Raw genomic sequence first — 144,179 nt, 5'->3', positions numbered from 1 at the left:
CTTGAAACAACAACTTCAGTTCACCATGCGCAGTTAAACCTCGTTAACCTGGATTTCACAGTCCCCCAAACAACTCCCAGCTACAAGTTATTCAACATGTTTCTCCATATTCTAGGCCAAACTTATTGATTCAGAAAGTCCAGTATGTACTGATGACATTATGCCATATATTGTATATTTGTTTACATTGTAATGTCACACTTTGTAATATATCCAGGTGTGGGAAGGCCGTGTGTATATCATGGAATTTAGACTAGACAATCCAGTGACTGACATGATATATGACAACAACTAAGTCCGCAAACCAGACTGTGATGACCTGTTCCTGTTTGTTACCTTTACTATAACCAGGTATGCTGAAGACTATTTCTAGTAATCCATATCAACATGGTGTGACTGTGCCAATGGTAATTGAGTTGGTTAAGTTCAGACATAGTCCAGGTACAGTGGTTTTCGCTATGAGCACCGGAACCCGAGTGGTTGGATTTGGTGCTACATAAATTTTCGGTATCATTATTATTATTTTTAAATCAAATAAAAAAGTACAATTAAAAAAATTAAATTTGGTCACTGTTACAATATTTTTCACGCCATATTATGACGCTGTTCTGAAGACGAACCAATTGTAACGGATCTTTCCACTGCATCATTATCCAATTCCGATGCCAGTAGTACACAACATCGCTGGCAACTGGAAATAGGTTCTCAAAACTCTGAACACAGTATTTATACATACATTTCAGTACGTGATGCCAGCTTCACCTCACATAATAGCTGACAAACCAACAAGGTCAAAACCTGCTTTAGTTAACCCTGGCATTGTGTGTTTAATGGTTAGTTAAACAGTATCATCATGCCAAGTTGTTGTGAGAGACAAGCCCGAGCAGGGCCAGTCCAAGACAGTTACCCTTTGGTGGAACCAGCAGGCTCTCAGACACTGAGATTCAAACCCAATAACTACTACTTCCTGGTACTAGGAAGGGAAACAACTCCAAGAAAACAAGATGGTGCCAGAGAGCTGTTTGTTTGTAAATTCCTTCTTAATTTATTGAACTAATTTAAATCCTGGTTAGTCTTGTCACGGTGCATAATGGTCACCCAGACCCCTCATCATCATCCTGATGACCAGTGGATGTCCGCATCTCAGTGCCTCCAACCCGACATCATGTCCAGATCCACCATCTGCTTGGTTCCAGGAAGCCACGGAACATGGAGCCATCAGCCAGCCATCTGGCTCCATAGCCTGAAACATCACACAACACTCTCATAAGCCAATACACCCTCTACGTTGTCATTTAGGTTGATGAAGACAAAAAACCCTGGTGATTAGGTGCCTGACTCTGAGCGTGGGTTTGAATGCACGATGGAACTCAACCTAACAGAGTACAAGAATCTGTATTTTACTGAGAAAGCGTATACCCAAAAATAACATGTGTTACCTTTGACCACTTTCAAAATTTCATTTTGTGTCATAAAAATTCATTGTAGTGGTAAACTTAATATTATGCTTGATGTGACAACTTACCTTCCCTCTTGTCTCATTTCCACTATAATGACATCATGCTGAAAGAAGGATAGTGAGTGAGTCAACAATAACACATAAAGCTTGTTGCTATGACAGTCGTCCGCTACACTTCATCATGTAGGGTGAAGTACTAGTAACATAAGCAACATCCTCTGATTCGTTATGATGACCGCGTCGGTCATCCAGAGTGTCACCACTGAAATTGCTGGGGACACATGCCAACACAATTCCCCATGTTGGTGAGGGCATTGGTGCAGCTGGTCAGGGCGAGGTCAGAGGGTGAGGTCTTATGTCTCTGGCCAATATTCCAGGAATTATACGGTGGGGCAGACCAAATATGGTACATCATTATGTTAGCATATTTTTGGCTACCTGATTGGTCTAGAGGCGGTCATGTGACCGGCGCACAGAGTGGCATATTGACTCTAACCCAGGTCCCACCAAAAGTCATATCAAGTCATATACTTGAGTTACTAAAAATAGATTTTGACGTCAAGCTATGACATCATCCTATTGTTTACATGTCACAGTATTGTTAACATAACATTATTAGTTTGTAGCGAAAATAAAATTACTTTTCTTGACTAAATGGACATGTTTTTTTGTTTTTAGAAGCTATTTTTTGGTCATTACATAATAAAACAATTATGGACTGGTGAATTCGGTCAATACCTGTTTTATAGACCAGCAAAAGCAATAATATTGACCAAGGGCGAAGGTTTTATGGACCTTGAAAAGCAATATTGCTTTTCGTGAGGATCCATAAAACAGGTATTGACCTCATCACCAGTCTATGATTGTATCCTGTACCCTTGTGACAAATGCAAACTGTTCCTCAAAATATTTACATTCAAACTACACACACCTCTTTTCGAAAAGGCTGTGTCCTCACTTACATTATGAATAACAGAGCCCTGACAAAACAAACCAGTGATTGATGTGATGAGCAGCAATTCATTAGACACATGACACATTACAACCAACCAGTGCTCGGTGCCCACTGAACCATATGATTTCATTGTGGACCTATGAAGACTTGTCGACAGTTAAACAACCATACACAAGTTGCCGGGACTCACCGCAGCCAGTGGATGTTGATCCAGGTAGCATTGTCCATGATCTTGTTCAGTGTCTTCAGGGCTATGTGCTCGTTCTTGTCCATCTCAGCTGAAACACAAACCAGGTCGAACGTTATGAGTCAGTATGACTCATGGAAATGAGTAAGGAAAAGGATCATTGTAGGAGTCAGATTGAAATCTGCATGAGCTATCAGCTATTGAAATCTATACTTCTGCAAGCTACTGATGTGTGTCAACCATATATCGTCCTGCAATCTACTGATGTCACATGTCAACCATATACCTCTGCAAGCTACTGATGTCTGTCAACCATATCGCTACTTTTGATGTCTGGCAACCTGTAAGCTACTGTTGTCTGGCAACCATATACGCCTGCAAGCTACTGATGTCTGGCAACCTACTGATTATTATTGTCAACCATATATCGTCTGTCAGCATAGCTGACTGTCTGGCAACCATATATCGTCTGTAAGCTACTGTTGTCTGGCAACCATATATCGCCTGTCTGCAAAGCTACTGATGTCTGTCAACCATATACGCCTGCAAGCTACTGATGTCTGTCAACCATATACAAGCTTCTGTTATCGTCTATCGTCCTGTAAGCTACTGTTGTCTGTGTCTGTCAACCATATCGCCTGCAAGCTACTGATGTCTGGCAACCATATACATCTGCAAGCTATTGATGTCTGGCAATCATATATCGTCTGCAAGCTACTGTTGTCTGTCAACCATATACTGTCTGTAAGCTACTGATGTCTGTCAGTTGTATACATCTGTCGGTCTACGACCTTGTCTGTAGGGTATACTCACTCCCAGTGCTGGTGCCCCACCAGGAGTTGCTGTTGTCTCGGTGGAAGTGCTTGGCCAGTGCTCGCCCCACCCACAGCTAGCGGCCCAGTGCTATGGAAGTTAGGCCTGACAAATAGAAACAGTATCCTAATTCGCTCTTTATATCAACATGTGCATACAGATACCAAACTGACACCTCAGGGGCAGATGTCTGGTGACAATGTGCAGCCATCGTATTTAGAGAAACTTGCTCTTATAAAATTTTCTGAGAAAACAGACAGGTTTTGTCTGTTTCTCCTTAGTTTGAATGGCCAAATACTATCATGCTTTGAATTCTCTGTTGAAACAATTAACTCTGAGTTGTTCCAGTTCATTGTGTCTTGGTTGTACTATTAGACCTAAGAGCAGATTGTAAATATTCATCTCTGGAGAAGACAAACATGTGATGTATACTGAGCCAGGAGTTGTAGCAACAGGGCATATTGACATTCAACCATATCATTGAGCTCTACCTACATATACCATGCAGTTAACTATCGTGATTACACAGGTAGCGCAAATCAGCTTACGAGTGTTTCTCCTTGAAGGATTTGATTAACTTCTCTTTGGATACCGGCCATATTTCCTTAGTTCCAACCGTCTTCCTGATTCCAAACAGGTCCAAAATGCCACGCTTTCCCAACAACTGAAGCAAAGATGACACCATCAGGCGCTGACAGTACTTTATTTGGCGATAAAGTTCACCTTTTTGCATTACATCACACTGAAATGACACCATACTTGTCTGTCCCCCCTTGTAATCAAACGTATCCTTGGTAACCAATGTCATGATGCATGTCAGGTGTCATCGTCTCGTAGAGCCTCCTACAGTAAACTACTGTGTAGCACCCTGTTTCCTGCCTTGCAGATGCTTCACTTGGCTAACATCAAAGGTGGAAACATTACGTTTAACTTTTTTCAACGGATAAATGTCTCAGCTTGAATCACAATTAACCAGTGACACGGCAATGTTCGCTGACTGAGCCTATGTCCACAGTCCCACAGTGCATCTGTGGAATGTCGAGTGACTTTATCTGGATTTACTGTTCAAACCTTACGTTGGTAGTAGAAGTGCGACGTTCACAATTCCCAATGTGGCTTACGATAATCACAGCAGTAACTAAAATAATATACTGTCCGTTTGAGTCAGAAACGGACCGATGAATTGCAAATTTGATCATTGTAACCGAAAGGGTTAATTTGTGTGATTTTGACACGACCCCTACCTGCTTCGCATCACCCTCACAATGTTTGTGTTCCAAAACATTTGTCAGTACCCTTGCTGATACTCCTAAAGCTTTTGCTGCCTGCTTACGGAATTTATTAATGGCATAAAATGGTTTGCCCCTTCCGGCTTCAGCACGGAAAAAATTGTACACTTTAATCATCAACTGTGTCACGTCAGCTTTCAACTTCATTTTTCATCAGGCATGTGTATCCTGTGCACGACGCGATAGTGGCTGTTCCGTTTATGCGGTTTCACCCCGACGCGACAGATAACAACTTTTGCGTTTTCAATGATGATAGTTTCTTAAACAACTTTTTTGGTGGAGTCCGGAAAATTTTCAAATATAAGAAAGCTGTTGGGTATTAGTAAATGATAAACATGTGTACTATTTATATTTATGTGGCAATTTTGTACAATGATCAAATTTGCAATTCATTGGTCCGTTTCTGACTCAAACGGACTGTAGAGAAGACGTTTAATCCGAACGTAAGCCGTCTTCAAACTGTTTATCATTTGTTTTTTTATGGCCACGTGTGTCTTAACGTAGGGGCAGACATGTCACTGGAAGAGCCCGCAAGTTAGCCCTGATTGAGGATTGTTAATTTAGGTCCCCCACACCATTGCTTTACTGTTTGTTTTCTGCCTAGATTAATCTGTGTGTATTAAATTTGGCATCTAAGAAAAGAAATACAGTTCCCTCTACCACCACCTATAGTGTAATAAAGTAGCTTTGCCCTGAACCATTATAACGTTAAAGCACTCGGACGCAAGCGTCCTCGTAGTTTAACTATAATAGTTCAGGGCGAAAGTGTACTTTATTACACTATACACATGGGGGTAGAGCCAACTGTATTACTTAGATACTGGTGACCAGTACCGACCATTACTGACCAGGAGGACCTCTCGGATCCTGTACTTGATCTCCTCCCGTCCCCACATCGTCCACAGTGTCTTCAGGCCCTCCAGCAGGGGAGTGATGGAGGCGATCACGGCGTTCCTGAAACATATCCTTGTGTCATTCCTCGCTGTGTCAGGAATGGAATAGGTTCAGTGTGACAGGAAGGAGCAGTGCTTACTGTTCTGACAGGTACCACTTTCAAGTACCCAGCTACGAAATAACACTTATCAGAGGGGTACACAAAGTCCGCAGTCTAGACTACCAGTTGTCTGACTTCCATTTTTTGTGGAAGCCGCGGTGGCTGAGCGGTCTTGGCGTCTGACTTTGTGAGCTGGCGATTAGGTGCCTGACTCTGAGGGTGTGGGTTCGAATCCCGGATGGGACTCAACCCAATAAAAGTACTAGAATCTGTACTTTACAAAGAAAGTGTAATCCCAGATATAACATGTGTTACGGGTACCCAGCTGCTTTAATCTTTCGTACCTTGCATCACCGTTGAAAATATGTGCCAGTCTAAATGTCCAAGACACCCTCTATTTATCTGGTACAGTTAACATTATTACCAAAGGTATTACTGGTGTTGTTTATTGGTATGTTGATTTCTTGATGAAATATAGTACTTGATTATACAGTGAGTGGGATTGTGATTGTGATCGGATATTAATATATCCCAGAAAACTTGCAACAGTTACTCCACACATAGTTTAACTGTACACTTCATCCACCAGCTAAACTTACTCTCATGTGGGTTTAGTTCCACAAAGTGTTAAGTGATTGTATCTCCCATACTTCAACATGTCACAGCCATTGTTGTATTACTGTAGTTTGTGGATCAGGGCTAGTGAAGTCTTTACTGTTCCGTCAATCATAAATGAAAACATGACTGACAACTTTAATAGGACTTGCCAGTCCAGTTGTCCCACTGGAATTTATCAGAATCTTAAACACTGCTGGTATGCATAGTACATGCGATAATGTGCTAGGCACCATTATTAGACTTAATGTTGTTCCTGGTTTCCAGTTTGGTCTACTGATAATGTGACCAGGGCCTTTATTCTCGAAACGTTCGTAGCCCTAATAATTCTTAACTTTGATTGTAGCCAAAGTGTTAAGAATGGGCTTAAGAGGTTTGTAGGGCTACGAATGTTTCGAGAATAGCTAGCCAGGGCTACAAGAATTTGTACATCTGTTAGAACAGCATGTGGTGTTAAAAGGTCCCCACCCCCCAACATGACCAAAACAGCGAAATGTGTTCCTAAAAAGCTACTCTGGTTTCTGTAAGCAATAGCTCATAGATATATGTCATGTGAATGTTTAAACATGTGTAAAATGATATTCTGTGAATTTACTCATTTCATGTTGTTACACACATACCTTGACTCTGCATAGGTTTTCTCATCCAGCAAGTCATACTTGGGCAGATTCAGGGCAGGGCAATATCTGTAAAATACATTTTTTAATACAAGTGCTGTGTTAATTTATCCATACAGTCTAAGGGACAAAAGACAAATTGAAACTGAAATTACAGAATATGTTTTTGAACTTATAACAACACTTATTTTGGCCAGCTCTCTTTTACAATTAGGTGAAGTGAAGTATTACCCCTATTCATATAATATGGAAAATAATATCATGTATTATGTTGATATTGGCAATTGGTTATCTGGAAATTTTTGGCAATTTTACTTCCATTATGGTCTGATCTACACTACCAGCTTGCCTTTGGTAGTAGTACTGATCTGGAAATGCAATTAAGTATATTTATATTAGACCAAACATTTTGTGGTTATAGCCCGGGAAAGCCACATTTAAGAAAGAGTTTAAAATGGTGTGGCTCAACTGGCAATGGGCATGGTTGAGTGATCGTGTGAATGTGGCTCTCCGGCAATGCGCTATTAGCTAATCCATGTTACCGTAAATAATAGGCATGAAATAATGAAATATTCATTATGTAAAATCTAGAAATCTAGTTGAATTGTTCGTGGAGAAAAGTCCAGATCATGCAAGCTTGCTGCCTCGCGTAGGTTCTCAAACACCGTATACAAATTATTTATGATTATACAACCAATTATTTCTTTGAAGCATTTTAACTTAGTTAACATTAACTTAATTCAATGTTTTATCCTTTTCTGATAACTGTTTCAGATAGATCTATTGTTGCCTCAGTTATTTTGTTTACATTAATGCTAAAAACTAACAACAAAAAACAATTTAGAAATATGAACATTTATTGCATAAATATACTTATAAACAGCCCCATGTGTGATGCCTAACACCTCTTTACACTTCAATTTCAGTCCTTTGTGATCTATGGTGACTCTTATTTGAAAAAACGGTATTGATTCCCTTACTCATTGTGGTTTTCGTGGCACCGAGGTTAGACTGTCTCACAGTCCCTGAACCACATTATTTTCCCCACTGCCAAGCTCTCTCTGCAGTGCTAAAGCCCTAAATAAAGCAAGTCTAGATTTCCTCAGGTTCTGAATCTCTGGTCTCCCTGGGGCTCCTTTTCAATTTAAATGGGCTTGTTTGTTACTATCAAAATTATATATATATTCAGAGACTAAGCATTAGTCTACACCAAGGTTTGCACTTGAAATATGGCTTTAAGCGGCAATTGGTATTTTTCAAATGTGGCTTTCTCTGGCACACACACATTTTGTAAAACCATTTAATAAAACAAAGAGGCCTAACCATGAATAGTAATGAAATGCACCAACTACAAAATTAGTGAAGAATGAAATTGTCTACAATCCTAATATTGGAAACATTTTGTAAATGTTCAAAAGGCCCCTATATGCTGGATATAAAGATGGGTTTCCATACTTCTCTCCTGCATCCATATTGTCAACATGTTGCCCAGTTCACGGTAAAAGTGGGTGGATGGGATAGCCAATAATTGTCTCCCCTTGTTCTATATTCCTTATCTTCATCCTCAGCCAGGAGAGTCTTGATTTCCTCTTCAGTCAAGAATGCATCATTTCTCAACAATTCATCTTGAAGAACCTGTAGCAAAATAACCAGGACTATTAGTATTATTACTTGTATAAACTAATGCTGATCATGGTCATTCTGCAATAGAAGCCCTGCTGAGCACAGTGAAGCTGAAGGGTTCCTTTAGTCAAGACATCAAGGTTTAGGGTCATGTCCTGGCTGTAGTGTAGGATCAATCATGGCTCTCTGTTAAAGGGGGCACTGATCAAGATCAATTTCTGTGGACTGGTTGTTGCTTTTGTTAGTGCCTTTCTCCCGTGAGTACCGGATGATATCCCAGAATTCTTGACTGGTTTGTTACCTCGGTTTACTCCCAAAAGTTAGGCGTCCCAAAAGTCATACATCCCAATTGTCAGACAAATCAATCTGTGATTACAACCTAGCCTTACCCACTGATATAATGAACCTGTCCCATACACTAACAAGATGTTTTCACATTTGTACAGAAATACTTTGAGTCAAAATGCTAATGTTGACAATTAATCTAGAGAAAACTCAAATTGTTGCTTTTAGAAGAGGTGGACCCTTAGCGAGAAATGAAATGGTTTTATAAAGGTGAGCGATGTCTTAACAGTTGATTCATATTGATATCTAGGTATTCCTTTTCATCTTCATGTAAATTCAATAAATGTATATTAGATTTATCATCTCGGGGTAAAAGGGCACTTCTAGAAGTACTGCTCCACTTATATAAATTAGATAATATTGACTATTCTGTATTTTTCAAAATATTTGATACCCAAATTCAACCAATTCTTTTGTAGGGTGCTGAAGGATGGGGTATTAATAAATTTTATAAGATTGAAGATGTACATTTAACTGCATGTAAGAAGTTCTTAAATTTTGGTCCCAAAACACCAAATGTAATTGTTTATGGTGAATGTGGACGTTACACAATGTATATAAATGCACAACGGCGTTTCATAAAATACTGGCTTAAACTTGTAAATATGCATCAACAAAGAATTAAAAAAAAGCTTATAATATGCTAATGTATTACGATAATTGTGGTTATGATAACTATGTTTCACCTGTGCGTACTTTATTTTTGTTTTCATATGGATTTGGTTATGTTTGGTTATTTCAAGGTGTTGGTAATGAATCACAGTTTCTTCAAATGTTTAAACAAGTTGCAGTTGACATGCATATACAGTCATGGAATAGTACAGTTGAAGAAAGTTCAAGGTATTAGCTGTACAGACAATTTAAAAGCCTGTTAGAGCCAGTAAGATATAAGACAAATAAGAAACACAGATATATTCTTACTATTCTTCCAACATAAACAATATAAAATAAAGTCATTGTCATTATCCATAATCTCTCCCTCTTTGTGTTTGATTAGTACATTTGGACTAGTCCATTAATTAACGTAAGGTAATAGTAATCTTCCCTGATAGCAATGTTCTGCCAATAACATTGGCCAACGTAGGGCCCAATCAGATGCCAACAATGTTGGCCCAACGGACATTGCTATCTGGGTAGTGGAGCCTCAGTGCAACCAACGATAACCTTTGTTGTTTTAACGCTGCCTAACTTTTGGGAGGACACCGTTACCTTGGCTGCACCATCTTCATGATAGTATAAGTTTTGACTGATCAACAAAGATTAAATCTTTTTTCACTCAATAATATTGAAATTTTCAAATAACGGCATCTGATGGGCATCCACCCTTCCTAATGTCCCACCGTTTAGGTTGAAGAAATTCTGCCAAGGTGGACAGTAGCCCAGTCCCCATGTCCACGCCATGGTCGAGGAGCAGGTACTGACCAGCCTGTAGCTTGGTTTCAGTAATTAGACTGTTGGCTTAGAAACATTTATCGCTTCTGGATCAGTGCCCTTTAACACTAGACCACTATATACATGTATATAGCTATGTATATAGCTTCAGCAAATCTGGTTTATATGTTGAAAGTACTGGAAGCCTGCCAGATTGAATGTCAATGTTTACAGTTTGTTTAACAAGGTAATATACTTCTACCAAAGAGCAGTTGGAATATTAGTATAAATGTGTGAAGCCAATTTCTGTTGTCCTATATGTTGTGATACTCTGGAAATATTGCTAAAACCTACATACAACAATAACTCACTATAATTTATATCAAAGCACTATAATTCATAAAATTAAACCCAGTTGACATATTTATATAAAACCAATCATGTGAAAATTTGGGTAAAAAGGTATTTTGAAAACTGAACTTTCGGTATTTTTCCAATAAACAAGGTCCAGCATTTTCATATTAGTTCGTTTTGTCAAGACTTCTGCAACATCATTTGCATGACAACGGAACTCATGTTACTCTACTTGTGTTCGATACACTTACCTCCCTTGACATACTCGTTCATGACAAAATCCTTCTTCGACATGTCTGGCGATCAACTTTGCGGCGAGTGACTGACTCTCAACACTGAGGTTACCAGTGTCGATAACAGACGACGAGATTTCAGGGTGGATTGGCAAACAAATGCTTACGCAGTAAATGTCGTGCCTGCTGTACGTTGCTTACGTATGATCATTCGAGAATGATCTGAAAACCCATCTCTTACACTATAGTTTCATCACTATTATTACACGGAGGTGTAAACACTAGTGCAAGGGAGGTAATTCTAATTTATAATGTCATAATGACAGTCGCTAAAACATGTTACGATTGCCGAGGTACTCTCTTAATCCAACGATGTGCTTTGATAAGTGAGAGTGAGTGAAATTAGTTTTACGCCGCACTCAGCAATATTCCAGCTATATGGAGGCGGTCTGTAAATAATCGAGTCTAGACCAGACAATCCAGTGATCAACAGCATGAGCATCGATCTGCGCAACTGGGAACCGATGACATGTGTCAACCAAGTCAGCAAACCTGACCACCCGATCCCGTTAGTTGCCTCTTACGACATGCATGGGTTACTGAAGTCACTTTACTTTGTACATACATTTTAGGGGAGTGTCATTCACATTGTTCATGCTTCTCCATAAAATTCATCATCATCAACACACACACAAACACACACACCAAAGCCATAAATTATGAGCGACCCAGACAGAAACCATTTACCGACATATGGTCACTGCTTTGGATAATATTTATATTACACCTTTCTAACTCCTAAATATCTTACCTTCACAGGCTGAGTAACACGCCGATAAATATGAAAATAACCAAATAAAAGTACAAACAAACCTTGCCGATGGGTTTAGAAGTTGGGCACACGAGTTTAGAAATTTCGCGAGCGCGAGACAGATTACAATATAGAACGAGTTCGAACGGACTTCACATTATGGTTATCCATAACAACTTCTTTATTTCGTCAGTGCGACGTTTCGATACAGATTCTTGTACCGTTGTCAAAAGAAAGGATACAGATAATGTTGTGCTGAAGCAAGGTGATCACTCTTGCTTGACAACGGAACACAAAATATCTATATCAAACGTCTTGCTCACGAAATAAAGAAATCCAAAGTTTATATTCTAAACTATTCCTGAAACAAATCCTTATAATGGAAATATATAATATAAAACAGAGTCGCCAGTCTCTTTTACTCGTCAAAACATATTCCGTAAAATTCCGAACGTAAAAGGCAAAGGTACAGATCACTATAAAATATAAATATATGAAATACAATTTTGTTTTGGATATATGAATTGAAATATGTATTGGTTGTAAAATATGAATGGTTTGTGTGTTCTTTTGACGGTTAGTTGAACATGTTGTGTTATAATGACAAAATGTATGGATAACAACTTCTCTTATTTCGTGAATGCTAAAGTTTGTCAATATTGTCATACGAAGAAGTCATGCTATTTCAGGCTTATCTGTTTAGGGTGGACATTAGCCAGCACAGTAACATGTGTTGCAGCCCATGTCGCTACCAGTACCAGTACTGTCAAGTTTGGTAGCTGATGTTACCAAATACGACGTGAACTTGATCAAAACGTTCTGCATGCACGACTGAAATTGGTTCCTAAAACAAAAAAGCCTCAACCCACTATTCTGTGCTTATGTGAACTGCTCTGATAAATGACTGTATCTACATGTATAAACGATGGCCTAATGTGTGGTTCCTTAGGAACACAAGATTAATTAAGGATTAATTAATCCGATTTCATTTCTCACACAAACTAATTAGTCCTAATAAGTGATGGTAGTTGTCCCAATTCTGGCAGTGCAATTTCCTTGTCCCATTTCTGGCGGTGGATTATAACACCTCCCTAATTACGTCATCTGGAGACTTTCAGTTTCGGGATAACACCCACAAGGCACCTCAATTTAGAATGCTAACGCCTTCGAACGATGTGAAGTAGCTGCGAAAGTATGTAAATGTCAATTAGCTAAGATACATAGCGTTCGCTGACAAAGAGGAACCGGGGAAATTTTCACAGGAATATAACATGCTGCTGTACATGATGCGTGAACGTGTGTGTGTGTGTGTGTGTGTGTGTGTGTGTGTGTGTGTGTGTGTGTGTGTGTGTGTGTGTGTGTGTGTGTGTGTGTGTGTGTGTGTGCGTGTGTGTGCGTGCGACTGCGTGTGCGGACCTACGGCAGTCACTTGTTATTATAACTACAGCCCGTTTGGATTCAAATGAACAATATGAATGATTTGAATAACTCGAAATAGGGATAAATGCACACAACATAAATAAATAAACCTCTGGACCCAACAGGATCTGAATATGACGTTTGCATTACCACGGAAAAGTTGTTTAAGAAACTATCGTGTAATATTGTTCTATTTTCAGGCTTTCACCGAGGGTGACAACCAGCTGGTGGAACAGCGCCGGCTGTTTCCTGACTTATAGGGGTCATGTCAATATGTCACGGATCACATTTAGCCTCGCTCATGTTATCAATCTCATAATCAGACTCGACTGTGATGTTACCTACTGTTACCACTATGGGGGAATGGTAACTTGATGCAGGTGACGTTGCAGCCAAAACATCTCGTCCCTCCACTATGGCCACGCATCGCTTCCAGATATCGACTGGTACACGACTGGAGTGATTCACGTACAAGTGTTTCAGCAACGTTTCGGAGACTGACGTTGTGTTTTGGCGTGCAACGTCACCGCTGACAATGTCCAATATCAACTCGATAGGACTGAGATCACAGTGATATGATAGGATGTTTTGAATATTTCATATAGCTGTAGCTTTGTTGCCTTTGGTGGAAATGACACATTATCGCGTTCTAGCCACGTTAACGTGTCACCTTTTCGGCTATTGAAAGTTGATGCTTTACCTGTCTGGATCTAGCACGCTGTGATAAGGGCGTTGTTCATGACAATACGTGCTTGTTCAGACAAAGCTGGGACTAACTTATCTTTCACCCACTCCAGACTGACATTACCATTCACCCACCCAGAAAGACATTACCATTCACCCACTCCAGAAAGACATTACTATTCACCCACTCCAGAAAGACATTACCATTCACCCACTCAGAAAGACATTACCACTCACCCACTCCAGAAGAGACATTACCATTCACCTATTCCAGAAAGACATTACCATTCACCCACTCTAGAAAGACATTTACCGTTCACACCACTCCAGTAAAGACATTACCATTTACCCACTCCAGTAAGACATTACCATTCACCCACTCCCAGAAAGACATTACCATTCACCTATTCCAAAAAGACATTACCATTCACCCACTCTAGAAAGACATTACCATTCATTTCCGTGTGGTAGTCACTGTTGTTCTTGGCCTTAACTCTGAAAACCGAGGCCAGGGAGAAACCCCTGACTGGCTGATCCAGCGTGTGGAGAACAATATGCCTCTCGCCTTTTCCGACAGGTAACTTTCTCCCCTGTTTCTCTGCTATCCTCACTGGAGTACCCACTGACGCCTGGCTGTGTGGGAAGCGTTCACTTCATGCCTCGTCTACAGGCTCCATATCCCTCATATAGTATATTGATGAGTACGCAGATAATGATTTCACAAACTGAACTATGTCTGGCCGTTCACATAATACAGTTTCTATTCTCGGCAGTTATATTTTTGTACCTGTAGCCAAATGTGTGTAAAAGTTGCAAAAGCGTATGTTTAGTAATTTTTATATCATGTGCTGTTTCAAGATGTTTCTGCAATGTTCTGAGGGAAACAAACATTTTATCGGTGTGTGTTTCACAATTGATAGTCTGATCTGATTTTTTTTCAAAGTTGTTTTAATTTATCTATCTTTACAAGCCTCTGAAATGTTCCCCAACTGAGGTGATCGCACATGTCAAGTTACGGCGAGTTACAACATTATTCAAGTATCCTAGAGGGTATACCAAAAGCTTTAGAGGCAAAATGAAGTTTGACAATGTTTGAGCAAGACTGACTCGATATCTACCGATCAGGACACATGACATTGCGTGTTCTATGTAGAAATGTGACTGTTATTAAGTAGGGCTGTTTCGTTATGGAACAAACAGGAAGCATTTATGTTTCATTTAGTTTTGCTCGTTTCATATTTGATAACAATTGCATTATCCATTGGCCAAAATCTGTGTGCCATCATACATTATATTTACAATATGTCACCGAAGAAAATGGTAATTATGTGCAATGACAGATGATGCAAAGGAAAATAATGACAGATGATGGAAAGGGACAATAATGACAGATGATGGAAAAGGACAATAATGACAGATGATGAAAAGGGACAATAATGACAGATGATGCAAAGGGACCATGATGACAGATGATGCAAAGGGACAATAATGACAGATGATGCAAAGGGACAATAATGACAGATGATGGAAAGGGACAATAATGACAGATGATGGAAAAGGACAATAATGAGAAATGATGCAAAGGGACCATAATGACAGATGACGTGAAAGGGACAATATTGAGCCAGATGATGCAAAGTGACAATAATGAGAAATGATGCAAAGGGACAATAATGACAGATGACGAAAGGGACAATAATGACAGATGATGGAAAAGGACAATAATGACAGATGGTGAAAAGGGACAATAATGACAGATGATGCACAAAGGGACCATAATGACAGATGACGAAAGGGACAATATTGACCCAGATGATGCAAAGGGACAATAATGAGAAATGATGCAAAGGGACAATAATGACAGATGACGAAAGGGACAATAATGACAGATGATGCAAAGGGACAATAATGACAGATGATGCAAAGGGACAATAATGACAGATGATGCAAAAAGGGACCATGATGACAGATGATGCAAAAGGAACAATAATGACAGATGATGCAAATGGACCATGATGACAGATGATGCAAAGGGACAATAATGACAGATGACGAAAAGGGACAATAATGACAGATGATGCAAAATGGACCATGATGACAGATGATGCAAAGGGACAATAATGACAGATGATACAAAGGGACCATAATGACAGATGATGCAAAGTGGACAATAATGACAGATGATGCAAGAGGCTTAAAAATAACTTTAAAGGAAACTAGATTTCCAGATTTTTGAGAAACAAAAGGGCTCCAGATCTAGTTTCTACAAGCTGACCAGGAACAACTAATAACAAAACAACAATGGGGTCATAGAGAATGCTACATTAGTCCATTTAAAAAGTAATCCATGGGGACAGTAATTTAGCAATAATTTTCAGGTTAAGGTTATGCAAAAATAATAACTGACAAAGATGATGGCAACTATGTAGCAGTGGATGTGACTATCAATGATAAAGATATATGCTTTGATTAACTTATATGGGCCTCAGAGTCAGGCATCTAATCGCCAGCACACAAGTTCAGCCGCCTAAGTCGCTCAGGGTTAGGGTTAGGTTAGGGTTAGGGTTAGGGTTAGGGTTGAGTTAGGGTTAGGGTTAGGGGTTAGGGATTGCAGGTTGAGGTTAGGGCTGAGGTTCCACAACCCGCTTTCTAAATGACATTGTGTATTCATCACATAATGTGTTCTCCAGTTCTGTAAGAAGAGATATACAAGCAAGTATTAATTCAGATCACTGAAACTGTCACTCACAATTACAGCTTCGAATATACAGAAAGGGAAGGGCTTCTGGAGTTCAATAATTCGCTGTTAGAAGGATACGAAATATGAGGAAGTTATAAAAAATGAAATGAAGTAAGCGATACCCTAAGAACAACATGAAATCAAAACATTAGAAGACGAGAAGAGTGCTTACAATCAATAATCAATTACTATAGGAAATATTACTGTTAAACATAAGAGGAGCGTCAATACTACTTTCATCTGCACGTAAACAAGAAAACGTAGCCTTGGAAGCAAGATTAGAAAATGAATTAAACCAACTTGAGGTAATCTAGGAGAACAAATTGCTGACAGGGAGGCAAAGTGTATAATGGAGCTTGCACAAATCACTTAAACTTGAATTGAACATTTTACACAAAATAAGAGTGGAGTGAAATTGCAAATGAGTTTAGTTTTACGCCGCTTTTTAGCAATATTCCAGCAACATCGGCGGGGACACCAGAAATGGGCTTTACACATTGTACTCATGTGGGGAATCGAACCCGGGTCTTCGGCGTGACGAGCAAAAAGCTTTAACCACGGGGTTAGCCCGGCGTCCTACTGAAGGTTCCTTTATAAAATCCAAAGCCAAATGGATCGAACATGATGAAAAAAAATCCATCCTAATTCTCGAAAAACAGGATGGAACAAAAGTAAAACCTCAAAGTGGAAATTATACAAGAGGTGAGAAAGTATTATATTAAATTCTACAAAAACAGGAGACTGTACACAGATTGACATTGAAGATTTATTTTCTGCAAGTTTGAGAGATGTCAAGGCTAGATTCTCAAACGTCACTCTCTTTGGAAGGTGAACTTACTTATCAAGAGGTGCTTAGAAACATTAAAATAAAAAATTAGGAGATAAACGTACTGTGTTTGGAAATTAGATGAATGTTAGACCTGAATTGATAGTCTCTAAATTACATTTGAGGCCGAACGCGTAGTAGTTTTAATAAATGTTTCATCAGCATTTCCATCACGTCTGTTGTGTTGATATTGAAATTCATGTTGGTGTAGAGGCTGAAGTAGTGCGGCGGTGTTGTATACGATGCGCAGTGATGCATACGTGAAATCAGAACTTGCATTTTCCGTCAGAATTGATACATATATTTTGTTCGTTGACGGGATCAAATTGGAGCATTTCCGTAGCCGTGGTAGAATGAAAAATGTTAAAAGAACGGGCACAAATAACTAAAGGTGCTTGGAACTAACTGGATGGTCATAGGTGGTTGTGCTAAAATTATGCGGACGCAAGGCAAGGTATGTGTCCATATCTCAAAAGCAAAACGCTAGCAACCAGCAACAGAACATAAATACGCTATGTATTTGAAAAACTGGTCTCCCATCTCCGTTTTATATACAACCTATGGTTTTGCTGCAGCTTCAACTGCTGATTTGTGCGGCTGATATTGCTGGGGTTTGCTGCACTTTTAATCTTCGCGATGGTGATGAGATACGTATAATGGCAAGATAAAAGAAAGGAATTCAAATGACGTATAAAAAATCTCTGCTGGCACAATCTGGGGATGACACTACACACTCACTTCCAGATTAGTCGAGAAGACGTATCTACGCTACAATGAACTTTATATTTTTGGCGCGGATTTACCACAGGGTTGAGAAAGTTAATGCTGAAAAACTTCAAAATTCATGGATAGGGTCAAAGAAAGGTCAAAGGTATAAACTATGTAGGATTGGAATTTTGGACACGGCACTTTGTACAAAAATAATGAAATATATGAGTTTGATGAATTTGTTAAAATATCGAATTAGAACTTCGATTTGGTATTATTTAAGCATATAAATACAAAAACATTTTGTAAAAGATTCTCAAGGACCAATATTGACATTCAACATATCAAAAATACATAAAAAATCTGGATGTAACTTATTTCATAAAATTTCGGCATGATCTTAATTTTACAAAACTTAAGACCTGAGTAAGTGGAAAACATACTTTGGAATTCAGAATGAATAAACTATAATTTGATGAAAAAAGATGTACTCCAAATGAAGTGAATTACGGTGGTTTCATTTTGAAAGCTTTACACAACATCATGTAGTGAATATGTAGTTATCTTCATGTTTTAAAGGTGGTTTATTATTACCATCGAAAGCAACTTATGGGAATTATGTAAGCGAAGACCAGTTAAAAGTTTACACATAATTTATGTAAATTCATATATTTTGTTGATACATGGGAAAAGCTATTCAAGATGGTTGAGAATTTTACAGAGAGTAAAATCCACCTTAAGAATTGAAGAGCATTCATTGTTTGGCTTTAAGGGTAAATCATGATAACAAGAATCCACTCCATTACAAAGATTTAATAGAAAATGTCACAAACTAAGCTATTCCAGCCTTTCAAAGAAATGGTCAAGGTGTGTGTGTGTGAGAGTGTGGTCTAAATCAAAACAAATATAAAGTGTGAGGAATTACGATGCCATATGTACATGTGTTTGTTGTTAATACATTTACAACAATAACTATAAGGAAAAAACTAAGTTTTGTGGATGATAAACTTTATAACTTTATTACCAATGGGTACGTTTCGATTGGCAGAATTGCTAACACCGTTATCAAAGCACTTGACTGTCCATAGAACTTAGTTTTCCTTCATCTTCGCTAACTAAAATGCCTCTCAAAGAAAGCCTGCTACAAATTTGGATTCACGCTTTTACCTTTCCAACTTCAAAGATGGAAAAAAAACAAAAATATCCAGCTATATAAAATTAAAATGCCTGAATTAAGCTTAAATGCCTAACTGTACTGGTACACCTAGGGGAGGAGAATTAGGCAGTCTGGGAGAACACCTCCTGCACAGTGGATTTGTCAAAGAGGCAGTGTTTATGTAAAGATTGTTACTTACGCTATTATGTGATCACATTTTGTCTTGCCTGTATGCGGCACAACGCCCTTCCCTCAAAGGGGTTAACTGTCAACCCGCTACCTTGATTGTTCATTTTATCTATCAAACGAATGGTGGACATCATTTTTATAGTTATCCAGGTGTGGCGATATTTATTATTATTATTATAGGATATTTATATAGCGCACATATCCACGCACTAAGGTGCATGCTCAAGACGCTGAATATTTTTCCTCGATCATTTGGATGTCGAAATCTCAACGGCACATCGCATTATCAATCTCAACTCCTGGGGGTATACCACAACTCTTAAGCCACTAGAGCGCCACCGAGTTGATAATGGCTCCCCATCCTTACGAGGTACCCATTCACAGCTTCTGGAGTGGACTGTTTATATGTTATGTGACCAACGAGACTATACACCAATGTGAAACTGGAAAACAGTTACGTGACCAGTTGCAGAAACTATCACTAGTTATTACTTCTTTGAAGGTGGCATTTTACAAGATGAGTATGATGATAAACAGGAACGATTTTTTCTGTAGATTAACTTCTACACCGAAACGTGGCATCGATTGCAATAAAGAGACATTGTCTATCCATTATAAAAACGTTTGCCTGTTCATCACTAGTTACAACTTGATTTATACATTTTTGCATATTGGAGCTGTTAAAAGACACATGGCATAGAACGCTTTCTCTGTCAGATGCGGATGTGAATGGCACATCGTTACTTTAATATTGGATAACAGTTCTGGCTACTCAGGCAAGGTAATAGCCTGGTATTATTGCACTAACTTTTAGTTAATTTTAATTATAATATTTCTATTATTTTGTTTTAGTCATTTGTGTAGCATCAACACCGATCATACCACTCTATTGTTTTCGCCGTGGAAGTTCGATGAGACAGACAACATACACAAGGTCGCACTTAATGCGCGTGTGTGTGAAATATGACTCCGCGTCACGCAATCTACCAAACGTCTAGATATATTACAGTCATATTTATGAAATTCACTAAACACAAGGTTTCGAAATGCAGCCGAAACTGCCAAAATAAAGTACTTAGGATCATACAAGACAGAAATATAAAGAGACGAATATACATTGAAGCTTCGCTTTTTCAATCCTAACATATTTTACCAGATTAGCAACCCGATTAAGAATTCCTGGGATATCAGCGTTTTCGCGGGGAAAACAATAACAAAAGCAACAACCAGTCTTGGGGAATGCTATGGATCAGTGTCTGTTTAAGTATGGGTTTTATATACGTTGTTGTCAAGAAGCAAGACTGAACTGAAGATATCCACACTTTAGCAACGGTATAAGAACCACAACATAAACGAAAAATGTCGCATCATATTATAATAAGGGAGCGTTCTACATCCATAAAGTATCTTACGCTTTCTTATTGATATTCATCAACTACTAAAACGTGACCCAGAACAGATAATTAGCAAACGGCTTCCAACAATGCGGTCAGTCAGAGACTCAGGGTCAGCCCCACCCGTAAAGTTGCCATGGAACTGCGATTTGCCCCTCGTTTCATCGGAAGTTGACTCTATTATTTACAGATGATCTAACTTTAATATCACCGACTGCTGCGTTCAGCAGATCCCCGCTAACAAAAGGCCGGGGAATTGAAACAGCATCAACGAACATTCACACAGTATTCATCGTGATGTAAATTGCTGACTGTATCTGTTTCCTGAACTAGAACTAATGGAGACCGCCTCGTCTGTTTATATCTATCTATCACACAAGGTCCGGGATACGGTTGGAATCCTCACCACCTGTGAGATGGGATACAGAACACATGGTATCATCACGGCGATAGTTCATACACACAAGGTCAGGGTACAGTTGGAATCTCACCTGTGAGATGGGATACAGGCTACATGGTATCATCACGGCGTGGTTCATACACACAAGGTCGGGATACAGTTAGAATCTTTCACCTGTGAGATGGGATACGAACATGAGTATCATCACGGCGTGGTTCATATTACACACAAGGTCAGGGAATTACAGTTGGAATCTCACCTGTGAGATGGGATACGAACACATGTAATTGTATCATCACGGCGTGGTTCATACACACAGGTCGGGGATACAGTTGGAATCTCACCTGTGGGGATTGAGTTCTAACATGAAAAGTATCATCAGACGTGGTTCATACACAAAGGGCGCTGGGGTAGCCTAGTGGTTAAAGCGTTGGCTCGTCACGCCGAGGAGCCAGAGTTCAAATTCCCCACATGGAGCTGATAATATTGAAGCCCGATTTCTGGTAATACCGCCGTGATATTTGCTGGAATATTGCTAAAAAGCGGCGTAAAACCAAACTCAGTCAGTCACCGGTCGCACACACAAAGGTCGGGATACGGTTGGAACATCACCTGTGAAGATGGGATCACGAACACATGGTATCATCACGGCATTAGTTCACATACACCCCGCAAAGGTCCGGGGTACGAAGTTGGAATCGTGCAATGAAGGGTCGCTGACACCACTTTCACTGTGGTTCCAGTATATTATGCCGACCAGCACGTATAAAGTACTGCAGCTGCATGACATGTCAGCAGACTTCCTAATCGATGAGCCAGCATCAATCGTCATTGGTGTATTGAACTTTCATAACGACTTTTCACCTGGAAATTGGCAATGTTCACTGCGGATTCCAGCGGGTTAAAGATTACTAGCAGATTGAGTGCGACTTTTACCGAACAATCTGGCAAACCCAAAACCCCACAAAGAGCAACAAACAAAACGATCCACCCAAGAAACAAAGGCAAAGTGAAATGAAATCAACGAAATGAAAAAACACAGAAACAAAACACAAAGAGAGGAATAAAACAAAATAAATGTATTGTCAGCAGCAGAAACCTGATATTGTATCACGTTCACTTTTCTTTGGCCTTCCTAATCTTGGAGATAGCAAATGAAGTTTGCCCCAATGAAAAACAAAGGCTGACAAGTGCTTACTCACGACATCAAGTGCATGTTGCCGAGAGTGGTTGCATGCCACCTTCTGTTCCTGACACCGAGGGCGTTCCGCACGTTTCACATGTTTGCTATTCTAGATTCTTTTCTCGGTGGAGTCGTACAGCTGATCATGTACTCGGTATCCAGTGAAGACTCATAATGGAACCTTTAAAGGAAGTTAGTGTAAAATTATTCAAACATACGTGCCCCTACACCGAAGAGGGTTAATAATATTATACATATGTTAATTAACGAGACACTGGCGGGCATTAAATATATTTTATTAATTCAGGCGTCAACCATTCTCCAAATCTCGCTGACCTCTGTCAGCAGAACATAACTCCGTAGCCGTGAGCAGCAAAGCGGCGCTCCAGCTGAAGCTGATCAAAGTTAGATATTGGCGAGTTGCGGCTGATCAGCGATAATTAAGTGCTGCTCAGATGTACGCACCGCTTTACTCTGGTGGCATTTGTAGAAGCGGTACAGGAGAAAATGTGAAACAATGAATGTCGTAGCACGTGTAGGAAATATGTAAAGCCTTGGTTCACTTAACGCCTGAGCATGGCAATGTCGGTATTTAACAACTAAAACCACATCTATATCTTCTTTAATTGCTTGTAAAATTATTTACATTATTATAATTCAGGGTCATTTCCTGATTAAGGCGTTTGGTCGTACACACTGCCTACTGAAGACGAAGTTTTTCCTGAAACGCACAGGTATATTAAATGTTTCCTGGTTTTAGCTGCGATAATACTTGCTAGATTTATATTGTGCAGATTAAACAGTCACCCTTCCCTAGCCTAAAATTGAGTACTCTTAGATAATGTATTACCCAGTCGTAAAGCGCAATCACGTCTTGTGTACCATGGTAACCACATGAATGCTTTGGTCCATAAGGTACTAGAATGTAACCAGTTCCACTTTAAACGTGTCTGTATGAACCGGACGGGTCGGTTTCGTTATGTTGTCCCCCCTTTCCCACAGGACCACAGGCCTTCTATTCACGTAAAAACGGTTTGTTCACATGATGCTTTTGTTTCCAGATATACCTCTATGATGGCGCCATTCATGTAAACTTGATCAACTTCAGTGTTGTTGGTGAAAAACAATACCATCGCGATAAATACAGCAAAATCGATCCTTTTGTCTTCTGCAGATAAGAGCCAATGATTCTGACAACGGACTTTGTCAGTATGTGTGAGGTGTAGAAGGTTACGTATGTTTTCCATCCCACTTATACTTTGTCACCGTCCATTACCTACGTGGATGGCAACCCTTGGTACATTTTTCTTTTAGCATAACAGGAACATGCTCTCAAATGTCTGAATAATTGTAAGATTACTCAACCTACTACTGCTACTTCACAGCCGACATTGAAGAATTAGTAGAATTTCCTTTTCTAAAAAGGTGTATCGGTGCCATTCTTCATTAACGCAGATACGACCAACGCGAGGTTGCAATCGCCAACTTGAAAGGTTTATTCATGTTTAGACAGTTACCCTTTGAGAAATGCATGAATTGGGCATCAATTACTGACTTATCAGGTTTCCATAGATAACGTTTCACAGCCAGGTCAACGGCTCGCACAGCCTCAAACGACCAGCCCTATGGATTTGTTCCGGCCACCAGAACCAGCCACATGAAGACTTCTTCATGGTTGAAGAATGGCGGCTTCAGCATATAATCCACGAGTCTCCTCCATCCTGAATCACCGAGCTTATACAGGTGCCATCCAGCTCTAAAATGGGTATGTGTCCCACAGTTGCATCGCCCCTCACCACTGTTTCAGGAATGTAGGACTCTGGAATTCTGTAAAGTTAGAAACAAGGCGGAATGCGACAGATTCGCTTACGCCGATGGATTACCCTCTGCGCCGGGCAGCTTACATATATCGTTGCGCCCAAACCGCGAGTTCCCGCCGAGAGAACGGCAGACTCGCCATAATGTCACTATAGGTGGCAGATGGATCCGGTAGCCATTGGGTGCCCTTTCGCCAGTCGTAAAGTAAACTCTGCTTGGTAGACTTGATCTTGCATGGGTGATGAATTTCTCATTCACATTGTTGAAGTCTGTCCAAGGGTAAAGAGGTGAGCAGGAGAGGGCTTTTGTGCCTGGATGGGAATAACAGCGCCTATTCGTCGACGGAAGATTCACTGCTCTGATAAAGGTGCGAAGTTCACCTTTTCACACAGTCCTTCTGTATGGCTAAGACCACTTTTCTGGCACACACATACCTGTCTGTCTGGTAGCTGCGGTGAGGGAAGATTAATGTTGGTAATGTTATTCGTCTCAAGGGTGTGTGATAGACATTATATTACAGTTTACGCTGACGCGTCTAGAGAATATCTACTAGAATATCTACTAGAAAATCAGTATAGAATAAGGTTTAGAGCCGGGAGGATCGGTGGGGGTCTGGTGGTCCGTTCTCATGAAGCTCCAATTCGCTGCTAGAATTGCGTCTCTTGGAACGCGCCAGATACCCATGATCCCGAGTTGAAACCCAGCAGTAGAGTTCGTCAACATCATACCCATGCTCGCTTATTTAAAAAAGTGCATGACTTCGGGTTTTCATTCATGATAAGCTGCTACCGCTTTGAAGTAAGACCACGAGCAATGGACATTGTGCCCGAAATGCTGCATGTCATGGATGCTACCCAATTAGTGAAACTACTAGCCTGGATATTGCGAGGTCAAGGACGTATCTGTGATTCCGAATCCCATGTGTTCCCATTTGTGGTCCTTAATAGCCATTTGGACAGCTTACCACTACTTAAAGCTTCCTTGACACAGCATGCATCTTACAGATGCAGTGATTACCAAAAGGACAATGCTTCACCAGTGTAGGTTTGTTGTAACTCAACCACGGTCCTGGTTGGGTGGAACCTCAGTCTAGCAGTTGCCAGGATCGTATATGACGACAGCTGAGTCGGTTCAAGGCGGACGGAATGTCACAGAACATGATATGAGTCTTATTTGAAAATATCATACTGACAGAATTGTTTTTAAAAATCTTTTTCTAGTCTGCTTTTATTAGCATTATTCCAACTATGCTGACAGCAGTCTGTAACGGTGAACATCAGTTCACGCTATTGCAACACGACATGTGCCTTGACATGTCGATCTCCATAGTTCGCCTCTTAAGACAACCAAACAGGAGCTGCTGAAGACCAGTTCCGGGATCGTCACGGGATTGTCTCACAGAAAACCATTAAAGACTACTTACCTTGGACTGGCCCGTACAAAGGCGCTCAACAGCCGTTTCGGCACTTGGTCCAAGCCATTCTGCCACAGTTTTCAGGTCGTCGGGGCGTTTGAATCCGTGATAAAGGTCAGGAAATCGAGTCCAATTTGAGCGCCAAATCTGCCAGTTGAAGTGATTCCATACCAAGGCATCTCGTAAATAGCTGTAAGCTTCTGCACTGGCGTAGCGACTCAGGAAGTTGTCCATGCTGGCGATAAACGATAATGTAGTATGCTAGAACATGTAACCACGTAACAATACAATGTTAGACATGTTACACGCTTTACAGCATCAATAGGTTTTAGTCAGACAGTTCTTTCAGTGGCGAGGAGGAACTGTGTGCAATGTACAATGATCAATATACACAATGAGACAGTGATTTGAATTTGTGTTGCTACGATCCGATTCGTAAACAAGTTAAAGACAATGGGACGAACAGATGGCTTGAACTTGACAGTGGGGGATTAAGTAAATTAAGTTTATCTTGATAAAATGGGTTACAGTGTATATTGATATACCTCATAGTGCCTACAGCAGTGGGTACCCGTCTCTTTGTGTATATGTGTATATTTCCGACTCTGAGGGGTAGGCCAAACCGCTCATGTTGGTGTTTTCTGTATATAACTTCCTGAAATAAGACAATATTCGATGGGTTAAAAATAAAAGCAACCTGTATTTGTTCTCTGAACAACGTTCAAAATAGAATTCTTTTTATAACTGTTTGATTGGCATTTTAGAAGTTCATGAATAATAAAATATATTCCGAAAGGTAAAATATTTTTGGATGACAGAGTCTTTATCATATCATGATATAGGTATATGTTCTTACACCGCTGTCAAGCACTCACCTGATGAAGGAGTAAGAATTAGCTCTGAAACATCTTATAGAGAATAGAAAGAAGTTGTTATCCATAAAAGCGTGTCCATCATTATATCATCACAATATAAGAGAAATATATTACCTTTCTTTATTACAGTTTCCCTATTTATATAATTACATTCCCTCACATAACATTCATAAGGTCACGTTTTAAGCAAATCTCATTCAAAATGGTTTCTAACCTGTGAAGGTCCGGGTTAGAATTGATCTTCAGTAACCCATGCTTGTCGTAAAAGGAGACTAAAGGCATCGGGTGGTCAGGCTCGCTGACGTGGTTGACACTGCGAGGTCATCGTATCCCAGTTGCGTAGATCGATGGTCATGCTGTTGATCACTGGATTGTCTCGTCCAGATTCGATTATTTACAGACCGCCGCCATATAGCTGGTATATCGCTGAGGTGTGGCGTAAAACCAAACTCACTCACTCAGTCACTCAAATGGTTTCAGTAAAGCCTAATATTACCACAGAAGGTCACCGGGCTGGAAGTCTCTCGCTGGGCCTCAGGTTGTGTATGGAGTCTTTGGTCCTCAAGTTCATCCGGCAGAAGATGACGCCCACGGAATGAGTATATAGTCTCGTTACGGTTGCCGTAGTTCAAAGGAAAGTCAACAATATTGAGTCAAGCTGTCTTGCAGTACGCACAAGAAATGTGTTCCTTGGATTCAACCTCATCGCCCTTGAAGTCCACAGTCGTGCCAGGAACAGTTGGGATCTGAGCTGTGAACATGCGACCTCAATCCTGTCGAATTACTCAAATATGGCTAGTTTCAGTCCTCCTGTTTCGTAGACGGTAGCCTGTGTATGTGCCGCCGATACCTGCACCGATGATCGCAACATCGAGACAGTCATCTTCATGGTTGTCTGCAAAAAAGACAGACTCGATATATTGGGGATTCAATCTTGATAGTGGCATTGGCACATATTCTCGAACTGACTCAGCGGTATTGTTTTGTATTGTGTGGTATGCCTGGCCCAACGGCGTTGCAGTTGAGGTATTCATGGACTGACATGAGCTTATCAGAGTGAGTGAGTGAGTTTAGCTTTACACTGCTTTTTAGCAATATTCCAGCAATAACACGGCGGAAGACACCAGAAATGAGCTTCAGGCATTGTACCCATGTTGGGAATCGAACCCGGTTCTACAGCGTAACGAGCCAACGCTTTAACCACAAGGCTACCCACCGCCCCTACGGCTGATCAACATGCTGTGGTGCAGTTACCACACGTTTCCTGTGTACACTACAGATAAGCACAGGTTCTCCCTACGAGGTATACGTAGAATCAATAGCCCAGTCGTCCATGTCCCCATAATCCGACGTGATGAGTTACGTCCCCTAGAAACGTATGATTATGGGTTCGAGTCAAACTTTGGAAGGCCCATTATTTTCTGGATATTTCAGCACCATACCCATGATTGTTGGCGAGTTTCAACACACGGAGGAACGTCCGTGATGTAACTAAAACATTGTTAACAGCGACCTTAAAGGACTCACTCACTCCCTCTCTCACTCACTTCAGTTCACATGGACCAGCAGTCGGTGAGTGGACTCGACTTAAAGACTATGTTGATATTGATATGATACACAGAGACACAAATATCACGATCATAACATATGTACATTTTCAAAACTTACGTTTTAATTTCTTCTGCATACATTAACTCGAAGTAAATTATCTTTATAAAGAGACAATTCAATTGAAATACTGTTGGAATTAATACATCGGTCTCTTGAAATAATTTAACCGGACTCAGGAAACAGATTCGTGTTGGATAATTAAAGAGGATGTCAGTTGAGGGCACTCACGCTCGGGCCATAACCCAGGCCAGGTACAGGTGACGTGTGGCAGGAGAACTGGAACAGACATATAGATATCACACAGTGTGCGTGGTTACGCTGGCAATGGACACTCGTGTACATGAAAGGTGTGACGTTAATAGTCTGTTTAATATGTCATTGCTTATAATATGTTCCAAACTTTTAAATCAAAATGAGTTCTTTTAAAACATTGCGTGTAGTAACAAAAACTCAAAACAGCAGACTGTTATTTACAACTGACACGTCCGTTGCTGTATATATTATGTGGTTGAGAAAAGTTGAAAATACTCACAAATAAACAACAAAAGGTCATCTTGTATGTGTGCCCTCTCACTAAAGGATAACAGCAAATAATAAGTGAATGTAAATTATGCATGATGTATACACACGTGTAACTCCTGTGCAATGAATGTGTTTCTAATGCCACTTACAGAATGTGTGTCTCTGTACATTAAGCTGACCCTCACCTTAACATCCCTCACCGTTTGGTTGCTAGCGATCTGTTTCAGTATCACCTAGCAATGCCAGTCCGCAACACCAAAGGAAAATATCAAATTTAAGAAAAAATAACGATTTAAAAATTGTGAAGAAATTAGTTGAATACGCTTGACGTGATCGTCAATAGTTACTTTCGGCTTAAGGGAATAAAATTGTAATCGAAAAAGAAACTTTTGTTTGTTTTTGGTCAGTCACATAGGGGCGAGTCTTTTTCAAGGTAACGTTTTATTTGACAGTCTCATGTTTAACATTCCGAGTTGCATGATCAGAAAACCCGTTTCGACTGTCACGTTCATCACCGGGTAAGTGACGCTCCCATATGTCGTATGGAAGGTCGTTCTAACATGACCCGCTATGCACCCGGATCTTAGTGTAACATTAGGTAAAATTTAAATCTGATTTTTTAACTAGATTAATATTTGCTCGTCACAAGGTAGCAGAATTTCCCCTCTGCCCTACCACCACACCCGTACGCCCGCCGGCCCACACGCCCCCGCGCGTATATTATCACTAACTGCAGTATTTCTGGAAAGACTTGTTTATGTATTAGGGGCAACGAATCAACTTAATTGCTGCGTTGAACAGCAGCAGCAGCAGCAGTAGCAGCAGTAGCAGCAGCAGCAACAACACAAGCAGCAACTAAAAACAATATAATTCCGTTTGGTATTTTTATCAAAGTAATTTTGCATTGAGAGGTATTCATTCGTATAACTATTAAGAATTCAACTCCCCAAACAATACGCATGCCCTCAAGCGCCGTCAAGCAATGAGGGCTACCAAGTGAACACACGCGTTTACACATATGTAGACATATCTAGCTCTGAACGTATTATTTATACCACATGCTAGTATATTACTACATGCCCATACCACCCACACAGTATAAAACACGTCCATTGGAAGTCTATAATATAGCAAATAGTGGCTTGACTTTCCTAATAGCTCCCGCACCATCCTCGCTATACAACTAAAGCCTCTTTTACATGCACACATTTACTCCTGTAAGGACTCAATGTATGCCCCCAGCAAACATACAAACACAAAATCTTCTTCATCTTGGGGGTTCATGATGCTCTTGTCTCTGGGGATCCAATGGCTGCTATTGCTTGAGTAGCCTTATTTTTATACCGTCGGCACAACCGTGCTCCACTGCTGACATTCATCCGAAGAAAGTCTTGACAGAGCGCGCAAAACGTGTCAAAACCTTGATTAAAACGTGAAAAACGTGACGGAAGCCATCAGAACGCGACAGCCTGCCGGGAGGAAACGCAATGGCATCCGTAGTGGACTGCGGGCCCAGCCGTAGTGTGTCTTTGAGCTTCCGGGACTCAGCAGCCCGTGTATCCCAACGGCCCATCACGGATACCATGATAGACCGTGAGAAAACTTAGCAGGACCGAAGAAAACTTGACTTTGGAGGGTAAAGATGGCCAAACTCCCACGGCGCACTACGTTTCGGTGAAACTTGGCTGCAATGGCAACCTCGAACATAGCGTAACCCTAGCATAAATGAAGTAACATCCATGTCATGTAACATGGTCGTACAAAAGAAATTGAAAAAGCAACAAAACGGATTATGACAACATATCAATTCCAAAGGAAACCTATGTCTTTTGATGAAACATTGATAAAACATAATCATAAAGGAATAATTAGGATGTTTTTGAAGTGATTTAAATGTTTCATTTAGCAGCGTTTAACCAACTATAATCACTTTCAAAATGTAAACACAATAGGATTATCTCCATTCTACCATGACATATGCACCATGAATAAAACGCATTTTATATATGCACTCATTACCCTTGCGTAGTGGTTTGACAATACGCGCAGTGAATCGGATGTCATGGTAGAATGTTAATTATACACTCAGCTTATATGACACAGCTCTGAACTTATGATTTATACCACATGCTAGTATATTACTACATGCCCATACCACCCACGCAGTATAAAACACGTCCATTGGAAGTCTATAGCAAATAGTGGCTTGACTCCTAATAGCTCCCGCACCATCCTCGCTATACAACTAAGCCTCTGTATCCATCGTGCAGAGTAAAGTTAATTATACACTCAGCTTATATGACACAGCTACAAACTATCAACTGAAAAAACATTCATCAATTCTTAGCTCATTCATCATGTAAATTACACTAAACCCAATAATTACAGTAGTAACTGCACTTCCACATTAGCGTATTTTAACATGTACAGATGAGTAAAGAGGCGATATAATATTTCTCAGCTGATTTAATCTTATGTTAGATTTTCAACTGAAAAGGTGTTGAGAAAACGATGTTAAATGTAAACAACGAACTGAACCATCACTTTGTCTGTACACAACTTCTATACGTTTATATGAATTTAAATAAAATTATTTTAATAACTCTTTAAAAAATGACAAGAGATTGTTCGTTTAATTCAGGATGTTTATCGTACCCCACAATTGTTTTTATCGGAAATGATTGCAGAAATTAAACATTTAAACATGGTAGAGGTATGGCGTTGCAAATATATTTCTTTACCAAGCATTCATTGAATCAATATGTATATTTTACACATTACACAGCCTCAGCCTTTAACAAATAGAAATGAGCAATGGTTCACGTAAATTAATTGCGTAAAATGTAAAAGAAAATAAACTCGGCTGATATTCATTGCTTCTCTGTTTACATTGTAACAACAACCTTCTCAATGGATATCACCCTAGAACTGAAGCAAGACCTTTACCTGAACCAGCGCTTCACCAGGTATCTTCTAATGCAGTTTAACCATCTAACCCAGAAAGATTATACAATGAAGAACATCAGTTCGCTTTCCTACCTGTCTCCATGAGGACATCCGGGTTACACAGTAATTGCTCCTGTGCACGGTGGCAGATGCCAGGTATATATACTACCGCGTGACACGATGCATGTCACCTGAGTTGAAGGATAATGTCATGTTTGTTCGTAATCATAGGATTGTCTGACAAATATATATGTGCTGTAAACAAATGTACATCCGTTACTGAAATAAAAATTCGCTCTCATCGACAAAGAAAACGCTCTTCGACAAAACCCGACATCCTTGTTCCTAGACTGACATCTAGTCTCTGAAAAGAATATATTTTGAAGAAATACAGTTGTTACGTTGACTTGAAACTGACTTTAGTGGTCTGTAAATGTTAATGTTTTCAGGGTCGGATGAAACATACCGGTGAAGATCCGAGTTAGAATTGATCTTCAGCAAGAGATAGGCACTTGAGAGAACATGTGTAATACTATGTAAGTCGGCGTTTGCAATAGCTTTCTTTTCCAAATCCAATTATTTACAAGCTGCAACGGGTTCTTACTAATGAAGATACCGGTTAGAATTGTTCTTCAGCAACCCATGTTTGTGGTTAGAGCGTCCGCCCGGAGAGCGGAAGGTTGTGGGTTCGATCCCCGACCGCGTCATACCAAAAGACGTTAACATATGGTACTTGTTGGTCTCTGCCTGGCGCTCGGCATTAATGGGTACAACAAGGACTGGTCGGCTCGGAGTCAGTATAATGTGTCTGAGTAGGGTATTCATGCTTCACTGCGGCGTGGTATCTCCGTGGGCTAGCACTATAAAACCAGCTTAAGTCTGGGCTAGTACAAGCAGCCACACATACACATACACACGCATGCACGTCGTCATATGAGCGAAATATTCTGAAGCACGACGTTAAACCCAATTTCACCTCACCTCACATCGTAAAAGGCCACTGATGGGATCGGGTGATCAGGCTCTTTGACTTGGAAGATGCATTGAATCGATTACCAATTGCGTAGCTCGATGCTCCCGATGTCTCTCACTGGATTCACCCACCCGTGAAGTGTGCCAATCGTTTGGGAATTCTAATTGAATATACAACTGTTTGTGTTATCGAAAATATATGAAAACATCACATGCTAAACCATTGATTACTCTCACTGAGATTGATTTCTGTCTTGTGTCGCCATTTCATATTTTCGTTGATACAAGGCCCATTGTGTTTCAGTAAGCAGCGTGGGCAATCAAAAACAAGCTGACAGACGGCCTATTTTTATTTCTGTTTGGTTGTCCATCACTGTCATAATTAACCTACCTGTTCTAGGCATCCTGGCAGTCAGCCTTTGTTACGCAACACATAACACACAATAGACAGTATCCTTTTTGATTTATCCTTAATCCTGTCAAGCCTTGTTTCGTGTTGGAATAGAGAGTTTCACTTGAATATCTGTTCTGGTTTTCTTTAGAAACCCTGAATGTATTATTTGAAATAAACCTTTGTCCTAACCGATTGTGTTTAATTGTAATATTGAAGTTTGCATGTTAACTTTTAACTGTAAGCAGCAGTGCTGTTGATAGAATTCTTGGATATTTGAATAGAACTTGAACTGGTGAACCTCCATTTATTGCACTATTTATCTACTCCGTTATTTTCAGATTTGTGAAATATATCTGTATTTTACCAATATTGCCAGTCTTCAGCAAATTGTGAAGTTTAGGAAGGAGAGTTGCAATGATCAAACAGATCATATATCATAATTTTAAAAGGGTTTGGTTTGTAATGTTACTATGCCAATGCCAAGTGACATAGGATCAGATTGACTGTTCCCTAGTTTAACTGATAGCGACCTGTCTTGCAGTTTGTTATGGAAGTTTCCGATATTAATCTTCAACTCGAGATTAGTTTTCTGAGGATTCATGTCGAAGGCTTTGCTGAAGTCCAGAAATACTGCGGCTTGGTATTGTCTCCGTATTTGAGCTACTTTAATTTCACTTTTCAGTCATAGCATAGTTGTGCTAGTGTTTTAAGTGTCATATCGTGTTTTACAACTCCTGCTTTGATCAGGTAGGCTTTTTAGCATCTCGTAAATGCTTGTGTCCAGACCAGGTGCAGTACGTACAGTTTCTATGTTGTATTGCGTGTCATAAGTATGTTACAGTGAATGGTATATTGTATAGAAGATGCTTGCTTTGCGGCTGTTTGATATCTCAGGCATAAGCATTGATTCTTTTGCTTTTTGAATTCTTTGCTGCAATTTTATGCTGCTGACAGATAAGAACTGCTCAGTTAGAGCAGTGGCCTTTGTCTGTCTGTATGTATGTTGGCTAACTTGACTTTTGTGGTAGGTTTTAGCTTACCCTTGATTGCGCGTACTGGGCTCCAAATTGTTTTAGCCTTTGTTTTGTCAGTTAGAGATTTGTAGAAAGTCGGCCATGGCTCTTTCGTCACTTTGATTAGGTGTCTTACATTTGTCCTGGCTGCAAGGACTTGGGCGAAGGCTGATTTATCCCTTTTCGACCTATTGGGGTTTTTCTTTCTCATTTTCCATGCTTATTTTTTCAATTTGGGCCAATCAGCCTTTGTAGCCTCACACGTGTGCAGAGGTTTGGACTCAAACTGCGGGTATAGGAAGGTGGTCGCTTCCCAAAGTATCATCATGGACTTGGTAATGTGAGGGACCTGTGAAGATCCGGGTTAGAATTGGTTTTCAGCAACCCATGCTTGTCGTCCGAAGCGACTAACCGGATCGGGTGATCGGGCTCGCTGACACATGACATGGTTGACACATGTCACCGTATCCCAATTGTATATACATCGCTGCTCATGCTGTTGTTCACTGGATTGTCTGGTCCAGACTCGATTATTTACAGACTACCGCCATATAGCTGAAATATAGCTGAATGTGGAGTAAAACTAAACTCACTCACTGGTAATGTGAGGCAAGATTGTCTTTGGTATTTGTGAGGTCAATTGACTCCGTGTGCTGCGGGCATGGTCATATACCGTTTGGGACAGCAGTAGCGTCTTCAACCTTTATTGCCTTATTTTCACGATCCGTTCCTGTCTTCCCATAAAGAGCTGTGGGCATTAAAGTCACCAAGGATTATCCCATTTTGCCTACTAGTTGAGGAATTCCTTAACTCTTCCTTATGTGTTTCCTGGGTAACCCTGGTATACGTTAGATATGCGTAATTCACGGCAATTTGCCAGCTTTAAGGACATTATTTCAAGGTTTCCAACATTTCATTCGCTATTTATGGAGATACAGTTGGTCCTCATTGATATCCTCTCTTGTTGCCAGGCATACGTCTTGCTCTGTCTTTTCTGTATTGGCTGTATCCAGGTAGTGTGAATTTGGCTTTTTCGCTTTGTTTAGTCTCGAAAAAGCATGGCACGCGTCTGCATCAAATGTTTTGTGACGAGTGCATCTCGTCAATCACCGTGGTTCTCAAGTCTGTTTGCAGTCCTCTGTAATGAAACAGCTCTATGGTTGTTAAGATGGGCGCTTATTGAGGTTGCCAGCCCCGTTTTGGAACTGTTTCTTTGTACCTTTGGATTTCAGTATTATTGTAGCCAGTTTGAGTATGAAGGCTGCTTTGTACATTTCTATCTGGACGATCTATTTAGTATATTTCATGTTTATTCACCAGAAGAAAACATGTATGTGTGCGTATGTGTGCGTGTGACGTTTCTCTTCTTTGCAGTAATTCATATTGATATGTAGACTTAGTCACTTTCAGAACACAGCTGTTAACCTACACATTTCTAGATTAACTTTGTGTTTCAATCAGGGAATCGACAGGTAAAAGTATTGATTTTTTAAGTATTGAATTGAGAACAAATTTATCCTTCAGTTGCTATTTTTATAACCTTTCTTTTTGTTTGAGATGTCAGTGTTAACTTACTGTATCAATTATAAAACCGACACCTCAAGTGGTTATCCAAAAATAGTTATAAATTCCTATTTCAAAATGAGCAAATCACTGCGGTAAACGTGGTTTTGGTCATGAATGAAACAGGTTTAGCATCGTTTCATGTCGTGTCCTGTCGTCAATTGTACAATACTGTATTAGTTCAAATTGTAATAAATGTTCTCGAATAGTGGTGCTGATGTTGGATTCATTCCATCTCTGAGCTGGCGTACCTAAAGGTGCACAAGGTCAGTATAGTCAAGATCATGTCTGATGCCATCGGTCAAAAAAGGTAGAATAGTCAGGAGAAGTATTTGACACGAGGTGGGGCGAGAAGGATGCGAATGTCCCTCTCAATTGGTACAACCTACCACTAACATAGATTCTTTAACAAGTATGTGTTGTTTTTTGCTGCAGTGTTCGTCATGAGAACATGTAAACTGGGGTAAAAAGATAGTTTTATAATTGCTCTATCTGTACTTTAGAAAGTGTATTATATGATTGCCCTAGTTGCACTTTAGAAGCTATACTAGAGACAAGTGCAGAATGCCAAGTTTTATGATTGCTCTATCTGTACTTTAGAAAGTGTATTATATGATTGCCTTAGTTGCACGTAAGAAGCTATACTAGAGACAAGTGCAGAATGCCAAGTTATATGATTGCTCTATCTGTACTTTAGAAAGTGTATTATATGATTGCCCTAGTTGCACTTTAGAAGCTATACTAGAGACAAGTGCAGAATGCCAAGTTTTATGATTGCTCTATCTGTACTTTAGAGAGTGTATTATATGATTGCCCTAGTTGCACTTTAGAAGCTATACTAGAGACACGTGCAGAATGCCAAGTTATATGATTGCTCTATCTGTACTTTAGAAAGTGTATTATATGATTGCCCTAGTTGCACTTTAGAAGCTATACTAGAGACAAGTGCAGAATGCCAAGTTTTATGATTGCTCTATCTGTACTTTAGAGAGTGTATTATATGATTGCCCTAGTTGCACTTTAGAAGCTATACTAGAGACAAATGCAGTAATGCCAAGTTTTATGATTGCTCTAGTTGCACTGTAGAAGTATACTAGAGACAAGCGCAGATTGCTCTACTATCTGTACCGTAGAAAGTGTATTATATGATTGCCCTAGTTGCACTTTTAGAAGCCATACTACTAGAGACAAGTGCAGAATGCCAAGTTTAAGGATTGCTCTATCTGTACTTTAGAGAGTGTATTATATGATTGCCCTAGTTGCACGTAAGAAGCTATACTAGAGACAAATGCAGAATGCCAAGTTTTATGATTGCTCTATCTGTACTTTAGAAAGTGTATTATATGATTGCCCTAGTTGCACGTAAGAAGCTATACTAGAGACAAATGCAGAATGCCAAGCCTCAAATCCCATGTATGATTTTTTTTCACAGCAGTATAATGTGTCTGTTTGTCATCCAACAAGGAAACAGATCCATGTCCTTGTGCGTCTGCCACTTAATGTTAGAAACGCATGAATACATACAAGAAAAACAACAAACCACAAAAAAACATGACGTTACTTGGTAGAGGTAATTAGGATTACGAATACCAATTATGAACATACATTACCAATAATAAACTTAGATGGTGCACATTACTCCGACACAATGCATGCTCGAATCACAGAAGTAAATCTTGAAAAATGTTTTGGTATATATAGGAGTGTAATACAGATGTGATTCCGAGATATGTTGGGAGTGTATCTTGGTACGAACTGGAAGCCAAAGTAAGCTGCTAAGGCCAGGTTTGATGTGATGATACTTGCTTCTCCATGAGACAGTCCTAGCGGCTGTGAACTCTTCGGAGCTCATTTAAATGCTTGTTCTTGGACCACCAATAAGAAAGTTAAATGCAGACATCTAAATACATTCACATGTTCTCTCCAGTGTCTCTGATACCCAATAATGCCCATTTACAGAGGTGAGGCTTTAGCCTTTGGCTTAGTTTACAGGTCCGCCAAACTTTAGAAAATAAATTATTTTAACGTGCAGTTGATGTCAGGATGAGTCATTAAGCCGAACGTAAATGTATATTTGACACTGCCTCCTGTGACACGGCTGGAAAAAAGATCTGCACAGAGCATTACTCTCACAGACAGGCGACTTCTGCAGCCAGGTAAGTGATAGAGTCTACTCATTTCTAATTTCATAATTGTATGTTTGAGATATGTGTACGATCAACCAAAAAGATGCCCGATGCGATTTCCTGTTTTTTAACTATAGTCACTTTAAACCATATGCTCCTGTAGTTTTTCAGGTAAGCAATATGTTTGCATGTGTAGGTAGGGATTGCCACCAGTAGAGCAGGATGCGCTGATCAAAGTACTGTTTGATAGTGATTCACATCATACGTATCATATAGATGAGAAGATTTCGCATAATTGTGGGAATGGTGTGGGAAATATTTGTTGTCATATTAACGTACTACCTTTTGACATAACATGTATTTCCCGTCAAGGCATGGTTAAGCGCATTGATTTCAACGTTCTCGGCAGCGTTTAATTACATAATATCAACTAGAATCGAATATGTATTAAATAAGTTTAAGTCCGCCTTGTCATGGACTCTTTAGGATTCCGGGTTAAGATAGTTTTCCGGTAACCTATGTGGGACCCGTGAAGATCCGGGTTAGAATTGATTTTCAGCAACCCATGCTTGTTCTAAGAGGCGATTAAAGGGATCGGGTGGTCAGGCTCGTTGACTTAGTTGACACATGTCATCGTATCCCAGTTGCGTAGATCGATGTTCATATTATTGATGACTGGACTGGTCCAGACTCGATTACTTACAGACCGCCGCCATATTGCTGGAATATTGCCGCCATATTGCAACTGGAATATTGCGTGACGTGCGGAATGGTCACATTCGAAGATTTGGCTGAACAAACATATTTGACTGAACTGACTGAGTTTGGTTTTACGCCGCTTTTAGCAAGATTCCGCAACATCACGGCGGGGATCGAAATGGGCTTCACATTGTGCCCATGTGGGGATTCGAACCCGGGTCTGGCGGCGTGACGAGCCAATGCCCTCATTAGGCTAACCGCCCCCGACATATTTGATCGTTGCTCACAAAGTCAACCACAGGATCGGGTTGGACTTAAAATGATTATTTATAAACAGCCCGCCAGAAAGCTTGAATATAAATGAACATGGCCATGAATAACAACAACAACAACAACAACAACAACAAAACAACAACAACAACAACAACAACAAAACAACAATGTTTTCAACAACAACAACAACAACAACAACAAAAGACACTATGTTTTCATTATGAAAAAAAGCACTTCCAAATGACACTTGAAGATATGTTTTCATACGAGAATACAAAACAGAATACAAAACAACATGGAGACTGACTACTTAACATGATTCCGTGATAACGTAATGAAATTATCTTCCTCTGGTAACTGGACTGACAAATACAGTCGAACAACGTTATCGCGAATGTACCGATATCGGACCACGCGCCCTTAGTCCAGCAGCCGGCAACCTTCTTCTGTGATATTGCTGGTGCAGGGTGGGACTCCCATTCTCGCAGTTCTTCGGCATGGGTCTTGGTATTGCGCCTTGCGATAAATTACGTCTCGGTCAAGAAGATCTTTGGTCTTCCTCGCATCTTTACTTCCCTGGGGGCAACGTGCTTCCTCAAGTCGGTTTATGTTCAAGATAGCACCGACGTGGCCAGCGGACATCCCTGCATCTTGCATGCCAATAACTTGCCATTGAGTATTTACTGAAATGTCAGGAAAACTGCACTTCTAATACTGTGGTATTTTGAATTAGTTAAGAAAACTGCAGTGCACATACTGCAATTGCGAAATGTATTACTCCAATGAGCTTGGCGACATCGCAGCACGTGAACAAGCGATCAATAACTTTTGAGATATTGTGTGAAGGGGGTGCTTTACATGTATATTCCAATATATAGTTTGGCATGAAATGCATGTGGACCCGTTTTTTTTGTAAATATCTCTTCATTCAATGATCCAATCGATCTCAAACTGTGCAAGTGGATGTTTTGTCAGACAACCTAATCACATTGTAAATCACCGATTTTATGCATTTGTATTAAAGAATCTGTCTATGTAACTGTCAACAAAATAAACAGCAGAACGCAGACGGCTTGCAGAGGGAGGGAGCCAATGACCTGTAACAGCAGCAGTGTTGGGTCATAAAGGTAAATGCACGTGCAGTTCATGATAGTTACCTGTGCACTGCACAGAGATAGACCTTTGGATCATTCACATTGACTACTTCTAGCTGTCATCATGAAAGCTTATCCAGATGATGCCAAACGTTTCATTAGAAATGTGTTTAATTTTTTTTAAAAAGAGAGCAAACGTAGCAAACCGATTTATAAGGTGTCGGATTACATGAAACGTACAACTTTTGCTCTTGGCATGAAAAAGAACATCGTGTTAAAAATTGTGAAAAATAAACCAACAACCAATAAACAAAACCTTGTACAAAAAAGGTAGGCATCCAAAGTTAGATTCTTTTGACACCAGGGTCATCAGAGATGTCATTCGCCGGCTATTTGCTAGAAATGAACACCTGTCCACAAGAAAGTTAAAACACATCCTTGCAGAGGATCACGACATTAATGTTTCTAGGTTTATGCTAAGCAAACTACTGCTCAAATTTGGATACAAGTACAAGAAGGTAGCAAACCAGAAACTTGTAATGTGTGAGAGATCTGATATTGTGAAAATAAGGTGTAACTATCTGAGAGAAATTAAGCAGGCAAGAGAGGATGGGTTCGAACCTATATATCTGGATGAGACCTGGGTCAATGCAAACCATACTGCTGCCAGACAGTGGCTACCCACTGATCCCAGTGATGGTAGGAAAATACCAACAGGCAAAGGTGAACGTTTAATCGTTCTTCATGCTGGTTCCCACCGTGGATTCCTACCTGGGTGTGATCTGGTATTTCGGTCAAAGAGCACAGATGGTAGGGACTATCATACAAAAATGAACTCAACGGTTTTCACACAGTATGTTGAGGAACAATTGTTGCCAGCTCTGCCTTACAAAAGTCTTGTTGTCATGGACAATGCTCCCTATCACAGTGTTCGAGATCCAAACAATAGGTGCCCAACTTCCAATACAAAGAAGTCAGATATGCAGCAATGGCTAACAAATAACAATATACAATTTTCAATTAAGGCCACTAAACCACAGTTGTACTCTTTGATTAAACCTAACAAACCTCCATCCACATATAACATTGACAACATGCTACGCCAACACGGCCATAAGGTCTTGAGATTACCACCGTACCACTGTGATCTCAGCCCAATCGAACTTATCTGGGGAAACCTTAACAGTACAGTGGCCCGGAAAAATCAATCATTCAAGTTGAATGATGTCAAGCACATTGTAAACACTGCTATATGTGACATTGACATTGCACGCTGGCATGCATGTGTTGAACATGTCAAGAAGGTGGAGAAAGAGTACTGGCTCAAAGATGGCTTGGAGGAGCAAAGAGTTAATCCAGTTGTCATTCGTCTGGGACACTGATGACTCCTCTGTGGAAGAATGGAGTGAACTTGATTATGTTTAATTCTGTTATTATATTTACAGATAATAATAGTATCCAGCCAGATATGCTCAAAGAAATATAACTTCTTTTAACAATGACAGCACTGACTAATTCCAACGACTTATAGTGTAACATGAAACACTCATTTCACATAAAATTATAATGAAAATATAGATATTAACTATCTATATGCTTAAAGCTATTAGAAATGCATTGCTTAATTTGGAATGTGAACGACATCAAAACATAACACTTTTGTCTTCATTCTATCTTTTCTTCAATGAGTGTGCATGATTGTGTGTGCTTGTGTCCGAGGGAACGGGGCTTTAACAGTTCTAACCATAAGTGGTCCAATTAATGATTTAGTGTAAATATACTTTCTGTGTTCTTTAAATGCATTTCCACTTAGGTACTGCATAAACAAAATATGACATTAACATTACAAATTTAAAGATTTTAACCTACAGAATAATTCTCACTAATGGGTTTAGTGTTTAATGTTGAACAACTCAGAGAAACAAACTCCGTATGATGGTTAACAGTTGGCACCCACCTTACCCTATTCACGACCTGTGATACCTCTTCATACCTGTCACGTGCATAGCTGACCTACATTGAGGAACGTTGACCTTTATGACCCAACACTGCTGCTGTTACAGGTCATTGGCTCCCTCCCTCTGCAAGCCGTCTGCGTTCTGCTGTTTATTTTGTTGACAGTTACATAGACAGATTCTTTAATACAAATGCATAAAATCGGTGATTTACAATGTGATTAGGTTGTCTGACAAAACATCCACTTGCACAGTTTGAGATCGATTGGATCATTGGATGAAGAGATATTTACAAAAAAACGGGTCCACATGCTTTTCATGGCAAACTTTTTTTATAGTACTGTATGATCGACTGTTTGGACAAAAAATTAAACAATGCCCTTTAATTCAGTTGGTGTGTAATTATTAATGCTCAAGTCCCAGTTTATATCGAATGCGAGATATGAATACATAACCCTAACTCGAATCAAGGACTCAGTCCTACCTATGTCTTTACGACAGAATTTTGTTTTTGTGTCTGGAAAGTGACAACAAAATAGTGTTGAGAAGTGTATGTGTTTGTGGTACCGTCCCTCACATTTGACGTAGCTGTAAACATGAAACGCAATTTATAGCAATTGTTAAATCACGGGAATCACAAGTAATAATCATGCACTGTTAAAACGCAAACGCGCTTGTACCACTCACCCATTATAACTGGTTTTACGTGTACTACGGGCCTCTGGCCTACATTTCAGAAATAAAGAAGAAGACAGAAGTAATAATCATGCGTGAACATGGGCATAAAATAGAACGACTATAACATTATTACTTCATCTGTCTGCTCATACTTGGTTATTTTCTCGAATGTCTGGATACCTCAAAGTTACAAGAAGGTTCGAGATAATGGGTTCCACTGTACATAGAATTAACCATACGTGTAGGAAATATCAGTGATCGCAATGTATGGAGATCATTTTCAGTCAGAACACCTCCATGGTTTGCCTCCATGTTGTGTGGTGTGCAGACGTCGGCCAAAATACAATGCTACTTTGGACGATAAAAGTTACAGATGCCAACGGTTCTGCTAACGGGTTTCCTCATTCTTGCAGGTTCTGTTGGGCATTGGTGACTTGGAAATGAAACTTTGGCTGTGTTTATGTAAGTACTCGTATTTATGTGAGTACAAGCGTTTATGCCAGTACTAGTGTTTATGTAAGTGCTAGAGCTTATGCATCAGTGTTTACGTGAAGCAAGTGTTTATGTTAGTACTAGTGTTTATGCCAGTACTAAGTGTTTATGCCAGTACTAGAGCTTATGCATCAGTGTTTACGTGAAGCAAGTGTGTATGTTAGTACTAGTGTTTACGCAGTACTAGTGTTTATGTAAGTGCTAGAGCTTATGCATCAGTGTTTACGTGAAGCAAGTCTTTATGTTAGTACTAGTGTTTATGCCAGTACTAGTGTTTATGTAAGTGCTAGAGCTTATGCATCAGTGTTTACGTGAAGCAAGTCTTTATGTTAGTACTAGTGTTTATGCCAGTACTAGTGTTTATGCCAGTACTAGAGCTTATGCATCAGTGTTTACGTGAAGCAAGTGTGTATGTTAGTACCAGTGTTTACGCAGTACTAGTGTTTATGTAAGTGCTAGAGCTTATGCATCAGTGTTTACGTGAAGCAAGTCTTTATGTTAGTACTAGTGTTTATGCCAGTACTAGTGTTTATGTAAGTGCTAGAGCTTATGCATCAGTGTTTACGTGAAGCAAGTCTTTATGTTAGTACTAGTGTTTATGCCAGTACTAGTGTTTATGTAAGTGCTAGAGCTTATGCATCAGTGTTTACGTGAAGCAAGTGATTATGTTAGTACTAGTGTTTATGCCAGTACTTGTGTTTTTTGTAAGTGCTAGAGCTTATGCATCAGTGTTTACGTGAAGCAAGTGGTTATGTTAGTACTAGTGTTTATGCCAGTACAAGTGTTTCTGTGAGTGCTAATGTTCATACACCAGTGTTTATGTCAGTACTGTGTTTATCTTATGTTTTATGCGAATACCAGTATTTATGTGAGTACCAGAGTTCATGTTGGTTACAGCGTCTGTGCCCGTACTAGTGCATATGCTATTACTAGTGTATATATGGCTGCTAGTGTTTATGCATTAGTGTTTATTATGTGAGCACTAGTGTTCATGTCACAGCTAATGTTTAGGTGAGTACAAGCGTTTATGTAAATACTAGTTTTACTGTGAGTTCTAGAGTTTTTGTGAGTACAAGCGTTCTCTAGCACGCAGGGCAGGTTTACTAAATTTTGGGCCATTGTACTTGCTGAAATATTTGTGATTTTACCCTGAAATGCTATTTACGTCGTGCACACAAACATTCATCAGTTATCTAAATATCTTACCAGTGTTCCCTATTGTAAAAAAACGTAGATACGTGTAGAACCGACAACCTTGTGACAGTTAATGCATAATGTATAATGCAACGAGATTCATAAACGGTTGACCGCCATATAGCGGGAATATTGCTGAGTGCGGCGTAAAACTAAACTCACTCACTCATATACGGTTGAAGCGCAAGGATCAGTGGAGTTTCTTATTTTTTGACGTTGGGCTTTACTGTTGATAGAACAATGGAGATGGATGAGTTAAATAGGGATATGGAGCTGACGGGTTTAGTTAATGAGTTGCGTTGATGAGGTTCAGAAAATTATGCGTCTTCATTTAGTTAAGATATAGCTTCCAGGATGACGAGGTTTTCTTGCCACAATGAGCTGTTACCCTGCGATAGAACTGAATCGTCGTTCAAGATAGGTTACATCTAACTCACTAACTCTAAATGCTAATGTTTTGATGTATTGAACATTAACCCAGTCTGATACAACATGTACACGTGACGTCATCCTCTCTTGACAGCACTATTGCCACTGGTGACCAGCATCTGGCCGGATCCGCCGCATGGTACGTCCGCCATCTTTGTCTCTTCCCACGGAACATTATCAGCATGGATATCCAGGAATCGTTCTTTTGGTTTACATCAGTTGCCAGTAAACGTTATGTGTTTAGATGCTTTGATCTACCTTTCATGTATGTACCTTCTCGGTAATGTATTGTACTTACATAAAGGTGCATCAACTCGTATTACCTAAGTGATCGGTGGACAATGAATCTATCTTTCCACACACATACTTACATTGCAGGTAGATCTCCTATATGCTTGTCCTGCTCAAATAGATAAGAATCGAAGAATAGCAGACGTCAGGAAACAAACTTAGCGTTATTTCCCATACAATGTCATTTGGGAATGCCGTAAGTATCGCGAGAATGGCGTCATACATATGTTGTGAATGTAATACCAATAATTCCGTAATTCAAGCTTGAAACGTTAGATTGTCTCGGAGTGTCTCTCAGCCAATAAGAAAACGATCTGGAGTGAGGTAAGTGATTTCTGATCTCATTTTAGACAATTATGAAGAGGACTGTCTCGATGTAGCCATCATTGGTGCGGGAATTGCTGGCACGTACACCGGCTACCGTCTGAGGAACAGAGGTCTGAGGATGGCCATTTTTGAATACTCAGACAGAATTGGAGGCCGAATGTTCACTGCTGAGATCCCCACAGTTACCGGGACGACTGTGGACTTTGGAGCGATGAGGTTAAAACCCAGTGAACACACTTACCTCGTGAACACCGCAAGACAACTAGGACTCAGAATTGTTGACTTTCCTTTAAACTTTGGCAACCCCAATGAAACGGTGTATTACCTCCGTGGTCGTCACCTTCGGACAGAAGAACTTGGTGGACCACGGACGCCGTACAATCTGAGGCCACAGGAGAGACTCAAGCCACTTGACCTTCTGTGGTAAATATCTCTTCAGGCAAATTGAACATATTCTTGTTTCTGTACGTTTTAATGCTCACTCAATAAACATTTTGCTGAAGACGAAACACGTATCAATGTACCATTTATGGTATCAGCATATTAGGTAGGATCTCTCTGCCACTCTCCAAAAACAGGCCTGACTCAAAACACACCTTTTTTAAACGCTACGTTTCATAATTCCTTGTATATTATTGTAATATGACCTGTGACTTGTCAGAGCATTGCCCTTGTGTGGTTATACAATTACTCTTAGTATTTATTAATGTTATAAAAGGTGTCGTTCAGTTTCTAAAGGGACATGACAGCGAGGTCTAATGTTTGTCATTAATAATAATTTTGTTCACACCTATTTCGAAATATGCGCATTTATCCAAAGTAATGTCTTTTGGAAGCCTTTAGAAAATTCGTCCTTGGTGTGTTACGTCATGCTTATCACAATTTCGAAAAAATATATTGAAAGACAGATCCCACTTTTCACCTTACCTCAACAGCGGATTGCGAGCGATATACTATTCCAAACGGTAATAGACTACGTTTTGATTGGAGCATGTTATTCTGAAATGTGACTGAATTATCAAAATACATAAATGCATGTATGTAGCTCCTCTTGTAGCTATTGTCTAAGACTGAGTAGGGCGGTGGGGTAACTTAGTGGTTAAAGCGTTCGCTCGTCACGCCGAAGACCCGGGTTCAATTCCCCACATGGGTACAATGTGTGAAGCCCATTTCTGGTGTCATGATATTGACATGATATTGCTGGAATATTGCTAAAACCAAACTCACTCACTAAGACTGAGTATGTCACGCGGTATATTTACCCAGTCTATTCTGAATCTTCCTTCCAGGCGGCTGTACACGACGTACACCAACATGAGCACTGATGGCTACCCTTCTGAGTCCGAGATATACAGGATATACACGACTGACGGCGTGCCGCTATACACAATCACGTAGGCCATGCAGAACATTAATACAAGCCTCATGAATACACAATGCCATTTAGAAAGTGGTGGCTGAGCGGGTTAGGCTGTGTGCGGGTTAGTTTGTGTTCTGGCGATTAGGTGCCTGACTCTGAGGGTGTGGGTTTGAATCCCGGATGGGCTCCGGACTCAATCCAACAACAAAACTAGAAAGTGCACTTTACTCAGACAGTGTAATCCCAAATATAACATATGTTACAAGCCTCATGTTAAACAGCGATCTATTTTAATTCATTTCCCAGTTCGTGAGATGCCAGTTATTTTTTCTATGTTGAAAAACATCTGTGCAAAGACATTACGTTACTGGTTTCTAATCTTTGTCTTTTCCGTATATTTCAAAAGCATTGTGTGAAAACAGTGACGGAATGTAGATACTTGTCTATATGAAGTGATCTCCTGATGTCTGATGTTTGTGGTGTATGTCTGTTACAGAATGTAGATACCTGTCTATATGAAGTGATCTCCTGATGCATGATGTTTGTGGTGTATGTCTGTTACAGAATGTAGATACTTGTCTATATGAAGTGATCTGCTGATGTCTGATGTTTGTGGTGTATGCCTGTTACAGAATGTAGATATTTGTCTATATGAAGTGATCTGCTGATGTCTGATGTTTGTGGTGTATGCCTGTTACAGAATGTAGATACTTGTCTATATGAAGTGATCTCCTGATGTATGATGTTTGTGGTGTATGTCTGTTACAGAATGTAGATACTTGTCTATATGAAGTCATCTCCTGATGTCTGATGTTTATGGTGTATGTCTGTTACAGAATGTAGATACTTGTCTATATGAAGTCATCTCCTGATGTCTGATGTTTGTGGTGTATGTCTGTTACAGAATGTAGATACTTGTCTATATGAAGTGATCTCCTGATGTATGATGTTTCTGATGTATATCTGTTACAGCATGGACGAATTCCTAGCTCGTTATGCTAGCAGAGAGGCCTACAACTATTTACATGATGCCCTTGTCTGGGAACACGCTACAGGAAGGTTTGGTGCTTTGATAGGTCTGATTTTCCTGGAATACGGCGGTGTAGATTCCTTCGCTGACCTGAAAACTATCGATAATGGCATGGATCAGGTGCCTAAAACACTCCTCACCAGATACTTACTGTCCAGTCTCAGGTAAAGCAATGTTGTCGAGTGCAAGGTAAAGTAGTGTTGTCAAGTGTTATACAAGAAGTTGTTATCTATAAATTTTGTTCAAAAAGTATGAGTTAATGTTGTCAAGTGCAAGGTAAAGTAATGTTGTCAAGTGCAAGATAAAGTAATGTTGTCTAGTGCAAGGTAAATTAATGTTGTCAAGTACAAGGTAAAGTAATGTTGTCAAGTCCAAGGTAAAGTAATGTTGGCAAGTGCAAGGTAAAGTAATATTGTCAAGTGCAAGGTAAAGTAATGTTGTCAAGTGCAAGATAAAGTAGTGTTGTCTAGTGCAAAGTAAAGTAATGTTGGCAAATGCAAGGTAAAGTAATGTGTCAAGTCCAAGGTAAAGTAATCTTGTCAAGTGCAAGGTAAAGTAATGTTGTCAAGTCGAAGATAAAGTAATGTTGTCTAGTGCAAGGTAAAGTCATGTTGTCAAGTCAAAGGTAAAGTAATGTTGTCAAGTGCAAGGTAAAGTAATGTTGGCAAGTGCAAGGCAAAGTAATGCTGGCAAGTGCAAGGTAAAGCAATGTTAAGTGCAAGGTAAAGTAATGTTGTTAAGTGTGAGTTAATGTTGTCAAACCTACGCTAAAATAATGTTGTCCGGTGTTATGCAAGAAGTTGTTACGCATAAAATTTGTTCAGTAAAGTGTACGTTACTTTTTCCAAGCGTAAAATAGTATTGTCAAGTGTACGTTAATGCTGCCAAGCGTAAAGTAAAGTAATATTATCAGGTGTAAGTTGTAAGGTAGGATTTTGTTGTGAAGTGTAAGGTAAAGTAAGTATGTCAAGTGTGCGGTAAAAAAATGTTGTCCAGTGTAAGGTAAAGTAATATTGTTGGGTAAAGGAAATGTAAAGTAAAGTAAAGATAAAGTAAGAGTAAAGTATAAAAAGGTACCGGCACCATTATGTGTTAAACGGTTCAAACCTTGGCGGAAAAGGTTTGAAACTATTGAAGGTAAGATATTTTAGATTTAAATTGAAACAGTGACTGTAATCTTTCGAAGAATATAGGCAACTAAATTGGCGTCATATTTCATGTTTAAGACATTCGATTCACCTAAATCGTCAGCTGGTGGCTATACAAGGTCGGCCTGGCAACTACAAGTTGACATTCCGCTGCACACAGACTGTCGATGGCTATACTACACCCACTAAGGTGATATGTTTTCTTCAGTAAGCTAGACAACCACTGTATCTGAGGCATACACATTTTTTTCGCATGACTGTGTGATATGTTTGATTAACTCTGAAGAACTATGAGAGAGAGAGAGAGATTTTAGAGAGAAGAGACAGCAAGCACACAGAGACAGACAGAGAGAGAGAGAGAGAGAGAGAGAGAGAGAGAGAGAGAGAGAGAGAGAGAACATACGTTCATAGAGTGGTAACAGTAGTAACTATGAGTGATGATCATCTGTGTCTAGACTCGATTATTTACACCTGTACGCCTGTAACGTTAAATCACTTACTGTTTCAGTATCCAGAGAGGCATGTGTGTGCCAGAAAGGTTGTCTTAGGTGTACAGAAGGATTGTGTGGAGCAGGTGAATTTCGCGCCGTACAGACTCAGCCGAGAATTCCGCCGGCAGGTTAACGCTGTACGCCCAGTCCAGGCTCAGAAAATATTTCTTGCCTACCAGTACCAATGGTGGAAGAGAGGAAACGCCGACATTACCCATGGGCGTTGCGATCTGCCCAGCGACTTCACCTACGACTGGCGTAGGGGCACCAACGGCTACTACATCCACCTGCCGTCTTACAGTGACGGATCAGCTAGTGTTGCCAGCTGGCGGGAACTTCAGAACCAAGGCAGCACCATATATGGTAGCATGCCAGGAGCTCAAAGAGTCACCACAGCAGTGCGGAAAAGGATACACACCTACATGAGCAGATTGTACAGAATACCCGAGGCAGATATACCTCCAACTGTGGGCGGGGCCATGCAACTGTGGGACACATACCCATATAAGGCATCCTGGCATTTTTTCAAACCAGGATTCAATATGGAGCAGACCCGGGATTACATGCTGAAGCCATTCCCCGACCATGACGTCTTCCATGTCTCCGGGTCCTGGTGGCCAAACAAGCTTCAGAGTTGGTCCGAGGCAGCACTGAGAGCAGTTGATCTTGCCGTCCGACGTTATCTGTAGCCTCTTGTCCAATCTCTGAGTTACAACCTTACTTAGGAAATAAAGCTGCTTCGTGTCCTTTACATACTTTTTAAATTTATTCATCTACATCTTCTCATTTAATGTTCTCTAGTTAAAACAGAAACATCCAGAGAAAATAAAGGTACTTTATATTGTGCTCAGTCTCATCAAATATATTTTGGGTTTAAACAGCTTAATATTAGTTCTTTGAATTTACTAGATGAACGTCAGCAGAAAAATGTCCTGCGAATGTGATCTTGTTGACGACGATGACTTAGTTTTCCACAGATCCTGATGGAGGATGATATGACTGTGTCGTGTTCACTCGGAGTTCATCACACACACACACATAAACACACACACGCACCCACACATACACAAGCATATGAATGTTGACAATGGCGTCCTCCAACAAACGGTGTTCAGTGGACAGGAAATCCACAACCCAACTTTTACCCCGAAATAAACCTTTACAGTTTTCGTTCTGTGTTTGGCGTGGGTGTAGGGTGTAGGGTGTAGGGCTGTCTGGCTTTAACAGCAGCCGGTTACTCACTAGCCTCCAGGTTTTGTCGTAACATCTTCGGATCTCATGGGACACCTATCTTTGTAAACATACCCTAACTCGGCGGGTCTCAGTGTGACGCAACTGATCATTCCAATGCCAAGCGCCACATGCGCCATACCTCTGGTAAATTCTAAGTGCACAAACCAATGTTACTACTAATATAATGCTTTAACCATCAAGCTACTTCACTGCCGTTATATAATCGTAACATCGGTCATTCAGTTTTATCTGTGTAGAGAGATCGCATGATTTATGTAGTATGTAGTACTGCATTGCATTCTTTCAGAAATCCTGATTGCATAGTCTTTATATTTTCTGAAGTCATACTTTTTTCATGATCACAATCCACATTGACATAACTGTCTCAACGAATTGTTCAGCCAGCTTCAACGACAGGAATAATTCAACAAAGGGTACATTAGACCACCTGGTGAAAATGTATATTCTCTCACATAATAAAGTACTGTTGCCACCTTTAATTATGTTTAAGCAAAGCGTCTTAGTATAATGATCAATTAAGCAGATTGTTAGCTGCAATTGGTGACGCATCTATTTTTAATCATAAAGATTGTCTTTTGTGTTTGTGTTTTCAATTTGTGTTTTGCATTATTTAGATTTAAACGTAGCACTGTGTGTTCCATTCTAAAATACGCTAAAAAACGTTTCTACCCTGTGGATCCTGAATAAAAAGTACTGAAAAAAATATGGATGGAACAAGGACTATTTTGGGGCAATAGGTGATATTTATGGGGTGCTTCAAACTCGTGTGAAGAAAGTCAGTTGAGGCATCGCAATTTACTAAGCAGAGTTGCGTCCCTTGTAGGTGCCAGACACCTTTGACAGTGGCTTCATTTCGGAATTTCACCTCACATCACACTTTCAGACTGTGTTGTAACACAAAAACTGTGCAAAGTGGTGTTAACCCTAATTTACTAACGCAGGCATTGACACGTCTCACAGATGCAAAATGCCTCAGCATCTCACTTTATGCAACACGTTGTTGAAAAATATATATTACTATGGACAACATATAATTTCCATTAATCTTTACACTGAACATATCACTCAAATTGAATTTTCTTTGAAATAGTTGAAACATCCAGGTATGCTAAATGTTATGCTTGATCGTTACTAAGGTAAGTCCCCTATATCAGATATAGGCCACAAACCCATTTCATCTATTCAAGACGCTTTTTCCAATAGCAGGATCTACTGTATTGCAAAACACGGTACTTATATCATTTACTTTAAAAATGGGATAATGTAAACGTTTGTGTGCTGACATTACCTGAATATTTGTAAAGTATGAGTCTTACAGAATGAATATATATTACTGGATATTTACCATAAGCAGTTGGATAAGCTTATGATTTATCCATGTGCTCCTGCGTTTAGTAATACGCTTTTGCCATTTAATCCATGAAAAGTAATACACTTTAGCATTTAACACATGTGCCAGGACGTTTTCAGTGTGTTGTCACGTGGTTGATAAGTGTGACAACATACAGCGAAACTCGGTAATCGGTTGGTTCCGTTCCAAGTGATCACAGGTGGTTATAATTTCGCTTACAATACATGATGACGTTGAAATTATCCCGGATAACGGGAATATGGAATTACGGCATATTTCATAATGTGTACGTCATTTACTGCATCTTCACGTACACACGCCAACAATTTATAGAGAGAGCAAACACTACACAGACTAAATGATCGGTTATGACCGTTGTACCTTAACCAACCAGCCAACCAACCAGCCAACTTACCTACCTACCATCCTACCAACATACCTACGTACCTACCTGCTGCCAACCTACCTACCTGCCAACCTACCTACCTACCTACACCTACCTACCTACCTACCTACCTACCTACCTACCTGCCAACCTACCTACCTACCTACCTACCTACCTACCTACCTACCTACCTACCTACCTACCTACCTACCTACCTACCTACCTACCTACCTACCTACCTACCTACCTACCTACCTACCTACCTACCTACCTACCTACCTAAGTTATCAAGCTATCAATCAGGTTATCAAATCGGGCAATCGGCCAAACAATCACATAATCAAGCAATCAGTCAATCAAATAGCCGATCAGCCAGACAATCAATCAATCAGGATGTACGCCTATTGGAACTAGTATAGTTATTCCTGGAATATACATTAGCAGAATACATCTGCTATGCTGTGTGGTCTGCATCAGTTACAGCCATACCTAACGCCCACGATGTCAGCCTGACACAGTTAGGCATCATCCCAGAGTATTCAGCCATTCCTGATTATTGATTCTCAGCGGCGACTATTTCAAGCTGCTGCCTTGATAAAAAAGTAAAAATATTTTTTCAACAACAAAAAACACAACAAGAAGTTATTCACATTCTAGAGCATTGCTCTTTTAATATTCAAAATATAATCATACATGTTACATGATTACTAAAGAAATATCTTTTTTTTTTAAATGGCATTAAAGGCTACCATTCTGTGCGGGGCTTCAACGTGGCGGCCAGGGTATTCCCCACTTTCGGTTCAGAAATCATTTTGGAAGGTACGAATATTTATGACTGCTCGATTTGTGCTAGAAATAGGTCTTGTAATGGTATGTCTGTGTTAAGGGATTTACAATGCATATAGTTTCTTTAGAACCAGTTAGATTGAATAAGCAATGCATAACAACCCCCACAGACGCATTTTTCTGTTGTGTATATATCCATGTTTATGAAATATACACTGATATGGCAAGTTTCACTTTTGAAGAATGAATGCTAAATTCTGACTGCACTTATTGTGTGCAGTTGTCTTCATTAATGGATTGGCATTGCATGTGACCTGTTTTGTGTGCTATTTTATCTAGTCACTAATTGCCTCATATAACATGGAAGGAAGTCACCTGTATCTTACCAGGTTCAAAAGAAGTAACACAAATCCTTTTCGTGACTGATCATCGTTCTCGTGATGTAAATGTAGGTTGTAACTGATACGTTAAATAGGCAATCATGTTATGATGCATCCCAATTAAATCACAACTATTATTTTTAGAGTTTTTAATTTTTAACAAGTTGAAGACTGTTTATGAACACAACCTCTGTATGATACTGTAATAGCCTCTCATTAAAGTTGAATACATCTGTTGTCTATGGATTATGCCTGCTTTATTATGTCATAAACATGGTGAAAATGTATTCAAACTGCCTTTAATAGATTGTGGCTTGATTGCACCATCTTACATCTGTGAAGTAGGATCATTCATTCAGTTCATTAAGAGTGAGTGAGTGAGTTTAGTTTTAGGTTACACTCAGCAATATTCCAGCTATATGGCGGCTGTATGTAAATAATCCAGTTTGGACCAGACAATCCAGTGATCAACAGCATGAGCATCAATCTACGCAACTGGGATACGATGACATGTGTCAACCAAGTCAGAGAACCTGACCACCCGACCCCGTTAGTCGCCTCTTACGGCAAGCATGGGCTATTGAAGATCAATTCTAACCCGGATCTTCATGGGTCCAGTTCATAAAGAAATCAGGAAATAGATGGATATTTACAGTAATAGTTAGGAAGATATATCAGTCTTAGATTTTATAAAGACGGACACTGAAGTAAAACATGGAATTCATCACCAACACAAGAACTAGGTCTTTGTGATTTTTAACTATTTTGCAATCAACCCTTTTGCATTGGCAATTTATTGTTTGACATTCTAAATTTTACAATCCATTTTGCTAAATTATATGGTAACTGTAGCAAATATTCAATGTGTTTTGTGTGCATTTTGGGTTTGCATATAGAATGTAACTTTGATCCTGGAAAATGTATACACATGTGTCTATATTCAGTGAATGTTTTTTTTCAAAAACAGTTCCAGAAACAGAGGCCCGAGGGCAATGGAGATCCATACAGTGCAAGGCTTCATGTCCGAGATACGCTTCTCCAGTTTCGATTTCCTTGGAATAAAACATCATATCCTAGGTACATTGCACCCGCAAAACATAAATTTTGCGTTCTCTCTTTCAATCTCCACCTACTCTCTGTTGTTAGGATGCAATTCAATAACTGTATGTATGTATGTATGTATGTATGTATGTATGTATGTATGTATGTATGTATGTATGTATGTATGTATGTATGTATGTATGTATGTATGTATGTATGTATGTATGTATGTATGTATGTATGTATGTATGTATGTATGTATGTATGTATGTATGTATGTATGTATGCATGCATGTATGTGTGTGTGCGTGCATGCATGTATGAATGAAGGATCTGTATTTCCTCCAATACCTCCGGAGAGTGACATACGTTCGTTACTCTGTTAACACAACACACTTACAGAGGTAAGTACACAGATAAATTGAAGTTTCACAAAACCCGTTTCAATGAATTATTGATCAGTACATGTGTATAGTCAGAGGACAAACAGTTGATTGTGCTTAACACACACTGTCTTTTTCTTGCAGGCGACCTAAGTCAGCTGAGGATGTTGATTGTGTTCCTGGTTGGTTGCCTGTTGTTCTACGCGTGCCTCATGTTCTGTATGGTCATTCTTGACAGACAGATGTGTACACGACAGACAAACATTGGCAGGAAGGTGAAACACCTCCTGCTGCATCTGTGGAAGATGCCGCGCTTTGTGAAGACCTTCACAGTAAGAAGCATCCGAGGAGGATGGTCGATGTCAAGACGATGTCGTTCTGCACTCAGTGGCTTGGGGCGATCTCTTTTGGATATTTCAAGACATGTATGTTTGGAATTGTTAACATGTCTTGCTGAAGAGATAACACCGCTGTTTGTTGATTTATTTATGTTTCCGATCAACGCTTACATTAAGGTTTATGGTTTGATCGTTGAAGCTAGGATAATGTTGAATCACTTTGTGAAAAACATCTATGTTATGACACATGGCTTTGGAATGACTATCGTCAGCCTCTTCAAACGAGCATGGGCATATGTAGGAAACTGGAAATTGCAATGTGGTTGTCATCGAAACAATTTAAAAAGACCTCAGTTGGGTTCGAACTAATAGGCAGGAAACGATAATCACGTTAAGTGATTGAATATGTAACACTATTCATTACCATGTATACTTGTTGTTAGCTTTCAAGATATAACCCATGGCCTAAGGACCAAGGACACATTTAAGAAGCAATACAAGGACATATCTTCCATACTGATTAACAAGTATATAGAAACCACAACCGTTTCAGCATCTTGAGTTCGAACCCAAGAATTGCACAGGTTATGCCTCTTACATTCAATAAGCTATCCCGGCGTCTGAATGTTTATGTAAATAAGAGTGAACCCAACCCACACCATAACTAATCTGTGTTTGAATGATTTTGATTGGTTTCATGAAAGTCAATCCTTCTTTGTTTACTTTCTGACGGAGCTTCTGTCAATTTATATATCAGGACCCAAGTGCGTGTCAGATGGACACGTGTATGCATGGGAGACATTTGTATGTATGAGATTTCATGTGTGCTTCAGGTGGACATGTGTATGCATGATATACCAAGAGGATTTCAGCTTGCATGAGATTTCACGTGTGCTTCAGGTGGATTTGTGTGCTCAGGAGATTCTATGTGTTCTTCAGATGGATTAATGTGTGCATGAGATTTCACGTGTGCTTCAGGTGGATTTGTGTGTGCATGAGATTTCATGTGTGCTTCAGGTGGATTTGTGTGTGCATGAGATTTCATGTGTGCTTCAGGTGGATTTGTGTGTGCATGAGATTTCATGTGTGCTTCAGGTGGATTTGTGTGTGCATGAGATTTCATGTGTGCTTCAGGTGGATTTGCGTGTGCATGAGAATCCATGTGTGCTTTAGGTGGATGTTTGTGTGCATGTTATTCCATGTGTGTATCTGATGTACTCTTGTACGCACACGGTAGAGTCATGTGTGTGACTTGTGTATACATGCATGCACGATATATTGTGTATGAGACAGATTGAAATGTGAATATATATATGCCTGAGGTCTCATGTGTAGCTACATGGACTTGAGTATGCATGAACGGGATCACATGTGCAGTCACGAGGAGTGTGCAACAGTTGGACTTGTGTGTGCATATAATAGATATCATGCGTAACAGGTGGACTTGTGTGTGCATATAATAGATATCATCTGTAATAGGCGGACTTGTGTGTGCATTATATTACATGTTTGTGTCAAGTCATCATATACAGTGAACAATTCACATTATATGTCAATTAATGCTTTTAGTACAGCATCCAAAGGTGAGACCAATACAGATTAACATGATAGCTGAACATGCACAAACTGACCGCTGTACCGCTGTTGGCATGTTATCACGCCTTATGTTCAAACATTCACTGGTGACAAAATTGCAAAGATTTTTACTATAATATGGTCAATGATATGTTTTGCTTTGTTGATGATGTTTTAATTGGCAATGACATTTTAAGTTGTTCGTTGAAACTATCATTGAAAATTCGAATTTAAAGAATTTTACTGATCTCACGTGTACTCTGTCAGACCATTGGCCACCTAGCATGATTTTGTAATGACATCTTAATATGGCTTTACACATTATATGGCTTTTAACGAAGACTCAGTTACGAAATGGCCTAAATCTTTCACAGGACATAGTTATTTCCAGTTGTGATCTCTGTACTAGTGCTATATAATATATGGTCTAAGATGTCAAATAACTGTTATCAAAGATGAATTTTATAGAAACTATATTTATATCCTGTTGTTTCACAATACATGGCATTATACTATGAACGGTATTTTGATAATTCATTTCTTAGAAAATATTTGCATTTGGATTTATATTTATTCACTGTTACTATACAACTTATGGCTATATTTTGCATCACTCTGAATCTTTAATCAGATGGAAGGGGACAAGCTATTTGACCTTTTTTGAACGATATCAGGTCATCCATGTACCTGAAACGTCAGGTAAACTTCTTGGCCGAATTGCCTTGTGTGATTTTGCCGATACGGTTAAAACAAGGAAGGTATGCTTACTTCTCGCCTAAACATCTGATTTCCGAATTCCTTAACGATGTTATCTATGATGTCCAGTAAAAGTCCACTATTTCACATATTAATACTCCAATAAGCTTAAGATAATATGTGCATTCATTTGTGACAAAGTCTCCTGACCAATGGCCAACCAAACTTGTGATAATCTCAAAAGGTATACATATTATACAATAGCGTGTCTTCCACCACAATGGTTATTTCATAATTCTACAAAGGGTCACAAAAAGCAATAAATGTAATGACGACAAACAAGAAAAAAAATAATAAGTTTGTATGTCTGACATGATTTTCAGAGCAGGTTTTTCTTTGTCAATGGTGACATGTTTTAACATTGCATGCCTCAGTTTCCTAGCATTTATGACCATTTATGACCAGTATCCACATTTAAAACACGTATACACAAATAAATGGTACAAGTACCGATAGGAAAGCCTATTTTGTTTGTTGTCTTTTTCCTAAGAGATCTCAGTGGTGGTAATTGTCTCATGGAACGAAATGAGAAATTTAATATCAAATGTATCTTTCGTGGGACATTGTGTCTTAAAATCAACAGTCAATAGTTTCTCGCTCAAGTATTCTAAAAAAGCATCTAGTGGATAACAGGTCATATAATTATATTCTTTAGGTGTAACGTATAAATACACTCTGTAGTGAGACCCCACCAAGAGACATGTTGTGCTTATAGAATCCGAGTTGATACAGTGTAAGTATCCTTGATATAAACACAACAACGCTAGAGAATACTCAGTCTGAACCATCTGATCAACAGATTCCCTTTGACATAAATGGCAACAACATTAGATGGCCACTAAAAGATTAGTGATGACACTAAGTATTTGCGAAAAGTGTTAAAGTGTCATGCAGTATTGTCTGTATGCCCCTTCACTCAATCTCACAAATTTAATAATTCAGTATTGGAGGAAAGTCTATAAAGATGTGTCAACCAATAATGTTATAACATGCGACGAACATCAACAGATGTATGGCACAATATTCGTCTCACTGGAGGTGAAGTCAGGTCGCCACTGTAATTTTCCTTGATTGGGAGGTGACACGTTTGCAGGAAATGATGCATTCACGAACAGCCATAGTGTTAGTGTGAAATTTCATTTTCCTTTGCTGGTGACAACGAACCAACTAAGTGAAACGGCTGTTGGTTTGCATTCAGAACTTGACAACCATGTTCATTAATGTTCCAAACCGGGACTACCATCTCTATTGACAAAACCGGAGTTTTCAAACAGTCATACTTACTATAGTCCGACTCCAGTCATGAACATATCACACGAAACTGGACTAAAGGCATATGCAGTTCTAGAGAATTAACATGTGAAAACATGTCTCGAAACATTTGTCACAAATGAGTTACAAGTAGTACATTATGGGTGTGAAATTGCGTATATTGTATTCAGAGAGTATATTGTTCATTTTGTAGTTGACCCTTGGTGTAAGTGGAATCTGATCAGTTATTTACATCTGATACTATTGAAGCCGAAGATATTTAGCCAAATATGGTTATGAATCTTTAAAATAAAGAAACACAAATTTTGATTAAGATCTATTGTCAAATAGTATCCTCGAAAGTTCTGAGCTTTAAAAAATAGAACATAACGTATTGTAATTGTTATGATAATTCTATGTGTCTCGTGTACATGACCGCAGGCCAACTATGACTGGAGTCTGTGAATATGAATAATATAACATCAAGTATGATATGTATTATTGTCAGTGTACAAGCAAATTACTTAAATTGTGTCCTTGTGGTTGATTAAAAAGAAAGAGTGAGAGAGAGAGATAGTGCGTCTGAGAGAGAGTATGTGTGAGAGAGAGACGGAGAGAGAGAGTAAGAGAGAGAGAGAGAGTGTGTGTGCGTATGTGTTTAGTGTGTGTGTGTGCGTGCGTGCTAGAGATAGTTCCATGAGAAACCATTCCTCAGTCCGACAGTATGCTGACTTCTAACCGACCAGTCCTTGTTTCACCCCTTAATTTATTCCGGTAGACACCCAGGTCACTGCACCTGGGAGGTGACATTGTTTGTAATTTGAGAACTCACATACTAGAGCAATTCACGCCTAGATCGAACTGTTACTTGGCAATAGAGCTTTTAGGCGTAAACTAGCATAAATAACACACTATGTTATGTTTACATTTACATTGAATTGTGAAACATGTGGTTTACAGTTTCGACCACTCCTATTATTGATCGCCATATCGCCCACTGTCACATATCCGCCGTCCATGAACTGTCAAGTGCAATAAAAAACCTTTGTTTAAAGAAAACAAGTGGTGCGTTAAAAATCCTATAACCATTACATAAGACTGATATGGTGACAAATCCTATCGCTCTAAACATCACACAACCAGTTTCATTAAATAACTTCCTGGTTAATGTGAACATGAATGGTATAAAACGAAAACGGATTGAACCGCATAATATTGCTATGTCCTTTGGGGTCGAGTGTCACCGAATGAAGAATTTCGTTCTTTTAAATTTAAACTGTAGTTTGAACAAAGTTGCTTAGAATATATATAATCTATGAGGATCTATATCCGCTTTAAGAAAGACAAGTCCAGATTTTTGATATCACGTGGCGTGTAATGGATGTTCTGAACACTACGTGGATTAGACAGGGGGAAACACGCATTTACTGAGGTTTGATACGTGAAGTTTGGACGTACAATGGCTTCTTCATTAATCCTAAATGATCGCATGTATTGGCTTGTTAATCAAAACTTGTTATATATTAACCGGCTTCATATAATTTAATTATGTAACTGCTTCCGTGTTCGTATCGAATTAGCTAGTCTTCATAGAAAGTGTTTTAACCAATTGTTTCAACTGTTTTCAAAAGACTTCAATGAGTTGGAACATCCACAACCGGATATGATTGTCTGCCATTAGGGAGAATCTTGGTGTTTATAGCATCATGTATACGGTTAAAATGACACCCATCAAATACATATGACAACACACATCAACATATGTATACAACAACGAGGAGAGTTCTATGGATATACAACTTCTTTAATATAATATGAGCGACGTTTCGGTGTAGCTACTAACACCGTTATAAAGAGTACTGCAAATTTGTATATATCTTCTTAATGTAACTTGTACCCTTATTATTGCATTTTTAATATTCATATATTATACACAAATATTTCTCATAATTCCGTACGGAATGGATCAACATTTTACAGTGATATAGCATCATTTGTTTTCTTTATTGAAAATATACGTTTAAGTTTAAACAGACTAGGCCATTCATAGAATAACTTGGAATATACATCATCCCGCTGTTGAAGAAGAGCTTTGGGATATGGGTTTGGGAAGGAAAAGGTATTTTTCAAAGCACGTATTTCATGTAGGTCCTCAGCGTCTTCTTTCTACGAATAATGTGACAATGGACTGTTTCTCCACACAGCTGTGATTTTCGAGTCGAATTGTTGTGGTCAGGGTTTCCAGAAATGTAACCGTTGTCCTAACCAGTGTAAATCGATACCTTGTTAATGTTTTAATGTGCTACTGAAGTGTAATAGCTTGTACGATAACAGGCTATCTTGTCCCAACAAATGAATTTTATCAGGATATACTCTGTACTCGCATTATAAATTTGGTGTTCTCTATTTCAATAAGGGCTTACAGGGATTTCATGAAATCCCTGAGCTAATATTTTAGTAATTTCATGAAATCCCTGGAAATTTTAGGGAAAACATGAAATCCCTGGGGGTTACGTGAAATCCCTGGTTTCACACATTCCCTGTAACATATACAAGTAAACTGACACCCATCAAATACAAATGGTATTGTGTATTCATGACATTGTGTATTTATGCTTATTTTCCATATGGTGTAACATAAATATATCATATGTGCACATGTGTACACATCGCTTTGGCCAAGCAAACATTGTTTCTGTATTTCGTCGTCTGTGACATCATTAAACAATTGAACGTGACGTCAACGAAGAGGGCCGTCACACTTGCTTACCGTGTATTATTGCACAAATGTACATGAATAAAATGGATGGTAAACTAAAAAAAATACACTCGAGCAAATGTATCATACGACTTATACGAAACTCCTGCCAAAGTATTTATTACATAATCCATAATACACAATTTGGCACGAGTTTCATATAACTCGTATGATACACTTGCTCGTGTAATAATCGCTATATATGACAACATCCATCAAATGCAGATGATAAATGCAAATGGCATTTGTAATTTATGCTTATGACAGCACTCGTCACTATATATATATATATATATATATATATAGGCATAAAATGACATTCAACACATTCAAAAACAGCACACATAACCATATGTATGCATATAAAATGACATTCGTCACATGCTTATAAACAACACACATCACAATATGTATAGATTTAAAATGACATTCATCACATGCTTATAAACAACACACATCACCATATGTATAGATTTAAAATGACATTCATCCCATGCTTATAAACAACACACATCACCATATGTATAGATTTAAAATGACATTCATCACATGCTTATAAACAACACACATCACAATATGTATAGATTTAAAATGACATTCATCACATGCTTATAAACAGCACACATCACCATATGTATAGATTTAAAATGACATTCATCACATGCTTATAAACAACACACATCACAATATGTATAGATTTTAAACATTCATCACACATCACAATATGTATAGATTTAAAATGACATTCATCCCATGCTTATAAACAACACACATCACAATATGTATAGATATGTATAGATTTAAAATGACATTCATCACATGCTTATAAACAACACACATCACAATATGTATAGATTTAAAATGACATTCATCACATGCTTATAAACAACACACATCACAATATGTATAGATTTAAAATGACATTCATCACATGCTTATAAACAACACACATCACAATATGTATAGATTTAAAATGACATTCATCACATGCTTATAAACAACACACATCACAATATGTATAGATTTAAAATGACATTCATCACATGCTTATAAACAACACACATCACAATATGTATAGATTTAAAATGACATTCATCACATGCTTATAAACAACACACATCACAATATGTATAGATTTAAAATGACATTCATCACATGCTTATAAACAACACACATCACAATATGTATAGATTTAAAATGACATTCATCACATGCTTATAAACAACACACATCACCATATGTATAGATTTAAAATGACATTCATCACATGCTTATAAACAACACACATCACCATATGTATAGATTTAAAATGACATTCATCCCATGCTTATAAACAACACACATCACCATATGTATAGATTTAAAATGACATTCATCACATGCTTATAAACAACACACATCACAATATGTATAGATTTAAAATGACATTCATCACATGCTTATAAACAACACACATCACCATATGTATAGATTTAAAATGACATTCATCACATGCTTATAAACAACACACATCACAATATGTATAGATTTAAAATGACATTCATCACATGCTTATAAACAACACACATCACAATATGTATAGATTTAAAATGACATTCATCACATGCTTATAAACAACACACATCACCATATGTATAGATTTAAAATGACATTCATCACATGCTTATAAACAACACACATCACCATATGTATAGATTTAAAATGACATTCATCACATGCTTATAAACAGCACACATCACAATATGTATAGATTTAAAATGACATTCATCACATGCTTATAAACAACACACATCACCATATGTATAGATTTAAAATGACATTCATCACATGCTTATAAACAACACACATCACCATATGTATAGATTTAAAATGACATTCATCCCATGCTTATAAACAACACACATCACAATATGTATAGATTTAAAATGACATTCATCACATGCTTATAAACAACACACATCACCATATGTATAGATTTAAAATGACATTCATCACATGCTTATAAACAACACACATCACAATATGTATAGATTTAAAATGACATTCATCACATGCTTATAAACAACACACATCACAATATGTATAGATTTAAAATGACATTCATCACATGCTTATAAACAACACACATCACAATATGTATAGATTTAAAATGACATTCATCACATGCTTATAAACAACACACATCACAATATGTATAGATTTAAAATGACATTCATCACATGCTTATAAACAACACACATCACCATATGTATAGATTTAAAATGACATTCATCACATGCTTATAAACAACACACATCACAATATGTATAGATTTAAAATGACATTCATCACATGCTTATAAACAACACACATCACCATATGTATAGATTTAAAATGACATTCATCACATGCTTATAAACAACACACATCACAATATGTATAGATTTAAAATGACATTCATCACATGCTTATAAACAACACACATCATTAAAATGACATATGTATAGATTTAAAATGACATTCATCACATGCTTATAAACAACACACATCACAATATGTATAGATTTAAAATGACATTCATCACATGCTTGCTTATAAACAACACACATCACAATATGTATAGATTTAAAATGACATTCATCACATGCTTATAAACAACACACATCACCATATGTATAGATTTAAAATGACATTCATCACATGCTTATAAACAACACACATCACAATATGTATAGATTTAAAATGACATTCATCACATGCTTATAAACAGCACACATCGCCATATGTATAGATTTAAAATGACATTCATCACATGCTTATAAACAACACACATCACCATATGTATAGATTTAAAATGACATTCATCACATGCTTATAAACAGCACACATCACAATATGTATAGATTTAAAATGACATTCATCACATGCTTATAAACAACACACATCACAATATGTATAGATTTAAAATGACATTCATCACATGGTTATAAACAACACACATCACAATATGTATAGATTTAAAATGACATTCATCACATGCTTATAAACAGCACACATCGCCATATGTATAGATTTAAAATGACATTCATCCCATGCTTATAAACAACACACATCACCATATGTATAGATTTAAAATGACATTCATCACATGCTTATAAACAACACACATCACAATATGTATAGATTTAAAATGACATTCATCACATGCTTATAAACAACACACATCACCATATGTATAGATTTAAAATGACATTCATCACATGCTTATAAACAACACACATCACAATATGTATAGATTTAAAATGACATTCATCACATGCTTATAAACAACACACATCGCCATATGTATAGATTTAAAATGACATTCATCACATGCTTATAAACAGCACAAATCACCATATGTAAAGATTTAAAATGACATTCATCACATGCTTATAAACAACACACATCACAATATGTATAGATTTAAAATGACATTCATCACATGCTTATAAACAGCACACATCACAATATGTATAGATTTAAAATGACATTCATCACATGCTTATAAACAACACACATCACAATATGTATAGATTTAAAATGACATTCATATCACATGCTTATAAACAACACACATCACCATATGTATAGATTTAAATCACAATATGTATAGATTTTAAATGACATTCATCACATGCTTATAAACAACACACATCACAATATGTATAGATTTAAAATGACATTCATCACATGCTTATAAACAACACACATCACAATATGTATAGATTTAAAATGACATTCATCACATGCTTATAAACAACACACATCACAATATGTATAGATTTAAAATGACATTCATCACATGCTTATAAACAACACACATCACCATATGTATAGATTTAAAATGACATTCATCACATGCTTATAAACAACACACATCACAATATGTATAGATTTAAAATGACATTCATCACATGCTTATAAACAGCACACATCACAATATGTATAGATTTAAAATGACATTCATCACATGCTTATAAACAACACACATCACAATATGTATAGATTTAAAATGACATTCATCACATGGTTATACACAACACACATCACCATATGTATAGATTTAAAATGACATTCATCACATGCTTATAAACAGCACACATCGCCATATGTATAGATTTAAAATGACATTCATCACATGCTTATAAACAACACACATCACCATATGTATAGATTTAAAATGACATTCATCACATGCATGACAACAGGTATCACGGAGAGACAGGCAGTCATATCTATGTCAACAACAGGCCTTTGGCTATATTCGATGTGATCATAACAACCAGTTTCAGTTGCTATTTTAGAATTACAACATGTAAACTGTGAAGGAACTACTCTTTGACTGAAAGGAAATCGTAAAATATAGATATTGTTCAACATAAAGAAGTAACTTAAATATTCATAGACATTTCAAAGATTCATTTGCAGAGGACTGCAATGACTGTATCAATGTATCAGACAACCTTCCTTGAAACAGGTGTGATAAACATATTTACATTGCTGACATTTTAACTTAAACAAACTAACCCAAACCATGAGAAAACACAATATGTTTTACCTCTGTTACCCATGCTATGCGCCCGGTACCATAACACTCCAAGGTGACTAAGCAATTTAAAGATTATTTCATGAGGAATGTGATCAAAGAAATCCTTCATTCTGGCATTTAGGTGATCAATGACCAAGGTGATCAATGACCAGGGTGATCAATGACCAGGGTGTTCAATGACCAGGGTGATCAGCCAGCATTAATAGTCGATACACAACCATCAAGGTCAGAAGTCCCATCAACATAATCAGCTGTATATATGGAAGTGTTTTCAGGAGACAAGTAAAGGAATGCCAGTACAGTGTTCTTATTCAACCCAGAAAGTGAGCTGTAAAACATCAGGACGAACGTTCATTTAATTGATATTAATGTCAATATTTTGTTGCAAGGCCATACGTATGTTTGCATAGTCATGTTTTCTTGATATTGTCACCAAGACTGTCATATCCCACTGTTTGAGGGCCCCTGTTTGAGGGCCCCTGCTTACTGAGTACACTCATGTCAGCCATGGGGACGCTACTGCCACCCGTAACGTTGTGGTTTCCGTTTCCTTATTGCTCATACGGACTGAATGTAGTTTCTGAATTCAGTTCAACAGATTTGCTTTCACATCAAGTCAATAGCCGAAGCTCTACTGTTTGTATTGGATATCGAGATGAATTTCAGACAAAAATGTGCATCACAAAAGAGTTTCAAAACTCTCTCCACACATTATGAGCCACATCTTATGCACCAATACCCAACCATATAGTAATACATGTGTACATGTTACGCAATATAGGGAAGGATATCTCTTCAAATAGAAACAACTAAACCATTTCCATAATAGTAATTACTTAGGACCCTGGCAATATCACAAATTCATGAGGCATATAGCATTAAATGAGGGTTTTGTTAATTATCATTTATTACCTCTTATTGGGATCCCGACAATTGCATTTTCAGACCAGTGTCATGTTCATTTTCAGATGAGGACAATACAGTTAATTGTGAAACTGATCTGTTTTCTGGCACCACCTCCCGCGATCAGATGTATGCAATATAGTGGAGAACAGCATATGAACGGTAAGATTATATATACTGATAGACTAAGTCTATTACTTCTTGTTTGAACAGATTTAGTACACTCTTCCCTCATGAAACACTTATTTAATTCATTTTGCATATCGAAAGAAAAGGGACTGATGTTGTTATTAATAGTAGTTTATCGCTCTGATTTTAACAATATGTACAAAAACCTTCAAAGTAATTTATAATCTATTGATTACTTTTTGATGCAGAGCAACTTAATGCAGATAAATGTCTCTCCCATGAAGAGCCGACAATGGAAGCAAGGAAAGGTGTGTGCTGATGATATGATTTATTGATTTATTGGTCTATTTATAAATACGACCATGTCTAAGGAACACAAAACACTTTATATTGTTGCTTTATATTTTTTATGAAGAAAAACCTTTGCCAGATTAAGATGCACTTGTCAGTATGTTTTTATGCCAGCTTTAGCAATATTACAGCAATATCACGGCGTGGAACACCAAGAATGGGCTTCACACATGGTCTCGGAGATACGAGCAAACGCTTTAACCACTAGGCTACCCCACAGTCACACGATACACTTGTAGTTGTCAAAGCATGTCTGCAATCAGGACCTAGTCAATGTTCGAAATCATAAGCTAACCTGAACAAAATGGTGATTCTAGTTTAGTATACGGAAACCCTAGTTAACAGTCCGTGTATAAATGTGCCGTTATGCAAGGTTTTCCCGAACATGGTGACACGAGTATTTCTGACATGTATTCTACACTCCCCAACAGGTATTTCTCACGCACCGGCCCTCATGCATCCGATGTCCAGCTTGGTCAAACCACAGGATGTATCAGACGTGTGTGGAGCAGACGACAACGCCTACTGGCGGGAAGTGCAGCAGTGTCCCGTTCCTGTACATATACCATGGCTGTGTAGAGTGCTAGGTAGGCGAAATAGATACTCTAAGAAAATCACACTTCCAGTAATACCATTTTAAACAATCCGAACTCGTTCGCAACGATAAGTGAGTTTAAAATCTCGCTTCACCAGTACTGCTACCATAGGCATCTGCTAGAACTGAATGTTGTGTGCACACATGTAGGCTTTCTGTTCATTTATGATGCAGTTTATGTCGAGGTATCCACAATGCTTTAGTTGTTATGCATACGACGTGTAGGTACGAATCTCTGAATAGAATGACTGGTGTTAATAAGATTTCATCAATGCCAGGGGAAGACTTTGATAAAGGTCATACTATTATAGTAACTATTCAACATAGTGTTAACAAAGTCAGTATTCTTGGGATTGTCAGTTCCAGGCTGGCTTTCACTGTTTGTCTGGTTCAGACTAGATTGTTTATATGTCGTCGTCGTAAAGACAGTATTTCTAGGTTCGGCTGTACCAAACAAACAGTTATGTTTTTGCGAAAATTATTTGAGTTACGGGTGGTACCTCTGAGCATCACAAGCGAACACTTGAGGTCATCTCTGATTTTCAATGGTCCATTCATATATTTTTCATCACCATTTTGCCTTATACACCCTAGAATCCGTTTCGGCAGATCACGTTGACGGTTTAATTTTAGCATATATATATGTCACAAAAGCAGTGTCCTTTCCAGGTAACAGTGCCACCTGTCTGGTATGTCTGAGATCTACCCAGGAAGGGCCATGCCACCGGTTGTTCATATTTCGTGTGTTTGCGGTTACTCGGGCAATATCTCATCACACCAGACTTTCAAAACAAGGTAGGAGAAGTATTAGTTGTCGGGGACTTTTCCTAACATTGGTATTGTGTATCTGAACATTTGACAATTTCGTCACACACACACGCACACGCATGCACGCACGCACACACACACACACACACACACACACACACACCAATTGTATTCATGCCGCGTGGGGTAGGATATGCTCACCGTTTCGCTAACACCTGGTGTCCTCCATACTTGATAGTATTGATATGGCAGTCATGCTGATGATATAGTAGGAGTGTCCCAAATGAACTGTTTTTAACTACTGTCAGCAGTGAATTTCCTCTGTGATTATTGAAAGGCATTACTGTTTCTTATTTACTATGACAGTAGACCCACAGATACACCCACCTCTCCCGTAACCTGTCATAAGAACATAAAGGCTGAATTACGAAGTGTAAGGTTTTCTATTAAGAATGTGTCTATTACTAGTTGTACTGATTGTATGACAATAACATATGTTCGCCATTCTACTAAGTTCCTATGTATTATCCCATTTGTATTCAGATCTTCCCGCGGCTCTTCGCTTTGGCCCACTGTGTCAGGTAATTCTCGTGGGTGAACTACTGGTCGTCACTACCTCAACGTTCTTCGTCTTTCTATACCTAATTAACAAACTGGACCGACAACGACACATACGGGACAGGAACATCAGGCGTCGACTACAACAACTGATACTTCACATTTATATTTACTGTGGGGCAAGGTTCCTGGCGGATATTGCGATGTCGAAGTACGTGAAGATTTGTGAGTGGATTGGCCGACAGGGCTACATGAACATAGATGAACAACGGGAGAACTTGGAGGGATTGGATGAGAGACTGGAGGAGAGGCTGGAGGAGGGGCTGGAGGAGAGGCTAGAGGAGGGATTGGATGAGAGACTGGAGGAGAGGCTGGAGGAGAGACTGGAGGAGAGGCTGGAGGAGAGGCTAGAGGAGGGGCTGGAGGAGATGCTGGAGGAGAGGCTGGTTGAAGCTGGTTGTGACTGCGATCCATTTGCTGGTATAAAGAGGTCTCACGTCGTCGATGATGATCAAGCCAATTTCGAGTTTGTTTTTGGCTGAGTCAGAGGGTTGGTCTAAGTCCTTTTATTCTTATAATGGGACATCACACGTTGTGGTCTACCAAGCACTGACTTTATGCGTTGTGATCGCGTTGTCTTTGGGCCTTTGGCGAAACTTAAAACTACTATCTTACAACAGGGAGTCATTTGATAACGGGTGGCAATTACGTATTTGCCTGCTGTAGGACATTTTCATAGTAGCCTTTTGTTTTGTCCTCCGTGATCTCATCGACTAACCGGAAGACTCATAATGTTTGAATGACATGCAATGCATACCGTAGACATCCTCAATGTAAACATGAGCCTTAATATGATATGTGTACAAATAACGGGGTCCTCCCGATAACATTTTGAAAGAAGTAGGGTTGGGTAACCAGTTACCTTATTCAACAACATGTAGTCATCATCCCTCAAAGTTACAGTTTACACTGAAATACCTCGGTAAGTCAATGGTAAATATACAAGGGATATCATTCAAACTGAGAACAGATATTCTATGCAATCAACGTTGTTGACAAGGTCCATGTATGTACCTCATTCAATTACATCTCTTGCATGCCATCTTCCAACCTACCTCATGATGTACGTAGCTGTTTTTACACTGATGATTCAAAATCATTAGGAGAACATGAGACTCTAAACCAGCACTAGTATGAATCCTTCAGTCAGTTGGTTTTCTGACCACACTTACATGTATTCTTTATGTACATTATCAGAACAGTGGAGAATACATGATATTATACATCTACTGATCTATGACATGAATACGACCTGCGTGTGTTGTGCACATATCAGAGTTCATTGTAGTCTCCGACTGGAAAATAGCATTTTTCCTATTCATAAATAATTATTCATTCTACCTCATAATACATTTTTTATTTGTTTCTCTTTACTGTTGGTCCTGTTTCAAGGGTTGTCAATAATATTTTATATAATGAACCGTGCAGCTAATTATAACATTTTCCAGTGGCAGCACTTGTTACAAAATGTATAACCTATGGACCATGCTCTGTGCCAGTGATATCAACATTTTGGCGTCGGAAAAACTATGTTTTTTGGTATTGGAACTGAAATAATTTTATTTCTTTCAAAACTGCTTGTACCATCTTTGATTGTAAGATTTTAGTACTGATTCATTTATATGGGTCCGAAATTTGGGGAACTAAGTATTTTCACTGTATAGAAAAGGATCATGCATCATATTTTAAATGCTTCCTAAATTTGGGAAAGTATGCTTCAAATAAGGCTGTATTAGGGGAAAGTGGGCGTTGCAATATATTTGTACTCACCAGATTAAGAGTAATACAATTTTGGCTGAAATTATTAAAAATGGATTCTTATAGGTACCCTAGGCAAAGTTATATTTTCCTAAAGCTACAAGATGATATTGGCAAGCTTAATTGGGCATCAGAGGCTAGACAGTTACTTTTTTCGACTGGATTTTCTCATGTGTGAATTTCACAAAAGTTTGGAAATGAATGTAATTTTTTATATGGTTTTAAGCAACGACTTCAGGACATTTTCTTCCAAGAATGGTCTATGTCTATAAATAATTCAAGTTTTGTAGAACGCTATTCTTCTCATAAAGTTTTATATTATGAATCTACAAGACAAATAGTTAATACGGGCGTTGTGTAAATTTAGAAATGGCTTCCATGATTTTAGAATTCACTAATCACGCAAGCCCAATAGAGCTTTCAGTGATGTAAATGAGTCCATCTGTAAACCTTGTAATACAGGTAATATGGAAAGTGAATGTCATGTAATATTTGTGTGTACCAAGTATTCAGATTTACGAAGTAAGTATTTATCATTTATATCAGCACCTGTAAGAGATAAACAAATATTGTCCAGTCTGTTAAATTCTAAAAATATTGACATTATCAAATCTATTGCAATTTATTTAAAACATGTCTTCAATGCAAGAAATGTCACCACCACCACGTGCATTTAATTGTAGCAAGTGTATTTGTACTATAGGCCTTTAGGCCCGAAATACTGAATAAAAATTAATCTGAATCTGAATCTAAGTTTGTTTTCACATATAACGATGTAGTTGTGTTGTCATGTAACAGATGCTTAGCGACTGTTGTTCTCTGGAACATACTAGGGAACAATGTTTCATGTCCTCGACACTCATTTGTAAATACATCATCTACAATTATAGGTTTGTGGTTTGACAACGCACTCCAAGAAGGCGGTCTCGAAGTGATTGCCAATTGCGTAGATCGATGCGCATCTACACTACCAGATGTCCGACTGCCATTTTTGTGGAAGCCACGGTGGCTGAGTGGGTTAGGTATGATGTTAGGTGCTGGCAATGATGTGTCTGACTCTGATAGCACCCGTGAAGGTCCGGGTTAGAATATTGATCTTCAGTAATCCATGTTTGTGGTAAGAGGTGACTAACGGGATCGGGTTTTCAGGCTCGGTGACTTGTTTGACATGTCATCGATTCCCAATTGCGCAGATCGATCCTCATGTTGTTGATCACTGGATTGTCGGGTCCAGACTCGATTATTTTCAGACCGCCGCCATATAGCTGGAATATTGCTGAGTGCGGCGTAAAAATCATATCACTCACTCACTTAGACACTCACTCACTCTCGAAATGATCGAGTCTGACAATCCGGTGGCTAACATCATGCTAAGATGATATGCAAGTCAGCAAAACACGACCACTCGAACCATTGGGGCTGTTAGTGATGTGTTTGGGTGAGTTTGAGTGGGGTGGAGCGATGAGAGGAGGGAGTTTAGTACCAATTCACATCTGAGTGAGTGCGTGAGTGAGTTTGCTTTTACGCCGCTTTTAGCAATATTCCAGCGGGGACATCAGAAATTGGCTTCATCCATATGGAGAATCGAACCCGGGTCTTTGGCGTGATGAACGACTGCTTTAGCCACCAGGCTACTCTACCGCCCCCAACTCACATCTAATCCACACGGGATGGTGGAGAAGAGGATATGAGGTTATAGCTGGCTACTGACCCCGGAGCAAGGACAGTAGTGACTGAGTATAGTTGTACGCCGCTTTTAGCAATATTCCAGCAATATCACGTCGGGGGACACCAGAAATGGGCTTCATGCATTGTACCCATGTGGGGAATCGAACCCAAGTCTCCGGCGTGACGAGCGAACGCTTTAATCACTAGGCGACCCCCCGAACCTCGATGGATAGCAAATATGTGCTATAACTATATATATTTCATAATTGTAATCAATCTCTGTTATATATATTTCAATTCATCAAGAATTTCAAATACGACAGTTTCAATATACATGAAGCAAGCGAGAGTCTAATTGTGTTACACTTAAATTGTTTGCTGGATCTCTGAATATTTTGTCTTCAACAAATATGAGTGGTCTTTTAGGCGCTTTAGGTTTAGCTGTATAAAATAACGAAATTCATATAAAGCTGTTATTTTGTAACAACATGACGACTAAGATAATTGATAATTTATTGAGACAAAATGTATTCAGTATATACGAATACCAGGGAGGTAGTATGGATGTTCGAATGTTTCTCTCCAGAAGGTTAAGCTGGATGTTTAAATGGAAATATGTTTGTCTTTTTTATGCGATTTTCTGTAACCAAGTTCGCCTTCGAGCAGATGAGAATAGCTAAAGACTGTACCTAATCATAGGTAGTTAAGTCAAGGTTTACAACACATACAAGGTTTTACTCACGTATGGCCGGTGTTTCCAGCTTGAGGCTGCCTTAAACATATACGTGTATTAAAACTTTACCACACCTTTATACAACTCAACGGTCTGTTGATAAATGACTTTGTCGTTTATCAGCGGATGAATGACGGACATGAATGGACTAAAACTGGATATGGCTCATCGGGACTTTCAGATGCCGTGTAGCTATAAATAGCTCAGCGGAAAATACGCAGCTACTTTCGTTTTTTGACAAAGGGTTTTCCAGGGTAATGTTGGGCGGGTAAAGAAGTAACTTGTAGTCTTGACACGTACATGCATAGATACGGACCCTGACTGCTACGAGTTGACCAGGGACAGCGGTGTGTCGGATACGGCAGTGTTTCGAGTTGAACGTTCTTGTGTACATTATCGCCATGATAAGCCTCATTGTGTACTCCGCGTTACTGGTTGAGTCTGGCCTTGCTACCCCGCTACAACGGGTATGTCCATCTGGTCAGTACCTGGACCAAGGGAAAGGCACGTGTGAACACTGTGAACAAATATGTGTACACGCTGCGATACAGCAGACAACAGACCTGTGTCTCAGACATTGTCCAGGTAAGATTATGTAGCCAATATCCTGTCTATCTATCTGTCTATCCCCCTGTCTATCGTTCGCGTCGGAGTCAAAAAGTAAGAACTGTTCGGCTCGTAGTCAGTATAGTGTGTAAGGTGTCCGTGTTAACTTACAGCATGGGATGTTAGTTGGGTAGCGATATAACCAGCATTAATCCGGACTAGTACCTTAAACTTCAGTATTCCTCACACCATGTGGTAATGTACTACAAATATTAAAAGTTAAGATTTTGTGAACAGATTTTATTCGATTAATTATTAAAGGATATATATATATCGCAAATATCCACGTAACTAGTACATGCTCAAGGCGCTGGTATTAATGAATTAATCGGAACAGAACCATACCGCCAATTGAGTCATGCGTAACGGGTGAAATGAGAAATGTTCAACGCCGAAGCCAGTTATATTCAAGCTATAGAGGTGAGTGAGTGAGTGAGTATGGTTTTACGTGCCGCTTTTAGCAATATTCCACCAATATCATGACGGGGGGACACCAGAACCAGCTGTATAATGGTCATGTGATTAATTGAGTTTGGTCAGGACAAACCAATGTCTGAAAGCATGAGCAAGAACCAACACCACTGGACCACTACTAACTGCCTAACCATCAAGCCCTGTTGGCAAGACAGGGGCCATGGGTCACCCTTTTGTTGAAGGCGGCGCAATTCGCTGAGTAGAATTACGTCTCATGGACCTCTTGAATCACCAAACCTGTGTCTAGGTTTGTCCGCTCCATACCTGCGCTCTTTAGTTTCACCGAAGTAGTAAGGGCGGTGGGGTAGCCTAGTGGTTAAAGCGTTTGCTCGTCACGCAGAAGACCTGGGTTCGATTCACCACATGGGTACAATGAGTGAAGCCCATTTCTGGTATCGCCGCCGTGATATTGCTGGAATATTGCTAAAAGTAGCGTAAAATCAAACTCCCTAACACTCACTCACTGAAGTAGTAAAACTGTAACTCGTTATGATATAACTGGAATACTGATCAAAACGGCGCTAAACCCAACTCACTCAACTCAAGGTCAGGCTATGTAAGTGGATGACGCGATATTACCATGATGGAAAACACTCACAACCTCTCTTGTGTGTATATCAAAGAATGGAAGATGTTATAGTGATCTAATCATAAGGTTTAGGCATTGCGATAATTTCTTAAATGACCTCTTTATTTCAATGCAGGTTTCATGTTCCAAGGGCTCAAATGGGAGCAAACAGTGAGTGTTAAGGACCATACAGAGTTATGCCCCCCTCACACATATCTGGACAAGGTCATATTACGGTGTGAACCATGCGCGGACATCTGTACGACAGACCATGAAATAAGTGGCGCATGCGCACAGATGTGTCCAGGTGATGTATAATTCGTTTAAAACAAGGTTCTTTGAACACAATAGCTTTAACTATTTTTACAACTAGGTATATAACAGGTTAAATGCAGTAACTTGTTTTAATTATGTTCTGTGGATGTCTTTTAGATAGATAGTGTCGACGTGGTGCATACATTTAGATAACATGTTGCAAAGGCGTGTTTGTCCTCGTATAGTCATTATTTGTACATCGTATTCAGCAATTCCTTTTTTTCGTCCAGGAATATAGAACAAAATGTCCCCGCACAAAATTCTATTATTTTCGCTGTAAGACCGTGTAACTCTCATTCTGGTGTCTCCTTTTATTAATGGCGTCGTGTGTCACGCGTTGAAGGGGACATAATTGACGACATGGTGCCAAGTTGTGGTCTCGGTTTTTAAACGGTGTAATTACGCCTACTTGGTGCCATGTCTGATTTGTAGCGATCCATTCACATGATTTTCACATATTTTTCCTGTTTTAAAGCCTGAATTTATATTCTACATGTTTTCTTCTATTTCAGATTTCTCCAAACCAAAAAGCAAATTCCCTTTTGTCCAGCTGCTGTGGGCGGTGTCTGTCGCCCTGGGGATCGTCTTACTGGCCATGTTATCCATGATCACTTTCCGGCTCTGTTCTGGGCGGTGTCGACATGGTGGTAGAGAAGATGCTTTAATACAACCAGTCTGCAATGGAACACCGTGTATGTCCCTAACACCCTTTACAATTTTTGGTACTTAATTTAATCTGAGTGCTGCACAGTGTATCTTTCCATAGTAACAAGACTCAGCTGAATTAGTTTGATAACTTTCTACTGATGTGAAACTGACGAATGTTTATACGTTACTTTAAATATTAACAGTTAAAAAATGGATCACGGAAGTGTTGGTACGAACCCTTAAAATGATTATTTGCAGGTGGTATATATACTATTCAACTGTTTGTTCATCTATTATCCTGATTGTTTCTGCATTGCCTGCGGACTTCAGTCTAGTTCCCAGGGTTGACCTGAACCCTTTGGGAAATAGCTGTGACAAAGGCTGCTATGCGCAACCATGCACATTCACAGCGGATATCCTCATCTCTAAGTACATATGTAACATGACACTGTCGCCGTCTAAATATAGCGACACGTCACTGGGTCTGGCACGTGGAGAATGATGTGGATACACATTAGCTCACAATCACCTTATAAGGAAGAATGTGAAATTGATCTTAAAGGTGTATTCAATAAAAAGATTGCCTTATATGAGCTTTCTTCTTTCAGATATAAAAATTAAAGGTGCAGCTCAGAAACCAGAGCAGAGTGTTGAGCGGTGGCTGACCTACTTAGATGCTGATGATCTGCAAGAAGACTGTCATAGTAACCATAGTAACAGGAGCTCCATTCTAGACCACAGAGAAGAGCCCAGATGATCGGGAAGGGCTATATGATAACCATCTGTTGTATATTATATGGTTCCAGTATCGCCAGTGGTGTTTGCGTGACATGTTGGACTTTATGCTACTTTTATGCTACCATACTTTGCACTTAAGGCTTTTGCCTGTGGTGTTCAATATATTGAAGACATACATTTAACCTGGTCTCTAAGGGTTTGTTAATCGTGTATAAATCTTGTATAAGTTTGAAATAAACTTGTCCAAACAATTCAATCTGAAGATAGTGATATATCTATAAACTATACTTCCTATCAACAGTTTAGACTCACTTGTGTGCCATAGCCACTTACTTCAGGCAACTGTTCTTTACTAAATTTTGAAAAATGTTCCATCCTGTTTAAAGGTATTGTTTACATATGCACTGATGTATAGTAAAACAAATTCGTAAAACGTTGAAAGAGTTCAGTAAATGATAAAAATCAGTGAAAATTGGCGAATACTTTACAAAACTTTACATCAAAACGCAGCTGTTCACATGCACGATATTTGCACATGCTTTTCAGCAATTTGATGCATGATCCTCGTGTAATTCATCTGCATAAATATATATACTGTATAGTTGTATGTATTGCGTGACGGTGACGTTTCATATGCCCTGTGTGAATCTGCCGACATACAAGGGCAGCGTTGCTGGGTTTCCCTAAATGACTTGCTGAAATTATAAAGGAGTGGAATGATTTCCGTCTTATCTGCTTGTAATACATTATTTAAGGAGCCACTGACTCACTAAAAGAAAGTTTTGTGCACTGATTTACACATTTGTGTGAATAAGTAATGATTTTGTCATTTGTGAAATTGATTTTGTACGGATACTGTGCTGTAACAAATTGTCATTTGAACTACATTTGTATTTTCAAAATGCACGTTCACCTGGAATGCTATAATGAAGTTTGAGGTGGCCAATTGGCCATGTTGGTAGGTGTTACTTCATGACACAAGGCCTTCATTTATTCGTTAGTTAAGATTGAATAGTTGTGATTTGTTCAGATTAATATGAACTAATAAAAGATTAGTTGATAATTATTATAGTTAACTTATAACGTGAAGAAAATTATTTTTATATGAATATATACTGTAAGAAATGTAGGACACTACACTCGGGATAATATGTACATAATGTCTAGCAATGAAGTGATTTAGGCACCAAGAATATTTCCGAAGAAGTGAAGCTTCCAAACAAGCCATTGTGGCACTTACAAAGTATACGTCCTCGAACACGGGTGGTTATTTCGGAAATACAAATGATTTGTTGACTTAATCCTTCAGCAGGGGAATCTAATATGTTTGTTTAACCCATCTGCACCGTTTAATGCTGCTGCCAAACTCCATCTCCTGCTGCTACTTAAGAGGTGTCTACATTAATGGACATTCATCGGACTGATTGGTAATACATGCCTTTCCATAGCGATTCACAAAATAGATAATTATGCTCTGTGTGCTTTAGCAAATGTAAGACTGTTGAAACAAATCTGTCTTCAGCTGATATTTGAAAGAGGAAGCAGTGGGAGCAGATTTTTCGTATGGACGCCCTTTTTGATGCGCTCCATGAGATAATCTTTGGGTGAAAGTACATATTTGAACACGGGAAGCCCAGCAGAGATGCTGTTATAGTGATTGTAGAGTCCGTTGTTGAGAGTAAATCGGGCAGAAACCACTTCAGTGTGACGTATTGGACTATTTGCTAACACGGAACTTTGCAATACAGGCTTTTACCAGTATGCGTCAATATATTGAAAATATACAGTTAAAGTGTCTTTTTCCATTTTTACAAAAATATTTAGTCTTTTTAAAACAAGCAACAAAAAATCAAAACAATTGTTGAAACTAGCAATTTTATTTAACCTCAAGTGATTTGCAACAACACACACGGAAGCCATACTGGATTTACCCAACAGCCTTGGTAATGACTTCATAAAGCACTGGAAATATGTCCTCCTTTCTTCCTATTGTACTTTATAGAAGTAGTTATTGTGCACACAACTGGGAACGTGTGGGGTTCACATTGTTCAATATATACACACATTCAATACTCCAGAGTCAAAGTAATACCGCAACGATAGTTTACGAGTTATTAATGTATTCATGACATTTGGTCATGAGATTTATAATTAGTTACAATTGAGGGATTTAGTTAGTTTTACGCTGCCTTTAGCAGTAATCCAGCAATAGGACACCAGAATTGTGCTTCACACATTGTACCCATGTGGGTGAATAGAACCCTGGTATTTGGAATGACGAGCACACGCTTTAACCACTAGACTACCCCACCGGTCATTTACGACTGAGACACCACTGTGGTAAATTCAACTTGGAAATGCACGTACATCCGGAATTCTGCAAATACAAAGGATGTGTAGGTGGTTTTATAGAGGTAGTACCCATACATTCCTATGAGGTATGGCTGAGATTTCTGTCCAGCATACCCTGGCTCAGACACTTCACCTCACAGACAAATAGCACCCCTCTTCCCCCATCTTACCCCAAACTTAACACGGTAACGCTTGATAAAAGTCTGAATGGGTTATTACATTCGTTATCAACATCGCCTTCCACCATAAAACATATTGAAAGCTTTTCTGAGGTCTTTTAAGTTACCTCAAACAATTTCAGAGCAACAGTGTCACACTGTGAATTCATAGCGACTGTTCTTTAAAGTGAAATGTCTACACAATGGCTAAAGCTGGCTACTCGACATAACTCTTAAGGGACATTGTTTGATATTACTCTAACAAAGTGAAAGTTGACAGCTGGAATATTGAAGCCATGACTTTAATCAAACAGTCTTTGAGGAGAATATTTTATCACTGTTAATCCTTATGCATATATCTGCATGTGAAATGGATGAAGGGTCTCACTGACCTCCTTTATATCTAGTTTAGGCACCCGTGAAGATCCGGGTTAGAATTGATCTTCAGTAACCCAGTAAGAGGCGACAAACGGGATCGGGTTGTCAGGTTTGCTGACTTGGTGGACACATGTCATCGAATCTCAATTGCGTAGATCGATGCTCATGCTGTTGATCACTGGATTGTCTGTTCCAGACTCGATTATTTACAGACCGCCGCCATACAGCTGGAATATTGCTGAGTGCAGCGTCAAGCTAAACTCACTCACTCACTCCTGTTAAAGTGGGTAAAGAGTTTAAGGAAATTGGCTATGGAATTTGAAAGTTCTTAATCGATGTTGGATCATCGATATAACTGAAGATTAGGCTATACACTTGGCTACATTACCTTCCGAGAGAAGAGGGTGAAATAAGTAAACGTGGGTATGCACTATGCCAAAATTGTACACCGTCATAAATGAGGACCCACTGTCCCGTAACAATAACGAACACTTACGCATTAAATGGCGATATGATGGTATTACAGATAAACCGTATGCGATGTTTTCTAAATATGCATCCCCGAAATTAGTCCACGATTCATCTGAAAAGTTATAGAAATGACAAATGAAGGCCGGTGAATTTACGCCGCTTTACAACAGAAGCACTGCAGGGTGACGTTCACACATTGTAGCACATGGGGATATCCATTTGAGCAAAGACATCCCCACTGCCCTAATATGAGGTGACAAAACGGCGACACAATGATTTCCGACCTGGGGTTTTCCGATCAGGAAGAGCAACACGTAGAGACGACAGTGACGTTTCGATATCCATTTGAGTAAAGACAGCCACTGATGAGGTCAGGATGACCGGTTCACCGGTTCATTAAAATTGTTTGTGATCATAGGTTAATGTATCATGATCTGAATGCATCTAGTATACTCAGGTTCAGTACTGAATGGCCGGAGGAATCTTAAAAATAAAACGTCAACAAAAGCGTTCATCAACACTTTGAATACTGGCTAAATGTAAGTTGTATAGTCTGGTAACAGGAACGTGTGCCACTGCCGGCTGTGGTCATTGTAGTATTCAACATATATGTTTATATCTACGTAAAGTAGAAATTTAGTGCTTTAAGGGTTGAGTTCCACTCCGGGATTCCGGGATTCGGACCCACACTATCAGTGAGTGAGTGAGTTTAGTTTTACGCCGCACTCAGCAATATTCCAGCTATATGGCGGCGGTCTGTAAATAATCGAGTCTGACCAGACAAACCAGTGATCAACATCATGAACATCGATATGCGCAATTGGGAACCGATGACATGTGTCAACCAAGTCACCGAGCCTGAAAACCCGATCCCGTTAGTCGCCTCTTACGACAAGCATGGGTTACAGAAGATCAATATTCTAACCCGGACCTTCACGGGTACTATCAGAGTCAGACACATCATTGCCAACACCTAACATCATACCTAACCCACTCAGTCACCGTGGCTTCCACAAAAATGGAAGTCGGACATCCGGTAGTGTAGATGCTCATTGATCTGCGCAATTGGCAATCATTTCGAGACCGCCTTCTTGGAGTGCGTTGTCAAACCACAAACCTATAATTGTAGATGATGTATTTACAAATGAGTGTCGTGGACATGAAACATTGTTCCCTTGTATGTTCCAGAGATCAATAGTCGCTAAGCATCTGTTACATGACAACACAACTACATCGTTATATGTGAAAACAAGCTTAGATTCAGATTCAGATTAATTTTTATTCAGTATTTCGGGCCTAAAGACCTATAGTACAAATACACTTGCTACAATTAAATGCACGTGGTGGCGGTGACATTTCTTGCATTGAAGACATGTTTTAAATAAATTGCAATTGTTTTGATAATGTCAATATTTTTAGAATTTAACAGACTGGACAATATTTGTTTATCTCTTACAGGTGCTGATATAAATGATAAATACTTACTTCGTAAATCTGAATACTTGGTTCACACAAATATTACATGACATTCACTTTCCATATTACCTGTATTACAAGGTTTACAGATGGACTCATTTACATCACTGAAAGCACTATTGGGCTTACGTAATTGGTGAATTCTAAAATCATGAAAGCCATTTCATGAACGCCCGTATTAACTATTTGTCTTGTAGATTCATAATATAAAACTCCGGTTGTAGCAAAGATTTATGAGAAGAATAGCGTTCTAAAAAACTTGAATTATTTATAGACATAGACCATTCTTGGAAGAAAATGTCCTGAAGACGTTGCTTAAAAACATATAAAAAATTACATTCATTTCCAACCTTTTGTGAAATTCACACATGAGAAAATCCAGTCGAAAAAAGTAACTGTCTAGCCTCTGATGCCCAATTAAGCTTGCCAATATCATCTTGTAGCTTTAGGAAAATATAACTTTGCCTAGGGTACCTATAAGAATCCAATTTTAATAATTTCAGCCAAAATTGTATTACTCTTAATCTGGTGAGTACAAATATATTGCAACGCCCACTTTCAGCCTTATTTGAAGCATACTTTCCCAAATTTAGGAAGCATTTAAAATATGATGCATGAACCTTTTCTATACAGTGAAAATACTTAGTTCCCCAAATTTCGGACCCATATAAATGAATCAGTACTAAAATCTTACAATCAAAGATGGTACAAGCAGTTTTGAAAGAATAAAATTATTTCAGTTCCAATACAACAAAAACATCGCTTTTCCGACGCCAAAATGTTGATATCACTGGCACAGAGCATGGTCCATACGTTATACATTTTGTAACAAGTGCTGCCACTGGAAAATGTTATAATTAGCTGTACGGTTCATTATATAAAATATTATTGACAACCCTTGAAACAGGAACGACAGTAAAGAGAAACAAATAAAAAATGTATTATGAGGTAGAATGAATAATTATTTATGAATAGGAAAAATGCTACTTTCCAGTCGGAGACTACAATGAACTCTGATATGTGCACAACACACGCAGGTCGTATTCATGTCATAGATCAGTAGATGTATAATATCATGTATTCTCCACTGTTCTGATAATGTACATAAAGCATACATGTAAGTGTGGTCAGAAAACCAACTGACTGAAGGATTCATACTAGTCCTGGTTTAGCGTCTCTTGTTTCTCCTAATGATTTTGAATCATTAGTGTAAAAACAGCTACGTACATCATGAGGTAGGTTGGAAGATGGCACGCAAGAGATGTAATTGAATGAGGTACATACATGGACCTTGTCAACAACGTTGATTGCATAGAATATCTGTTCTCAGTTTGAATGATATCCCTTGTATATTTACCATTGACTTACCGAGGTATTTCAGTGTAAACTGTAGCTTTGAGGGATGATGACTACATGTTGTTGAATAAGGTAACTGGTTACCCAACCCTGATTCTTTCAAAATGTTATCGGTTTGTACACATATTAGATTAAGGCTCATGTTTACATTGATGATGTCTACAGTATGCCTTTGATGTAATTCAAACATTATGAGTCTTGCGGTTAGTCGATAAGATCACGGAGGACAAAACAAAAGGCTACTATGAAAATGTCCTAGAACAGGCAAATACGTAATTGCCAACCGTTATCAATTGGGAATCGATGACATGTGTCAATCAAGCCACCGAACCTGAAAACCCGATCCCGTTAGTCGCCTCTTACGACAAGCATGGGTTAGGAGGAAAATCAAAGTAATTGTAATTTAATTAATTACATTTCAAAGTAATTGAACCCATGTCTGTTGCCAACAACTGTGTTCCCATCAATGAGGATATGTTTCTTTAAGCCTATGAGTGTAACTCAAGCTCCAGGTATACGGAGTGAGTGAGTGAGTTAATATTTAACGTCACATCGGCAATATTTCAGCCATATCGTGACGAAGGTATACGGACGATGTATTATCGTTCAATAATCAATGTATCCCACCATCATATCATAGGTGCATCAAATATAAGTCATGCCACGCAAATAAGCACTGAACGCGAACAGAAATGGTTTAACCTCCACACGATTCGATCCGATCCGACCAGACAAAAGAGGGCGCAGTAAACGCAACAACAACAACAAAGGCAGCAGTGACGTTCAACTTGTAGCACAGATATCCGTTTGAGTAAAGACAGCCACTGATGAGGTCAGGATGATTCCCACCTGGGGTAAGGCACTTTTCGTTTAGTTGACCGGTTCATTTAATATTGTTTGTGATCATATGTGAATGTATCATGATCTGAATGCATCTAGTATACTCAGGTTCAGTACTGAATGGCCGGAGGAATCTTAAAATAAAACGTCAACAAAGCGTTCATCAACACTTGGAATACTGGCTAAATGTAAGTTGTATAGTCTGGTAACAGGAACATGTGCCACTGCCGGCTGTGGCCATTGTAGTATTCACCATATATGTTTATATCTACGTAAAGTAGAAATTTAGTACTTTAAGGGTTGAGTTCCACTCCGGGATTCCGGGATTCGGACCCACACTATCAGTGAGTGAGTGAGTTTAGTTTTACGCCGCACTCAGCAATATTCCAGCTATATGGCGGCGGTTTGTAAATAATCGAGTCTGGACCAGACAAACCAGTGATCAACATCATGAGCATCGATCTGCGCAATTGGGAATCGATGACATGTGTCAACCAAGTCACCGAGCCTGAAAACCCGATCCCGTTAGTCGCCTCTTACGACAAGCATGGGTTACTGAAGATCAATATTCTAACCCGGACCTTCACGGGTACTATCAGAGTCAGACACATCATTGCCAGCACCTAACATCATACCTAACCCACTCAGTCACCGTGGCTTCCACAAACATGGCAGTCAGACATCCGGTAGTGTAGATCGCGTACTTTATGTATGAATGCACAGTGCCATTTACAAATTGGTCAAATGCAGCTTTTGTTATATTTGGATTACACTATGCACTAAAATACAGCTTCTAGTACTGTCTGCACTATATACTATCGAAATTCATGGTAAGGAAATCGCCAAACGTTACCCAGTCCCAATTCACAGAGCAAACAAACACACACTCACAAAACACACATCTACACACACACGTACACATAGATACTCACATATAGATACATACACACACACACACACACACACACACACACACACATTTATACAGATATATAAACACACAGTTATACCGACACATAGAAACACAACACACACATGCAGATACACACACATGCAGATACACACACTCACACAAACACAAACATACAAAAACTTCCATATAATTGTATGATTGGAAAGCTGACCTTATTGGATTAGTAGCGATTAAAATATTATCGCCACGATTTTTCAAACACTGATTCACTCGACGATAGATGCTGCGTCTCCCCACTGAGGCTTGAAGGGAGTCAGTTACAGTTTCTTACAGCGCCTGGTTAGGTTCAGACAACGTGGTCGGTGGGCTATGCCGATGACGAAAGACGTCCTCCTATTATGTCACAGGTGTGTTGAAAGTCAAAGGGAAAAAAGGTTTTGGCCATGGTATTCTATGAATACGAGACAACCAGCGACAATGACCTGATGGCATACTTCGATGATGCTTGTTGGTAATATATTTGTAATGGCGGCACAACACGTGGCATGGTGATGAGCCCTGTAGATGTCTAATCGCCGAACTTGTAATGCGTACTCCAACAAGTCTGGTGAACTTTGATAGCAATATGCTCGCCGTTTGATGTCGATTTCGTACAGCCTGGTTTTGGATCAATCGATACCCTGAACATGTTCGATCGTCACCAGTTCGGGGTTGTACCTGGTACCTGTTTCACTGTCTGCTGATCACAGAGTGTGAAACTTGGAAATCAAGATAAATCAGAACAGTATGGTAATACTAGAAATATATGTTTATGGACAGGCACAAACGTTTTTTGTGTAGACTGTTTGTGGCCAGCAAATATGTTTTTTTCTCATATTTATGTTTCATGATCCCCTACAGCTGAAGATTAACATACAATCCTCAGAATCTCAAATACACTAATTAACCCATGATCAATCTTACAGATTCGCGTGAGTGTTGTGCCATCAGGGCGTTAGCTGCAGGGGATACTCCCAGCTGTGTCTGTGTTTGCAACACCCGCATCCTCTGCTCCATCATTGACACATGGTACTGGTCCAGCTTGATGACATTCATCTTTTGGGGATGCTGTTCTTTCTCCTATGCGTCAGGAAGGCTGTAGTCCCCACCTTCAACCGGAATGGTCCCAACGTCCCCAACCCGATCCAGGAACAGCGTAAGTGTAAAGCAAATACATGTATGATCATGTATGTTTGTCACGTGCATTCCTGTTAACTCATAGAAGCAAATACTTATTTTCAACGTAGTAATTAACAGAAAATATATCGATACATAAACAATTAAATCGCGGCACATCTAATTGTAAAAATGAGGTGAAATGCGGCAAGATTATTGTACTTGAACAGCAGCAATGCTGCCACGGGGACGGTTGATAGAAACACGGTGTGAGAAGTAAGCCTTACGTTTAGAAAAGTGAAAGGGTAATTATAACTGGTTCTGAAATAATTAGTCCCTGAATAGAATCAGATGAAAACACAAAAGATTTTTCGATCTGAAGGATATTCTTTATTCTTTTCAGACGTGATCCCCGAGGTCCACGGGGAGTTGTTGTGCAGCTAGACTGTAGATGTCCTCCAATACCACGACTTCCGATGAATACATCTGAAAACGTACAGACAAATGTGTTAGAATACAAACTGCATTAAACAACGTCCAACTAGTGTATATGTAGTTACACATTGGCTTCCATTGGTTAGATATATTTCTCTTATAATTTACGCGACTCTATAAACAATTTCAATAACTGTAATGGTATACACAATTATCGTAGTATAAAACAAATATTTTGTCGATATAAATGATTTTCATCTTTAAAATGTTATCATGTCTCATTTGTGCTACTGTCGTTTCATATAGCTTTCCATATTTGTGTTCGCTTTCAAATCTTTTCGTCAAATCTTTTATATAGTCAATAACGTGACCATCTCATCCTGTAGCATTGAAGCGCACGGTTCCCTGGGGATGGGATGTCTTGCCTAAATGTACCATATATTCTACGCCATATAGGATCAAATATTCTTTAAGTAAAGTTATGGACAATTACCTTGGTGGAAGTATGTGACGTTACAGAATCTCGATGCAATTCAATCTCTTTCTAAGTCTATTCATGTTTAAGGTCGCATTAAACAACATACATTAACTGCTAGATCAAATAGCTTGGCATTAGTGACATATCAAACATTGATACATATAGCCTAATATATTATTTTCACATAGGAAGACATCGGCCAAAACCATTCATCTACTTTTTGATTGACTCTAAAATCCAGAGATATGCCCGTTCTTCTTATTGTACTGAATTCCAAAGTTCCATACAGATCCGTACAAAATCAGTCAGAAAATATTTAGACAAGACACAGACATCCCTATTGCCAACAACTGTGTTCCCATCAGTGAGGATCTGTTTCTTTAAGCCTATGAGTGTCACTCAAGCTCCAGGTATACGGACGATGTATTATCGTTCAATAATCAATGTATCCCACCATCGTATCATAGGTGTATCAAATATAAGTCATGCCACGCAAATAAGCACTGAACGCGAACAGAAATGGTTTACTGATACAGTTTTAAATTACTAAAGGGATACTTAAAATTTCATACTGTACGGCTTTTCATACACGCCATCAAACTGTAAAATACTATGACATTCGTGCACAAGATTCAGTAACTATACATCATAAGGAATGAATGAAGGGTTTGATCGAATTATTTCATATTTTATCACTTGCGTATATACCAGATACCAACGGAAACAGCTCAGCAGTTCCTGAATGGACACTGTATAAAGTTATAAGCTACATACAAATCTGATCATATTGGACTTATCTCCCTTTGACTAAGACGCACTTCGGCTCTCGTTGCGCCTTCTCATTGTGTGGGTACATGTCACATACCCTACATTCATATAAGCCAACATTCCCATGCAGTAGTGACGGAGGACAAGGCAAAGAAACATATTTCTTTAATTTGTTATTTTAATTTCTTTAATTTAAGTTAATCATCCCGAGTTAAAATTGGTCTTCAACAACCCATGCTAGTACGAGGCGCTAAATCGAGTAGCCATGCTTTACACATGGTCCAAACCCGATGAATATGCTGTTGACAGACCGCCGCCATATTACAGACCGCCGCTGGAATCATGTTGAGTATTGCTATACAACAAACCAAACGGCCTTGCCCGAGGAGAGAGACATTGAATCGTTCGTACAATCTCCATGGTAACCTCTCCCGTCTGTTCAGCATGGTTGGCATGCGTCTGGAAATCAAAACAAACCTGTTCACACAAAAAATATATAATAACATTTAATGAAAAGGAACCCAGAGGCGTTCTTAATTCTCAGAAATTGTGGAAATCTAGACTTGCCACATTTTCTAGACTTGCACGGGCTTTCTTGGATGTAATTGTTTCAGGTTCTGTATGACAGACAAGGTCTATTAAGATTGCGGACATTTTAGCAATGTTAATATTGTTCTACAGGAAGATTTAGACGTTAAATCTTGAGGGTAAATTATTTACAAACATTTCTTATGTGTACTTATATCCTGTTCACACTCCTTACTGCAGACCCGTCAGTGGAAATCCGGGTTAGAATTGGTCTTCAGCATCCCATGCTCGTCGTAAAGGTAACAACATAAGAAATAAAAATAAATGTTTTCACTAATTATGTAATTTTCATGAACTCTTGAAGTTCGGATCACCTATGAATAGTGACATATTATATAATGCAAATCGAGTCGCTTTGCTAAGAAAACATTAAATAAATATAGATGAAGAAAGATTTGGTTTTAGTTTGGTTTATTGTTTTACGCCGCTCTCAGCTATATTCCAGCTGTATGGCGGCGGTCTGTAAATAATCAAGTCTGGACCAGACAATCCAGTGATCAACATCATGACCATCGATCTACGCAAATGGGAAACGATGACATGTACCAACCAGGTCAGCGAGCCTGACCACCCGATCCCATTAGTCGACTCTTACGACAAGCATGGGTTACAGAAGACCAATTCTAACCCGAATTTTCACAGGTAAGAATACTGAATAAATGTATCGCTTTAGAAGGTAATACATTTAAATTGAAAGCATTATGCTTGATGTATATCGTGTGTATATGCAGAAACATGCTTTTAAAATAATTTGGACAATGTATGTATTTGAAACAATGAAGAATTTCTTTTAAAATAGATGAAAGATGAAGAATGAACAAATACTCGTTCACCAGTTTGTTTTTTCACGTCAGGGCATAATTTTCTACAGCGGCTGGGAAAATTGGGATAAGAATAGTTCATATTTCCCATCTCTTTTGTCAATAGAGGTTAACCAACCCTGCAGTGACGGCAACTGACAGTATCGAGTCTTGTGTACACATATTCCTCTTTTAGATACACTATACATGCCAATATATAATCTTCGTGCTCATAAAAATATCAGACATCTCTTTTTACCTTCATTGATTGTCTAGGGACGAGCCTTGAGTGACGAGATTAACCTTAGCTTCCGGTTCAGTCCGGATACATTTTACACTGCCTATGACGAGCTTCATTCGCCAGCAGTCGAAGCACACACTCAGACCTGGACGCACGGTGTCGCTCAATGTGTAGTGCAAACTCTATAGGAATGCTTGTTTGTATTGTTGAGATTATCAAGGCTATGAAGATGTGTACGAATTGTGATTATGATGCTGCTGGATATTATGCTGTCACACTGTTTCTCTGTGTGTGGCCCGAACCAGTTTTTCGACGTGGACTCTCACATGTGTGACTTCTGTGATGTGATCTGTGACCACCCAGAACTACAAGATACACTCGTCAAGTGTCAGACATATTGTCCAGGTGAGATTTGAGCTTTAATTTGCTTTACAGTTTACTTGCATGTCATTAATATTCTTATAACTGCTTCTCTTAACAGAGGTAGGACATTCGATAGGCCTACACTCGTATTATGGGTTTTCGGACATTTAAGAAACGTTCGTTGTTATCTTTCTTGCCACATGAATTACTATAAAACATCTCAATAACGCATACAGATAACTTCACCGTAATCACAAGCCAGCATTCAAGAATTTACAATGTCTGTGTGACACAGCACCCCTCATATAGTCCAAGCAAGCACTGCCGTCCGGAAACCTATATGGTGATATACGTGACTATACCTATCTTAAGCTTCCATTATAATACTATTTTGTATCACTATCTTCATGTTAATCTTCATGTTGTATAATTTGAGATCGAGTTCAACTCTGAAACCGTATTTTGTACCAGACCGTTTACTTGACTTCCGATGTTTTGCAAAGCATTATGTTAAACCAGGGCCTGGTCATAGACACTACTGCCTTCTCGGTTGTTGATTCTTATAGCGTGTCACACTGACCCGGTTAAGACGGTTAAGCTGTAAGTGTACCAATCAGCTGACATATACTTCCGCGTGTTGGTTTTATCAATGACTTATGTTTGGCCCAGGTTAATCTTGTTCGTACAATCGACGGACTAGTCACATGGCGCGGCGTTTGTCATACAAGATTAATATTTGTTATTGCAACATTCTGGTGTTATTCAACACTGAGAACCGTGTTGTAATGTGTAACTCGTGGATATAGCTTTCATGTTGTCTCCAGAACTGATGAGTGAGTGGGTTAGGTTTTACGCCGCTTTTAGCAATATTCAAGCAATATCACGGCTTTACACATTGTACTCATGTGGGGAATCGAACCCCGGCCTTCGGCGTGACGAGTGAACGCCCCTTAAAACTGATAAACACTCACATCCTCTCATTCGCTTGCTCTCTATTAGGGCGCAGGTGTTGCCGAAGACTTTTCATACGGCACAGACTCCGCCTTAAAAGCTTCCTCAGTCAACTCTGAGAACAAGAAAGGTTTCTTCGATAATTTCGCACGGATGTAACGATTTACATGTATTTAACCATGTACACAGAGGTACTCACAACCTTTTCATTCGGCCTAGTTAGTATTTGTATATCCATGGTGTAAGTACTTCATATTATTTCACTGTATTTATATTATATGTATGTAGTTTAGTAAAGAACGCCATGGATTTTGTTCCAGGGTGTAAGACACCATTTTAGAGTTTGATTTTTTACTGCAGCTTTCTTACCAACGTCGAAACCTACCACAACATCGGCTACTGGGACACCGTCCCGCGTCGTCGATACGTCTACGTCAGCACCTTTGCCAGAAGGACACCTTCCCACCTCACACGTTGTCCTGATAGCACTAGGCTCCATGATAGTGTTGGTCGCTGCTCTAGGGATACTGGGGATCTTATTTGGAGACAGGCTTTACAAGATGATGCAAGCAGTACTCCCCGCAAGGACGTCGACGGTGAACCTGTGAAGTATCCTATACAGGAAGTTGGCGCTTGGAACCATAACACCACAAACACAGTTCCAGTTCCCACGGGTAGTTGCAAAAAAACATTAAACGCTCAACTATCTTTTTCTTTAGTATGACTTATCAATACTTGGATATAGTTTCCCCGAATTATGATAACTGCTAAACTATATTATACATGGTGACATCTGATGTTTTGTTTTTCTTCCAGATCTGCTTATTCCAACTGTTCTTGTGGCTGACTAATGAAATATACCCTTGTCAGGAAGACATTGTTTGTGCTTCGACTTTTAATAATTTCATGTGTGCTTTAGCAAATGTAAGACTGTTGAAACAAATCTGTCTTCAGCTGATATTTGAAAGAAGAAACAGTGGGAGCAGATATTTCGTATGGACGCCCTTTCTGATGCTTCATGAGATAATCTTTGGGTGAAAGTACATATTTGAACACGGGAAGCCCAGCAGAGATGCTGTTATTGTGATTGTAGAGTCCGTTGTTGAGAGTAAATCGGGCAGAAACCACTTCAGCGTGACGTATTGGACTATTTGCTAACATGGAACTTTGCAATACAGGCTTTTACCAGTATGCGTCAATATATTGAAAATATACAGTTTAAGTGTCTTTTCCAATTTTTACAAAAATATTTAGTCTTTTTAAAACAAGCAACAAAAAATCAAAACAATTGTTGAAACTAGCAATTTTATTTAACCTCAAGTGATTTGCAACAACACACACCGAAGCCATGGTGGATTTACCCAACAGACTCGGTAATGACTTTATAAAGCACTAGAAATAGGTCCTCCTTTCTTCCTATTATACTTTATATAAGTTTATATATAGTTATTGTGCACACAACTGGGAACGTGTGGGGTTCACATTGTTCAGTATATACACACATTCAATACGCCAGAGTCAAAGTAATAGTGCAACAATAGTTTACGAGTTATTAATGTATTCATGACATTTGGTCATGACATTTATAATTATTTACAATTGAGGGGGTTAGTTAGTTTCACGCCGACTTTAGCAGTAATCCAGCAATAGGACACCAGAATTGTGCTTCACACATTGTACCCATGTGGGGAATAGAACCCTGGTATTTGGAATGACGAGCACAACGCTTTAACCACTGGACTACCCCACCGGTCATTTACGACTGAGACACCACTGAGGTAAATTCAACTTGCAAATGCACGTACATCCGGAATTCTGCAAATACAAAGGATGTGTAGGTGGTATTATAGAGGTAGTACCCATACATTCCTATGAGGTATGGCTGAGATTTCTGTCCAGCATACCCTGGCTCAGACACTTCACCTCAAAGACAAATAGCCCCCAACCCCACCCCCACCCCCACCACCACCCTCCCCATCTTACCCCAAACATATCATGGTAACGCTTGATAAAAGTCTGAATGGGTTATTAATTCGTTATCAATTTCGCCTTCCACCATAAAACATTTTGAAAGCTTTTTTCTGAGGTCTTTAAGTAACCTCAAACAATTTCAGAGCAACAGTGGCACACTGTGAATTCATAGCGACTGTTTCTTTAAAGTGAAATGTCTACACAATGGCTAAAGCTGGCTACTCGACATTACTCTTAAGGGACATTGTTTGATATTACTCTAACAAAGTGAAAGTTGACAGCTGGAAAATTGAAGCCATGACTTTTCTCATACAGTCTTTGGGGAGAATATTTTATCACTGTTAATCCTCATGCATATATCTGCATGTGAAATGGATGAAGGGTCTCACTGGCCTCCGATATTTCTAGTTTAGGCACCCGTGAAGATCCGGGTTAGAATTGATCTTCAGTAACCCAGTAAGAGGCGACTATCGGGATCGGGTTGTCAGGTTTGCTGACTTGGTTGACACATGTCATCGTATCTCAATTGCGTAGATCGATGCTCATGCTGTTGATCACTGTTTTGTCTTTTCCAGACTCGATTGTTTACAGACAGCCGCCATACAGCTGGAATATTGCTGAGTGCGGCGTAAAGCTAAACCCACTCACTCACTCCATTTCAAGTGGGTAAAAGAGTTTAAGGAAATTGGCTATGGAATTTGAAAGTTCTTAATCGATATTGGATCATCGATATAACTGAAGATTAGGTTATACACTTGGCTACATTACCTTGTTTAGACTTCCGAGAGAAGTGGGTGAAATAAGTAAACGTGGGTATGTACAGAATATGTCTTACTCCAACATTGAACACACGTCATAAATGAGGACCTCAATAGTGACTCGTCACTCTGGCTCAATGCCAATATCCGATCCGAACACTTACTGTGCGCATTAAATGGCGATATGATGGTATCATGACAGATAAACCGTATGCGGAGCACATGTTTGTCTAAATATGCATCCCGAAATTAGTCCACTCATTCATCTGAAAAGTTATAAAAATGAAAACAAATGAAAGATTCACTGCGGGTAATGGTGAGTGGAGTGAGTTGGGATTTACGCCGCTTTTAGCAAACTTCCAACAATATCACTGCAGGGCACACCAAAAATGGGCTTAACACATTGTACCCATATGGGGAATAGAACCCGGGTCTTCGGCGTGACGAGCGAACGCTTTGACCACTAGGCTACCCGACCTCCCCACTGCCCCTAATACCGTACGGAGGTAATACATGACAAACGTCGACACAAGCGTAACGCAATCCGATCCGATCCGACATGACAAGAGACGGCGGGGATTTCCCATCAGCAACGAAGACCAACACGTAGAGAGGACAAGAGACGGCGGGGCATACCTCACAACAGCAACAGAGGCAGCAGTGACGTCCAACGTGTAGCAGAGATATCCATTTGAGTAAAGACAGCCACTGATGAGGTCAGGATGATTCCCACCTGGGGTAAGGCACTTTTCGTTTAGTTGACCGGTTCATTTAATATTGTTTGTGATCATATGTGAATGTATCATGATCTGAATGCATCTAGTATACTCAGGTTCAGTACTGAATGGCCGGAGGAATCTTAAAAATAAAACGTCAACAAAAGCGTTCATCAATTCTTTGAATACTGGCGAAATGTAAGTTGTATAGTCTGGTAACAGGAACGTGTGCCACTGTGCCACTGCCGGACCAGACAAACCAGTGATCAACATCATGAGCATCGATCTTCGCATGATGTTAGCCATGATGTTAGCCACCGGATTGTCAGACTCGATCATTTCGAGAGTGAGTGAGTGTCTAAGTGAGTGAGTGATATGATTTTTACGCCGCACTCAGCAATATTCCAGCTATATGGCGGCGGTCTGAAAATAATCGAGTCTGGACCCGACAATCCAGTGATCAACAACATGAGGATCGATCTGCGCAATTGGGAATCGATGACATGTGTCAACCAAGTCACCGAGCCTGAAAACCCGATCCCGTTAGTCGCCTCTTACGACAAGCGTGGGTTACAGAAGATCGATATTCTAACCCGGACCTTCACGGGTACTATCAGAGTCAGACACATCATTGCCAGCACCTAACATCATACCTAACCTATTCAGCCACCGTGGCTTCCACAAAAATGGCAGTCAGACGTCTGGTAGTGTAGATCGCGTACTTTATGTATGAATGCACACTGCACAGTGCCATTTACAAATTTGTCAAATGCAACTTTTATTATATTTTAGATTACACTATGCATTAAAGTACAGATTCTAGTACTGTCTGCACTATATACTATCGAAATTCATGGTAAAGAAATCGCCATACATTACCCAGCCCCAGTACACAGTTCACACACACACATGCTTCCGGGATCCGATCCGACTTAAACCACAATGGGTCATGTATTCTGTGCACGTGACCCATTCAATGTCCAGCTGTGAGAAGTTAAACATTGTATCGGCAATGATATCATCCTGAAACATTAATGCTCTGTATAGACATGACAGTACACCTGATATAACATGTATAGAAAGGGCTCATCAGAGTGTAAAGACATACTGCTGCCCAGTTTCTCTGAGAAAAATATTTTGTCGACTTCCGTATAATTGTATGATTGGAAAGCTGACCTTATTGGATTAGTAGCGATTAAAATATTCTCGCCACGATTTTTCAAACACTGATTCACTCGACGATAGATGCTGCGTCTCCACTGACTGAGGCTTGAAGGAGTCAGTTACAGTTTCCTATTATGTCACAGGTGTCGGTTGAAAGGCAAATGGAAAAAGTTTTTGGCCTTGGTATTCTATGAATTTGGATTCTATGACAACCAGCGACAATGATCTGATGGCATACTTCGATGGTGCTTGTTGGTAATATATTTGTAATGGCGGCACAACACGTGGCATGGTGATGAGCTGTGTAGACGACTTCTAATCGCCGAACTTGTAATGCGTACTCCAACAAGTCTGGTGAACGTTGATAGCAATATGCTCGCCGTTTGAGGTCGATTTCGTACAGCCTGGTTTTGGATCAATCGATACCCTGAACATGTTCGATCGTCACCAGTTCGGGTTGTACCTGGTACCTGTTTCACTGTTTGCTGATCATAGAGTGTGAAACTTGGAAATCAAGATAAATCAGAATTGTATGGTTATACCAGAAAATATATGTTTATGGACAGGCACAGACGTTTTGTGTAGACTGTTTGTGGCCAGCAAATATGTTTTTCTCATATTTATGTTTCATGATCCCCTACAGCTGAAGATTAACATACAATCCTCAGAAACTCAAATACACTAATTAACCCATGATCAATCTTACAGATTCGCGTGAGTGTTGTGCCATCAGGGCGTTAGCTGCAGGGGATACTCCCAGCTGTGTCTGTGTTTGCAACACCCGCATCCTCTGCTCCATCATTGACACATGGTACTGGTCCAGCTTGATGACATTCATCTTTTTGGGGATGCTGTTCTTTCTCCTATGCGTCAGGAACGCTGTAGTCCCCACCTTCAACCGGAATGGTCCCAACGTCCCCAACCCGATCCAGGAACAGCGTAAGTGTAAAGCAAATACATGTATGATCATGTATGTTTGTCACGTGCATTCCTGTTAACTCATAGAAGCAAATACGTATTTTCAACGTAGTACTTAACGGAAACTATATAGATACACATAAACAATTAAATCAAGCTGCACATTATTGTACTTGAAAAGCGGCAAGTACGTATGCTACGGGGACGGTTGATAGAAACACGGTGTGGGAAGTAAGCCTTACGTTTAGAAAAGTGAAAGGGTAATTATAACTGGTTCTGAAATAATTAGTCCCTGAATAGAATCAGATGAAAACACAAAAGATTTTTCGATCTGAAGGATATTCTTTATTCTTTTTCAGACGTGATCCCCGAGGTCCACGGGGAGTTGTTGTGCAGCTAGACTGTAGATGTCCTCCAATACCACGACTTCGGATGATTACATCTGAAAACGTACAGACAAATGTTAGAATACAAACTGCATTAAACAACGTCCAACTAGTGTATATGTAGTTACACATTGGCTTCCATTGGTTAGATATATTTCTTATAATTGATACGCGACTCTATAAACAATTTCAATAACTGTAATGCATATTACACCATTATCATAGTATAAAACAAATATTTTGTCGATATAAATGATTTTCATCTTAATATGTTATCATGTCTCATTTTGTGCTACTGTCGTTTCATATAGCTTTCCATATTTGTGTTCGCTTTCAAATCTTCGTGTCACGTGTTTTATATAGTCAATAACGTGACACTCTCATCCTGTAGCAGTGAAGCGCACTGTTCCCTGGGATGGGTACGTCTTGCCTAAATGTACCATATATATTCTACGCCATATAGGATCAAATCTTCTTTAAGTAAAGTTATGGACAATTGCCTTGGTGGAAGTATATGACGTTACAGAATCTCGATGCAATTCAATCTCTTCTAAGTCTATTCATGTTTAAGGTAGCATTAACAACACACATTAACTGCTAGGATCAAATAGCTTGGCATTAGTGACATATCAAACATTGATACATATAGCCTAATATATTATGTTCACATAGGAAGACATCGGCCAAAACCATTCATCTACTTTGATTGACTCTAAAATCTAAAGATATGCCCGTTCTTCTTATTGTACTGAATTCCAAAGTTCCATAAAGATCCGTACAAAATCAGTCAGAAAATATTTAGACAAGACCCAGACATCCCTATTGCCAACCAGACATGGGGTAATTGTAATTTGTAATTGTAATTGAATGTAATTAATTACAAAAATCTATGTAATTGCATGTAATTTGTAATTGAATGTTTAAAATGTAATTTGTAATTGTAATTTAATTAATTAATATCTCAATGTACCTATTATCATCTGCACATTTGTGAAACAAAGGGAATCAGTAACGCATGACTGAATGTAGGTCGGTATTTGAGGAAATGGGGAATTAACAGTACTATTAGTCAAGTTCCTTTCAAAATGGCCTCTTTGTTTATTTCTCATAGGGTATGATATTCAAAATCTTACTGAACTGTAGTCTTATTTTTATAATCATGAAAAGTAATAGGCCTTAAATCCAAGTTGACAAATCCTTTAGTATGTTAATGTGGATTATGTCAGATAGAGAGACCGGCTGATTATATATTGTAATGTAGGCCTGTAATTATACAGTACACCTAAGCTAACAGTGGACAAAGTGTTTTTGCAACAAGTGATGATAGAGGTGTGTATTTGATAATAAGCCCAAAGAAATATGCAAGCTACAAATTTGATCAAATAGTGTACATTGTAGATATCATCTAATTTTGCATTTCACATTTTGATGACAAAAATATGAATTGGATTTAGTGACGACTGCTTACCAACATCGATATCTTGTTGATTAAAGGAATACAGAAATATATTTGTTTTGCTATTGTTTTTTTTTTAACAAAGTAATTTGTAATGTAATTAATTACATTGGTAATGTAATTGTAATTTAATTAATTACATTTTAATTTAAGGTGTAATTGTATTTGTAATTGTAGTTGAGGAAAATCAAAGTAATTGTAATTTAATTAATTACATTTCAAAGTAATTGAACCCATGTCTGTTGCCAACAACTGTGTTCCCATCAGTGAGGATCTGTTTCTTTAAGCCTATGAGTGTAACTCAAGCTCCAGGTATACGGACGATGTATTATCGTTCAATAATCAATGTATCCCACCATCATATCATAGGTGTATCAAATATAAGTCATGCCACGCAAATAAGCACTGAACGCTGAACAGAAATGGTTTAATGATACAGTTTTAAATTACTAAAAGGGATACTGAATATTTCATACTGTACGGCTTTTCATACACGCCATCAAACTGTAAAATACTATGACATTCGTGCACAAGTTAGTAACTTCCAATTCCATATAACTCATTATGCATACGTTATAGTAATTGTCATCCAGAGCATACTTTTTCCAAACTATAATAAATAATATCAAACTAATAATTATCAGTTTGTTAGATTGTACTGCCTTAACTGTGACCCTGTATGGAATACTGACAAAGATCAAATGATGTTGTTGGTACGGACAAAGATCAAATGATGTTGATGGTACTGACAAAGATCAAATTATGTAGATGGTATTGACAAAGATCAAATTATGTAGATGGTATTGACAAAGATCAAATGATGTTGATGGTATTGACAAAGGTCAAATGATGTTGATGGTACTGACAAGGATCAAATTATGTTGATGGTACTGACAAGGATCAAATTATATTGATTGTACTGACAAGGATCAAATGATGTTGATGGTATTGACAAATATCAAATGATGTTGATGGTACTGACAAAGGTCAAATGATGTTGATGGTACTGACAAAGATCAAATGATGTTTTTGTATTGACAAAGGTCAGATTATGTTGATGGTACTGACAAGGATCAAATTATGTTGATGGTACTGACAAAGATCAAATGATGTTGATGGTACTGACAAGGATCAAATGATGTTGATGGTACTGACAAAGGTCAAAATGATGTTGATGGTATTGACGAAGATCCAGTGATGTTGATGGTATTGACAAAGATCAAATGATGCTGATGGTACTGACAAAGATCAAATTATGTTGATGCTAATGACAAAGACAAAATGATGTTGATGGTACTGACAAGGATCAAATGACGTGATGTTACTGACAAAGATCAAATGATGTTGATGGTATTGACAAAGATCAAATGATGTTGATGGTACTGACAAAGATCAAATGATGTTGATGGTACTGACAAAGATCAAATGATGTTGATGGTATTGACAAAGATCAAATGATGCTGTTGGTACTGACAAAGATCACATTATGTTGATGGTTCTGACAAATATAAAATGATGTTGATGGTACTTTACAAGGATCAAATGACGTGATGGTACTGACAAAGATCAAATGATGTTGATGGTATTGACAGACATCCAATGATGTTGATGGTACTGACAAAGATCAAATGATGTTGATGGTACTGACAATGATCAAATGATGTTGATGGTACTGACAAAGATCAAATTATGTTGATGGTACTGACAAAGATCAAATGATGTTGATGGTACTGACAAGGATAAAATGACGTTGATGGTACTGACAAAGATCAAATGATGTTGATGGTACACACATAGAGATCAAGTTCTGGTCATTTATAGTCGTGATTGACAACAGTTGAAGGAACGCACGTGTGTATTGTTTGTTAGCATTATGTTCGAAATGACACATTCCGTCAATGCTTTAATCTGTTACATTGCTACTTCAAGAAAACAACCCAACAAAATCATCATTGCAATGAATGAATGATACTTCTCAAAGATTTGTTTTAACTGAAAACGCAATTTTGGATTGTTAAACTATTCATGTGATAAGAAAAATCTAGTTAGAAATATACATCCTCAAATATAAGAAGAAACGATTAAAACTAATATTGTACCGCTTACAAATTACGAAATGGGTTCAAACGTAGCCAGTGAGGTGCAAGAGTCGCTATTCGTATCAGGATGTAAGGCTTTCAAAGCCATTAGTGCAAGCAGAGTTACCTCCCTTCCGCCACAATGCAAGATATTCACCATCTTTGAGTCGCATTTTAGAAGTTGGGAAGTACAATATTGAACAAACTTTATGAATAACATCTTCTTTTTATTTCGTGAGTGCGACGTTTCTATACAGATTCTTGTATCGTTGTCAAGCAGGAATGGAACAGGATGAGAAGGGAATGTTTAATACTGAACAAACAAACAAACAAACAAACAAATATACTTACCTTCAGTAACTATACATCATAAGGAATGAATGAAGGGTTTGATCGAATTAATTCATATTTTATCACTTGCGTATATACCAGATACCAACGGAAACAGCTCAACAGTCCTTAATGGACACCGTATAAAGTTATTAAGCTACATACAAATCTGATCATATTTGACTTATCTCCCTTTGACTAAGACGCACTTCGGCTCCTGTTGCGCCCGCCCATTGTGTGGGTACATGTCACATACCCTACATTCATATAAGCCAACATTCCCATGCAGAAGCGACGGAAGACCAGGCAAAGAAACATATTTCTTTAATTTGTTATTTTAATTTCTTTAATTTAAGTTAATCATCCCGAGGAAAATACCCTTGAAGATCTGGGTTAAAATTGGTCTTCAACAACCCATGCTAGTACGAGGCGACTAACGGGATCGAGTAGCTAGGCTTGGTTGACACATGCCATGGTATCCCAATTCGTAGACCGATGAATATGCTGTTGATCACTGGATTATCTGGTCCAAATCCGATTACTTACAGACCGCCGTCATATCGCTGGAATCATGTTGAGTATTGCTAACCAACAAACCAAACGGCCTTGCCCGAGGAGAGAGACATTGAATCGTTCGTACAATCTCCATGGTAACCTCTCACGTCTGTTCAGCATGGTTGGCATGCGTCTGGAAATCAAAACAAACCTGTTCCCCAAAAATATATAATAACATTTAATGAAAAGGAACCCAGAGGCGTTCTTAATTCTCAGAAATTGTGGAAATCTAGACTTGCAACATTTTCTAGACTTGCACGGGCTTTCTTGGATGTAATTGTTTCAGGTTCTGTATGACAGGCAAGGTCTATTTAGATTGTGGACATGTTAGCAATGCTAATATTGTTATACAGTAAGATTTAGACGTTAAATCATGAGGGTAAATTATTTACAAACATTACTTCTGTGTACTTATATCCTGTTCACACCTCCTATTGCTGCAGACCCGTGAGTGGAAGTCCGGGTTAGAATTGGTCTTCAGCATCCCATGCTCGTCGTAAAGGTAACAACATAAGAAATAAAAATAAATGTTTTCACTAATTATGTCATTTTCATGAACTCTTGAAGTTCGGATCACCTATGAATAGTGACATATTATATAATGCAAATCGAGTCGCTTTGCTAAGAAAACATTAAATAAATATTGATGAAGAAAGATTTAGTTTTGGTTTGGTGTATTGTTTTACTCCGCACTCAGCAATATTCCAGCTATATGGCGGCGGTCTGTAAATAATCGAGTCTGGACCAGACAATCCAATGATCAACAGAATGGGCATCAATCTACGCAATTGGGATGCGATGACATATGTCAACCAGGTCAGCAAGCCTGACCACCCGATCCCGTTAGTCGACTCTTACGACAAAGCATGGGTTACAGAAGAACAATTCTAACCCGACTTTTCACAGGTAAGAATATTGAATAAATGTATTGCTTTAGAAGGTAATACATTTAAATTGAAAGCATTATGCTTGATGTATATCGTGTGTATATGCAGAAACATGCTTTTAAAATAATTTGGACAATGTATGTATTTGAAACAATGAAGAATTTATTTTAAAATAGAATGATGAAGATTGAACAAATACTCGTTCAAATACAGTATTTTTTATTCAAGTCAGGGCATAAATTTCTACAGCGGCTGGGAAAATTGGGATAAGAATAGTTCATCTTTCCCATCTCTTTGTCAATAGAGGTTAACCAACACTGCAGTGACGGCAACTGACAGTATCGAGTCTTGTGTACACATATTCCTCTTTAGATACACTATTCATGTCAATATATAATCTTCGTGGTCATAAAAAATCAAACATCTCTTTTCACCTTCCTTGATTGTCTAGGGACGAGCCATGAGTGACGAGATTAACCTTAGCTTCCGGTTCAGTCCGGATACATTTTACACTGCCTATGACGAGCTTCATTCGCCAGCAGTCGAAGCACACACTCAGACCTGGACGCACGGTGTCGCTCAATGTGTAGTGCAACTCTATAGGAATGCTTGTTTGTATTGTTGAGATTATCAAGGCTATGAAGACGTGTACGATGTTTCAAATTATTGTGATTATGATGCTGCTGGATATTATGCTGTCACACTGTTTCTCTGTGTGTGGCCCGAACCAGTTTTTCGACGTGGACTCTCACATGTGTGACTTCTGTGATGTGATCTGTGACCACCCAGAACTACAGGATACACTCGTCAAGTGTCAGACATACTGTCCAGGTAAGACGTGAGCTTTAATTTGTTTTTACAGTTTACTTGCATGTAGTGATCTGTGACCACCCAGAAATACAAAATACGCTCGTCAAGTGTCAGACATACTGTCCAGGTGAGATTTGAGCTTTAATTTGCTTTACAGTTTACTTGCATGTCATTAATATTCTTATAACTGCTTCTCTTAACAGAGGTAGGACATTCGATAGGCCTACACTCGTATTATGGGTTTTCGGACATTTAAGAAACGTTCGTTGTTATCTTTCTTGCCGCATGAATGACTATAAAACATCTCAATATAGCATCCCTCGTATAGCCCAAGCAAGCACTGCAGTCCGGAAACCTATATGGTGATATACGTGACTATACCTAGCTTAAGCTTCCATTATAATACTATTTTGTATCACTATCTTCATGTTAATCTTCATGTTGTATAATTTGAGATTGCGTTCAACTCTGAAACAGTATTTTGTACCGGACCGTTTACTTGACTTCCGTTGTTTTGCAAAGCATTGTGTCAAACAGGGCCTGGTCATAGACACTACTGCCTTCTCGGTTGTTGATTCATATAGCGTATCACACTGACCCGGTTAAGACGGTTAAGTTGTAAGTGTACCAATCAGCTGACATATACTTCCGCGTGTTGGTTTTATCAATGAGTTATGTTTGGCCCAGGTTAATCTTGTTCGTACAATCGACGGACTAGTCACATGGCGCGGCGTTTGTCATACAAGATTAATATTTGTTATTGCAACATTCTGGTGTTATTCAACACTGAGAACCGTGTTGTAATGTGTAACTCGTGGATATAGCTTCATGTTGTCTCCAGAACTGATGAGTGAGTGGGTAGGTTTTACGCAGCTTTTAGCAATATTCCAGCAATATCACGGCGGGGCACACAGAAATGGGCTTCACACATTGTCCCCATATGGGGAATCGAACCTCGGCCTTCGGCGTGACGAGTGAAAAGCCCCTTAAAACTGGTAAACACTCACATCCTCTCATTCGCTTGCTCTCTATTAGGGGCGCAGGTGTTGCCGAAGACTTTCATACGGCACAGACTCCGCCTTAAAAGCTTCAACTCAGTCAACTCTGAGAACAAGAAAGGTTTCTTCGATAATTTCACACGGATGTAACCATTTACATGTATTTAACCATGTACACAGAGGTACTCACAACCGGTTTCCTTCGGCCTAGTTAGTATATGTGTATCCATGGTGTAAGTACTTCATATTACTTCACAGTATTTATATTATATGTATGTAGTTTAGTAAAGAACGCCATGGATTTTGTTCCAGGGTGTAAGACACCATTTTAGAGTTTGATGTTTTACTTCAGCTTTCTTACCAACGTCGAAACCTACCACAACATCGGTTACTGGGACACCGTCCCGCGTCGTCGATACGTCTACCTCAGCACCTTTGCCAGAAGGACACCTTCCCACCTCACACGTTGTCCTGATAGCACTAGGCTCCATGATAGTGTTGGTCGCTGCTCTAGGGATACTGGGCATCTTATTTGGAGACAGGCTGTACAAGATGGTGCAAGCAGTACTGCCCCGCAAGGACGTCGACGGTGAACCTGTGAAGTATCCTATACAGGAAGTTGGCGCTTGGAACCATAACACCACAAACACAGTTCCAGTTCCCACGGGTAGTTGCAAAAACACTAAACGCTCAGCTATCTTTTCTTGTAGTATGACATATATATTTAGATATTGTTTCTCGGAATCATTGTTATTCAAATGGTTTTGATAATTCACCACTCCCACTTCCGTCGAAAGGTGATAACTGCTAAACTATATCCATGGTGACCGACATCTGATGGTTCTTTTTCTTCCAGATCTGCTTATTCCAACTGTTACCGTGGCTGACTAATGAAATATACCCTTGTCAGGAAGATACTGCGTCATGGTCTTGGACATGTGAAAGACTGTGCCACTGTTTCATGGATCAGGTGGGCGATGTCATGCAGGAACACCATCAGTATCAGGCACAGACAGCGCCCCTCCTTGACCTCATACACACGCACTGGAACCGCATCGTTTCACTGGCATCATTAGGGAATCACTCATGGGGATCACTGATACCACCTATGTAGAGCTTCATGTCCTATCAGTCAAGGGAACCAACCTTCAAAGTTATTAATAACAGACTGATCCGATTCATGTTCACATATATGCTTTCCGACATTTCTGAGAATGAAAGGTCGAATTTGTTATAGTTAGATCTCCATGGCTTTGACATGTAAGTCAACCAAATAAGCTTTAATACCCTCTAATGGACTGATTAGAAACGGGTTTACATATGCCTTCTGACTCTCCTGAGAATGAAAGGTTGAATGTGCGTTATTTAGATGGCTATAGCTTTGACATATCAGTATATAAATGGAACTAAATATATCTTTCAAACCGTTCCTCAAACGAGCATCCAATGCCTCTATATATTATGATTTCAGGCATTCCCGGAATGAAAGGTGTAATGTGCATTATTTAGATGCTCATAGCGCCTACCTGTCAGTCCATTGCAGAAACAAGACAAACCTTTAAACCGTTCCTTAAACGAGCATCCAATGCCTCTGTACATATGCTGTATATTCCTGAGAACGATGGTTGATAGTGTGTAATGAAATGTTGGAATGTCAATAAATTATTTTTGTTAGTTAGAGTCTTATAAAATCTTTCATCAAGTGAAACCTTGACAGTATAATATGACGCTGAAGTGCATAACTGCATCTTGATTGTTTAATTTCGCAGAAATGCCCAAGGCTATGCATTTCTTAGAATGTATAACTTTGGTGAGACCCACGAGCGTCGGAATAGTAATGTAATCTTCAATTCGAACACACGATATGAATATGTCGGGGAAAAGGACTTAACTCAGTCAGCTGCGACGCCCTAGACTGCTAATACGACCACTCATGCCCCATTGAAAAGTAAACGGCATACATAACAAACATGACAAGCACATGCAGCACATGTGTTGTCAGAAAAGGCAAGTGGCTTTGTCCCTAATGTTCATCCGGCAGTGAATGGGTACCCGGTAGGATAAGATGGTAATGTGACGGTTAGCCTTTATGGTCACGGATGACTGAAACTGAATCGTGTGCAAACTGACCCACTGACCGGTGCACTTGACTGATGATGTAGCGTCAGGACCATACACGCGGTGAATGGAATTAGGCACATGATATCAATGTATATTATAAAACGGAACACATAAAATAAACGTTCAGGCGTTGTGTCTGGGACACTGGTGTTGCGTCTTCCTCAACCACTTCTCCAACTTCGTCTGGTGTTGCGCGATGAACCAGGTATGTTGAAACTTGGTGACATTTCAAACTTGATTGAGTTAAGGAAGTATAACATTTGACAGAGTTAAGGGAGTATAACATTTGACAGAGTTAAGGGAGTATAACATTTGACTGAGTTAAAGGAGTATAACATTTGACAGAGTTAAGGGAGTATAACATTTGACAGAGTTAAGGGAGTATAACATTTGACAGAGTTAAGGGAGTATAACATTTGACAGAGTTAAGGGAGTATAACATTTGACAGAGTTAAGGGAGAATAACATTTGACAGTTATCTGATAAGTGTTAGTGTTTGGGTATGAGTTAGACGATAATAATTGAAACTCTGTCAAGAATTCAAAGCACCGATTTACAGTTTTTAGCTGTGTGTTCGTGCTGAAGAAAATCAGTAGCTTTGGAGAAAGACTGTGGAAAACACATCTCTGTGAAGTACATGAACGTCAAACATGTTATCATGGAAACCCCTATCTAACAAAAGGAACCGGTTGGCAACTCGGCCTTTGTATGCGCCAAGATTTCGGAATATTCACTACAGTAGTTTAGTGATAAACACACCGCTATGAACAGACTTAAGTAAAACCTGTTGAGTTGAAAAATTAAAAATTACAAAACATAACAAAGAGAATCAGCTGACATCCAGGTCTTAGTGTGTGACATGACATTGATTGGTCGACACGGTACGGACACAGACACTACCATGAATTGTTTCCTGATTGTGCATTATATACATCAGTCAACATATGGCGTTGCCTGAAAGAAACGAGCAATGGATTAAGATCATAGCACATGTACACCCTCACGTTTAGAAATTACACCATCACGTTAATGTTTACCTGCTCCGGCAGGTGCGTGGCAGATAACAAAATAGATTTGATGGCGACACAAGATTGACCTCACTTTCCCGCTACACAGCACTGCCCCATAACACAGCAGACAGACAGATTGTCCCGGTAATACTGGCTGGAGTTTTTATCATATAGGTTACTTCACTTACGATTCCTCCTACTGCAGCAGCTGGTAGTAGTTTAATGATTAGCCTCAGTGATTTGTACCCCAGTCTCTGACTGTGACTAAAGCTTAAAGCTTATTGATGAGGAAATATTAGTCTCATGTCAGTTCATTAATTGAAGGACATTATATTTTAATGGTGAAAGAATTTGCTGTTCGAGTATATACTCGATATATACTCGTACTTCTTCCTGAAATATAGCGAAGTGCTAAAGTTAGCCATGAGTAATCGTGACCTAGTTATGCGCCTTGATACCATGCAGTAGAGATTAATCTTGAACAAAGAGCAATCACGGTTTTGGTGCAGTTCAAATCAAAGAAACTGTACTCCAAGTTTTATGTTATATGGAGAACTTGATCGAATGCCTCTGTACAGCAACGTGCAGTAAACATGGACAAAGTACTGTGACTATGTGTCCCAGTCCACCCAGCTGTAAAAATGGGTACCTCGTAAGGATGGGAATGCCACACTAACTCGGTGCGCCTAGTAGGCTGCAAGAGTTGTATGCTCCCCAGGGAGTTGAGATTGACAATACGATGTGCCTTTGAGATTGACATCCAGTGAACGAGGGAAAAACAAAGCGCCTTTGAGCAGCTGAGCTGAGCTGGATATCGGCGCTATACAAAATGCTAGCATAATAAAAATAATAATAATATCGAAAACATGACAAACATGGAATTCCTCGATGCAGTTGGGCATTTGCTCAGACTTGGTTGACATTCTTGCCTGTATAGTGAATGATGTGAAAGATGTGAAATCCTAAATCTTGAATGATTTGATTGACCATTTAAATTATCTTGTTAAATTGACTTATTTTGTTTTATGTCAAATAAAGTCATTGTCATTATCCATAATCCCTCTCTTTGTGTTTGATTAGTACATTTGGACTAGTCCATTAATTTAACGACGGTAACAGTGTAGTGAACCTCAGTGTAACCAACCATAACATTTGTTGTTTTAACGCGTCTAACTTTTGGGAGGACACCCCTCAGTATACTAGAGAAGAAGCATGTACAAGCCAGCAACCACCTCACATAATGATTGCTCATGAGGTGTAGAGATCAAGACATCATACCCAAAGGCCTCAAGACCGCATCACCTATCAGCTCACCCGCTACTCGAGCCATCCTCCATACGGCCTCCAAAAGACTTGTAAGTGAAAGCATCAAACATCACCGAACACCAAAGCCATCACCCTCAACCACATCACTGACCATATCAGCCAGTTGACCGACACACTCCAGCCAGATATCTTCAATACTGTATCATAACTGTTTCATTACTGTATCATAACTGTATCATAACTGTATCATTACTGTATCATTACTGTATCATTACTGTATCATAACTGTTTCATTACTGTATCATTACTGTTTCATTACTGTATCATTTCATTGTATCATTACTGTATCATAACTGTATGATAACTGTATCATTACTGTATCATTACTGTATCATAACTGTATCATAACTGTATCATTACTGTATCACTGTATCATTACTGTTTCATTACTGTATCATTACTGTATCATAACTGTTTCATTACTGTATCATTACTGTATCATAACTGTATTATAACTGTATCATTACTGTATCATTACTGTATCATAACTGTATCATAACTGTATCATTACTGTATCACTGTATCATAACTGTTTCATTACTGTATCATTACTGTATCATAACTGTATCATTACTGTATCACTGTATCATTACTGTATCATAACTGTATCATTACGGTATCATAACTGTATCATTACTGTATCATTACTGTATCATAACTGTATCATAACTGTATCATTACTGTATCATTACTGTATCATAACTGTATCATGTATCATTACTGTATCATAACTGTATCATAACTGTATCATAACTGTATCATTACTGTATCCTAACTGTATCCTAACTGTATCCTAACTGCCAAGTTTCTTAATATTCTTATAATTACCTTCAGTGTGAATGATTCAGATTCGCCTAGCTAATCTTCCAGCTAATTTAGAATGACTTTAAGAAGACAATTAAGTGACTTTAAATATACAACCAAGATATTACATCGATGTTCTTCATCTTTAGATCACGGTTATGACCTTGATGTACCACCAAACCCCTTACACACAAACATAGTTGCACTCGCTGACCTCTCGTCGTCAGCCGGTAGCGTGACCTTGAGATTACTATTCGTGGCCACAGCTTGTTGACATTCCAACAGATGAAACATGCTGAGTGTAATTTCTACCTGATAATAGATATGGGTACTTCTAGTTTTAGTCAGGTCAACTTTGCCGTGTAGTTGTAAGTGAGTCATGCAAGAAGTGGTCACATAGTCTACTTCCCCGAAGTTGTAGCCAGGCTGTGTATTGTTGACAACACGCGCAACTCCATGTAGCTTAATCTGATATGACATACAATGTCATGTGGGTGTCGGAAAGACCTCCCTCAAAGCGACTGTGTACTTTCTGTATCTGTATTTTACAAAATTTCAATGTGAAAGGACATATTTCGGTCCGCTTGATCCCCATATGAATCATTCAGGTTACAAAGCACTGTCTTTCTTGCAACTACTGAAGTACCAGTGAGGACAACACCCCCGACTTCATCTACTCCACCCTCATAATGCCTCGACAACACCATTAAATGTTCACCTCAACAAGGCTGAGATTGCTGTGGTTATTGTTGCCTCTGTAATCGTCGTTGCGGCGTCTAAAGCAAGGGTGTTGGTGATTTACAACAAAGAGCTCGGCAAGATTATACAGGAACTTGTTCATTGCCAATATATACAGGAACTTGTTCATTGCCAATACGCTGATAAAGACAGACTGAAATTCCCGATACAGGAGGTCGGTGACGTTAACCTTGGGCCACCATCCCTGACACTAGACTAAGGCTTAGTCTCTGAATATATATAATTTTGATAGTAACAAACAAGCCCATTTAAATTGAAAAGGAGCCCTAGGGGAAATCTAGACTTGCTTCGTTTAGGGTTTTAGCACTACGAGGAAGGCTAGGCTGTAGGGAAAATAATGTGGTTCAGGGACTGTGAGACAGACTACCCTGACACCACAAGTGGCAACACCAACATCAACAGTACAGTCAACGCTAGGCACACCAGCATTAAACCAAGAGGCTGGACCGAACGATAGGTGGATACATTTTGCCTCGCCCAGTGGAACCATTTTTCAATATAATCTCTGATTGAATATATCTGGCGTTGATATTTTATTGTCATTTCACACCGTAGTTTTTACACCCTCGCCCTCTGACACGTACGTCGACACGAGCGACGGAAACTACCGGACACTGACGAGCAGGCCTAACCAGGTTGTCTTGAACGCATGGTGACAATACTGAATTTCGGTGACCTATTCGTCATTGCACTCTGTATCGCCTGTGGGATGTTTGCGGCAGATACGTGAAAGTGAATGTAAACGTAACAGGGAAAGGATGCACAGGGCGTGGTAGACTCTGATAGTGAGAATACTGTGTTAGTGTTTATACTTGTGCACAGGCACATACTGGATACGTACAGCAATATGTGTGTGTCCGTGTGCTTGTGCCTGTGTGTGTGCGCGCGTAGGTGTGTGTGGTTGGGGTTGGGGTAAAATTTAATATGTATGTTACATATGTGCAAACATTCGCAGTCTTCACGCGTGACGTTTAAAAATCTCTTTTACAGGTCAAACAAACTTGAAGTTATGTTCTTAAAGTGGGGTGGTCACAAATAACACAAAACACATGATTAAGTTGGTTGCTATTAAAAACTGAACATATTTTTCCAAATTGAACCCAACAATACTTATTATATTTCTTAGGAATGACACTCCTCTTCTTTGGGCTGACGCATGTCTATTGAGATCTGTGTGAGTGTGTTGTGGTAGATACAGTGGAATAATAGTATTATGTATACAAACATTAACTGCAGCGATAAAGTCGAGTCAGTGTGAACACACTATCCACCATTCATTGCAATTTTCTGTCGTGAACAGTCTCATCTCCAAATATTTTGTTTCTGTAGCAAAAATACCTTTCTTCATTTTGTGCCAGTGTTGTTTCAGAAGCAAAACATCTGATTTTCTTCCCCAGAATCATTGAACTTCTACCTGGTAGTCGTGAAACATATTCAATCACTGCAGTTTCTGCTTTTATGATTTTCTAATTATTCTACAGACCGCCGTTGCATGACAATACTGATGTGTGTGGCTAGCTGCGAATGCTTACAGTTTCTAAACACATTTTTGCCAACACCTGGTGTCTTCACTGATTTTCAGTGGTCCATTCATATGATTTTTGCCCTTTCCATGAAATTGAATCTATTTCCTGACGATAGTCTAAACTGGGCATATTGTTGGGGTTATATTCACCGAAGAGAGAGCGGGTTTTTTTAATTTAAAGTTCTCTAATTTTTGCTTAAACTTATGTAAATGTATATGGGAATGGGTGTTGATTATGCTGGAGACACAAACCAGTGATATGCACGAGAAATAGTTTTGTTACTTAGAAAATTGTTGTTACTTATAGTTTGGGAAATAAGTGTTGCTATTGCCGTGTTGATACATTTGTTGTTCTTCCCCCAATGTAGGGCTGAACATTATCAGCATTTATTATTCTACTGTTGAAGCATTCATCCATCCATATCCATCCACGTTTACATCATCATTACACCCTCCACATCATAATACACACACACACACACACATTGATACACACACACATCGACATATGCTAGCATACTTCATCCACACATGCATACAGAAAGTAGTACACAGAGCGAGCAACACACACACACATTGATACATTTACACACATTGACATATGCTAGCATACTTCCCTCCACACATGCATACAGAAAGTAGTACAGAGAGCGAGCAGACACATACACTCTCACACAAACACACATCTGCACACACGTGTACATTGAGACAGATACATAGACATAGACAAACTCATGCACATATATAATCACCCAGTTATACACAAATACAGACATAGAAACACACACACTTCACACAAACACAGAAAAACACATATATGCAGACACACACGAGTATACATACACATAATACACACACACGCCCACACATACACAAAGAATATATTATAGATATCAATTATGGTTTGCTGTACAGGAAATAGCAATTGTCAGTCACTTTCTGAAATGTGATTTTCGCCAGACAACTTCCTTCCCTCTTCCACAACACATTGTGTTTACGGCAACAGACGCAATTCTCAGTCGACGGTTGACTTGGGTCTGGTAGGGTCCGGTATAACTTCAGTGGCAACTAAGGTCCATCCACAGAGGAATACGTGATCATGTCTATACAGGAATCACGAGATGACCCTCCCCAGGACAAAGGTAAGATGCATCCGCGGGTCTCTCATCCTATCTCAGGTATCAACAATGTCGTCAAAATATATATAGGATATTAAAGGAATGCCCATGTCATACTAGGGTCTACGACAATGAGTGCCTAAATGTTGATAATTCCTGAGCGAGAGCGAGGCATATACCGATATTTAGGCACGAGCGTCGTAAACATAGTATGATATGGGTATAATATTCTGTTTATTACCGAAGTCGTCAAATTGAGGAAAATAAACCCAAATCTACTTTTAAACATAGGGTGTCTCACCCGCCGTCGCCGCATGTAGAACGCAACGCCATAGAAGAAACGTGACGTCATAGCATTGTTCATGACGTCACATCACCATGACAAAGTCATATTTTGCCCCAGGGCATCGTATGCAAAATATGAACCCTGATATTTTCGCCCCTCGTAGGTACTAATGAGAGGTATGTATCCCCATGACCAGACTCATATATCCTGATGACTTATCGCGCCTAAAAGGAAAAGGAAATCTGAAATCTGAAATAAATCGGTACTGCTCCGTTTAGCTAATGATAAAAACAGGATGTCGGATTACAATCGTATAACAAATGAACGGTGTTGACGTCCCTTCTTCATCTTCTTCTTCGTATGAGATAACCCATCCCCGGACAACGGTAAGATAGCTTTAAATGTCAATAAAACTCGTTGGGCTATGTATCCATCCGCTACGACAGGCTATATATCCCTCATGACTCAACCCACACTTGTATCCATGGCGACTTTGAAGGGATTGGTTGGTTAGTTTGTTGTTTAACGCCGCACTTCAGTGTAATATCCCAGCTGTATGGCGGCTGTCTGTAAATAATCGAATCTGATCACACTAATTCAGTGATTAGCATCATGAGGATCGGCCTTCGCAATTGATAATGATGATATTGTGGGTCAACTATGATATCCTGACTAATTGATCCCAGCAACCCCGACAGGCGTTTCCAGCCCAGGACGGGTTCCTCACTGGCGGAACGTTCGACGCAGTCCTTCGGCCGCCGGCGTCCAGTCTGCACCCGAAGGGTGCACCGAAGGAAAAAGCCCTTCCCTCGAAGCCTACCCACCCAACCCCGGGATCAGCCAGCATGAGCCCAAAACGGTTTCGCTGCCCAAACCTGGGGTCGGCTCAGCGCAATCGGCCAGGTCAGCCGATCCCGGCGCAGGCGGCGGGTGGCGGGCACAGCAATCGCAACCTCGCAGATTTCGGCCCAGCCTGGCCAGGCCTGCAACGCCGAGATTGATCCCCTTTGAAAGGCCCGGCGGCCGCCCAGATGCAAACCCAGGCGTCTTCAAGTCCCGCCGAGGCGGTCGCCCAGCCTAAAACCGAACCCAAAGGTCTCAGCCCTTCAGCAGCTGGCCATTAAACAATAGAATGGCCCATCCGGTTGTCCCGGAAATGGCTGTCGCACAGACAAACTGCAGTCCTCCATCTCAGCACGGGTCCATCACGCCTCCTTGGTGTCATTTGAGCCTCCGATGGTCAGTCAAATGAAACTGATTTTATTCCCTCGGAAGGCCCAACATCAGCGCCCAGCCCCAGGCTCTGGAGGCACTAGCCTGAGCCGCTTGGCCAATGCCAGCTGTCTGCCTGGCTGAGGCCCCACGAGCCGAAGGACCTTCTGTCAATGCCCATCATGGGAACCTTGAGGCAAGGCAGCCTGAATCAGTGCAATTGAAGGGACGTGGCTCAGCTTGGAGAAGGCCGATTTGAGGCCGATCAGCCAGCCTAGGCCCGGCTGAGGGTCAGGCAAGACTCAAACCTGGACAGCACAAAGAGGTGATGAAGGAGGGCACAAGGTTGAAGAAAGCACTGATTTGGGGAAGCCGGAATCCACCCAGCAGTCACGATGACATGATCCCACTGAGGCAGCTCAGGCAAGAACCCTGTTCAGCCCTAGGTCCTCCCATTGTCCCCAGAATGGTTCTATTGAATGAGGCCCCTGGCTCCAGTCTTGACCTCAGAGTCTCTGAGTCCTCAGAGGGACTTTCATCCCATCCCATCAGTCCCATGCTCATCAGTCTTCAGAACACTGAACAGCTCATCCCACACTAGGACACAGGCATCCTGAAGTTCCCAGCCAGCCCAAAGTCCCACAACCCAGAACTGAGGGTCCAATCAGAAAGGGTCTGATTCCCACAGCACCATGTCAACTCCACAGCCTATCATCCCAGATCACAAACGGATCCCATCCTGAGCCCACTCCAGATCCACATGCCTTGTCCCATGGTCCATGATCAAACCACCGAAACAGACACACCGCCCAGGACAGACTTGTCCCACCCAAAACAACTGCCACAGGCCACACCAAGGAAAACAGACCACACAGAAAGCCGAACGAGACCCATGAAAGAAACGGGACACAGATCTTACATCTGCTCTGGCATGTGGCCAGGCATGAGCAGGATAGACAGATGATGGGGAGCAGACAGGAGACAATAGGATTTGACAGATGGTTGTAGATTTGACAGAGGCAATAGAGCACACACAGCACATGGCATGCATGCATGATAATAACAAGGCATTTAAATGCATATTGGGAGCAGATTTCCATTGCATTTAATAAATAGACAGTATGAATGCATAGCATGTAATACAGACAAGCAGATGGGACAGATAGCATACAAGGCATGAGCATCAGATTGCATTGTGTATCAACTGTATGTATTAAATGTATGTATGTAATGTATTTAATGTGTTTAATGTATGTATGTGTGTATGTATGTATGTATGTATGTATGTATGTATGTATGTATGTATGTATGTATGTATGTATGTATGTATGTATGTATGTGTGTGTGTGTGTGTATGTATGTATGTATGTATGTGTGCGTGTGTGCTTGCGTGCCTGCCTGCGTGCGTGCGTGTATGTATGTATATGCAATGTTGTAACAGTTTTATTCATTTTCTGATGTAACATGGTCCTTTGTACACAATTGTGTACTTGTATTGAAATATTGAAATAAATTATCAACCTATATGTTTTGTAACGGCTCCATGGTAATAGTTGAAAGATTTATCCTTTCAATCTCTAGATCCGCTTCTGTGGATCTTTCAGAGATAATCATATCTTGTCACCTACTGGAGTAAACACACTACGATTTATATACCTATTCCTGTACAGATTATTGTTAGAATTGCGTGGCTAAGAGGCAGAGCTTCAGAGAAGCCAATTCACGGTGTTAGTTACTGGATTGTCTGATCCAGGCACGACCATCTACAGACTGCCGTGACACAGGAAACATATTCTACCAGTCCACCAGGTATGGAGTGGCATCCGAGTCAACATTATTTCTTGATACACGGTGTGAGCAAACGATCCACGACATCGGCGCAACAACATCGGGGCACGTTGACAACAACGATATCGGGGCACGCAAAATACATTTCAGCCGAGTCCCAGAGCTAAACAATTTTGTCTGGTTAGAGGCAACTTCGTGAGGACCTTTTTTAATCTGAACCACATCGGGGTGTCCAGAAAGGAAATACAAGTTTGCTGAGTTAATGCAAGTTTGACGAGGTGCAATGAATCTGAATGATTATTCAGTTGGTTTGGCGACAGGTTTGAATCGAGATATTTCTGAACGGTTTTGTATTACTCCTAAAATTCGCGTCGCTTCGGAGACGTTTATCATCATCATAGATTACCACAAGGTAATTTCCTCAATGATCATGAATGCATTTATATATATTCTGAGCAAAGGGACAGTTTGCAGACGCGGAAGCTGAAAGTGTTATCGCTGATCGATCGATAAGAACAGTATCTCCTGTTGATAGACCATTCACTTGTAACCATTTGTACCACTGCAGAAACACCTAGTAATGTTTTTGTGGTATGTCATGAAAGATTAACTTTCACCGCCAGACATCCAGTTGTTATTGCAGTAGTAGCAGCAGCATATATTTGCGGATTATGTGAAAATAATATGCAAATCGCACTGAAGAGCTTTAGATAGACTGCTCAGATTCTACAATTTGCGCGTTTGCGTACAGTCAGCAGAAAGCTGATGTCAAGTGATATTGCATATTAGCTATCACAGTGATGTTGTTGCGTTTCATCACGCAACGATCACAGGCCCTCGTGCCTTTGCGAGGATTAAAGATTTAAAATATATATATGCTTAACAGTACAATACGTCATGACACTTGGCATGATGTGTATTACTGTGGCAGCCAGCCAGGAAACAGTTGTTCCTGAGTGAGGGAGTGGTTTTGGGCTTTGTCATTTCAAATGCCAATGACCCTGGCTGGTCACGTGCCACCGGCATTGACCCGCCGGTCACGAGCCACCCATGCAACCATACCAGATAGACTTTTAGTTCTGCGAGACGCTGACAGTGAGTGTTGATGATTCTATCAGCCGCACTCCAGATTATCAAAAAAGGCAAGTGATCTCTTTCAAATAGCATTAAATGAGTAACATCCACGGTTATACTTGCAAGGATGATGAGTTTCACAGCTTTTTGTATATCTACAAAATATATAAGTCACCGATTGTATGATGAATAAAAGTGCAGGCTGCTCCTAGCAGCACAGCTTACAACAATGTGTTGGTGCTGAAAACTGACAGTAATAAAGAGTGACAACAAAAATACTGTCCGAACACTAAAGTAGCAAGTATACAAGTCTAAGAATCACCCTGTGTAATTTACCACACCAATTGATCAGTTTGTAAACCTGTTTTCAAGCTATAAATACACTGTAATCGATTCATCAGTTTTATACGTGTAGGTAACGCTTTCGGCCCTAATGTGTAGACATTACAGATCATTGATATATGATTGTATCCTTTCCGATAATTACAGATGACTGATCTACTACCAGCTCCCATAACAGACCTCCTTTCATGGCGTCTGACTGCTATTGTTATGGCTGTTACCATTATCGTCACCTCCATTTTCGGGGCAATTGCTCTCTTCAAGGAGGAGATGATTGACGCTTTTGGTGTGGTTACAGATGTAACCACTATCATTATGGGCAATGTGATACAAAAACTTAAGAAGATCGGGAGTCTGTGAAACCAAACAGGCAGGAAACAACTGAGCGAGGACGCGACAGACAATGACGGTACGCAACCAAAGCATCAGTGTAGTTTACACAGGAGCTGAGTTTACACAATGGTATTTAGAACGTGGTCCTTTTTAACATATGTAATGTTTGGGATTTTATTGTTGTTCGACCACGGGAATTGTGCCAATTTGCGCTTGTCAGGTTGGTACAGAAAGTACATGATCTAGACTACTAGTTGTCAGACGTCTATTGTGGAAGTCGCGCTGGCTGAGTGGGTTAGATCACTGACTTTGTGCCCTGGTGTTTAGATGCTTCACTGTGTGTGTGGTTTCGAATCCCAGGTGGGACCCAAAGCAAAAACGTCTGCGTCATTTTTCGTGTTTGAAACGATCAGTAATTTGCATTTGACGTTTGAATTACCCAATAGTCATAAACTGTTCAAGGTTGATTTGGGAATATTTCTTATGTTCCAGATACACGGGAGGGTGACGATGATCAATGGTTGCAGCAGTAACAGTGATGGATACATGGGGAACATGCATATATTAATATGATGCATTACATTTCTGCTGGACATTTTGTGTGAATGTGTGTCTGTCAGATTTTGTTTACTGTGTCTTGAGATAACTATCACCCTTCTTGGTGCTATATTTTGACTGAACTCACACAATAACATAAGAAATAAAGCATATGAAAATCTTCAAATTGACTAGTCTCTTCAGTATGTTTGCTATTGGCAATGCGTGTTCATAGATTTCAGTAAAAGTGTCACAGTGCCGAACAGTTGGATCGAACCCGTCAAAATATGGGACACACAAATTCAACCTCGTCACAGTAAGGGACACACAATCTGACCTACGTCACAATAAGGGACATGGAATCTGAACTAAGTCACAATAAGGGACAAACAATCTGAACCACGTCACGATAAGGGACATGCAATCTGAACTAAGTCACAATAAGGGACAAACAATCTGAACCACGTCACAATAAGGGACATGCAATCTGAACCACGTCACAAAAGGGACATGCCATCTGAACCACGTCAAAATAAGGGACATGCAATCTGAACCACGTCACAATAAAGGACATGCAATCTAAACCACGTCACAATAAGGGATACACAATCTGAACTACGCACAATAAGTGACATGCAATCTGAACCACGTCACAAAAGGGACATGCGATCTCACAATCTCAGAGTCGTCACAATAAGGGTGACAGAAACTCAGCCTCGCCACAATAAGTGTGACAGAAACTCAGCCTCGCCACAATAAGTGTGACAGAAACTCAGCCTCGCCACAATAAGAGACACACAATCTGAACTTCGCCACAATGACGAACACAGAAGGTTACCAGCCCCTGAATAGGTAGATACGGCGACGACATCGCGGGAGAGACAAAAAATACGTTTTCTTTCTTTGTCAAGCCTTTGTATTTTTTCCTGAGCACAATACGTTTACTGAAGAATGGGGATCGATCTGGACAGTTGGAGGTGTAGAATTGGGTGTTTTAAGATGCCCAGGGTCACAGACAAATTGAACATGTTAGCAAGTACATGTCGGAGACAACATGGACTCAGGTATGGATCTCGCCTACAGGCTGTACACAGTTAGTGTCACGTTAACTGTCATTATGCTGATGAGTCACAGTCTACTGATATACAGTGTTAATCCCGAACATATTTTCTCTAATTTACCCAGCACAGACAACTTTAATTATTGTCAAGAAATTTCAAGCATGTGCACGTGCGAGATGAGTTGCACGGACTCTACAATGTTTACATTTGATGCAAGATGGCAGCTTCTGTTGTCGGGTGACATCGAGTCCAACCCAGGACCAGGCCCCAACACAAGGGGGAAGGGATCCCAGCCGGACACCGAGGCGGACAACAGCGTGAGTGAGTCTATAAAAGCACTGACTGGCCAATTTGATGCGTTGAATAAGACAATAGCGTCTATGAGTGAAATGCCAACGAGCCTGAAAAATACAGTGGGCCAAAACAATGCCAAATTAAATAATCAGTTGGAACAAATTCAAACCGAAAATAGAGATCGATCTTAAGAAGATAGTGACGTCTCAGGCAAACACTATCACTACTTTAGAGGCCAAACTTGATAAAACTGAGAACTACTCCAGAAGAAATAATTTGATTTTATTTGGAATGGAAATGGAAGGACGGTAGGAAGAGTCTGGTGAATCTAAAAAGGAAAGTTTATTCATTTCTGAAGGATATGTTATGTCTACAAAATGGAGATGATATTTTTTCGACACTGTCCACAGATTGGGTACAAAGCGTGAACAGGGGGGACCCGCCTATCATGGATGAAGTTCGTCTCCAGAGACGACAAACTATGCATCCTCAATTGCTCCTAGGCAGAGTTGAAAGGCAACACAACATTCAGAATATGCAGTGTCAGCACCGTTAAACAAGTTATGAAAACAACTCATAAGGGTGTCTCTCGCAAGGGAGGCAAATCAGCTCCTACTCACAACGACAATCTCATAGATGATGTCTGATGTGGACAGGCCAGCCGAAGATAAGTATTTTCATTGTAGTAACAGAAATAAATTTAAATGGAAAAATGAAAAAATCACAATTATATCTTGATAACCTGCAAAATGCTGATACAAGTGATTTGTTTCAGGACTTTATAAGCAGTCTACATGTCAACACTGACAAAGCATTAAACATACTGCAGCGCATTCTGCAAACCTGTGGGCGAGATATGGAATGTAGACAACCCAAAACCATCAACGCTAAACAACAACCAGAATGGTTTGATCAACAGTGTCAGACTCTTAAACATGAAAAGTATAAACTGCTTAATGTGTTTAGAAAAACAACAACATTTGAGAATCTGAATAGATACAAAGACATTAGATCTCAGTTCAAACAGACTTGTAAAACTAAGAAAGATAGTTATAAACGTTCCGTTACTCACATCATACATGATGCAGCTTGTTCCAGAGACTGCTCAGCATTTTGGCGACTTGTAAAAAAATATACCACAACTCGCGCCATGGAAGAAAGTGTAACGCCATCAACATGGGCTGAATACTTTAAGGACTTGTTAAACCCAACGTTGCCAGAAGATGGCAACTTTCATATGTTGATAAACATGACTTTCATACATGTGTTGATTGTATCAATGACGGTGATATTCTATCATGTGACTGTACAGATCAGGATGTAATAAATGCTATCAGACAACTAAAATGTAACAAATCCCCGGGCGATGATGGTATTCCCGCAGTTTTTCAAAGTTTCTGAACATAAAATAGTTCCCTATTTAGTATTACTGTTCAACAAGATACTCTCATCCGGCTTTTGGCCAAATTCCTGGTCAACTGGCATTATTATCCCACTACATAAGAAAGGTAGTAGATCTGACCCGAATAATTATAGGGGGATCTCTTTTCTGAATGCAATGAGCAAAAGTTTTGTTTCGGTTCTAAACAAAAGATTGGAGTACTTTTTGCAACTTCGTGAGATAATTGGAGAATATCAGGGTGGATTTAAGACAGACCATTCGACTGTGGACAGTATCTTTATTCTCCAGACAATCATTCAGAAGTATTTAACACGTAAAAATGGGAAGATATATATTGCATTCATAGATTTTCGCAAGGCCTTTGACATGGTTAATAGGTTTAAATTACTGTATGTTCTTTTGCAAAATTGGATCCATGGAAATTTTTTCAAGTTGATTAAAAATATGTATACTAATGTCAAGGCCACTGTAACCTATGAGTATGGTAAGAAATTAACTGAATATTTTGATAGCGCCTGTGGGGTTCGGCAAGGCTGTGTCCTTAGTCCGGTATTATTTTCTTTATATCTTAATGAACTTGTATTGACCTTAGAAAATAAGTTTGATGATGGTATATTTATCTCCGAAAATATGTTGAATATTATTGCTCTGTTATTTGCAGATGATTTGGTTTTGATAGCTGATACTGTTGTTAGATTACAGCGCCGCCTTGACGCCCTTCGTATGTATTCCCATAAATGGGGCATGGACATTAATACGGATAAAAGTAAAATAATTGTTTTTAAAATGGGTGGACCCTTGTCCCAACACGAAAAATGGTTCTATAATGGCATTCGAATGGAAACTGTCAATATTTATATATATCTAGGACTTATGATAACTCCCAAATTGATTTGGAGTAGGGCATGTAAAACATTATCTGATCAAGCTAAAAGGCACTGTGGCCGATCAAGTCATTTATAAGACGATATGATATGTCACTCTCAGAAGGATTTTATATTTTTGATAAAAAGATTGTACCAATTCTAACATATGGTGCTGAGATATGGGGTTTTAAAAAAAGAGAAAGTATTGAAATTGTCCATCGAAAATTTTGCAAATTTTTACTTCAGATTAGTTACAGATCATCTAATGCTGTTGCATATGGGGAATGTAGGAGGGCACCCTTAAGCAATGTTTATTATGTCAAATGTATTAAATCCTGGCTAAGATTATTAAGAATGCATCAAAGTAGATATCCATATCAATATTATCAATTTTGATTATCTCTTGAATTCAGGAAACGTCCCACATGGGCTCGGCATGTCAGTGATTTGTTATTTTATCTTGGCTTTGGCACTGCTTGGATTTCACAAGATGTCGGTGATACAAAAATGTTTCTATAAATGTTTACTGAAAGAATTAACAACTGCTCTATGCAATAGTGGCATTTGTCTCTAGATGTTCCTTCGCTGTCTTTCTATAAGTCCCATAAACCTCTGTTGACCTGTGAAAAATATTTATCATTGAACATAAGTAATAGGTGCAAGCGTCTGTTCACATTATTTAGATCAGGGTGTAATGCAGTAGGAATCAAATTTATTAGAAGACGTACTGCCTCCTGCAATGATGATATTGTATTATGTAAACACTGTAAAAGTATTGAGGATGAAATCCATATTGTCTATATTTGTAAACGCTATGAGGATATGCGTCGGCGTTACATTCCGAAAACGGTCCATGGATATTATTATTCACTCCGCAGCATATGTACATCATCCGACAATAACATCATAAATAATTTTGTCAAGTTCTTAGAACATGTTTATTCTGCTCCTGTTAGCGTTGTTGTATGAAAATGGTAACCAAAATCACTATTGTACCACCTTGTACGATGGGTCGTATGGCCTTTATACAAAATAAACCTTTCTTCTTCTTCTTCTTCTGTTTTCTTATTCAGTAATATATATGACAAATGCTAAGTCATTTCATCACTGTACAACCACTTGACACCCTACTTGGGATATTCAGTGACCATCAGTCCTCAACTGCTTACTATTTCTTGTATTTAATTCTGGTCAGACACTTCTCTCCCTACATAATGGAAGCTGACCACTTGTCAGCATATATTCATTGTAGGCTGTGTGCCATCACGCTGAAAATTATCAACAACCATTCCATGTACACATGATTACAGTCTGGCCTTTAAATTACAATAAAACAATTTCTGGTCAACTTGAACCGGCTAACTTTGCGAGCACAGGAAGCCACACACAGGAAGCTAAACACATCAACCCCTCAGGTCCGCACAAACTGTCACCTACTTGAACATATCTGTACACGCATAAGCATAAGTGATACAAATGACAGCATTAAATACTTAAAATGGTGGTCAGATTAAATGACTGGATGGAGGTGCTTTTAACAAACATAAGACACATTTCATTTCAGTTACGGCTCAGCGAGCAAGCGATTCTGTTCTCAGTGCATAGACAGCGCCCCATTCACGCATATCATATTGCTAACAGCTACAATCGTTTATTGTTCACAGATGTGTAAAATAAATACTCAGAAGTTCGGAGTTGTTCCTTGTGTACCAAATGACAGCGTATCTTAAACTGGCTAGTGATACCTTTGATTTAACAAAATGCACTCTGATATTTCACAACTTTTGACCTAATAAATACCAGCTAAATTCCCCCTCATATGCATAGTGTGATATTAATTCTACGATGAAAAAGGATTTTGCTGCGTGAACACTGGAGTCGGCAAACTCATACCACTAAGATAATTGAATAATAATCACACACCACTAAGGTGAACCTGAAGGTCACACACACACACCTGGGCCCCGTTCCTCAAAGCGATCGTAGCGCTAAGATGATCGTAACTCCCATACTTTAACATAGACTTACGACTGTCATAGCGTTACGATCGCTTTGAGGAACGGGGCCCTGGGCCGGAAAGGGGACTGCAAAGGAGGGTGGGGCTTAAGGGTTCAACAGTCGATTAGGTCACACAAAGGTCACACCTATGTGACATCCTAAAAACCAAAATGGCCTCCCAAAAATGCCTCACCCCCCTGTATACAACAGGCACAACGATATCGGGCACACTTACACAACGACATCGGGGCACGCTGACACAACGATATCGGGGCACGATTGCTTAGTTAATGCAAGTTTGACGAGGTACAATACATGTGAATCATTTTTCAGTTGGTTTATGACTGGTTTGAATAGAGATATAGCAGGACGGTTGTTTTCAATACTTACTAATATTCGCATCGTCGGAGACGTCTATCAGTATCATAGATTACTCATACAAGGTACTGACATTGTTCAAGAATGCATTTACATTCTATTCTGAGCTAAGGGACAGTTTGCAGACGAAAAAGCTGAAAGTGTGACCGCTGATAGAGCGATAAGAGCAGAATGTGTCCTTTTGTTAGACTGTCCACGCAAAACTACTTGTACCACTGCATAACTACTTGTACCACTGCAGAAACACCTAGTAGTGTTTTTTGTGGTATGTCATGAAAAGTTAAATTTCACTGACAAAACAGTTGTTGTTGTAGTAACAGCATATATTTATGATTATGGAAAACGATATATAACTCGCATTGAAGGGAATCAATAGATTTGTGCAATTTGCCCGTTTGTTTACGGTAAACAGAAACGTGGGATAACGTGTAAGGAAATTAATTTATGACAGTGATGTTATTTTGTTTCATTGCGGACCCGGAAAGTGTACCGTCCGACCAACCAGCCAGCAGCTGTGTCCGCGGTACCGCGTCAGCCAATCAAATGCTATGGAGTCAGGTGAACAGATTCCAACAGACGTCGCCGAGCTGTAATTATACCAGATCGACTTGTATTTGAGAGCGTGTATTTGATGCGATCACACGCACTTTATCAAAGGTAAGTGTTCTCTTTCAAATTACATATACATGCGCTGTTGTGAAATCCACGATTACATGTACAGATGTTGAGTTTTAAAACATTCATATATGTTTTATATTCACAAAACATGTTGTTTAAGTCATCGATTATATGATGAATGAAGAGCAGGGCTGCTTATAATGGCCCAGCAAAATAACCTTCGAGCACAGAATAGCAAGTAACAAATGTTAGGTCCAGTGATAAAAGTTTGGTTTCTTTTTTAGTTCGCTTGTGTCAGCTGACACTGTCTGTATAAATATAAACCCAGCAACATGTGTCTCATACATCACGCATAATCTAGCTGTATCGGGGCGGTCTAAATATATGGTCCATGCAAATCATGTCCAGATTAGACTTTCATCTAAGATTCACACCCTTGCCTATCTATTAATCAGCCTGAAAACCTGCTTCCAGTTACACATGCACTGTGATCGATTCATCAGTTTTATAAGTGTAGGTAATGCTTCGGCCCTATTCAAACACGTGGGTATACCCAGTGTGTAGACATTACAGATCATTGATATATATTTGTTTCCTTTCCGATAATTACAGATGACTGATCTACTACCAGCTCCGATAACAGACCTCCTTTCATGGCGTCTGACTGCTATTGTTATGGCTGTTCTCATTATCGTCACCTCCATATTCGGGGCAGTTGCTCTGTTCAAGGAGGAGATGATTGACGCCTTTGGTGTGGTTACAGATGTAACCACTATCATTATGGGCAATGTGATACAAAAACTTAAGAAGATCGTGATTCTCCTTCACTGCGTTGGATTGTCTGTGAAACAGGCAGGAAATAACTGAACGAGGACGCTACAGGCTATGAAGGTACGCAAAACTGATGCTTTCAAGTGTAATTTACATAAAAGCTAAGAATGCACAATGGCATTTAGAAAGTGGCCCTTTGTAACATATAGAATATCTGGGGGATTTTATTGTTGTTCGACCACGGGAATTGTGCCAATTTACGCTTGTCAGGTTGATAGAGAAAGTACATGATCTAGACTACTAGTTGTCAAACGTCTATTATTGTGGTTTGGAATCCCGGGTGGGACCCAAACCAAAAACGTCTGCCTCATTTTTCGTGTTTGAAATGATCAGCAATTTGCATTTGACGTTTGAACTACCAAATAGTCATAAACTGTTCAAGGTTGATTTGGGAATATTTCTTATGTTCCAGGTACACGGGAGGGAGCCGATGATCAATGGTTGCAGCAGTAACAGTGATGGATACATGGGGAACATGCATATATTGATATGATGCATTACATTTCTGCTGGACATTTTGTGTGAATGTGTGTTACTGTGTCTTCAGATACTTATAACCATTCTTTGTGGTATATTTTGACTGAACTCACACAATCACATAAGAAATAAAGCATATGGAAATCTTCAAATTGACTAGTCTCTTCAGTTTGTTTGCTATTGACAATGCGTGTTCATAGCTTTCAGTAGACGTGTCACGGTGTCGAACAGTTGGATCGAACCCGTCAAAATATGGGACACACAAGTTCCACCTCGTCCCAATAAAGGACAAACAATCTGAACCAGGTCACAATAAGGGACATGCAATCTGAACCTCGTCCCAATAAAGGACAAACAATCTGAACCAGGTCCCAATAAGGGACATGCAATCTGAACCACGTCACAATAAGGGGCACACAATCTGAACTAAGTCACAATAAGGGACACACAATCTGAACCACGTCCCAATAAGGGACATGCAATCTGAACCACGTCACAATAAGGGACATGCAATCTGAACCAGATCACAATAAAGGACATGCAATCTGAACCAGGTCACAATAAAGGGCATGCAATCTGAACCAGGTCACAATAAAGGGCATGCAATCTGAACCACCTCACAATAAGGGACATGCAATCTGAACCACGTCACAATAAGGGACATGCAATCTGAACCACGTCACAATGAACCACCTCACAAAGGGACACACTGAACCATCACAATCATGCAATCTGAACCACGTCAAAATAAGGGTGACAGAAATTCAGCCTCGTCACAATAAGGAACACACAATCTGCACTTCGACACAACGACGATTACAGAATCTGAACCACGTCACAATAAGGGGCGCACAATTTTTGCCACAATAAGAGAAACACAATTTAACTTCGCCAGAAAAAGGGACACACAATCTCAGCCTCGAAACAATAAGGGACCATGCACACTACCCAACACAAGGATTAGCACACTACCCAACACAAATCACCAACAAAACGTCCACAAGATGGCTGCATAGTTTTCATCAGGATAGGCATAGTTTTCAAGGCCCAGCACACTATCCAACACAAGACCATGCACACTACCCAACACAAGGTCCCGCACACTACTCAACACGAGGCCCTGCACACTACCCAACACAAGACCATGCACACTACCCAACACAAAGTCCTGCACACTACCCAACACGGGGCCCTGCACACTACCCAACACAAGACCATGCACACTACTCAACACAAGACCCTGTACACTACTCAGCACAAGGACCTACACACTCTACCCATCACAAGGCAGTGCACACTACTCAACACAAGGCCCAGGACACTACCCAACACAAGACCCCGCACACTACCCAACACAAGGCTCTGCACACTAGCCATCATAAGGCAGTGCATAATACTCAACACAAGGCCCAGGACACTACCCAACACAAGGCCCCGCACACTACCCAACAAAAGGCCCTGCACACTTCCCATCACAAGGCAGTGCACACTACCCATCACAAGGCTCTGGACACTATCCGACATAATAGCCTGCACACTACCCAACACATGGCCTTGCACTCTACCCTACCCAACACAAGGCTCTGCACACTACCCTGCACACTACTTGCACATATATTCATGACTTAAGGTTTGTCGTGTAAATATTTGAAACCTTTGAAGAGGCTGTACGATGATATACTAAGGAAACATCAATGTTTGCACCAGACATATATTTGCACAATTGCACTCTTGTTAAAGAAAGAACAATTAATTGATGTGATATTTAAATAATCTTCGTGCACTGAACGCTGTTTCGACTCACAAATCATGACACAGTGTCAAGTCGATCAGGATTGAAAACACAGTGTTATGTAATCATACTTAATATTTAACACGCTGCGACGGGCGTGTATTTCCGAATAAAGGAAATTGGCGAGGTAACAGTAATAGTGTTTTTTTTTTTCAGAGGCTTAACAGGTTGATTTACCGCCGTCGCCCGTGATGGATCCCCTTTCATGGCGTCTGACTGCTATTGTACTGTCTGTTCTCAATATCGTCACCTCCGTTGTCGCTGCATTTGCTCTGTTCATGGAGGACGTGGTCGAAGCCTTTGGTGTGGTCACAGTTGTAACCACATGTCATACACGGAATATGATCAACAGATTAAAGATCGTGATTAACATTCAGCGTGCGGGAGCGGGCCACGAAGTTCAGTTGCCATGGTGTTAGGAGCTCTTTAGTGTAGCCTGAATCCTATCACCGATTCTACAAGTTATAGAATTAAAAAGATTACAATCTTGACTGTACTCTTGTATGTGTTGGTTATTTGCTGTATGTGTCCGTAATTTTCATTGAGGGGCAGATAATGTGTAAACTTGAGTAAGCTGAGATGTTGATTTATATGATTGAATTTTGTTGTATATATCTTTATCACCGTGAAAACACCAAAATCAGTGTTCAAAGTTGAATTGATTTAAAATACGATGATGTCAAATAACTCTTATGAAACCTATGTCTCACAAGTCATTGGACACTACCTTTTAAAAGTGGAAATGAAAGTCTTTGTCGGCGTGAAAACGGGGAGCATGGCAACAAGGCAAAATGGTAATAAGTTCTCAGCCTAACAATGAATTCAAAAATAAACGATACAAAACCCTTTCCACATCCATAAGGAATCACGCTAGATTCTATTGTACAATGCTAACTGTATCATGAACATGTGTTTGTTTGTTTGTTTGATGAACGCCGCACTCAGAAATATTCCAACTGTATGGCGGCCGTCTGTAAATAATCGACATTGCAGAATCCCGGGATTGACATCATGATACATCATGATAGAGCAGGAGTTTATGAATCACTATCAAATAGTGATGACACCAGGTGTTCACGAGACGGTGAGGGTATCCGGCTCCACAACATGAACCCGTCATTAACATAAGGCAAGTCAGCTGTTTATCTGAAACGTTTCGGTAACGCATGGCACAAGTCAAAATAAAGAATTGCATCGGACATAATATTTGTCACTGGTGCATCAGTCTTTGAAATGTCATTCACACGTCTACCATAAAACGTTTTCAAAGCTTCACTGAGGGCTTAAATATTGTTGCCTTGATCGAGCAGCTTCTATACAAACAACCTTTAAAACTGTTCCTTAAACGAGCATCCAATGCCTCTGTACATGAGCTGTATATTCCTGAGAACGAAGGGTTGATAGTGTGTAATGAAATGTTGGAATGTCAATAAATTATTTTTGTTAATTAGAGTCTTATAAAATCTTTCATCAAGTGAAACCTTGACAGTATAATATGACGCTGAAGTGCAGAACTGCATAGCTTGATTGTTTAATATGGCAGAAATGCCCGAGGCTATGCATTTCTAAGAATGTATACCTAAGGTAACCACTAGGACCCACGAGCGTCGGAATAGTTCTGACAAATATAATCTTCATTTGGAAACACACGATATATGAATATGTCGGGGAAAGGACTTAACTCAGTCAGCTGCGACGCCTTAGACTACTAATAGGACCACCACTCATGACCCCTTGAAAAAGTAAACGGCATACATGTCAAACATGACCAGCACATGTGTTGTCAGAAAAGGCAAATGGCTTTGTCCCTAATGTTTATCCGGCAGTGAATGGGTACCCGGTAGGATAAGATGGTAATGTGACGTTAGCCTTTATGGTCACGGATGACTGAAACTGAATCGTGTGCAAACTGACCCACTGACCGGTACACTTGACTGATGATGTAGCGGCACGACCATACACGCGGTGAATGGAATTAGGCACATGATATCGATGTTTATTATAAAACGGAACACATAAAATAAACGTTCAGGCGTTGTGTCTGGGACACTTGTGTTGCGTCTTCCTCAACCACTTCTCCAACTTCGTCTGGTGTTGCACGATGAACCAGGATTTTACCAGGCATGTTGAAACTTGGTCACATTACAAATTTAATTGAGTTAATGGCAGTTATTTGATAAAAGTACGTATAAGTCACATAAAAAGTCGGCATTTAATGCAGTGTACCAATGGAATAAAGTAAGGCCAGAAATGCTTGGAAAATGCTTTTTGGCAATTATTTGATAATTGTTGATATTTCACATTCAAAACTCATATATAATCATTCATACCACCTCGACCTAATATGGCATATGAGTAATCACGATGTACATTCCCTAATCATAATGATTACTCGTAAAATATCGAAAACTTAGAAAAAAATACATGGTAGAAACACTTTAAAGAAACAAACTATACTGTGACCCACCTGGCAGACAGACAGGGTGACAGCGTTACGTAACCCACGGGCAGTGCATGTCAGGGACCGTCTCAAAATATCAAGTGTCAGTATCACTGCTGGTCGAGGACTCTAGCGGAATTACAACAGGTGCAACTCGGCTGACGTTAACGCCGTCCCGCAGACGGTATTCGTCCTCGATTTTGAGAACACGGTCTTCAGCCTTTTGCCACACATCTGGGGGTAATTCTTGCAAAGAAGCATACACAAGCTCTTTAATATCTGAATTCTAGCAAAAGTTACCGGTTGGCAACATGGTCTTTGTATGCGCATAGTTCCTTGAAAGAATATATACTAGCTTGGGGACAAATACACCTCTATGAACAGACTAAAAGTAAAAACTTGTTGCGGTGAAAATGAAAAATACAAGAAGATTCCCCAAATAGGAAAAGGGATCAGTTGACAACCTGGGCTTAGTGTATTGCCAAGTAGCACGACATTATATCATTTAGTTCTGTCTCTACAGTCAGACACACACACCGCTATGAGTTGCTTCCTGTATTGTGCATTGTATTAGTCAGTCAGAATAATATAATTATGCCTTTGCCCGAAAGAAACGAGCTGTCGATTAGCGTTATAGTGCATGTAAACACACACCCTTTGAAATTACACCAGTACGTTAACAGTTGCCTAATCCGGCAGGTGCGTGGCGGGTAACAAAACGATTTGATGGCGACACAAGATTGAATCGACATTCCGCTACACAGCGCGCCGTACCATAACGCCAACAGTCAGACATATTGTCCCGGTAAGACTGGCTGGAGTTTTCACCTTATAGGTTACTTCACCTACGATTCCTCCTATTGCAGCAGCTAGTAGTAGTGTAATGATTAACCTCAATCTGTCTCAATCAAACTTGTAGCAAGTTACGATGTGGCACCTAACCTCTTGAAATAGAGGTCGGTAGGTTTACACGCCCAAAAACACCTTTAGACGATAGAATTTGTAAATGTTGTGATGGCAATGCAATTGATGACGAAGTTCACTTTTTGGTCAGCTGTCCACTGTATTTGGATTTACGATACGATTTGTGGGAAAATGTACTAAATATTAACCCTTTTTTCTCTCTCTTGCCACCTTCCGACCAGGCCATATATATACTTGGTAATGTTAAATTAATAAAACCCTTAGCTGCATTAGTTACTAAAATGTTTAATAGACATAAACGCATTTTGTAGTCATGTAATTAAATATATATACCACACTCCATTGTCGCTTACAAGCTGTGAGGGGCGGTGGGGTAGCCTAATGGTTAAAGCGTTGGCTCGTCACGCTGAAGACCCGGGTTCGATTCCCCACATGGGTACAATGAGTGAAGCCCATTTCTGGTGTCCCCCGCCGTGATGTTGCTGGAATATTGCTAAAAGCGGCGTAAAACCAAACTCAGTCAGTCAGTACAAGCTGTGATATTTTATTTACTACTATCTGTTTTAGATATAATATAATGCCTTGTGTCTCATAGGCCATATGGCTGGATGTTATATTTTATTGAATGTTTTTAAGTTTATGTATGTTTTATATATAACATGTGACACAAAAATAGAAATATTTTCTTCTTCTTCTTCTGCATCCCAGTCTCTGACTGTAGCTAAATCCTGCATAAAGATTAAGTATATATACAGAGGAATTATTAGTTTAATAATAATTTAATGGTTACGGAGCTTTCTGTTCGAATCCAATTCAGTCGATATATACTTCCTCATGTAATAAAGCGAAGAGCTAAAGTTATCCATGAGTAATCGTGACCTAGTTATGTGCCTTGATACCATGCAGTAGAGATTAATCTTGAACAAAGAACAATCACGGTTTTGGTGCAGTTCAAATTAAACTACTGGGACTGTGAGGTGCAAGCCTTTGGTGTGGCCCGCCGAGTTATCACAGGTCAGTAAATGTTAAGAACATCTACATGGAGACGTGGCAATCAACAGCCTCAGTCGACTAGAGAAGAAGCACGTACAAGCCAGCAACCACCTCACATTGGTCATGAGGTGTAGAGATCAAGACATCATCCCCAAAGACCTCAAGATCGCATCACCTATCAGCTCACCCCTACTCGAGCCATCCTCCATATGGCCCCCAAAAGACCTGTAAAGGAAATAATCCAACATCACCGGAACACCAAAGCCATCAACCTCAACCATATGAGCCAGCTGATCGACACACTCCAGACAGATATCTTCAATACACTGCGCTCGGCCCAGACCCAGTCAAACAAAAAGTTGGATATGAATACCAGGTCCAATCATATAAAGAAGCTTGAAGGTCACATGCAACCAAAAAATCAAACATAATTAAAACACAATTATCACTTATTCATGACATATAATATACATTGCTGATTATGAAAAAACATGTAAACAAAATTATAAGCGTACGATCGCAAATCAAGAATGCAATATTTTGTACTTGGGTTTACTTCCCAGGAAACGAAGCAGCCGGGATACCGAACCCTCTCAGAGCGGGTGGTTGTGCACTCAAGTGTAACGGCCCGGTCCATTTGCAGATGCCCTCACGGCTCATTGTGTGTGTATATATAGAGATGTTGGGTTTTGTAAATACGTGCTCATTTTTTGTGTATAACATTTTGCAATCAACAGACATCATAACATGTCATGTGTACAGGTATCACACCTGCCTGTCTGTGTAATTACATAATGTGACAGAGACCGAACTCGGGCCATAAATCAATGCGTTTTGTTTATGGTGTATAGCCTGATAGGTGTTAAAGGGCTACTGATCCAGAGCGATTAATGTTTCCAGCCAACAGTTAAATTACGAAACCTAGCTGCAAACTGGTCAGCCCTTGCTCCCTCGACCGTGACGGACAAGGGGGACTGGGCTACCGTCCACCTTGGCAGAATTTCTTCAACTAATCAGTGGGACATTAGGAAGGGTGGATGCCCATCAGATACCGTTATTTGAAAAATATTCCCGGTAGTTCTTGTTTGATTGTAATAAAGTATCCCAGCAGTGTAGGCTTTTTCAGATTTTCAAATGTTTGGATGGTATAGTGACTGATCCAATTTGATCCTATTTCTGTGTTTTTTGCATGGAAGTGCAGTAAGAGGAATTATCAGCTGAGTTACAAAACAAACATCGATCAAAGGATTAACTGATGCCACGTTGATTGATTAATTGCTTTTATCCTGCTCAGCGGATTTGTCTAAAGGTAGTGTTTATGTATGAAGATTTACTAAGCTATACTGAATACACCCTGTCGTAAAGTCTCTTTGTAAGGTCAAACTATTTCTTAAATCAAATTCTACATCCATTTACGTTAACATTTATATATAGTCAACATTACTATGAAATCAAAATTTTACATCAAAATCAGCATTTTTATCAAAGTGAATATTTTTATATAAGAAACCAAATTAATCATCAAAGTCTGCATAATTTTACAACAAAATCAACTTAGGATTATCGAGTGAAAAAGATTTCATCTTTGTTTATCAGTCTATACTTATACTATCAATTGCGCATGAGGGTGGCACAGCAGAGGTAACGAACCAGTCATGAATTCTGGGATATCATCCGGGTACTCACTGGAGAAAAACAATAATAAAAGCAGCAACCAGTCCACGGAAATTGCTCTCGATCAGTGGTCCTTTAAGTTCAAATTGCATGTGGTCAGTGATCGAAGTTGTGTAATAAATATTGTCATTAGCAGACAGGCATACAGACACATAGGTGTCAATAAAACAGACACTGAGTTTTGTCTGTGACAACGACATATCTATATCACAGTTAGAAATTCTGTTAACGCTAAATAATGACTCGGTAAGAAGAACGTATGGTGTAAAAGACAAATGAAATTATATAAAGAGTTAAATCGGTAATCTACTGTCATAACATAAAAAGCTCGCTCCTGTGAAATATCAACAAAACATTAGAAAAATAGCTCACACCAAAGCCTTCACCGAGTATTCACCGGACAACCGCTTCCAAGTTGCGCGAACCTATTTCAATGCCCAGCTGTTGAAATCACTTGTTCCCCCAAGCGCTGGGGAAAAATTAGTGAATCGTCTGAACTCCGATTTCGCGCGGTTTTTTTCATCGTGTTATTTTTCAACTTTATAAGTTGAATTTTCATTTGAAAGATACATGAACACATGTGGTATGAAAATCTCTAAGCTACGCTGAAGAAGGAAGAAGTACCCACGAGATACGTTTATACTCCATCATTCCATGTTACAACTTACTGTCAGTGGTATTTTTAACATAAATTAAATCAAGTATGATTGCCAGTCGACTTGCCCCCGCTACAAATTGCCCCAGCAAATTTGGTCAAATTGCCCCAGGGGGGTAGTTAAAATGCCCCAATTTATTTAAAATGATTAAATATATGCCATAAATGCATAGTTTTGTCAACTTTGATATTATGTTCTTCATATATAAGTATACATGTATACATAGTTATGAGTTTACTGATGGAACATTTATCAGAAATATGGCTTCCTAATAACTTTTATATGAAGAACATAACATCAAAGTTGACAAAAACTAAGCATTTACGGCATATATTTAATCATCTTAAATAAATTTGACCAAATTAAAATAAATGAGCAAATTGCTGGGGCATTTTGTAGCTGGGGCAGTTCGACTGGTACCCATGAGATATATATTATCAAAATCAGTAAGAGATTTCACATGAGCTTGAAAATGTTTCGCTATAACGTTCTTTTCGGTTTGGAGCCCTAAATGCTGCAGTCTACCCGAAACATTGCCGAATACAACGGCAAATCATGAAGTACTTGTTGCTTTCAGTGTTTTCGATTTTGTCCAGTTACGCACGTTGGCATCAGACGCTATTTGTCAGTTGTATGTGCCGTGAGAGTTGTACTGTATTCTCATTGGCTGACAAGCTGTCATTCTAAGGCTATGACGGAGTACCATAACTATTTCCATAACCAAACACTGGTGAAACATACATAGTCCTGACTAGTATTTTATAGTTCACCAGTTTTCGGGGAATAACTTATCTTCGTCGCGAAAATTATCTCTGCTCGACCAGGCTGGGATCTTGCATGGAGACTTGATACGTTATTAATGAGAACTAGGATCCTATTTTTTTCAACAAAATAACTCCAGTGTAATTTTTGTAGCAGATAATTTCTATTTTCCCCCGTCTGAGGCATCATTATTTTGTTTTTAAATCCAAGACACCCTACAGTCACCCATTTGACACAAAAGGAACTGCAATTCCATTTTTAAAAAAATTCTTAGGGACTGGTCATATATTTATAGGGGTGGGTTTGCTGGTTGGAACTGTATCACATTTTGCTGACAAATAGTATTCTTGTTAAATGCTTCTTCATCTTCACTGGAAGACTGTCTTGCAAGATGTAAAATGAGATCGTATTGATAAGCTGTAACATCCATTTCAGAAATAACACCGGGAACATCTTTTACTGCTTCAGAATCCATGAACACTGTTAAGTTGTGAGGTAAAATCAAATAGGAAGCCATCAACAACAGGCACATATGACGACATGTCAGGTGATACCCCCTCTGCTCATTAACTGTCGGGTGTTTCCGTAATAGGCGGAAATACAAGAACGGTTTTGTTTTTGTTTTTATTGCTATTTTACAAAGTTTTTTTAAATTTTAATCACGGAAGGTGACTTTTAGAATATGCTTTACAATATTTCAAAAGTTTTGTTTTCTTTCGTATTCTCCTTTAAATACCTAGTCAGCAGCCAGCCCAAGGCAGTACCAAGACTTCCACCAACAAATGCGACTACTAAAAAAAACTGTTGTCGACCTCAGTGATAAAAACGGCACTGCACACCAGGTCAACCTGCTCTCCAAGGGACTGAAGTTCATCCCCACCAGACCTTTACGCAACCATGACGACTTCATTACCAACATCGAAAAAGGCCTCACACAACTAGCCCCAGGAGGTAAGATTGACTACCTACGTCACCAGATTACTGAAATCCTGCTAAAGCCAGCCCACAATCTCCAAACCTGACAGTTGCCGAAACACAAGCCATCAGTAACTTACACATTGACAAGGACATGACCATTGCCCCTGCCACCAGGGCAAGGCCACAGTCCTCCTGAACACACCACAACATGGTCAACATGTCATGTGAAAACATCATTATTAATTTGCAAGGCTATGACCTAATGAAACTACACTGCATTGTCTCATGTTGTTCCCAACATAATATTTTCGTCTCTGTTTTTATCAGTTCTCAATCCTACATTGACATATGCATCTGGGTAAATGTCCACATTGTTAACGCCGACTATAACGAGATATGCAGCATGACCAGTATATGTATAGCGAATGTTCCCAGAGTCACTATGTACAAAATGCTCCCTGGGGATTACATTTGTCCCCATCCACCTATGCCTCGGGGGAAAGTGACAAGGTCAGTCCTGGTGTATTGTACCGCGTGTATTGTTTGATCATTTACTGGCCGTCGTGATAAAGCTGGAATATGGCGGTCTGTGGCTTAAAATAACATTAAGCAACTCAGTATCTTTTTAATCAAAAATTGGAGAAACGTATAAGTTTCAATTCGAACATCGACGATGTCGACACACGGAAGAAATACGTTGTAACGAACCAGAGGAAACAATTGGTCACTTGCATGGTCACGAGACAGAGTTGATTACGTCACCAAGATTAATCTTTGCCCAAGCTACTTCGAAATACCTGCTCGACATTCTGCTGCAGTTGACACGCCTCCACAGACGTACTGAAGCAGAGTGTGAATGTCGAGATTGAGGATGTCAGTGAACGCAGTCTGTAACATGACCATGTCGTCCAGGAAGCTGCTGCTGATGCTGGATCTGTTGCTGTCACACGGTTCTCCCATGTGTCGGCCGAATCAGTTCTTTGACCCGGACTCGATTATGTGCGACTTCTGCAGCATAGTCTGTGACGCGCCCCCAATCCATTGGATACTCGTCAAGTGCCGGAAATATTGAGAACGACTGTATCATTACTGTATCATATAACTGTATCATAACTGTATCATAACTGCCCAGTTTCTTAATATTCTTATGATTACCTTCAGTGTGATTCATGAAATTCGCCTAGCTATTCTTCCAGCTAATTTAGAATGACTTTAAGAAGACAATTAAGTGACTTTTAGCACACAACCAAGATATAACATCGATGTTCTTCATCTTTAGATCACGGTTATCACCTTGATGTACTACTAAACGCCTTACACACAAACAAAGAAACTTTACACTCGCTGATCCCTCGTCGTCAGCCGGTAGCGTGACCTTGAGATTACTATTCGTGGCCACAGCTTGTTGACATTCCAACAGATGAAACATGCTGATAATTGACATGGGTACTTCTATTTTTGTCAACAAGTGGCCGATCGTCTACTTCCCGACGTTGTAGCTGTGTATTGTTAAAACGCGCGGATCTAAGTAGTTTAATCTGGAATGAGATACAATGTTATGTTGGTGTCGGAAAGACCTCCTCAAAGTGACTGAAAGGTTAATCTTTGTTGCCACATGACACAAATGTACTGGCTATGCACATCTCTGACTTACTGTATTTTTTACAAAATTTTAATGTGAAAAGGACATATTTCGGTATGATTGATCCCAATATGAATCATCCAGGTTACAAAGTGCTGTCTAAAATTAACGATAATATCTGACTTTATCAGGCTTTCTTGCAACTGCTGAAGCAGTGAAGACGACACCCCGACATCATCTACTCCACCTCATAATGCCTTGACAACACCAATAAATGTTCACCTCAACAAGGCTGAAATTGCTGTGGTTATCGTAGCCTCTGTCATCGTCGCTGTGGCGTCTAAACGGGTGTTGGTGATTTACAACAAAGAGCTCGGCAAGATTATACAGGAACTTGTTCATTGCCAATATATACAGGAACTTGTTCATTGCCAATATATACAGGAACTTGTTCATTGCCAATACGTCGAAAAAGACAGACTGAAATACCCGATACAGGAGGTCGGTGACGTTAACCTTGGACCACCATCCCTGACCACAAGTAGCAACACCAACATCAACAGCACAGTCAACACAAGCGATACCAGAATTAGACCAAGAGACCTTGCCGAATGGTAAGTGGATGGATTTGGCCTTGCCAAGCGGAACCCTGTTTGAACAAAATGGAGAACTAAATAATATCTCTCACTGACTTTTTATTGTCATCTCGATTGTAGTTTTCACACCACCTGACTCCCTGCCGCGAGCGTCGGAAACTACCGGAAACTGACGAGCTAGCCTATAACCTGTCGAGACTATGGTGTCTGGTGTACTGAATTTCAGTGATTTTACTCTGTATCGCCTGTGGGATGTTTGCGGCACGTGGAACTGAATATAAACGTAACAGGGAAAGGATGCAAAGGGCGTGGTAGACTCTGATAGTGAGAATACTGTGTTAGTGTTTGTACTTGTGTAACACAGACAAATACTGGATACATACAGCATTATTTGCGTGTGCGTGCGTATGTGCGTGCGTGTGCGTGTGTTGGGTTTCACGCCGCCCTATATAAGTATGCAAGAGCGACGTAATAAACTGTAACCTAAGATCGAGTGCTAAAATGTGACACATAAAGAAGAAGCGCGTGCACAACGCAGAACAGAAGCACTTACCCTGTTTAATTTGTACACACACTTGTTTCGTGTCTGCAGATCCCCTAATCCCTAGAGCCACTGAGGGATGAAGCATCCACCCCACCCCACCCCACCCACACTAGGGGCAGCAACGCCTATGAAGGACCACCCACAGAAGCGTGTGCATTTCTTTGAATGTATCTCAAACGTCATTTAAGATGGACCTACGAGTTCATTGGAACTTGATGGACAAAATGTCCTGTGTATACTGAGGTGACATTTCTGTGACAGTCATTCTGAACTGTCTTGTATATTGAGGTGAGGTGAGGTGAAATTGGGTTTTACGTCGTGCTTGAGAATATTTCGCTCATATGACGACGTGCATGCGTGTGTATGTGTATGTGCGGCTGCTTGTACCAGCCCAGACTGAAGCTGGTTTTATAGTGCTAGCTCACTGAGATACCATGCCACAGTGAAGCATGAATACCCCACTCAGACGCATTATACTGACTCCGAGCCGACCATTCCTTGTTGTACACATTAATGTCGAGCGCCAGGCAGGGACCAACAAGTACCATATTGGTATGACGCGGTCGGGGATCGAACCCGCGACCTTCCGCTCTCTGGGCGGATGCTCTAACCACTACACCACTTAGGCGGTCTCTTGTTTATTGATGATAGACAGGTAGACACTAGGTTTCTGTATAAATACTCATATATGTATACATGCATATCGTCACACTATGGTGCTGACAGGATCTGATTTGGTGGAATTATCACACATACTGACATGGAAACCAAGATCATCATACGCACGCACAGACATACATACATGCATACATACATACATACATACATACATACATACATACATACATACATACATACATACATACATACATACATACATACATACATACATACATACATACATACATACATACATACATACATACAGACATACATACAGACAGACAAACTGTTGATAAGACAAATGTTAATAAAATTATATTGTTAATTTTCTGGTCTCATACTTCTTCCTATAACCCATATTACCCAGTAAAAACAGGGTGTTGCTGTACAAACATAACCATAGCCCTACTCTCGAAAGTTAAGGTATGGGCGTAAGGATGCCAATGGCACACTGGTCTTTGGACATTTAGTTGTCTCGAATATAGTTCTTGCTGCTTATGATTTGACACCGATTTGTCTGGTACTGATAGATTAAATGGCCGCTGTAAATATGCTAATACTACAGTCCATTACAAAATTAATATACCGAAAGCCATTAAAAACGCAATTGGTATTTGTTGTCCTGAAACTTACAAAAGTTCTATTGAAGATTTGTTCCTGCGATACAGAGGATGCAGGGATAAAAGGCCGTTATCCTGGCCCATTTCGAGTTCCAGTCTCGGAGCATTCCCCTCACCTGAACTTTGATACTGAAAACTGAACCTGTGACATTTCTCGGAAACACAACCACATTCATGGAACACGTTGTGCACATGCATTATCTGCACCCAGGCCCTGTAAAAGCACAAGGAATTGTGGAACTCAATTACTGTGAGAAAATGCCACACTTGACACAAGACGAAAGGAATCAGGTTATCGGTATGGTCAGCCACGGTGCTTCAGAAGTGATGATTGCCAGGCACTTTAATGTGCATCCATCCACTCTAAGACGACTCAGACAACGTTTTCGGGCTACCGAAACAGGACATGGCCAAATGTTATTTTTTCAGATGAATCCAGGTTTAACTTATCCTTTGCAGATGGACGTCAACAGATTTATAGACGTAAAGGAGAAAGACTTGCGCCAAACTGTGTCCTTGAACATGATCGTTTTGGAGGGGGGGTGGTGCCATGATCAGACCACAGACCATCAGAGGCTGCAGACAATCCAACAGCTGTTCCTGAGAAATGTGTATCTTTCAATGCCCCAAAGACTGCGAGCATGTCTTGCAGCGCAGGTGGACACACACGATATTGACTGCAAGTGACCCATCCTTTGTGTGATGTCGTTGTTGCGTCACTGATGTTGTTGTTGACTGGACATTTTCAGATGAAACTATTCACAGATGTTCACTTTAAAACATATCTGCCAGTTAGGTTTATATATGTTGAAATTAGTGTGAGTAAAGAAAGTATGAATGTCAAATTGCATTTTTAATTGCTTTCAGTATATGTCTAGTCGTTTGTACATGCGAAATTCCAGCACGAAACGGAATGGTCCTTATTTCCCACTACATTGTTTGAATCACATTTGAGTGTCAGTCACATAGGCACAAAAGGGAAATCCTCAGTATCGTCACTATTGCACCAACACAGCAGTAGTTATGTCATAGTGATTCATAATATGAAATTAGAAGGAATATTACAATGAACTCTGCTTTAGGATAGACGTTGTATGAATATAAAGCATATTTTGTCGCTTTTATTTACAAGCATCGTTCCCGTCTAAAAAAAAAAAATGGAACGATAAAAAGACTCACTAGGAAGATTCCCCTTCACTGACACTTCTTGAACATTTTAGCCAGACCCCTGACTTCATTAAAATTTAACATATATGTTACATTTGTGCAAAAATTCGCACACTGCAGTTTCTGCTTTATCGATCACTACATTGTCTAATTTGTTTACAGACCGCCGTTGCATGGCGATACTGATTATACCAGTGATATGCACGAGAAATAGTTTTGTCAAATTGCTGGTACTTTTTACTTTGGGAAATACGTGTGGCTATTATTCTGTTGAACAATTTTAAGAAGAAGATACATTTTGTACATACACAAATAATATATCATAGATATATATTCAATATGGTTTGCTATACAGGAAGTATCAATTGTCAGTCACTTTGTCACTTGTGATTTTCACAAACACAACTTCCTTCCTTCCTTCCACAACACAGTGTGTTTACCGCAACATACGCAATTCTCAGTCGACGGTTGACTTGGGTCTGGTAGGGTCCAGTATAACTTCAGTGGCAACTAAGTGTCCATCCACAGAGGAATACGTGATCATGTCTGTACAGGAATCAGGTGATGACCCCTCCCCAGGACAAAGGTAAGATGGATCCGCGGGTCTCTATCCTATCTCAGGTATCAACAATGTCGTTAAATTATTGTGAGATATGTGAGATATCCATACCAGACTCATGTATCCTGATGACTTATCGCGCCTGAAAGGAAAAAGGAAATCTGAAATAGGAAATAAATCGGTACTGCTCCAGCTAATGATAATAACAGAATGTCGGATGACAATCGTATAACATGAACTGTGTTGACGTCTCTTCTTCTTCGTATTCTTCTTCGTCTTCTTCGTATGAGATAACCCATCCCCTGGACAACGGTAAGATGGAGAAATCTTATCTCCGGCTGCTACAATGTCAATAAAAATCGTTGGGCTATGTATCAACATGACAGGCTATATATCCTCATGACTCAACCCTACACTTGTATACATGGTGACTTGATTTGTTGTTTAACGCCGCATTCAGTAACACCCCAGCTGTATTGGCAGCTGTCTGTAAATAATCGAATCTGGATCACACAATTCAGTGATTAGCATCATGAAGATCGACCTTCGCAATTGGGATACGATGACAGGTGTCAACCAAGTCAGATATCCTTACCACCCGATCCCGTTAGTCGCCTCTTACGACAAGCATGGGTTACTAAAGATCAACTCTAACCCGGATCTTCACGGGTCACCTGAAAGGGAAAGGGAAGATCCCGATTACTCTTGCTAATAAAAGCAGAAGTGTGCGAACTGTCAAACCGATGACAGTGAACTGTGCAGAAGCTCCTTCCACCCTGAAGTTCTTTGTCCACTTTCAACCTCCCCAAATTCAATTACAATAATTTTTAATTAAAAAACCCCAGTGTCTCAACCAAATAGAGGTTTTTACATGTCTAAACATTGTTTTATTGTATTATTACTACTACCAGCTTGATCTAAGAGTGAGAGGTGGTAGTGGCGGTGGTAGTGGTAGTGGTAGTGGTAGTATCAGTGTAACCTAGACGCAGATTTTCACCGTTATTTGAGTTTCAGTAGATACTCGATACTGATAAATCTCTGGCGTTCATGTTCTATATTTAACCATGACGTAACATGTCCATATATACCCATCCGTTTATAAATTAAACGCTTCAATTTAAACATCCCGTTATTCAGCCTCTTCAAGGAAGTTATTTGCATATTTGTACCACAAAACAGAATACAGAATGTCTAACCACAACCGGACATAACATGACCTCAAAGCAGTTCTCCAATTTGTGAACGTGAATTTCATCATTTCTTTAAAGTCATTATTTTAGCTCTCCGGGATATTATTACATGAAACGATTTAACTTTGTCAAACGTATTTAAATATATACGCGCTCTATGTTCTATAACACAAAAAGATATGAAAATTAATGTTTTTTCCAAATCTTTTTCATGTAAAATAATATGAATATTCATATCATAGCAGCATGTTTGTGTTTGTCATTCACCATAATTAGTAATTTTGTACGTAGTTGTGAATATTCTCTAAAACATGCTGTTGTTCCATCATGGGAGACTTTGATAAGTATGCAGTATGTATATTTGAACGATATGAACGATGCGAAAACGGCTAACGAGCATCATAATGTTGTGTGACATATTGATTTGAGCATTATCCGTTATACGTTTGCACCAATAGATATAGGAAGGAAGTATTTTGTTCCAAGCTTCTTAACACAACCGTGTTACGATGATACAACGGTGACATGTATACCATGTTATATTATTGAGTATTCCAAGTTTTTTACTGGGGCTTAACCGTCCGGAATATCAGGGTTTCACTGTTGACATTAAGCATCCCTCTTTGTATTATCTCTCCCAGGCCTAAGTAAATAAGTCGCAAAACACAATCCAACTTAAGTCTAGAATGATCTCAGGCAATCTACCCCGACACAACCTCAAAGTAATCATTGTGATCTGGGGTATATTTAAATAATTTCAGTTTATATTTTGCTTTTAATGAGGCAACTCTGTTTCTGGAACTAAATTAAATTTTACTTTTAACTACACCACCTCTACCCCCACCCCCACCCCACCCTCTAAAGCATAATACAGATAATTTCAAGTCTTCAATCTCAGATATTTTTACTCCCCAAACTGGACCTTTATTGTGCAGTTACCACTGTTTGGGGCAAAACATCCATGCTACAATTTGGGTAATTCATTTCAGGGTTTCTTTTGCCTCTGTCATTTCGATAAATACTGACCAGGTGCCCGTGGTCACATCACCTTGCTACATCAAGCACAGGGATACAGCTGTCCTAGTTCTTGTCTGTGCTGTCTGCGTTGTTGGTTCTGCGGCGACCGTGGTTGCCTACAGACATGGCATACAGAATACGCGGCGTCAACATCTTTATGACTCTGTGCCAGCGAGACTTGACGAGACTTTGAGGTATCCCACTCAGGAGTCGGGAGATGACAACTAAACAGCTACCTGACCAAATGGAGGCTTCGCAATTGTACTATACGTCAAACTGTTCTGCTTTACATAATTATTAACATTTGATTGCAATGATTGATTCAATGTACTTGATTGAATTTAAATATTGTTTGAATGCTATTATCTCAAGTCTTATGCAAACAAAAATAA

At 39.4% G+C, this 144,179-nt stretch overlaps 5 protein-coding genes, 5 long non-coding RNA genes and 1 pseudogene across 13 annotated transcripts in view; 6 read left to right on the top strand and 5 right to left on the bottom strand.

The window, feature by feature from the left end:
* The window catches only part of LOC124262543 (aplysianin-A-like), a 42,415-nt gene extending 10,814 nt beyond the window's left edge, over nucleotides 1–31,601 (bottom strand). Inside the window, exon 1 of the mRNA XM_046697049.1 lies at nucleotides 31,552–31,601. The gene's annotated coding sequence lies outside the window, so the exon portion shown is untranslated. The remainder of the gene's footprint in view (nucleotides 1–31,551) is intronic.
* LOC124262542 lies at nucleotides 1,219–25,831 on the bottom strand (annotated as a pseudogene).
* Nucleotides 31,602–37,539: 5,938 nt separating the features above from the next.
* LOC124262556 (aplysianin-A-like) lies at nucleotides 37,540–49,831 on the top strand. Its single transcript, XM_046697057.1, has 8 exons — nucleotides 37,540–37,649; nucleotides 42,732–42,780; nucleotides 44,528–44,572; nucleotides 45,075–45,474; nucleotides 46,341–46,445; nucleotides 47,384–47,605; nucleotides 48,668–48,779; nucleotides 49,098–49,831. The coding sequence occupies exons 2-8, from the start codon at nucleotides 42,759–42,761 to the stop codon at nucleotides 49,767–49,769; spliced, it is 1,578 nt and encodes a 525-aa protein (XP_046553013.1). The 5' UTR covers nucleotides 37,540–37,649; nucleotides 42,732–42,758; the 3' UTR covers nucleotides 49,770–49,831.
* Nucleotides 49,832–52,808: 2,977 nt separating this feature from the next.
* LOC124262538 lies at nucleotides 52,809–71,778 on the top strand. Of its 3 annotated transcripts, none has more exons than XM_046697042.1 (8): nucleotides 52,809–52,889; nucleotides 54,204–54,313; nucleotides 54,805–55,085; nucleotides 66,877–66,973; nucleotides 67,189–67,248; nucleotides 67,723–67,878; nucleotides 68,544–68,681; nucleotides 69,198–71,778. In XM_046697042.1, the coding sequence occupies exons 2-8, from the start codon at nucleotides 54,229–54,231 to the stop codon at nucleotides 69,752–69,754; spliced, it is 1,374 nt and encodes a 457-aa protein (XP_046552998.1). In that variant the 5' UTR covers nucleotides 52,809–52,889; nucleotides 54,204–54,228; the 3' UTR covers nucleotides 69,755–71,778. The 3 variants fall into 3 exon arrangements, with proteins under 3 accessions (XP_046552998.1, XP_046553000.1, XP_046552999.1); XM_046697044.1 differs by having other exon boundaries at nucleotides 52,810–52,889; nucleotides 68,556–68,681; XM_046697043.1 differs by having other exon boundaries at nucleotides 52,852–52,940.
* A 1,884-nt stretch (nucleotides 71,779–73,662) lies between these two features.
* LOC124262548 lies at nucleotides 73,663–77,036 on the top strand. The gene is made up of 4 exons (XM_046697054.1): nucleotides 73,663–74,016; nucleotides 75,216–75,386; nucleotides 75,907–76,086; nucleotides 76,651–77,036. The coding sequence occupies exons 1-4, from the start codon at nucleotides 73,833–73,835 to the stop codon at nucleotides 76,797–76,799; spliced, it is 684 nt and encodes a 227-aa protein (XP_046553010.1). The 5' UTR covers nucleotides 73,663–73,832; the 3' UTR covers nucleotides 76,800–77,036.
* Nucleotides 77,037–81,320: 4,284 nt separating this feature from the next.
* LOC124262551 lies at nucleotides 81,321–90,986 on the bottom strand. Its single transcript, XR_006894629.1, has 4 exons — nucleotides 90,889–90,986; nucleotides 90,524–90,618; nucleotides 87,868–88,019; nucleotides 81,321–81,348 (listed from the first exon to the last, which is right to left on the bottom strand). It is a non-coding gene; the product is annotated as an uncharacterized LOC124262551 (long non-coding RNA).
* Nucleotides 89,439–91,412, top strand: LOC124262552. Its single transcript, XR_006894630.1, has 3 exons — nucleotides 89,439–89,594; nucleotides 90,864–91,177; nucleotides 91,320–91,412. It is a non-coding gene; the product is annotated as an uncharacterized LOC124262552 (long non-coding RNA).
* Nucleotides 91,413–96,396: 4,984 nt separating this feature from the next.
* On the bottom strand, nucleotides 96,397–101,603 carry LOC124262550. Its single transcript, XR_006894628.1, has 3 exons — nucleotides 101,232–101,603; nucleotides 100,827–100,968; nucleotides 96,397–96,472 (listed from the first exon to the last, which is right to left on the bottom strand). It is a non-coding gene; the product is annotated as an uncharacterized LOC124262550 (long non-coding RNA).
* A 451-nt stretch (nucleotides 101,604–102,054) lies between these two features.
* On the top strand, nucleotides 102,055–104,448 carry LOC124262549. Its single transcript, XM_046697055.1, has 3 exons — nucleotides 102,055–102,553; nucleotides 103,883–104,197; nucleotides 104,387–104,448. The coding sequence occupies exons 1-3, from the start codon at nucleotides 102,328–102,330 to the stop codon at nucleotides 104,419–104,421; spliced, it is 576 nt and encodes a 191-aa protein (XP_046553011.1). The 5' UTR covers nucleotides 102,055–102,327; the 3' UTR covers nucleotides 104,422–104,448.
* Nucleotides 104,449–123,566: 19,118 nt separating this feature from the next.
* LOC124262545 lies at nucleotides 123,567–125,842 on the top strand. 2 transcript variants are annotated; one of them, XR_006894626.1, is made up of 4 exons: nucleotides 123,567–123,692; nucleotides 124,250–124,421; nucleotides 124,995–125,273; nucleotides 125,626–125,842. It is a non-coding gene; the product is annotated as an uncharacterized LOC124262545 (long non-coding RNA). The 2 variants fall into 2 exon arrangements; XR_006894625.1 differs by lacking the exons at nucleotides 123,567–123,692; nucleotides 124,250–124,421 and having other exon boundaries at nucleotides 124,961–125,273.
* Nucleotides 125,701–144,179, bottom strand: part of LOC124262546 — a 21,856-nt gene continuing 3,377 nt past the window's right edge. Inside the window, exon 3 of the long non-coding RNA XR_006894627.1 lies at nucleotides 125,701–125,763. This is a non-coding gene — a long non-coding RNA (uncharacterized LOC124262546). The remainder of the gene's footprint in view (nucleotides 125,764–144,179) is intronic.

This window comes from Haliotis rubra, unplaced genomic scaffold (genome assembly GCF_003918875.1).
Source record: "Haliotis rubra isolate DU_JTF1 unplaced genomic scaffold, ASM391887v1 Scf844, whole genome shotgun sequence".
Lineage (NCBI taxonomy): Eukaryota > Metazoa > Mollusca > Gastropoda > Lepetellida > Haliotidae > Haliotis > Haliotis rubra.
This window is presented reverse-complemented; position numbering and strand designations above follow the sequence as displayed.

Coding starts and splice junctions, on each gene's coding strand:
- LOC124262556 (XM_046697057.1), top strand. CDS start 42,759: ATGAAACTTTGGCTGTGTTTAT. Junction 42,781..44,527: donor GAAACTTTGGCTGTGTTTAT/GTAAGTACTCGT, acceptor CTCTCTTGACAG/CACTATTGCCACTGGTGACC. Junction 48,780..49,097: donor GCTATACTACACCCACTAAG/GTGATATGTTTT, acceptor TTACTGTTTCAG/TATCCAGAGAGGCATGTGTG.
- LOC124262538 (XM_046697042.1), top strand. CDS start 54,229: ATGGAGATCCATACAGTGCAAGGCTTCATGTCCGAGATACGCTTCTCC. Junction 67,249..67,722: donor GACAATGGAAGCAAGGAAAG/GTGTGTGCTGAT, acceptor ACTCCCCAACAG/GTATTTCTCACGCACCGGCC. Junction 67,879..68,543: donor ATGGCTGTGTAGAGTGCTAG/GTAGGCGAAATA, acceptor TCACAAAAGCAG/TGTCCTTTCCAGGTAACAGT.
- LOC124262548 (XM_046697054.1), top strand. CDS start 73,833: ATGATAAGCCTCATTGTGTACTCCGCGTTACTGGTTGAGTCTGGCCTT. Junction 75,387..75,906: donor ATGCGCACAGATGTGTCCAG/GTGATGTATAAT, acceptor CTTCTATTTCAG/ATTTCTCCAAACCAAAAAGC. Junction 76,087..76,650: donor AGTCTGCAATGGAACACCGT/GTATGTCCCTAA, acceptor TTCTTCTTTCAG/ATATAAAAATTAAAGGTGCA.
- LOC124262549 (XM_046697055.1), top strand. CDS start 102,328: ATGCTTGTTTGTATTGTTGAGATTATCAAGGCTATGAAGACGTGTACG. Junction 102,554..103,882: donor GTGTCAGACATACTGTCCAG/GTAAGACGTGAG, acceptor GTTTTACTTCAG/CTTTCTTACCAACGTCGAAA. Junction 104,198..104,386: donor CACAGTTCCAGTTCCCACGG/GTAGTTGCAAAA, acceptor TTTTTCTTCCAG/ATCTGCTTATTCCAACTGTT.